This window comes from Dendrobates tinctorius, unplaced genomic scaffold (genome assembly GCF_039654945.1).
Source record: "Dendrobates tinctorius isolate UK_male_01 unplaced genomic scaffold, ASM3965494v1 ptg000058l, whole genome shotgun sequence".
NCBI classification, from domain to species: domain Eukaryota; kingdom Metazoa; phylum Chordata; class Amphibia; order Anura; family Dendrobatidae; genus Dendrobates; species Dendrobates tinctorius.
Window position 1 is genome coordinate 1,888,608 of NW_027361726.1, and position 144,179 is coordinate 2,032,786.

A 144,179-nucleotide genomic window follows, 5' to 3' on the forward strand; every position below is an offset into this window, starting at 1 on the left:
TAGTGCATTTACAGTGACTCCACCGGTGTTTTGAGTTCATTTTCCCCTTCACTACTGAGGCCCGAGGAACTCCCTCTACTGGTGAAGAAAGGTAGTGAGCCTGATTGTCAAACACCTGGGGCTGATGATGATGACTGACTGAGTGGAGTTAATGACTGGATATAAGGCTGCCGATGCCCTTCTGGCCTGCGGGTAATTTCTCTGTGGACTTCTAGGAAACCAGTCTGTTTCCTGCTCATCTAAAGCTAAGATTTCTGCTTTGCCTTTTTGCATTAGTGTTTTGTTTTCCTTGCTTTTCTGGATTCTGCCATTCCCTGCTGGGGTGAGCTGAATCTCCTTTTGCCTGTTGCTCTGTCTTCAGAATATTCCTGAGTACTGACATAGCTTTTTTGAAGCCTAGCGTCTTCAGGGCCTTTTTACTGTCAGTTTGTTGGCTCTTATTTTCATAGGGTTTTTCACGGATTGCAGACAGCAGCCTTCCTGTCCTTTCCTATCTAAGCTAGCGTGGGCCCCATCTTTGCTCAGTCTATCTTTCTGTCTGTGTTTTGTTCTTTCTTCTTGCTTCACTGTCATTATATGTGGGGGGGCTGCCTTTTGCTTTGGGGTCTGCTCTGGGGCAGTTTAGATTTCCCTTTCTGTCTTTAGGCTATGTAGTCCTCCGGCTGTGATCGAGGGGCCTAGGGCATCGTAGGAGCCCCCCACGGCTACTGCTAGTTGTGTTGATAGGTTCAGGGGTCTGCAATCCGATAGCTGCCAACTTCTCTGGTTTTCTGGACTTAGCTAGCATTACTATTTTTGCCTCCTACGGTGACTCAATCATAACAGAATCACCCGCCATACCGCAGATTCTAGGGTACTCAATAGCAGGAAAGAATTGTATAAAAAAAAAAAAGTGTGTATATTTTTTCCTCTATATCTCTGAGGCCGTAGGGGGAATTTTTTTTTTTCTCTCAATGGAGATAAAGCAATTGTCTGATCGTGTGGAGCAGCTCGCTGCGGAAGTGCGGGGAATTTCCGCCTACCTTGCTCATTCACATGCTGCTGAACCAAAGATTCCTACACCTGATGTATTTTTTGGGGATCGGTCTAAATTTTTGAATTTCAAAAATAATTGTAAATTATTTTTTGCCTTGAAGCCTAACTCGTCAGGGAGCTCCGCGCAGCAGGTTAAAATTGTCATCTCTTTGCTGCGTGGCGATCCCCAGGATTGGGCGTTTTCTTTGAAACCAGATGATCCTATTCTGACTAATGTGAACGCATTTTTTCAGGCCTTGGGGTTGTTGTATGACGAACCTAATGCCATTGATCAGGCTGAAAAGACCCTGCTGGCATTGAACCAGGGTCGTGATTCTGCAGAATTGTACTGTCAAAAATTCCGAAAGTGGGCAGTACTTACTACCTGGAATGATAATGCCTTGGCTGCTCTCTTTCGGAAGGGGTTGTCAGAAGCCATAAAAGATACTATGGTGGGATTTCCTGTTCCCTCTGGTCTTGACGATTCTATGTCTTTAGCCATTCAGGTTGATCGGCGTTTACGCGAACGCAGAGCTGCACGAGAGGTGTTGCCACCTGTTGAACAAATGTCTGAACCTATGCAATGTGATAGAGTTTTTTCCAGAGAGCAGCGTCAGGAGTTCAGAAGGCGTAATAAGTTGTGTTTTTTCTGTGGAGATGCCTCGCATATTATTTCTGCCTGTCCTAAACGCGAGAAACGCTTTGCACACACGTTTTCTGTTGGTGGTGTTCAACCTAAGTTTCTTCTGGCTATTACTCTGATCTGCTCCCTGTCCACATTTTCCGCCAAGGCTTTTGTGGATTCGGGAGCAGCTCTAAACCTAATGGACTTGGATTTTGCTAAACGTTGTGGATTTCCGATGACACCTCTGCAGACGCCTATCCCTTTGAGGGGGATTGATGCTACTCCTTTGGCTAAAAATAAACCTCAGTTTTGGACCCAGGTGGTAAAGCGGGTCGCCCCAGACCATCAAGAAAATTGCAGGTTTTTGGTGTTACATAATCTGCATGATACTATTGTTCTGGGGTTTCCCTGGTTACAAATTCATAATCCAGTTTTGGATTGGAAATCTGTGTCTGTGGTGAGTTGGGGTTGTCGGTGTGCCTTTAGTGAGGCTCCGGTGTTTTCCACCTCTCCTCAGTCGCATGATGTTCCTGATTATTTGGCGTACTTTTATGATAGGAAAATAGGGGGGGAAGCCAGCACTGCTTAAGGTTAGAACGCATAAATTGAAGTGCATATGCACATAATATCCAGCTGTATTCAAAAATGAGATATTTGGCAAAAAAATTGATCAATTCAATTGAGCCACCCCGCCGCGCCAAGGCAATCTCATGTGGGGGGTCCTACTCTACATTTATAATAAATACTGTGCCATTATGGCCTCCTAAGAACATGACCACATCAAGTGCAATCTGTACCTGAACATTACTGAATCGCTCCCATAAAAGCCAGATGAAACAAGTGCAGATGAAGGCCAACCAGGTCTGAACACAGACATATCAGGATTGACCTCCACACATTGCCCAACCAGCAAACATAGATGAAGGGCGATATTGGCCCGGACACAGGTGCACAATTAAATAAAGCTTGGGGCAGGGCGGGGCTGCCGTGTGTGTGCACAGCAGCCTAGATCCATCATAATGAACACAGAAAAATTTATAGCGGACATAGCCAAGCGTGCACGGCAGCAGTGGTGGTGAGCCACAAACCAACAACAAGAAAATAGGGGGGGAAGCCAGCACTGCTTAAGGTTAGAACGCATAAATTACAATGTGTGGAGGTCAATCCTGATATGTCTGTGTTCAGACCTGGTTGGCCTTCATCTGCACTTGCTTCGTCTGGCTTCATGGGAGCGATCCAGCGGTGTTCGGGTGCAGATTGCACTTGATGTGGTCGTGCTCTTGGGAGGCCGTGGTGGCACAGTATTTATTATAAATGTAGAGTAGGACCCCCCACATGAGATTGCCTTGACGCGGCGGGGTGGCTCAATTGAATTGATCAATTTTTTTGCCAAATATCTCATTTTTGAATACAGCTGGATATTATGTGCATATGCACTTCAATTTATGCATTCTAACCTTAAGCAGTGCTGGCTTCCCCCCCTATTTTCTTGTTGTTGGTTTGTGGCTCACCACCACTGCTGCCGTGCACGCTTGGCTATGTCCGCTATAAATTTTTCTGTGTTCATTATGATGGATCTAGGCTGCTGTGCACACACACGGCAGCCCCGCCCTGCCCCAAGCTTTATTTAAATTGTGCACCTGTGTCTGGGCCAATATCGCCCTTCATCTATGTTTGCTGGTTGGGCAATGTGTGGAGGTCAATCCTGATATGTCTGTGTTCAGACCTGGTTGGCCTTCATCTGCACTTGCTTCGTCTGGCTTCATGGGAGCGATCCAGCGGTGTTCGGGTGCAGATTGCACTTGATGTGGTCGTGCTCTTGGGAGGCCGTGGTGGCACAGTATTTATTATAAATGTAGAGTAGGACCCCCCCACATGAGATTGCCTTGGCCGGCGGGGTGGCTCAATTGAATTGATCAATTTTTTTGCCAAATATCTCATTTTTGAATACAGCTGGATATTATGTGCATATGCACTTCAATTTATGCGTTCTAACCTTAAGCAGTGCTGGCTTCCCCCCCTATTTTCTCCTCGTACTTTTATGATGTATTTAGTGAGAATGAGTCTGCGTCTCTGCCTCCTCATAGGAGTTATGACTGTGCTATTGAACTGAGCCCGGGGTGTAAATTTCCCAAGGGTCGGCTCTTCAATTTATCTGTACCCGAGCACGAGGCTATGCGGTCCTATATTAAGGAGGCGTTGGAGAAGGGTCATATTAGACCATCCTCGTCACCCTTAGGTGCCGGGTTTTTTTCGTAGCCAAAAAGGATGGATCATTAAGACCTTGTATTGATTATCGTGCTCTCAACAAAATTACTGTTAAATATCAGTATCCGTTACCCCTGATTTCTGATCTATTCTCCAGAGTTAAAGGTGCTTGCTGGTTTACCAAGCTTGACCTCAGGGGGGCGTATAATCTTATACGCATTAAGCATGGGGATGAATGGAAGACGGCGTTTAATACTCCGGAGGGACATTTTGAGTACCTGGTGATGCCTTTTGGGCTCACTAATGCCCCTTCTGTCTTCCAGTGCTTCATGAACGATATTTTCCGAGATTTTGTCGATAAATTTTTGATTATCTATCTGGATGATATTTTGATCTTCTCCAAGGATTGGGATTCTCATGTGGAACATATTCGGACTGTGTTCCGGATCTTGAGGGAGAATTCCCTGTATGTCAAAGGATCTAAATGCCTTTTTGGAGTACAGAGGATTTCTTTTTTGGGATTTATTTTGTCCCCGTCAACTATTGAAATGGACCCGGCCAAGGTATAGGCCATTTACGATTGGGTTCAGCCCACTTCTTTGAAGGCCCTCCAGAAGTTTTTGGGTTTTGCTAATTTTTATCGGAAATTTATAGCAAAATTTTCTAGTATTGCCAAGCCATTGACTGATTTGACTAAGAAGGGTGCTGATGTGTTAAATTGGTCTCCGGAGGCTGTTTCTTCCTTTCAGGAGTTGAAGCGAAGATTCACCTCCGCCCCGGTTTTGCGGCAACCTGATGTCTCACTTCCGTTCTAGGTAGAGGTGGATGCTTCTGAGATTGGTGCAGGAGCTGTTTTGTCCCAAAAGGATCCTGTAACATCTAAAATGAATCCCTGTGCTTTCTTTTCCCGAAAGTTCTCTCCATCTGAACGTAACTATGATGTGGGGAATCGGGAACTGTTAGCCATGAAATGGGCATTTGAGGAGTGGAGACATTGGTTGGAAGGAGCTAAGCATCAAGTCGTGGTCCTCACTGACCACAAGAATTTGATTTACCTAGAGTCGGCTAAGCGCTTGAACCCTAGACAGGCTAGGTGGGCCTTGTTTTTTACACGTTTTGATTTTGTGGTTTCTTTTCTTCCTGGAACTAAGAATGTCAAGGCTGACGCCCTCTCTAGGAGCTTCTTTGCTGATTCTCCTGTGGTGACCAAGCCTGCTACCATCTTAGGCGAAGGGGTAGTTCTTTCTGCCATCTCACCCGATTTGAGACGTGCTCTGGAAGAGTTCCAGGAGGACAAACCTGAGCGTTGTCCCAGTGGAAAGTTGTATGTTCCTGACCAGTGGAAGAAGAGAGTGATGTCTGAAGTTCATTGCTCTGCTTTGGCTGGTCATCCAGGTATTTTTGGTACTAGAGATCTGGTGAGTCGGTCTTTTTGGTGGCCCTCCTTGTCTCGTGATGTCAGGAATTTTGTGCAGTCCTGTGGGACGTGCTCCCGGTCTAAATCGTGTTCTCGCTCTAGTGGGTTGTTGATGCCTTTGCCTGTCCCCAAGAGGCCATGGACCCATATTTCAATGGATTTCATCTCTGATATGCCTGTCTCTCAAAGGATGACTGTTATTTGGGTGATTTGTGATAGGTTCTCTAAGATGGTTCATCTTGTACCACTCCCTAAGTTGCCGTCTTCCTCTGAATTGGTGCCCCTGTTTTTACAACAGGTGGTTCGCTTGCACGGGATTCCTGAGAACATTGTATCTGACAGAGGAGTCCAGTTTGTGTCTAGATTTTGGAGAACTTTCTGTTCCAAGCTGGGAATTCAGTTGTCCTCCTCTGCTTTTCACCCTCAGACCAATGGGCAGACAGAGAGAACAAACCAGACCTTGGAGTCATATTTGAGATGTTTTATTTCTGCTGATCAGGATGATTGGGTTTCATTTTTGCCCTTGGCCGAATTTGCTTTAAATAATAGAGCTAGTTCTGCCACTTTGATGTCTCCTTTTTTTTGTAACTTTGGGTTTCATCCTCGATTTTCTTCAGGGCAGGTGGAGCCCTCTGCCTGCCCAGGGGTTGACACTGTGGTGGAGAGAATGCACCAGATCTGGGACCAAGTGGTGGATAAGTTATCTCTCTCCCAGGAAAAGGCCCAGCAGTTTTCCAACCGACATAGGACCTTTGGTCCCCAATTTAAGGTTGGTGATATGGTGTGGTTATCATCAAAAAATATTGCTATGAAGGTGGCTTCTCCTAAGTTTAAGCCTAGATTTATTGGACCTTACAAGATTTTGGAGATTATTAATCCGGTCTCTTTTCGTTTGGCTCTTCCTGTCACATTTAAAATCCATAATGTGTTCCATAAATCTTTGTTGAAGAGGTTTGTTGAACCTGTTGTTCCGGGGGTGGCACCTCCAGACCCTGTATTGGTTGAAGGTAACATGGAATATGAGGTAGAGAAAGTACTGGATTCCCGTCTGGCTAGACGGAGACTCCAGTATTTGGTTAAGTGGAAGGGTTATGGTCAGGAGGATAATTCCTGGGTCTCTGCCTCTGATATTCATGCCAAAAGATTGGTGCGTGCCTTTCATCGGGCTCACCCTGATCGCCCTGGTGGCGTGGTTGAGGGTTCGGTGACCCCTCCTCAAGGGGGAGGTACTGTTGTGAGTTCATTTTCCCCTTCACTACTGAGGCCCGAGGAACTCCCTCTTCTGGTGAAGAAAGGTAGTGAGCCTGATTGTCAAACACCTGGGGCTGATGATGATGACTGACTGAGTGGAGTTAATGACTGGATATAAGGCTGCCGACGCCCTTCTGGCCTGCGGGTGATTTCTCTGTGGACTTCTAGGAAACCAGTCTGATTCCTGCTCATCTAAAGCTAAGATTTCTCCTTTGCCTTTATGCATTAGTGTTTTGTTTTCCTTGCTTTTCTGGATTCTGCCATTCCCTGCTGGGGTGAGCTGAATCTCCTTTTGCCTGTTGCTCTGTCTTCAGAATATTCCTGCGTACTGACATAGCTTTTTTGAAGCCTAGCGTCTTCAGGGCCTTTTTACTGTCAGTTTGTTGGCTCTTATTTTCATAGGGTTTTTCACGGATTGCAGACAGCAGCCTTCCTGTCCTTTCCTATCTAAGCTAGCGTGGGCCCCATCTTTGCTCAGTCTATCTTTCTGTCTGTGTTTTGTTCTTTCTTCTTGCTTCACCGTCATTATATGTGGGGGGGCTGCCTTTTTGCTTTGGGGTCTGCTCTGGGGCAGTTTAGATTTCCCTTTCTGTCTTTAGGCTATGTAGTCCTCCGGCTGTGATCGAGGGGCCTAGGGCATCGTAGGAGCCCCCCACGGCTACTGCTAGTTGTGTTGATAGGTTCAGGGGTCTGCAATCCGATAGCTGCCAACTTCTCTGGTTTTCTGGACTTAGCTAGCATTTCTATTTTTGCCTCCTACGGTGACTCAATCATAACACACCGGTGTCTGCTGCAGAACCATTAGTGTCCATACAACCTCGGGGACCGGGCCTCGGCCTTGCGCTTAGAACTCCTAGGCAGGGTTCTTCCTCAACCAACGTCCTCTCTCTTCCCTTTTACTCCTTTGTTCCGTTCTAATCTCTCTCTCTTATGGAAGATCAGGTTTCAGTTCAATGTCTTTCTCCTTCTTTCCTTTCCCGTGCCAGCAAGCACCTCCTTCCTCAATCCCTCTCTCAGGGATCTTCTTTCCTCACTCCTCTCTGAGTGGCTTCCTCTCCCAGACTGACCTGTAATTCTAAAACTTCCCACTCTTTCATGTATTCTCAATTCCACCCGCCTCCCAGCACGTTTCGTGTTCCAAGCAGGGAACCACCAAAGGTGCTCTGCTGCTCTCTAAGCAAGGAGTCGCAATGTGACTTTGCTGAACTGCTCTGTTGTGTGGGGTGCGAGTGTTGGAGCATGGTCAGGAGCCTCCAACTTACCTGGATGGTGGGGCACCACACCTCAGGAGGAGGTGCAGTACCTCTGTGGCGACTGAGCCTCAGGGGCGCCACATATGGATCCGGGAAATATTTTTCAGTTGGAATCGGCAGGAGGAGGCAAGGGCTTGGATAAGCGGCTTGAAAGACAGGGCAGAGTCGAGGATCACTCCGAGGCACTGAGCATGCCTTGTAAATTTCTTGTAGAAGATGTCAGTTGGGCGTAAAAATGCATCATACGTGAATGGAAAATACTATAAAATATAAATATAATATATTAGTAAAAAAAAAGTGTAGATGGAGAAGAGTAGGGGTCCTAGAACTGAGTCTTGGTGAACACCGACAGACAGGTGGCAAGGTGAGAAGGTATTGTGGAAATGGGAGACACTGAATGTCGGTCTGTTGGATATGACGAGCTCCAGGATAGGGCCAAATCTGTGATGCCAAGAGATGAGAGAATCTGTAACAAGAGTGAATGGTCCACAGTGTTAAAGGCAGAAGACAGGCCCAGGAGAAGGAGGACAGAGTAGTGTCGCTTGCTATTGGCGGTTAGTAGGTCATTGGTGGCTTTAGTTAGGACAATTTCAGTTGAGTGAAACAGTCAGAAGCCAGATTGTAACAGGTCAAAGAGAGAGCAGGAGGAGAGGTGAGAGGACAATTCAAGATGGACATGCTATTCCAGAAATTTTGAGGCATAAGGGAGACGTGATATTGGACGACAGCTAGACACAGAGGATGGGTCGAGGGAGGGCTTTTTGAGGATGAGTGTGATTGAGGCATGTTTGAAGGATGAGAAGAAGACACTATTTGTAAGTGAAAGGTTGAAGAGATGTGTTAGGGTTGGGATGAGGTGGGACGGGAGTGGGTCAAGCGTGCAAGTGGTGATGAGATGTGATCTTGACAGAAGGGTGGAGAGCTGATCTTCTGTCATGGTGGAAAAGCTGGTTTTGGAAGAACAGGGCTGGGCAGTTAAGAGGAGGGGCATTAGGGGCTGCGGGCCAAAGCTTTCTCTGATGTTATCGATCTTCTGCTTAAAGAAAGAGGCAAAGGCTTCAGCAGAAATGAGAGGAGAGGGAGGAGGTGCTGGGGGACGGAGTAGAGAATTGAAAGTGTTGAAAAGCTGTTTAGGGTTGTGAGACAGGGAGGATATGAAAGATGAGAAGTAAGTTTGTTTTGCGGCAGTGAGCGTGGACTTGAAGCTGGCGAGGGACTGCTTGTACTGTATGCGGTAAAGTGCTCGGCAGTACGAGATCTCTTCCATCTCCGCTCAGCAGTACTGGAAGCTCATCTCAGTTCTTTGGTCAGGCTGGTCAACCAGGGTTGCCTGTTGATTGTACGAGTTTTGCTGTGCGTGAGGGGGGCGGCCGAATCGAGTATTGCTGTTATTGAGAAGCTAAATAAAGTGGCAGCAGCATCTGTGTCATGTAAGGAAGCTATGTCTGTAAGAGGGAGAAGGGATTCAGAGAGTGAGTGAAAATGGAGGTGTTTGAGATTTCTGCGAGGGTGAGTGAGTTTGTGGAGTGGGGGTTGCGCACTAGGAGAGGAGAGGGAAGACAATGTTAGTAGGTTGTGGTCAGACAGGGGGAGGGATGAGTTAGAGAGATTAGAAAGGGAACAGAGGCGGGTGAAGACAAGGTCCAGCGTGTGGCCATCTTTGTGAGTGGCTGCGGAGGACCTTTGAGTGAGGCCAAAGGAGGCAGTCAGTGATAAAAGTTTAGAGGCAGCTGAGGTGGAAGTGTCAGTGGGGATATTGAAGTCACCCATGATGATAGTGGGGATGTCAGCAGAAAGGAAATGAAGTAGCCAGGTGGTGAATTGGTTGAGAAAGGTGGGGATGGCTAGTTCTGGTGGGCAGTAGAATGCAACCAGTTGGAGGGGGAGTAGAGGCGGAGGCTCACCTCCGGTCAGCCGGGGACTCCGAGCAGCCTTGGTGACTTCAGTGGTAGTCAGTGAGGCTGTGCGAAGTCCCCGGCTGACCGGAGGTGAATTCAATAGCGTGGGAAAAAGTTCAGAAACTTTCCCACGCTTATTTGTTCATCTCTGGTCAGCCGGGGTGCCTGCACAGACATGATTTAATTCATTCTGCAGTGGTTTACAGTGGGGCCGATAGCATTAGCATCGGTTGCTGTTGTAAACTAGTTAACCCCTTGTGATTGATTGCAGCGCGGGATCTGACTGAACGGCGGAGATATTGTTTTTTGATTTTTTGATTTTTTACACGACAACAAGGGATTCTGCTGGATTAGCATAATAATAAATTTGGTCAAAAACTTTGTGTGATTATTTCATTAAAATAATTTTTAATTAATGTATGTGTGTATTTTTTAGACTTTTTAATTAATGTGTGTGTGTCTTTTTTAACCCTTTACTACTATAGGATTAATAATGGATAGGTGTTTTGTTGACACCTCTCCATTATTAACCCAGCTTAATGTCACCTTTCAATAGCAAAGTGACATTAACCCATTATTATTAACCCATGAGCCACCACTAAAGGTAATGGGAATAGAGAGGCTAAGTGCCAGAAAAGGCGCATCAGGGGGGAGCAAAAACAATGGTCCCTCTCTAGGCTATTAATATCTGCCCTCACTCACTGGCTTTCCCTCTCTGGCGGAGAAATTACTGCAGGATCCCACACAATTTTTTTCAATGAATTTACTCGTTAATTTAACACCTACCTGTCCAAAATGTTACACACATACCCTAATCTAATTCTTAGTCAAAGACATATAACAAACTAAATTAAATGGCTTACTGCATGTAAACCATGTGTCATTTCATGTCGGGTTTTGTATTGATTTTACAGAAGCCAGCAATTGATTTGGCAGCTATTAAGCTATGTAGAACACTATGAATATATATGTGTCTCAATGACATGTATATGAGTGTATATACAGGGGTTGGACAAAATAATGGAAACACCTAACGTTTTGGCATCATAATCTTCGAACATGTTATAAACATGCAAACCGTGACATATGGTAATGTTTTATAGTTGACTATATGTGTTATGTGATCTGTGTATGTAGATTAACTGTTTGTTTTGCAGAATTGTAAGAACATTGATGAGAACCTGACACCAATGGCAGACCTCTCAGATTTTCAAAGAGGCCAAATTGTTGGTGCTCGTATGGCAGGTGCTATTGTAACAGAAAGTGCCCGTATGCTTGTCGTGTCAAGAGGTACTGTCTCCAAAGTAATGACTGCATTTGAAAGAGAAGGAAAAACGACCGCAGCAAAGCACAGGTCCGGCCGAAAGTCGAAGTTGACTGAGAGAGACCATCGGACTCTAAAGCGAATTGTGAGAGAGGATCGCAAGACCACGGCTCCGAAAATCACTGCTGAGCTCAATGAACACCTACAGAACCCAGTTTCCACGAAAACTGTTCATCGGGAGCTGCACAAATCTGGATTCCACGGAAGAGCTGCAATTCGAAAACCACTGCTCTCAATGACAAATGTTTCCAAACGTTTAGAGTGGTGTAGAAACCTCCAGAATTGGTCCTTCGAGCAGTGGAAACATGTGATATTCTCAGACGAATCATCGTTTACCCTATTTCCGACCTCCGGCCGAGTGTACGTTTGGAGACAGCCGAAAGAAGCATTCCATCCAGACTCCCTTCTCCCAACCGTAAAACATGGCGGAGGTTCTGTGATGATCTGGGGTGCTATTTCATGGGGATCCACCGGGCCAATGATATCACTTCATGGAAGAATTAACAGCCGAGATTATTTAGGCATTTTGGGCGACCAAGTGCATCCTATGGTTCAAGCACTGTTCCCGGAGGGGAACGCCTTCTTTCAGGATGATAATGCACCAATTCATACAGCTAGAATCGTTAAAGCATGGCACGAGGAACATTGTAATGAAGCTGAGCATCTCATCTGGCCCCCACAATCCCCAGACCTCAACATTATTGAGCAGAGGCGTATCTAGGCTTTCTGGCACCCGGGGCAAGAATTCAGTTCGGCGCCCCCCCACCGCCCAAGTACATATGCGACTTGCACACTTAGCTATGTACCTGCGAGCTGCTCTTCCTAATGCTCTCAATGTTCAGTAAAAAACTGAGAGAAGCAGGAAGAGAAGCTCGATGTCACAGGGCCATGAAAATCGCATATGAGTGAAGTGTCCATGTGATGACTACTGCAACCTGCAGAGCTGAATCCTGACATTGCAGCTTCTGAATTCTCACAACGAATGCACTGCACACTTTTAGGATTCTCCCTTGCCGATGTACAGTCATGTCAGCACAAGCATGTGATTTATATACTTCTGGCCACATTCCGACTAGACGTGCCCGGCCTCGCTCTGTTCATTTTCATTGAGTGAGGCCACACATGTCTAGTCAGCATGTGACCGCATGTATGTAAATTACCGGCACGAGAGAATCCTGACAGCGTTCAGTGAGCACTGTGAGAATTCAGAAGTCTGCAGTCACATAGAATGTCTGCAGACTCAGCACAAATCTGGACAACCCCTGTAATGTTCCTAACAAAAACATGAGAATAAGTCCGTATCACAAATAACATTTACATCCAGGTACCTTATAGATGACGTCGTCTCTGCAGTCCGTCACCTTTTCTTCTAGACCCCATGATGAGTTTTCTCATCCACATCTCGTCTCTGTAGACGTCCATCTTCTCCGGTCTTCTGCAGCGAATCTCCACACGACGCCCTTAAAGATAGAAGTGTCATTATAATGCTCCTAAATAAAAATATCTGCAATATACTGTCGCCTCACACTATTCCCCTCTAGCATCCCACCTGCTCACCATACTGTCTCCTCATATATTTACCCCCTCACTCTCTATACTGTCAGCTCACACATAACCCTGACTCCCCATACTGTGTCCACTTACATTAACCCATTCGCTCCCCATACTATCTGCACCAATCCTCCATACTGTTTCCTCATACATACTCTTTATTTTGTGTCCTCAAATCTCCCCACACATTAAATCCCCCCCATCCCCAATCCCCCACACACATTAAGTACCCCCCATCCCCACTCCAAATCCCCCCAAACATTAACCCAATCCCCACTCATTAACCCCCATCAGCACTCCAAATCCCCCCACCCCCACTCCAAATACCCCCACACATTAACCCCAACCCCACTCATTAACGCCCCCACACATTAACCCCCATCCCCACTCATTAACCCCCATCCCCACTCTAAATACCCCCACACATTAACCGCCATCCCCACTCTAAATACCCCCACACATTAACCGCCATCCCCTCTACAAATCCCCCCCATCTCCACTCATTAACTCCCCCTCATCTCCCATCTTCGGTGGTTCTTCAGCTCCACAGAGGAGCACACTTACCACCAGCGTTTGCTTTGGTCACCGGGGAGTGACGTCAGCAGCGTGATCACATGACATGTCACGCTGCTGACGTCGCTCTGGCCCGGCGGTCAGAGGCTCAGAGCTTCATTTGTACTGGCGTCAGGATGCGAGAAAATCGCATCCTGGCATGACAATGGGATGACATACGGATGAAACATTTGTGCGATTCTGGTCCGTGAAAAACGGACCGATTTTTTTTTTTTATACGTTGTGTGTGACTCCGGCCTTATAAACATTCACTGGAACTGCACCACCTGCTGGCTAATAATAGATACTGTAACATGAAGCCCAAGCTGAATAGGAAGAGGGTATAGTAAATGTGGCGTACGATGCTTCAATCATACGTTTTATCTCGCGCGTTATTAAGTGACGTTTTCCTGCAGACAGTCATCAGTCAGTGATGAACTGGAGAGAAGAAAAATCAACCAAAAAATGTGTGCACATCCACATAATACTGGCTAAAAATATAAATCTTTATTTAGACTCCTGAGATACAGCAAACGTTTAAACCACTTAAAAAACATGTATAAAAAACATTGCAAATAAACCACAGCCCTGAAGGTGGAATAATGAGGGACATAATAAACAATGAACCAGATGGACCAAGCAATGAGAAGCACATATGCTATAAAATATCCACAATATAACATGCAAAGCGAGACATACAGATTCACAAATGGGGCATGATGAAGATTAGAGAACATGTACACAACAAGTATAATGAATAGACTGAAACATCATGCTTCCAATAATATTAAACCCAAGATTGCAGCGCATGCGCCGGGCATATGTGAGATGTAATGTGAACAGTGGATTTAAATCCAGACCACAAGGCATGTGTATCTCTCCAGGTCTAAAAGGCCTGGTTAGATGTAGATGGTAAAAAAAATCTCAAAACTAGATGATGTATACAACCTGTGGTGTATAATGTTGCGCTCCTGTGCGGTCGGTGGGCACGTAAAAACGCATTCGGACGCATGTCCCTGCATACCCAATGTTGTTAAATACAGGTACGCAGGACACATGCGGAACTAGGCGGAGCGTAAGGGAAGATGTGTGGAAGTAGGTGGGCTTAAGGGAGGAAGTATGCAGCCCTCCGCACTCTTGTCAAACGCAAGTGTGTACTTAACCTTATAGCATATGTGCTCCTCATTGCTTGGTTCATTGTTTATTATGTTCCTCACTATTCCACCTTCAATGGTGTGGATTATTTGCCATGTTTTATACATGTTTTTTAAGTGGTTTTAATGTTTGCTGTGTCTCAGGTGTCTAAATAAAGATTTCTATTTTTAGCCATTATGTGGATATACACACACACCATTTTGGGTTGGTCTTTCTTCTCTCCAGTTCATGGGTATTATCCATACTAGGTGTTGCACCCCATTACATTGTAACATCCTCTCCCCTGGTAGCTGCTCACAGGATTACCCTCATTGTTTATTATTTTGAAATGTAATGTTTATGTGTCAGGTACTGTGTATAGGCTTAAGGGTACCGTTACACCTAGCGACTCATCAGCGATCCCGACTAGCGATACGACGCGGTCAGGATCGCTGGTGCATTGCTAGGTGGTCGCTAGTGAGCTGCCACACAGGCAGATCTCACCAGCGACATAGCAGGGGACGGGGGTCGCTACTTACCTGTCAGACGCGGCGATCCTGACGTCCTCCCGCCTGCGTCCACGCGTCGCTCGCCAGCGCCACAGGAAGTGGCCGACGAGGAATGATCCAGGAGCTTCTCGCGCGATCAGCGATAACCAGCAGGGGAGCCGGTCGGAGGTAAGTATCAGACAAAGCGATATCGCTAGCAATATCGCTGCAACTTCACAAAATCAGTGACTTTACAGCGATATTGCTAGCGATATCGCAGTGTGTAACGGGGGCTTAAGACTAGGATAGGATCTTAGATAGTATAGGACAGTAGGGGGACTAGAATAGAGGGGGGCACATTAAAGATAGAGAATAGAACAGATAGGAGAGTTAGTTAGCATAGGGGTTTAGCAGCTGGAAGGAGTTGCGGGGCAGTGCAAAGCCAGGGATATAGGAAAGGGACTTCCTGTATGGGCAGCAGAGCCCGGGCAGGCTTGCCCAGCAGACGGCCAGCCATGTGGATAAAGCTGTTAAGGCAGTAAGGGGCTCCAGGAGGAGAATAGTGCAGACGGGCACCAGCTCAACAGGATCTTCACTCAAGTGGGATCCGAGGTCTACAACCAGGGCGGGAGCAGCTGAGATGGCACTCCTGTCACCTTTCCCAATTGGAACTGGACGAGGGGCCGACAGGGAGCTGGTCACACTGGAGGCACAGTTGGGACACAGATTGTCCAAAGATACGACAGGGATTGCTGGGAAAAGGATGGCAGGGAAAGATAAGAAGATGTCTCGGTGTCTCTGTGTTTGACCTGTGCTGCTAGTGTAATGAATGCACTTTTGATTAGTAAAGTTCAACTGTTGGAAAAGAAAAGAACTGTGACTTTGAGGTGTTTTGTGGAACTTGGAAATACGGAGCCGGAGTGACAGAACTGGAAAGGACTCTGATTTAGATGCGGATCCGCAGCATTGGTCGCACGGATTCGCATCAAATCCCCAGTGTAGTGCACAGCCAATGTTAGTGAATGGGAAATTTAAGTTTGTTGTGCACATGCTGCAGAAAAATCCGCGCAGATTTGCAGCATTTTTTTTTGGCAGCATGTCAATTCCTTTTGCGGATCTGCAGCGTTTCTGCATCCATTGACTACCATTGTGTCAGGCACATCCGCAGCAAAACCGCAGATGTAAAAAATATCTAAGTATTCTGCTGCGATAGCTGCACATGCAGAAGAAGGGACATTGTGTTTTTTTATCTATGGGGCGTCAGGGTGTGGGAACCATACAACCTGTTGCCACCACTATCACCCTGGCTGCCTTACAGATTAATGGAAATGATGGCTGGTGTATGGGCTTCAGCACCATGGACAGATCTATCAATCATCCCCGCACTGCGCTTCACCTAGATCTGATCATGTATGTAACAGACGAATACAAATGTAACGAGTCGCCATTACATTGACACGTGACTAATGTCCAGCATAAAATGTTAATTTAAAGGGTCTTCTTCGGATTAGAAAAAGATGGATCCTTTCTTTCAGAAATCACATTGTGTAAAGTATGGTAGTCCAGCACCATTCATTTTAATGTGTTGTTGTTTCTAGTACAGATGCCTTTAAAGTGAGTTTGTCAGCACAGAATGACTGATCAAACCAAGCACAGGTGCTCAGTGCTTTGTGCTGCTGCCAAACCACTCAGTGCACGCTCCACACGCTAGTTTCCCAACTCTCTCTGCTTTTCGCTGGCTCTTTAATTCAAGAGCTGTCAATCAAAATAGAGGGAAAACAAGAAGGTGGTAAGATGCACTGAGCTGTTTGGCAGCACCAAGCTCTGGTGCTTAGTTGGAGCAGTCATTCTGTGCTGATAGGTTCCTTTGAAAATGACCTTTATGTCTCCCAGTTCACTATTGTTGATAGAAATTATATAGTTCTGCATATGTACAGAAGCCACAAGGGGGCGCTCCCTGCATGAAGACCTATACTGCTCCCACTGAGTTTAAAAGAGACCTTTCACCAGTAAAGATAATTTTTGTACAGATGATGAGAAATTAACAATACTTTCCATTTATTTGTATTTAAAAAAATCATCCACTAACGATTTACTGACATAGTATAGTGCCGTCCGGTGTCCCAATTGTATAGCAAGGTGCAGGTTTATCTACTGATCTAAGGCTATGTGCACACGATGCAGATTTGCTGCGGATCCACAGCGGATTTTTCCGCACAGAAACGCTGCAGATCTGCACTGTGATTTACAGTACAATGTAAATCAATGGGAAAAAAAAAAGCTGTGCAGAAAATTCAGTGCGGAATTGCTGCGGATTTTAAAAGAAGTGCATGTCACTTCTTTTGTGCAGTTCTGCAGCGTTTCTGGACCCCTCCATGATAGAAATCCGCAGTGGCAAAAACTGCAGAAAAACAGCACAAAATCCGCATCAATTCCGCGGCAAATCCGCACAAAAACCGTATAAAAACAGCAGCAAAACCGCGGCTGCAGATTCTGCCAGGAGATGCGTTTTTTTGTGCAGAAAATTCTGCACCACTTTTCCTACGTGTGCACATAGCCTTAGGCTATGTGCACACATAGTTTTTTTGGTGTGCGGATTTTGGAGAGAAAACCACAGGTAAATCCGCAGGACAAAAGTCCTGCGGTTTATCTGCGGTTTTACACCTCATAATGGATGAGGTGTAAAACTGCAGCGTTTCTGCACCAAACAATTGACATGCTGCGGATTGTAAACCGCAGCAAAACCGCGCGGAAAAAAACGCAGCATGTGCACAGCTTTTTTTTATTTCCATAGGAAATAAAGGTACTGTACAACGCAGCAAAATCTGCTGCGGACCCACAGGTGCAGAAGCTCTGCGGAACCGCAGCAGAATCCGCACCGTGTGCACATACCCTTAGTCTTTCTATCCAGTGTTATTACTATTCTCCATGTAGTCATGTTCTGTTCAGTAAACAGCAACCTATACTTATTGCCTCTGTTTAATGTGGCAGATTCCAAGGTTCATTTATTGTCTAACTACAATATCTGCAAGCGTACTGACTGGTTGTCAGAAGGAGGAGTCTGAATAAGAGAACTTACAGGTTGCCAAAAGGAGACTGAATAAGGGAACCCGCTGGCTGCCACAATGAGAAGGAGACTGAATAAGAAGGAACTTACTGACTGCCAGAAGGAGAAGGAGGGAACTTGCTGGCTGAGAGAAGAAAACTGAATGAGGGAACTTACTGGCTGCCAGAAAAAGACTGAATTAAAAAACTTACTGGCTGCCAGAAAAAGACTGAATTAAAAAACTTACTGGCTGACAGAAGAAGACTGAATAAGAGGAACTTACTGGCTGCCAGAAAGTGAAGGAATAATGGAACATACTGGCTGACAGAAGGAGACTGAATTAAGAAACTTACTGGCTGACAGAAGGAGACTGAATAAAGGAACTTGCTGGCTGACAGATGAAGAATGAATAAGCGAACTTACTGGCTGACAAAAGGAGACTGAATACGGGAACTTACTGGCTGCAAGAAGGAGAAGGAGACTGAATAAGAGAACTTACTGGCTTCCAAAAGGAGACTGAATAAGGGAACTTACTGGCTGCAAGAAGGAGAAGGAGACTGAATAAGAGAACTTACTGGCTGCCACAAGGAGAAGGAGACTAAATATGGTAACTTGCTGGCTGGCAGAAGGAGTCTGAATTAAGAAACTTACTGGTTGGCAGAAGGAGACTAAAGAAGGCAACTTACTAGCTGAAAGAAGAAAACTGAATAAAGGAACTTACTGGCTGCCACAAGGAGACTGAATAAATAAACTTAGTGGCTGGCAGAAGATTGAAAAAAGAAACTAAAGGTACTGTCACACTTAGCGATGCACCAGCGATCCCGACCAGTGATATGACGCAGTCAGGATCACTGGTGCATCGCTAAGTGGTCGCTAGTGAGCTGCCACACAGGCAGATCTCACCAGCGACATAGCAGCGGTCGGCGGTCGCTACTTGTCAGACGAGACGATCCTTACATCCTCTCGCCCGCGTCCACGCGTTGCTCGTCTGCGCCACAGGAAGTCCAGCAGGAAGCTGACGACGAGAAAACGGTCCAGGACGTTCTCGCACAATCAGCGATAACCAGTGGGGGAGCCGGTCAGAGGTAAGTATCAGACATAGCGATATCGCTAGCAATATCACTGCTATGTCACAAAATCAGTGACGTTACAGCGATATTGCTAGCGATATCGCTTAGTGTGACAGGGCCTTTACTGGCTGCCAGAAGAAGACTGCATAAGGGAACGTACTGGCTGCCAGAAGAAAACTGAATAAGAAAACTTACTGGTTGACAGAAGAAGAATGAATAAGGGAATTTACTAGCTGCCACAAGGTGACTGAATAAGGAAACTTACTGACTGCCAGGAGGAGACAGAATAAGGAAACTAACTGACTACCAGAAGGACACTGAACAAGGGAACTTACTGGCTGCCAGATGGAGTCTGAATAAAGAAACTTACTGGTTGCCAGAAGAAGACTGAATAAGGGAAATTGCTGGCTGCCAGAAGGAGAGGAAACAAGGAAAGTTACTAGCTGCCTGAAGGTGACTGAATAAGCAAACTTATTGGCTGACAGAAGAAGATTGAATAAGGGAACTTGCTGGCTGACAGAAGGAGACTGAATAAGGGAACTTAGTGGCTACCAGAAGGAAACTGAATAAGGGAACTTGCTCACTGCCAAAAGGAAAATGAGTAAAGAAACTTACTGGCTGACAAAAGAAAACTGCATAAGGAAACTTACTAGCTGCCAGAAAGTGACTGAATAAGGGAACTTACTGGCTGACAGAAGGAGAGTGAATAAGGGAACTTGCTGGCTATCAGATGACTGAATAAGGCTAGTTTCACTCGAGAGTATGGAGGAGCTGCGGAGGGATGCAGACTTCCTCCGTGAAGCTCCGCCCATGGCCACACATCCTCTGGTCAGCTCCGCCTCCGTTGGCATGCGGCCTGCATACCCTATCTTTAGCATTAGGTACGCAGGCCATGCCGATTTATGTGTAAGCCTACGCATGCGTCGTTTTGATGGTGCGGTGACCGCACCCAAATGCAACATGTTGCGTTCGGAGCAGGTGGCCACACCGTCAAAACAATGCATGCGGAGGCATTCGCATACATCGGCACGGCCTGTGTACCTAATGCTAAATATAGGGTATGCAGGCCGCATGCCGACGGAGGCGGAGCTGACCGGAGGAGGTGTGGTGGTGGGAGGAGCTTCACAGAGGAAGTCTGCATCCGCAGCTCCTCCATACGCTAGTGTGAAACTAGCCTAAGTGAACTTACTAGCTGCTAGGAGACTGAGTAAGTGAACTTACTGGCTGCCAGAAGGAGCCTGAATAAATGAACTTACTGGCTGCCAGAAGGAGCCTGAATAAGTGAACTTACTGGCTGACAGAAGGAGCTTGAATAAGGGAAGTTACTGGCTGACAGAAGGAGACTGAATAAGGGAAGTTACTGGCTGACAGAAGGAGACTGAATAAGGGAAGTTACTAGCTGACAGGAGGCGAAACAAGGGAAGTTACTGGCTGTCAGAAGGAGACTTAATAAGGGAACTTACTGGCTGTCAGAAGGAGACTGAATAAGGGAACTTACTGGCTGCCAGAAGGAGACAGTATAAGGGAAGTTACTGGCTGCCAGAAGAGGACTGAATAAGGGAACTGGTTGAATCTACTTGTCCCCACTCCCTGAGTCTGCACGTGACCAATGCTTTGCCTGAAGCGGGCTGGATACCAATAACCAAGCAAGCCCCCTTTCTTTCTACCTGAATAAGTGATAATGGAAAAAAAAGCATATAGATGAAGAATATTTTTGGCCACGCGCTGACTCAGGAAGGGGGAAAGAAACTCATTTGTGTTAGGACTCAAAACAAGAAATGAGATTGTGGAAACAGCGGAGTCATTGTAGCACAAGCGATCAGACTATCGTAGTTCAAGTCTCCTAAGAGGACTATTGAAGCAAGTAAAAAGTAGATTTTTTTTAAATATTAAAAAAAATAAAAAAGTTCAAATCACCACTCTTTTGCCCCACTGAAAATAAAACAATAAAAAAATACACATTTTCAGAAACACCGAACCTACCAAAATATAAAAGAATTAATGCGATCGGTAAACAGCGTAACGAGAAAATAAATCAAAACTTCAGAATTAAGTTTTTTTGGTCGCCGCAGCATTGCAATAAAATGTAATAACAGGAAATCAAAAGATTGTATTCACCCCAAAATGGTATAAATGAAAACGTCAGCTTGGTGCGCAAAAAGTAAGGCCAGACTCAGATCACGAAAAATGGAGATGTTATTGATGGTTCAGTCGCCACAGAGGTACTGCACCTCAACCAGAGGTGTGGTATCCTACTTCTCAGGTAAGGTTGAGGCACCTGACAGAATTCTAACACCTGCACCCAACACACACCCTATAGCAGCAGGGCATCTGGATGTACCCTACGGGAGGATGATCTCAACTCTGTCTGGGTGTTAAAGGGTGTTGGGAGGTGGGTGGAGCTAGTAGGATGAGAGCGGAAGAATAGAGTTTAGTCAGGAGTGGCCCTGAGGGGAGGAAGTGGAAGGACGTGTGTGAAGCAGCTCCTGGTCAGGAGGAGCTGCTGGGAAGGAAAGAGACAGAAGGAAGCTCCCTGAAGAGGGAAGGGATCCTAGAGGCACGGCACAGCTACCATACTGCCCGTGGGGCTCATTCCACGCTGGCTGACGTCGGGTGGAGGGATCAGGTCACAGTATAGGGACAGGCCCTAAAACTAGTGGAGTGAACAACGGACTCAGCTAGATAAACCAGAGGCTCCGAGCATTGCAAGTGCTGCAGCCAACCCCACAATTCGCTGAAAAGGCAGACACATAGGATCCAGGGACCTAGAGGTTATTCCCGCCAAGTTCCGAGTCTGCTGGCTTGGGACACTGCTTGTGAAGGTGCTGGATAGGAGGGAGGAAATCAGCACAGGGAGACAGCCAGGAAAGGAACACACTGAAGGGAGTTCTAGAAAGGTGTTCTCCATCTGCATGGGAGATTGCTGGACCCCTCACCTGGAGGACGCAGCGCCAAGCGGATATTCGTGTACACAAGAACTGTGAGTAAAGCTTTGGAACTGCACCCAGCTGTGTTCTCTGAATTCCTTCTGCAACACTTACTCAGCACTGCTACATCTACCACCACCAAATACCACACCTTTTCTATCACCACTGCCCTGGGACAAAAGCTCTGCCTGTGGAGAGCTATTCCAACTCTGCTGCATCACTCCATCAGTCCCAGAGGATCTGCACTGCAGCGCTGGTCACTTCTGACCAGAAACCACAGGTGGCGTCACAAACTTATCTACACATACAGTGGGGAAAAAAAGTATTTAGTCAGTCAGCAATAGTGCAAGTTCCACCACTTAAAAAGATGAGAGGCGTCTGTAATTTACATCATAGGTAGACCTCAACTATGGGAGACAAACTGAGAAAAAAAAATCCAGAAAATCACATGGTCTGTTTTTTTTTCATTTTATTTGCATATTATGGTGGAAAATAAGTATTTGGTCAGAAACAAGCAATCAAGATTTCTGGCTCTCACAGACCTGTAACTTCTTCTTTAAGAGTCTCCTCTTTCCTCCACTCATTACCTGTAGTAATGGCACCTGTTTAAACTTGTTATCAGTATAAAAAGACACCTGTGCACACCCTCAAACAGTCTGACTCCAAACTCCACTATGGTGAAGACCAAAGAGCTGTCAAAGGACACCAGAAACAAAATTGTAGCCCTGCACCAGGCTGGGAAGACTGAATCTGCAATAGCCAACCAGCTTGGAGTGAAGAAATAAACTGTGGGAGCAATAATTAGAAAATGGAAGACATACAAGACCACTGATAATCTCCCTCGATCTGGTGCTCCACACAGAATCCCACCCCGTGGGGTCAGAATGATCACAAGAACGGTGAACAAAAATCCCAGAACCACGCGGGGGGACCTAGTGAATGAACTGCAGAGAGCTGGGACCAATGTAACAAGGCCTACCATAAGTAACACACTACGCCACCATGGACTCAGATCCTGCAGTGCCAGACGTGTCCCACTGCTTAAGCCTGTACATGTCCGGGCCCGTCTGAAGTTTGCTAGAGAGCATTTGGATGATCCAGAGGAGTTTTGGGAGAATGTCCTATGGTCTGATGAAACCAAACCGGAACTGTTTGGTAGAAACACAACTTGTCGTGTTTGGAGGAAAAAGAATACTGAGTTGCATCCATCAAACACCATACCTACTGTAAAGCATGGTGGTGGAAACATCATGCTTTGGGGCTGTTTCACTGCAAAGGGGCCAGGACGACTGATCCGGGTACATGAAAGAATGAATGGGGCCATGTATCGTGAGATTTTGAGTGCAAACCTCCTTCCATCAGCAAGGGCATTGAAGATGAAACGTGGCTGGGTCTTTCAACATGTCAATGATCCAAAGCACACCGCCAGGGCAACGAAGGAGTGGCTTCGTAAGAAGCATTTCAAGGTCCTGGAGTGGCCTAGCCAGTCTCCAGATCTCAACCCTATAGAAAACCTTTGGAGGGAGTTGAAAGTCCGTGTTGCCAAGCGAAAAGCCAAAAACATCACTGCTCTAGAGGAGATCTGCATGGAGGAATGGGCCAACATACCAACAACAGTGTGTGGCAACCTTGTGAAGACTTACAGAAAACGTTTGACCTCTGTCATTGCCAACAAAGGATATATCACAAAGTATTGAGATGAAATTTTGTTTCTGACCAAATACTTATTTTCCACCATAATATGCAAATAAAATAAAAAAAAACCAGACAATGTGATTTTCTGGATTTTTTTTTCTCAGTTTGTCTCCCATAGTTGAGGTCTACCTATGATGTAAATTAGAGACGCCTCTCATCTTTTTAAGTGGTGGAACTTGCACTATTGCTGACTGACTAAATAAATACTTTTTTTCCCCACTGTAGACTTTATTCCTCATCAGTTCTTATTTTACATGGACACTTAGGGCCACGGACTGGGTCATTGCTGCCATCACACATCCCTTTAAGACACCGGCCCGATACCGAGTAAACCCACTGCCCAGGGGCAGGGCTGTCACTAGGAATTTAGGGGCCCCCTTTAGACTCCGCCCAGGCTCCACCCCTCAAACTGTCCAGCCTCACCGCCCTCTCTTGGAAAATCTCCACTTCTCACCAATCACACATTAACAGTTCCCATCACCAGATCACACATAAACTGTGTTCCAAATTATTATGCAAAAAGAGTTTAGGAGTGATAAGGTTAGAATTTTTTTGTTTGTCATTTAAACTCATTGATGGTGATGTGTGTCAGGGCTCTTTATATCACTGAAAGCAATTGCAGATACCTGTGCAAATTAGTTTGGCAGGTGTGTCCAAATAAAGGCTTTAGGCCTCTTTCACACATCAGGTTTTCAGCTTCAGGCGCGATCCAGCACTTTTGACTAAAACCGGATCCGTCGAAATGCAATGCCGGATCCGGTTTCCCCCCCATTGACTTGCATTAGAGCCGGATCGAGCCGGATGGCCATGCGTTTCATCCGATTTTCGCCGGATCCGGCAATGTGACGCGATCCGGCGTCTGGAAAAAACGGTGACTGTAACGTTTTTTGTATCCGTCGAAAAAGCCGGACACGCCGGATCCGGCGTGTCCGGCTTTTTCATACAATGAAAGCCTATGAGCGCCGCAATGCGCCGGATCCGGCAGCCAGATCCGGTTTCTTTGGTCTGAGCATGCTCAGTAGCTCTGCCCACAGGACATATATAAAAGCAAGACAATGGGACCCTCAGCCACACCCAACATGCCACCCAAGCCAAGAACCAGGAGCAGGAGAAGGCAGCAGACATCTGCAGCAGCAGCACCATCAGCACCACCCCAAATGGAGCAGCATGCTGAACAACGGGAGGGGAGTCCAGCAGCAGATGAGAGACGGTAATTATCAAATCCCCCATTCCTCCAAACTAGGGCTATGGAATATCAAGATATTCATTGGCCCTTTGTTTCTCTTTATTCAACAGCCGCCCAATAGATGCAGCAGCAGCAGCAGCAGCAATGGCAGCAGCAGAAACACCACCCACAGCCATGGAGTCTGGCCATGAGGAAGACAGCACATCTTCTGGGAGCCCTCCCTCGCATCGTCAGCGTTTGACGGTAAGTTTTTATTTCCAAAATCCATCATCTCTGTAATATATGTGTATTCATTGCCTTTTATTTCAAAACAGGAATCACAAGATGAAGAGGAGCTCCCAGAAGAAGAAGGAAGGGGTGGACAGACACTTGGAGTGGGCTCACAATTGGTAAGTTTTTTGCATCAAACGCAGAAACACAACATCACACTACACACAACACATAGAAAACAATGTTCTGCAGACCACACACAGCAAACAAATGCCTACATCCAAAGACATAACATTTTTTGTTTTCTTCTCTAGTCTTCCCAATCTGGTGCTCGGCCAAGAGGTCCTCGCAGTGCCTCCCAGGGTCGTCGGCGACAGCAACGCGGCGGTCACCAGCGTGTAAGTATAAATATTTTTGCTTTGTTTTTTTTGCACTTTATATTTCATTTCTTTTGTGGAGGCTAATTATGTTATTTTTGTCTTTTTCTTTAACAGCCTTCACAGCGTGCTCCCGACTCTGACGGTGAGGATGGAGGGATTGATGTGGACCGCCTCATCGATCTCGTCAGAGAAAGGGAGCTGCTCTGGAATACGGCTGACCGACGCCACGCTGACCTGATCGTTACCCGACGACTCTGGGAGGAAATCTGTTCGCTCCTTGTGGACCACTGGGAGGACCTCGAAGCTCGGGCCCAGATTAAAGAGCGTAAGTATATACAGTACCGGTTGCTTGATTTAAACCAGTGTTTCCCGAACTCCAGTCCTCGTGGTCCCCACGGATCATGTGTTCAGGATTTCTATTTACTTTGGAAATCCTGAAAACATGACCCCTGGGGACCATGAGGACTGGAGTTTGGGAAACACTGATGTTGTATACTAACCACTTTGTCCTTTCTCGTTTCAGGGGAGAGAATTGTGAAGCGGTGGCGGTCTGTGAGGGATCGTTTCAAGAAGGAGTTCAATAAAGAGATGTGGGCCCCGAGTGGATCTGGAGGAAGCAGGAGCAAGTACAAGTACGCACGAGCCCTGTCGTTCCTCCGGGAGACAATGCTCACCAGAAGGTAAATATTACACACCACATGTGACAAAAAAATGTTTAGATGTAACTTTTTTTTTTCAGCCAGGGCCATACCATGTCACTATTTTAATTGTTTTTTTTTCTCTTTATTCCACAGCACGGTGAGCAGCACTCGGGAGCCTGCACGATTGGACCCTTCTGAGGCGATCCCTGAGGAGACCAGCACCGAGGGACACTTCGACCGCCCCGGTACATCTGCACCTTCCCAGCCTTCCCACACATTCGACCCATCTGTCCCATCCACCAGCACAGGAGCATCGTGGCCGCCTACATTACATGAAGCTGCTGGTGAGGAGATCGCTTTCCCTTTACCCCACCCTTCTGCCCCTGCCACCTCTAGTACACCTGCGGGTACTGGGCGGCAGCGGCAGAGGGGTCAGGAAAAGACTTATGCGCCAGAGTTCTTGCATCTGAATGCATCTTTCCAGAACTGTCTAAAAGTCTTGTCAGAGCAAATCTCCGCAGGCTATCAGCAGATCAACTCCAGCATTCTGGAGGTGAAGACACTTCTGCAAACCATGCATTCAGAAGCAAGATCTTCGCCAAACCACACCTTTTTCAGGTCTGTTGTGGAGCGCATGGAAACGCTCTCTCCTGCCCAGCAGATGCATGTAATGCATTCATGCCACGCTGCTCTCCAGCAAGTTACCTCCCAACCTCCTCCTCCCACCACAGTAGTTCCTCCACCTGCACCCCCTCCAGCCACTTTCCATCCTCCCCCTCCTATTACATCTACACCCCCTCCTATTACATCTACACCCCCTCCAGCCACTTTCCATCCTCCCCCTCCTATTACATACCATCCACCTCCCCAGCACCATCCACCTCCCCAGCACCATCCACCTTCCCAGCACCAGCAACCTCCCCAGCACCAGCAACCTCCCCAGTACCAGCAACCTCCCCAGTACCAGCAACCTCACCAGTACCAGCAACCTCACCAGTACCAGCAACCTCACCAGTACCAGCAACCTCCCCAGTACCAGACATCTCCCCACTTCCAGCAACCTGCCCCGTACCAGACATCTCCCCACTTCCAGCAACCTGCCCCGTACCAGACATCTCCCCACTTCCAGCAACCTGCCCCGTACCAGACATCTCCCCACTTCCAGCAACCTGCCCCGTACCAAACTCCTTCCCCATACAACTTGCCATCAACATCATCTGCTCCTACAGTCCCTGCCCAACCCTCCACTCCACCACCCACCACCTCTTCTGCTTCCCACATGTCCACCCATTCTGTAGTTTTTTCCACACCTTCACCTCTATCTGTTCCTTCCCCACCACGATCCCAGTCCTCTCTCCACACTCCCAGTGTCGAAGTGTCCCGCAGCCCCTACAGCAGTATTTCCACCACACACTACACAGATTTATAATGTGTGTATTTAAATAAAAATGACCAGTTTTATGGTTTCAAAGCTTTATTAAACAAGTTTATTAAAATTTAAAAAAAGTTTACTAAAAAAAACATTTTTCAATAAAAGTTAAATTATTTTACACTGGTTGTCTGTCATTTCTTTCTGCGGCGAAAAAGGTTAAATACAGGGTATTTAAAAGGTGAAATGGTATTCAAAACTAGGTATATAACTGTGGGTAAATTTTAGCTTTTTGCCACAGTTCTGTTCCTGGTTGTGTTTGAAGCAAAGTATTTCACCTAAAAAGTTGTGTTTATTGTTGGTGATTTCATAACAATGTACACAACTTTTGTTAAAAGGTGAAATACTTTGCATAAAACACAACCAGGTACACACCTGTGGCCTAAAGCTAAAAATAGAGACCATGACAAGATAGCCAACTTTGGTTGGCAAAGGTATATACTGTTGGTCCAGAAGGTACACAAGTTTGGTTAGGGCACAAATCTTTCACACTCTGTCATCCTGCCAGTGTACTCTGCCTTGAGGTGACATAAAGTATAGTGCAAAATTGTCCCTCATTACTGAAACCGTCACAGAACTTCTAGTGGTAATGTCATGGTAATCTTGCAAGGTGGTTTCTTCAGAGGTGTCCTCAATGGAAATGGGTTCCTTGCAGATAACAAAATTGTGGAGTACCACGCACGCTTTGATCACCTCGTCCACAGTTTCTGTCTTGAGGTTGATCGCAGTCAATAGGACCCGCCATTTGGCTGTCAGAATACCAAAGGTACATTCAACCATTCTTCTTGCTCTTGTGAGGCGGTAATTAAAAATGCGTTTTGGTCTTGTCAATCCTCTGCTAGAGTACGGTTTCAAAAGGTGTTCTGACAGCTGGAAGGCTTCATCCCCTACACAGACAAATGGCATAGGTGGACCAGATGTTTGCGGCAGCGGTCTAGGTGGTGGGAACTGGAAGGTGTTTCCATACAGTTTACGCCCCATGGCAGACAGTTTGAAAACTTGAGAGTCATTGGAGCGGCCATAGGCCCCAATATCAACCGCAATAAATTTGTATTCCGCGTCAGCGATGGCCATGAGGACAATTGAAAAATATTTCTTGTAATTGAAATATTCCGATCCCGATCCAGCTGGCTTTACAATGCGGATATGTATCCCGTCCACAGCGCCCAAGCAGTTGGGAAACTGACATATCTGTTGAAACTTGTCAGCAATTTCAATCCACCTCTCTGTTGTGGGCTCTGGTAAAAACTCTTCAGCTAAGGAGTCCCACAGTGCACGGCATGTGTACTTCACTATTCCAGATATGGTGGAAATCCCGAGTCTGTACTGGAAATGCAGTGACGAAAGGGATTCTCCAGTTGCAAGAAATCTGTGGGGAATTAAAAAACAATAAATTAGTTTTAAATCACAGCATTACATACCAAAACTGAGCTATAACACTTGGAGATACAAACTACCACCAACAAGATTGCAGTGAAAGTGTGCTCTGATGCGATCACATCCAATAAATGTGGCTTACCTTAAAGTCACCATCAGACGCTCTGCGGGTGAAACAGAGAAGCGGCAATAGGTGTCCGCTTTTCTTATGAGGTGTGCAATGCGCTCCACCAAGTAATCAAAATTCTCCATTTTCATCCTAACATATCCAAAAAGTTTATCCGGGTTTCGTCGAAGGTCCATGCAGAGTGTAGAATAGACCCCACGCGTCATTCTCTTGGCTGTGATGGGGTGGATCCACAAACGTCGTCTACGATGCCTGATGCGCTGCTGTCTCGCTCTCTCCTTCTCCAGAACAATCACCCTCAAACGATTCGCCTCCACTATAAAATCCGCCAAATTCTTCAAAATATTTCCAATGACAACATCCATCTTCGCCAGTAACTTGCTCTTCTCTCCAACCTGCACTTTCTCCTCTACAACCTGTCAAAGAAGGGCTGTAGGAACATGCTATATATAGTTTTCCAGTAGCCACAAGGGTCAATTTTAAAAACCGGATCCGGCGTAATCCGTCGAAAAACGGATAGAAAAACGGATGAACCGGATGAGACGGATCCGGTTTTGTCTGTCAAGAAAAAGACGGATCCGGCAGAAAACCGGATCCGTCACATCCGGTTTTACTAAACATTTGCCGGATCCGGCGTTCCGGCACGACGCCGGATCGCGCCTGACGCCGAAAACCTGAAGTGTGAAAGTAGCCTAAGAAGGCTGTTCCACATTATTAAGCAGCCTACATTTTTTTGCCAAAATGGGAAAGAAAAAGGATGTGTCGGCTGCTGAGAAGCAACAAATTGTGGAGTATTTTGGTCAAGGCATGACTACAATTAACATTGCCAAGACACTTCATCGTGATCATCGCACAATCAAGAAGTGATTCCCAGCACACACATGCGCGTGCTGATAAGGAAAAATTGAGGACTTTTTCCAACAGGCAATTGCGTCAGGTTAAAAGAGCAGCTGCTAAAATGCCTTGTCATAGCAGCAGACAAGTTTTTGAAGCTGCTGGTGCCTCCAACGTCCCACGAACAACAAGATGCAGGGTCCTTCAGAGGTTTGCAGCTGTGCGTAAGCCATCCTGTCGACCACCTCTATCCACTGCACACAAGCAGAAACGGCTCCATTCGGCCAAACAATACATGAAGACTGACTTCCAAACTGTTTTGTTCACTGATGAGTGCCGTGCAGCGCTCGATAGTCCAGATTGATGGAGTGGAGGATGGCTGGTTGATGGACACCCCATGAAAACACGGCTAAGGCGCCAACAAGGAGGAGGTGGAGTAATGTTTTGAGCTGGAATCATGGGGAGAGAGATTGTCGGCCCCTTTAGGATCCCTGAAGGGGTAAAGATGAACTCCATAATCTATGTGGAGTTTCTAAAACAGCACTTCCTGCCATGGTTCAAGAGGAAGAACCGTGCTTTCCGCAGCAAGATCATTTTCATGCATGATAATGCACCGTCTCATGCTGCAAATAACACATCTGTATCTCTGGCTGCTATGGGCATAAAAAGAGGACAAACTTATGGTGTGGCCACCATCTTCCCCTGGCCTCAACCCTATTGAGAACCTCTGGAGCATCATCTAAAGGAGTGTCTATGATGGCGGGAGGCAGTTCACATCTAAGCAACAGCTCTGGGAGGGTATTCTGTCCACATGCAAAACATTTGAAGCACAAACCATCCAAAAACTGACAAATTCAATGGACGAGAGAGTTCAGAAGCTTCTTTCAAACAAGGGGTCCTATGTGCAAATGTAACATCACCTAGAATAAAGTTTTGACTTGAAAACTGTTTGATTTCATTTTGTAATAAGCTGATAATGCTTATAATTTCACAATTGACCATTTTTTTGTTCAAAATAAAAATAAAAAGGTTGAAAACTCTGCTGTGCATAATAATTTGGAACATGCATTTTGAGTGTTTATTATTTTTAAAAATATACTGTTTTCATAGACAGTTTGTTCAAAAACATTGCAATTATACTAGAATAGTAGATGACTGGAAAATAACAATGACTGCGATTCATATAGGTAATTTAGAGAAAATATGAGGAAATATTTTTTGCATAATACTTTGGAACACAGTGTATAGCCAGCAGCTTTTGTTTTGGCCAAAAGATTTTTTAAGCCGCCAGCACAACACTGCAGACACATTGTCACGCCGTCTCTGCATACTCACCCGGCCATCGCTCCCACGCCGCAGCCCCTCGCCGCCCGACAGCCACGGCGGTCACCTCTGACAGGCGCGCGGCTGACAGCGTCTTTGCATGCAATGCGCATGCGCCATAGGCCACGGCTGCGCCTCCCTTCTGCTTCTTGTGCTCCGGCTATGCCCTGACCTGGAAGCACCCACTGACCAATGGCAGACCAGACAGGGGCATATCAGGCTGCTTCCCCCTGAGGGAAGCGCCTGATCGTTGTGTTTCCTAGCACACTGGGCCTCGCTTCTTCGTGTGCTCTCTGCAGTCTCACAGTCCCGTTCTCGTGTGCTCCCTGCAGCAGCCTCGCAGTCCGGCTATCCGTGTCCCCTGCTGTACTCCAGTCCTGCCTCCGGTGTTCCTGTTCCATCCTGCTCCAGTCCTGCCGTCCTATTCCAGTCCTGCCTCCGGTGTTCCTGTTCCATCCTGCTCCAGTCCTTCTGTCCTACTCCAGTCCTGCCTCCGGTGTTCCAGTTCCATCCTGCTCCAGTTCTTCCGTCCTCCTCTAATCCTGTCTCCTGTGTTCCTGCTCCAGCCATCCCTCCACATTCCAGTCTACTGTCTTACTCCATTCCTGTCTCCTGTGTTCCAGCTCTGTCCTGTCATCTACACTTCAGTCCCCCCACGTTCCAGTCTACAGTCTTACTCCACTCCTGTCTCCTGTGTTCCAGCTCTGTTCTGTCATCTACACTTCAGTCCCACAGTCCTACTCCAGTCCATCCTGAGCCGCCCCTCTCGGTACCAGCTACCGTGGTACTCAAACCCCTGGGCCTGCTCCTAACGGTCCCTGTATAGGAGTCGGTTCCACCTGGCAGCTCGCCCGGGGCCCCTCGGTGCCACAGCCCAGAGGGTCCACTCCTGGAGATTCCGGCTCCAGACCAGCCACGCTAACAGACACTTTTGACCAAGCTCTACTCTATGCTAACCTATTAAAATATGCAATACAATTTAGGTATATTTTTATTTATTTTTCAATTATTAAAATGACCAGTAATATCACATGCAAGGGACAAATACCACCGCACCATGTCCAAACCACATATTACCACCACATAGTGGCCTATAATACCACATACAAGGAACAAATACCGCCACACCATGACCAGACCACATATTACTAACATAGTGACCAAATAATATCACATACAAGGGACAAATACCGCAACACCATGTCCAGACCACATATTACCACCACATAGTGACTGAATGCTACAATACTGATCAGTAATAAAAAAACACAATACTATCACCATAAGTGCCATTATACACAGGAGATGTGTACTTAGTATGCAGTGTCTGTATACAGGTAATACAGTTATCAATGACATTATACACAGGAGCTCTGTATATAATGTACAGGTAACACAGTGATCATTGGTGACATTATACACAGGACCTCTGTATATAGTATACAGTGTATAATGTCAGTGTATAGGTAATACACTAACTCACCAGTGATGTCTCTAGGTGAAGTCCTTCATCCTTGCTTTTCATCTTTCATCCAGCACAGATCGCCATCACATCTTCCAGCCAAGGCTCGTCTCTGCAGGAAATAACACAGTTATCTAGAGCTCCGCTTGCAGAACACATTACTTATTTTTTTCCCCAACTTCTACTTTACATCACATGAAGAAAAAAAAGGCGACATAGTATCACTCTACACAGTAACAGGACCTCCCCCATTTAAAACAGTATACTCAAAAAATTAAATACATCACTGCAGTAATAATATCCCTTAATTAGCCCCTATGGTAATAATATCCCCCATCCTGAAACCCGTGTGTCTCATTCCTGACTTCAGCTATATGTTCTCCCATCCCACCCTCATGAGTATCCATTCTGCCCCCATATGATCTCCCCGTCTGTCTCCATCGTATCCATCCTGCCCCATGATCCTACACTATGTGTCTCCCATCCTGCCTGCCCCCTGTGTCTCCCATCCTGCCCCCTTCCTGTGTCTCACATTCTGCCCCCTCCTGTGTCTCACTGTCACATTCTGCCCCCTCCTGTCTTACTGTCACATTCTGCCCCGTGTCCATTCTGCCCCCTCCTGTGTCTCACTGTCACATTCTGCCCCCATGTCTCGCATTCTGCCCCCATCATGTCTTGTATTCTGCCCCCATCATGTCCAGCATTTTGCCCGATCATGTCTGCATTCTGCCCCATCATGTCTGCATTCTGCCCCATCATGTCTGCATTCTGCCCCCATGTCCAGCATTCTGCCCCCATGTCCAGCATTCTGCCCCATGTCCAGCATTCTGCCCCATCATGTCTGCATTCTGCCCCCATCATGTCTGCATTCTGCCCCCATCATGTCTGCATTCTGCCCCCATCATGTCTGCATTCTGCCCCCATCATGTCCAGCATTCTGCCCCATCATGTCCAGCATTCTGCCCCGTGTCTCCCATCCTGCCCCTTCCTGTGTCTCACATTCTGCCCCCTCCTGTGTCTTACTGTCACATTCTGCCCTCGTGCCTCACATTCAGCCCCTCCTGTGTCTCACTGTCACATTCTGCCCCCATGTCTCTCATTCTGCCCCATCATGTCTCGAATTCTGCCCCCATCATGTCTTGTATTCTGCCCCCATCTTGTCCAGCATTTTGCCCCCATCATGTCCAGCATTCTGCCCCCATCATGTCTGCATTCTGCCCCCATCATGTCCAGCATTCTGCCCCCATCATGTCCAGCATTCTGCCCCCATCATATCCTGCATTCTGTCCCCATCATGTCCAGCATTTTGCCCGATCATGTCTGCATTTTGCCCCATCATGTCTGCATTCTGCCCCATCATGTCTGCATTCTGCCCCATATCCAGCATTCTGCCCCATCATGTCTGCATTCTGCCCCCATCATGTCCAGCATTCTGCCCCCATCATGTCTGCATTCTGCCCCCATCATATCCTGCATTCTGTCCCCATCATGTCCAGCATTTTGCCCGATCATGCCTGCATTCTGCCCCATCATGTCTGCATTCTGCCCCATCATGTCTGCATTCTGCCCCATCATGTCTGCATTCTGCCCCATCATGTCTGCATTCTGCCCCATCATGTCTGCATTCTGCCCCATCATGTCTGCATTCTGCCCCATGTCCAGCATTCTGCCCCATCATGTCTGCATTCTGCCCCCATCATGTCTGCATTCTGCCCCCATCATGTCCAGCATTCTGCCCCATCATGTCCAGCATTCTGCCCCGTGTCTCCCATCCTGCCCCTTCCTGTGTCTCACATTCTGCCCCCTCCTGTGTCTTACTGTCACATTCTGCCCCCGTGCCTCACATTCTGCCCCTCCTGTGTCTCACTGTCACATTATGCCCCCATGTCTCTCATTCTGCCCCATCATGTCTCGAATTCTGCCCCCATCATGTCTTGTATTCTGCCCCCATCTTGTCCAGCATTTTGCCCCCATCATGTCCAGCATTCTGCCCCCATCATGTCTTGTATTCTGCCCCCATCTTGTCCAGCATTTTGCCCCCATCATGTCCAGCATTCTGCCCCCATCATGTCTGCATTCTGCCCCCATCATGTCCAGCATTCTGCCCCCATCATGTCCAGCATTCTGCCCCCATCATATCCTGCATTCTGTCCCCATCATGTCTGCATTTTGCCCGATCATGTCTGCATTTTGCCCCATCATGTCTGCATTCTGCCCCATCATGTCTGCATTCTGCCCCATATCCAGCATTCTGCCCCATCATGTCCAGCATTCTGCCCCCATCATGTCCAGCATTCTGCCCCCATCATGTCTGCATTCTGCCCCCATCATATCCTGCATTCTGTCCCCATCATGTCCAGCATTTTGCCCGATCATGTCTCCATTCTGCCCCATCATGTCTGCATTCTGCCCCATCATGTCTGCATTCTGCCCCATCATGTCTGCATTCTGCCCCATGTCCAGCATTCTGCCCTATCATGTCTGCATTCTGCCCCCATCATGTCTGCATTCTGCCCCCATCATGTCCAGCATTCTGCCCCATCATGTCCAGCATTCTGCCCCGTGTCTCCCATCCTGCCCCTTCCTGTGTCTCACATTCTGCCCCCTCCTGTGTCTTACTGTCACATTCTGCCCCCCGTGCCTCACATTCTGCCCCTCCTGTGTCTCACTGTCACATTCTGCCCCCATGTCTCTCATTCTGCCCCATCATGTCTCGAATTCTGCCCCATCATGTCTTGTATTCTGCCCCCATCTTGTCCAGCATTCTGCCCCCATCATGTCTGCATTCTGCCCCCATCATATGCTGCATTCTATCCCCATCATGTCCAGCATTCTGCCCCCATGTCCAGTATTCTGCCCCATCATGTCTTGTATTCTGCTCCCATCATGTCCAGCATTCTGCCCCCATCATGTCTGCATTCTGCCCCCATCATGTCCAGCATTCTGCCCCCATCATGTCCAGCATTCTGCCCCCATCATATCCTGCATTCTGTCCCCATCATGTCCAGCATTTTGCCCGATCATGTCTGCATTTTGCCCCATCATGTCTGCATTCTGCCCCATCATGTCTGCATTCTGCCCCATATCCAGCATTCTGCCCCATCATGTCTGCATTCTGCCCCCATCATGTCCAGCATTCTGCCCCATCATGTCTGCATTCTGCCCCCATCATATCCTGCATTCTGTCCCCATCATGTCCAGCATTTTGCCCGATCATGTCTGCATTCTGCCCCATCATGTCTGCATTCTGCCCCATCATGTCTGCATTCTGCCCCATCATGTCTGCATTCTGCCCCATCATGTCTGCATTCTGCCCCATGTCCAGCATTCTGCCCCATCATGTCTGCATTCTGCCCCATCATGTCTGCATTCTGCCCCCATCATGTCCAGCATTCTGCCCCATGTCTCCCATCCTGCCCCTTCCTGTGTCTCACATTCTGCCCCCTCCTGTGTCTTACTGTCACATTCTGCCCCCGTGCCTCACATTCTGCCCCTCCTGTGTCTCACTGTCACATTATGCCCCCATGTCTCTCATTCTGCCCCATCATGTCTCGAATTCTGCCCCCATCATGTCTTGTATTCTGCCCCCATCTTGTCCAGCATTTTGCCCCCATCATGTCCAGCATTCTGCCCCCATCATGTCTTGTATTCTGCCCCCATCTTGTCCAGCATTTTGCCCCCATCATGTCCAGCATTCTGCCCCCATCATGTCTGCATTCTGCCCCCATCATGTCCAGCATTCTGCCCCCATCATGTCCAGCATTCTGCCCCCATCATATCCTGCATTCTGTCCCCATCATGTCTGCATTTTGCCCGATCATGTCTGCATTTTGCCCCATCATGTCTGCATTCTGCCCCATCATGTCTGCATTCTGCCCCATATCCAGCATTCTGCCCCATCATGTCTGCATTCTGCCCCCATCATGTCCAGCATTCTGCCCCCATCATGTCTGCATTCTGCCCCCATCATATCCTGCATTCTGTCCCCATCATGTCCAGCATTTTGCCCGATCATGTCTGCATTCTGCCCCATCATGTCTGCATTCTGCCCCATCATGTCTGCATTCTGCCCCATCATGTCTGCATTCTGCCCCATGTCCAGCATTCTGCCCCATCATGTCTGCATTCTGCCCCCATCATGTCTGCATTCTGCCCCCATCATGTCCAGCATTCTGCCCCATCATGTCCAGCATTCTGCCCCGTGTCTCCCATCCTGCCCCTTCCTGTGTCTCACATTCTGCCCCCTCCTGTGTCTTACTGTCACATTCTGCCCCCCGTGCCTCACATTCTGCCCCTCCTGTGTCTCACTGTCACATTCTGCCCCCATGTCTCTCATTCTGCCCCATCATCAGAAGTTTCCGGCTCAGGTACAACACGGGGTGCTCTTGGCTCCCCGAGTCGACCTGGCTAAGCACAGCATGCACCTCTCTGTGATGTCACATAGGAAAGTCTATAAGGCATTCCCTGGCAGAACCAGCTCAGAACAGCTCAAGTCGTCGTGCTAGAAAGATCCAGATGAGCGGAGAAGTGCAGCTCCGCCTCCACCCACCATAGCCGCATGGTCTGCCTAAGGAACAATATGGAACTGTGAGTGTAATCTCTTTGTTTTCTCCACTTTTATTTTATACCTGTACTGTACATATTTTATGTCTCAATTTTATAGCAACTTTTATCTGTAATCACTGTCCTCTTTCGGAAAATAAATGAAATTATTTAGATCTGTCTCCATGCTCTAAGAATCGAACTATACGCCTTTGATAGATAATCGCTACTAATTCAAGGGGTTTGCCACGGACCCTCTTAATTTAACACTGTGAATTAAGTAACCGTGACTGGTGGCAGCGCGTTGTGTACGGCTATTACGGCTTGCTGGCAGTCTAGAAGGGTCTTATATTGCTGAGTAAGGGGCTTCAGCCACAGCATTGATAATTCCCTTACTGCAGAAGCCTAATTGCCGGTTCACAACAGGCAGCCCGTCCGGCGACTAATTATCCTAGGTGCAGTTCCCTGACTGACCTGAGGGTAAGGGGGGCGCCGGAGAGCTGCGAGTTCCAAAGTGGAACTGAGAAAGTGGGATATACATAAATCCCCGCAGTACTTGGAAGATTGATAGCAGTGGTGGGGCATCCAAATTAAACTCCCCCTGCGGCAAATTGTAGAGCGAGATTAGCTTGCTGGATATTTTTGGTCACATGGTGCCAGTGTTGGGATAACTAAGATAAGCCCCACTGCGCCTGTGATAGCCGTGTGCCGGCATTGTGTCACGCCCCTCCGTCCGCTGATACACCCGTGTCAGTGGTGGGACTGTGACATAGTGGTGACACAGGGTCCGCTGTCCGTCGCGTTTTGGTGGCAGCGGGACTCCCGTTAGTGTCGCCCGTAAGTGGACGAACGGCGGTGGGCTGTTCGTCACATATTGGTCTGCATCTGAATTCCATGTCTCGAATTCTGCCCCCATCATGTCTTGTATTCTGCCCCCATCTTGTCCAGCATTCTGCCCCCATCATGTCTGCATTCTGCCCCCATCATATGCTGCATTCTATCCCCATCATGTCCAGCATTCTGCCCCCATGTCCAGTATTCTGCCCCATCATGTCTTGTATTCTGCTCCCATCATGTCCAGCATTCTGCCCCCATGTCGTCTGCAATCTGCCCCCATGTCTGCAATTTGCCCCGGGCCCCCGGCGACTGACAGTGACGTCATACGCCGGCGACGTGCGAGCTGTGGCTGACGTCAGCTTCCAGCCTCCGATTGGCTGGTGGCTGTTAACGTTCAGCTGCCGCAGCGCCACTAGGGGCCCAGTTTAGCCTGCCGGTAGGGGCCCGGTGAGCAGATGAGACGGGGCCCAATGCGGGCCCCCTCTGCCCACCGGGCCCCATATGCCAGTCAGGGCAGTAATGCCCTGATGGCGGCCTTGCCCAGGGGGCGCTCCATTATGGGTCTCGGAAAATGGTGACAGGTTTTTTTTTTTTTACAAACATTTTTATTTATGTAGTGAAAAAAAATTCCAAAGTACAAATATATGTTTGATATCTCCGACCTCGTAATGTCCTGGAAAATCATAATGACAGGTCTGTTTTAGCATTTAGTGAACATGGTAAAAAAATTAAAATAAAATAAAACAATTTTCGAATTGCACTTTTTTTTTTTTTGCAATTTCACCACACTTTGATTTTTTTTCCTGTTTTCCAGTACAATCTATGATATAATCAATAGTGAAGTTCAAAAGTCCAACTCTTCCTGCAAAAAATAAGCCCTCACATGGCCATATTGATGGAAAAATAAAAAAGTTATGGCTATGGGAAGAAGGGGAGCAAAAAACGGAAATGCAAAAATGGAAAAACCCATTTTGTGACGGGGTTAAATTCATCCAAACCACCATTTATGTTGCTGGATTTTGAGTCTTATTTAAAAAAAGATGCAACTTGTAAATCAGAATAAAAATTGCAACTAAAAGATGCATGATCAAGATCTCTGCTTGCTGTCACACAAGAGGAACTTTCATTTTTTAGTCCTGAGAGCAGAACTCCTTACCATAATGTCCATCATATTATCTTCTGGAAATAATCCATGAATGTTCACATTCTATGACAGCAATCAGAGATCTTGAGCTTAATAAAAAAAAAAAAAGTATAACGAAATGTTATGCAGAGAATAACAAGTATTTGCTGAAGAAGGAAGTCAACCTTTGGGGACTTTATTTTTCTTTTACTTACCGTAAGTAGATGTATTCATGTAAATCAGTTTATTGCAATTGGGTTTCATCACAAATGTTTGCACTGTCTGCCCTTTTCAGTTTCAGTTTTGCAGTGTTTATTGCCGGCTGCGGAACGAGTTATCTGAGAATCCTTCAGTGAACTCATTCTGGAGGGAGAGTTTTGTCATTCTTATCTGGCTTATTCCAAGCTCTTCTCAGACTGACTGAAAACATGAAAGTAGAATGTGGCAGGTAACAAAGAGCCTGTAAAAGCCAAAATGGTGCAAAGTTTTTAATAATATACAATTGCAAAAAATATTTTTAGTCCCAAATATCTTCCATTAAGAAGAAATAAAACATGTTCCCAAAATGTGGACAACCCCTTTAATTAGTAGTAGTGTGAAGTTCACTGTATCAAACAGCAGTTAAATCCTGATAATCCGTCAACCTCCGATGAGCCGCATTAAGGGGAAATTGCAGTCTTGCTACCTCGAGATTTCCCAGGATGGGACACCATGGAATATCCCTGAACTTTCAGAACTCGCTGCTTGTCCTATTTAAAGGGACAAATCTGGGTAGCACCACCACCCCACATCTCCTCTGTCCATCATTGTTTCCTGTGCTTCGGGCACTATCTCCCCCATCATGCAGCTCCCTCCTCATTCTCCTCCCTGATCCTCTTACAAGATGTCAGTGACGCACAGCCAGCAGCAGCCAATAAAGGGTTGTGTGAAAGAATGGGCTGTCCAGTAAGCCACATAAAGGAGCTGCAACCTGCCGAGATGTGAGAGGAGAGCAAAGCTCAGTGACTTGTGCAATAGTGCCCAGAGTGCGTGTGCCCGGGACCTCCGAGCCTTCTGTGCCAACCACGTGTGCACCACAGTCTACCCAAGAGTAGCACGAGGCCACCCGTCTATTCTGCATCTCAAGACTTGGAAGTCAATTGGCTACTAGAGTCGGAGACCTGGAACGCTGACGTTGGACTAGAAGCCCCAAAGCGCTTGCCTGAGTGAGCATATCTCGACTTCTGAGGTCTTCACGCTCCCATTGACTCGCTGCCCATTCCCGCTTCTGCCTCACAGCACTCAACATCCAAAGCTCAACTCCAGATCCGTGCCTGAGATGTCAGATCAGGGTAAGGTTTTCTGACTAGTAGATTGCACGTGACGCGTCCCACATCTTATATTGTAGGGTTTTCTTGTTGAGGAATTTGATAACAGACCTGCTTTGGCACTGAGCAAGCGGCTATCTCATCCAATTCCTTGCTGGTTCCCGTCTGGTTAACAACTTTCTGATCTTTCCTAAAGTTGACACTTGCAGGAAGTCTTCTTAGAACAACAGAGATTCTTCTTCCATCTTGGTTCGCCCTGGACATGGATCCAGTCAAGTCAAGGTCTTTACCGGAGAAGAAACCCATCAACTGCAATGGATTTCTACAAGAAGATAAGAAAGAGTCTTCCATGGCAATGAGTCGGGTAGATCGGGACAGGTCGGAGGTGAGCACCCCACCCTTGGAAAGCTGGAGAGAAGAAAGAACTCGCAGCGAGGAGGACAATGAAATAAACCTTCCTTCCCTGGCAGCCGCCTACAGTACCATCCTGAGGTCACTTGGAGAAGACCCTGGAAGGCAAGGACTACTCAAAACCCCATGGAGGGCAGCAACCGCCATGCAGTTCTTCACCAAGGGCTACCAAGAGACAATATCTGGTAAGTGTTTCATTATGGAGAAGACTAGTGGGGGAACTGCAGATTTCAGCATGTAACTTTAAAATCAGTTTTTGGTAAATTGAGGTAAATGGGCACCCAGCAGGCAGGACTTCCACCTCTATGGTTCTGTGCATCTGGAAAATGATTGGTGACAACCGATGTGGTCTCCTTTACACCCTAAGGGATGGTCTTCTAAAGTTTCCCTATGTCAATATATATGAATGTGCAGCTCATGATCCTGGAAACGCTGAATGAAGACCTCAGATTGATAGTAATGAGTATATTGTTCACCAGTGTTCCCAGTAAGAAGGGTGAAATAGAATTACAGCAACTTTCCAAACCATGAAGTGCTAATTTTGGCAGCTTATAATAGTGCAGTAGCGATATAAGCCGAGCAGCCAATATCTGAGGTGTCTGGAAGACCACCCACCGGCAATATGGGAGATCACATAGCGATCACGGAGGGCGGCAGGGAAAGGTAGGCGTCATTTCTTTGCACTGCACTTTGCTGCCTCTAATATTTTCTGGTTTTAATAGGGTCTTGGATGGCCCCAAAAAATAGCAAAGCTGGAGAAATGCAGCAAAAATCCCCATCCGCGATACATAGATGAGTCACTTCGGGTGGTCATAACTTATTGGTAGCAAACAGGGGCGTGAGAGCGTCAGGCCTCTGCTTACCAACGAATCACATCGCAGGGGTGAAGTACACCCAAAAAAATAACGTCACTTGAGATCTGTCCAAAATTAACTCAAATCTTGGGAAATTTTTTCTGCTCATTTGTCTTCATTGATCCACCGTCTTTTACACTTTTAGGTATGTGCACACGGTGCAGATTCTGCTGCAGTTCTGCAGCGGATTTGGCCCTGCGGAACTGCAGCAGAACTGCAAGTGATGTACAGTACCATTTAAGGCTATGTAAAACAAAAAACGCAGTGCACATGCTGTGGATTTTTATGCGCTGATTTAAAACTGCAGCATGTCACTTCTTTTGTGCAATTCTGCAGCAGTTTTACACCTGCTCCATTATAGAAATCCGCAGGTGTAAAACTGCAGGGAAAAACTGCACTAAATCTGCAGGTAAAACGCAGGTCATTTTACCTGCGGATTTAGCAAAATCTGCACGGAAAATTCCACAGCAGAATCTGCAACGTGTTTATGAACAGAGGGGGTCTCACTGTTGGGTCCCCACTGAACACCAGAAATGGGGTCCTCATCCCTCTGCTATTAAATCATGTTAATGGAGCGATGGTCGTGCAATCGTCATGGGACACCATTCGATGTCTATGGGACTGACAAGGATGTCTGAACCATCGGCAATGGATGAGTGTGCACAGCGCGAGCGAACCATCAAGTCATTACATATCCTACTCACAGTGGGAGATGCACAGGGCGGAAGTCAGGACCCCCTGCTGCTAGAGATCCAACAGCTGGGTGGGCACCACTGCACAGAGTGGATGACTGGTGAGACATTCCTGGCGCACAGTGTCTGCACTGAGTGGAGAATGACGCAGTGTAAGGGATCCGAGACACCATTTCAGCCTAAAACTAAGACCATGTGCACCGTCACTTACATTATACAAATCCAGAACCAAAAAAAAAAAAATGAAACAAATTTGCCAAAAATGTCTTGGTTATATATGTATGGCTCGTCACAGTTTAGTTAGCGCAGTGTCTTGAACGCACAGGTGTATGGCTTGTCACATTGTAGTTAGCAGTGCTCTGTCTTGGACAAACAGGTGTACGGCTCGTCACAGTGTAGATATCGGCGCTGTGTCTTATACACACAGGTGTACTGCTCGTCACAGTGTAGTTATCAGTGCTGTGTCTTGGACACGTGTACGGGTCGTCACAGTGTAGTTATCAGTGCTGTGTCTTGGACACGTGTACGGGTCGTCACAGTGTAGTTATCAGTGCTGTGTCTTGGACACGTGTACGGGTCGTCACAGTGTAGTTATCAGTGCTGTGTCTTGGACACGTGTACGGGTCGTCACAGTGTAGTTATCAGTGCTGTGTCTTGGACATGTGTATGGGTCGTCACAGTGTAGTTATCAGTGTTGTGTCTTGGACACGTGTACGGGTCGTCACAGTGTAGTTATCAGAGCTGTGTCTTGGACACGTGTACGGGTCGTCACAGTGTAGTTATCAGTGCTGTGTCTTGGACACGTGTACGGGTCGTCACAGTGTAGATATCGGCGCTGTGTCTTATACCCACAGGTGTACTGCTCGTCACAGTATAGTTATCAGTGTTGTGTCTTGGACACGTGTACGGGTCGTCACAGTGTAGTTATCAGTGCTGCATCTTGGACACACAGGTGTATGACTCATCACAGTGTAGTTATCAGCGCTGTGTCTTGGACACAGGGGTGTATGGCTCGTCACTGTGTAGCAATCAGGGCTGTATCTTGGACACACAGGTGTAAAGCTCATCACATTGTAGTTATCAGTGCAGGTACGTCTTGGCACAGTTTAGCTTTCAGGGCTGTGTCTTGGACACATTGGACACATGGGTGTACAGCTTGTCACAGTGTAGCTATCAGCGCTGTGTCTTCAACACACAGGTGTATGGCTTGTCACAGTGTAGTTATTAGAGCTGTGTCTTGGACAAACAGGTATGTCTCATCACAGAGTAGTTATCAATGCTGTGTCTTGGACACACAGGTGTACGGCTCATCATAGTGTAGTTATTAGAGCTGTGCCTTTGACACACAGGTATGTATCGTCACAGTGTAGCTATCAGCGCTGTGTTCTGAACACACAGGTGTACGGCTCATCACAGAATAGTTATCAGCAGGGCTGCCACTAGGAATTCGGGGCCTGATACTGGTAAAATTTTCAGCCCCCCTTGAGACTCCGCCCAGGCTTCACCCCAGCTCCCCCTCCACACTTCAAACCTTCCACAGTCCTACCGACCAATCTTGGAAAAACTCAACTTCTCCACCATGTTCTCACCAATCAGTTATTAACAGTTCCCATCAAACACCAGATCACATTCATAACCAGCAGCTTTTGCTCTGGTCAAAAGAATTTTTAAGCCGCCACTACGACAGCATAGACTCTTTTGCCCGGGCCCTACTCTACTTTAACCTATTAAATATTTCCTAAAATATCCAATACTTTTTATAGGTATATTTTTATGTATCTTTCTTTAAGGGAATGAGTCACATACATTTTTTTAAATGATCAATAATACCACATACAAGGAAGAAATGCCACCACACCATGACCAGAGCACATATTACCACCACATAGTGACCGAATACTACCACATACAAGGGGTAAATACCACCACACTATGACCAGATCACATACAGTATTACAATCACATAGTGACCAATTTATACCACATACAAGGAACAAATACCACCACACCATGACCAGACTGCATATTACCACCACATAGTGACCGAATAATAGTACATACAAGGGACAAATACTGCCACACCATGACCAGACCACATTACCACCACATAGTAATCAAATAATACCACATACAAGGAACAAATACCCCCAGACCATGACCAGATCACATATTACCACCCCATAGTGACTGAATACTACAATACTGATCATTAATTAAAAAAAACACAATACTAAGTGCCATTAGACACAGGAGCTCTGTATTTACTGTCAGTCTACAAGTAATAGAGTTCATCAATGACATTACACACACAAGAGCTCTGTATATAGTGTATAATGTGCAGGTAATACAGTGATCACCAGTGACATTATACACAGGAGCTCTGTATGTAGTGTACAGTGTACAGATAATACAGTGATCACCAGTGACATTATACACAAGAGCTCTGTATATACAGCTCTGGCAAAAATTAAGAGACAACTTACAAATGTTCAGTCTGTCTGATTTTTCTCTTTATAGGTATATTTTTGAGCAAAATGTAAATGGTTCTTATAGTCTATAAACTTCTGACAACATGTTTCCAAATTTCCAAGCAATACATTTTGTATTTTATTTCTGACAAAGAAAAATGGTCAAAATTTAAAAAAAACAAACAAACAAAAAAACCAAAACAAAACAGTGCTTTCAAACCTCAAATAATAAAGAAAACAAGTTCATAATCATTTAGAAACATCAATACTAATGTTTTAACTCAGGAAGAGTTCTGAAATCAATATTTTGTGGAATAACCATGATTTTTAAAAACAGTTTTCATGCATCTTGGCATGCTTGCCACCAATCTTTCAGACTGCTTCTGGCTCAAAAATTTAAGCAGTTCTTTATTTGATGGCTTGTGACTATCCATCATCCTCTTGATTACATTACAGAGGTTTTCAATGGGGTTCAGGTCTGGAGAATAGGCTGACCATGACAGGGTTTTGATGTGGTGGTCTCTTAATTTTTGCCAGAGCTTGTAGTGTCAGTGTACAGGTAATACAGTGATCACAGTGACTTTATAAATGGTAGCTCTCTATATAGTGTCAGTGTACAGGTAATATAGTGATCACTGGTGACATTATACACAGGAGCTCTGTATATAGTGTACAGTGTACAGGCAATAGAGTGATCACCAGTGACATACACAGGAGCTCTGTATATAGTGTCAGTGTACAGGTAATACAGTGATTACTAGTGACATTATACACAGGACCTCTGTATATAGTATATATGTACGGGTAATACAGTGATCACCATTGACATTATACACAGGAGCTCTGTATATAGTATATATGTACAGGTAATACAGTGATCAGTGACATTATACACAGGAGCTCTGTACATTATATAATATATATTTACAGGTAATACAGTGATCACCATTGACATTATACACAGGAGCTCTGTATATAGTATCAGTGTACAGGTAATACTGTGATCACTAGTGACATTATACACGGGAGCTCTGTATATAGGATATATGTACAGGTAATACAGTGATTAGCAGTGACATTATACACAGGACCTCTGTATATAGTATATATGTACAGGTAATACAGTGATCACCAGTGACATTATACACAGGTGCTCTCTATATAGTTTACAGATAATATAGTGATAATATCCAGTGACATTATACACAGGAGTTCTGTGTATAGTGTCAGTGTACAGGCAATACAGTGATCTCCAGTGACATTATACACTATACACAGGAGATCTGTATATAGTGTCAGTATACAGGTAATACAGTGATCACCAGTGACATACACAGGAGCTCTCTATATAGTGTACAGGTAATACAGTGATGACCACTGACATTATACACAAGAGATCTCTATATACTATACAGTATAAGGGTAATACAGTGATCACCAGTAAAATTATACACAGGAGCTCTGTATATAGTGTCAGTGTATAGTGTCAGTGTACAGGTAACACTCTGACTCACCAGTGACGTCTCTAGCTAAAATCCTTCAGCTTTGCTTTTCTTTTTCATGCAGCGCAGACCACCATTGTCTCTGTATAAAATAGCACATAGTTACGTAGAGCCCCGCTTCCAGAGCACATTCCCAACTTTTTCCCTTTCTTCTGCACTACACATCTGAATACAGATGTGCACCCACAATTAATATATAATTGTTTATTATGCAACTCATCATTCCAAATATAAATTATAATCTGACACTGTGCCCTCACTAACTATAAATAGCCACTTCCCCATTTAATATATAAATGAATTAGCCGCTGTACTCTCCCCAAATTCATTACCAGTCACTGCATCCTCAATACCCTCCGCTATGTACCTCTCGCTCTAACCCTAACCCCGATTCATTATAGTTACATGCCCCCTCCGCACCAATTACTTGTCATGTCTTTCTATCCCACCCTTTATTCATAATCAACTGCTCTCCCCCACATTCAATACATCATTTACTCCCACACCCTTAAAATTCATCATTATTTGCTCTCCGCACTCCCACCTTCAATTCGTCATTTGCTCTCCCAATCCCCCATCTTCAATTCAATTGCTGTTCCCCGTCCCTCACAGTCAATTTATTATTTGCAGTCCCCCTCACCCCCACTTTAATTTGCAGTCCTCTTTACTTCATCATTTGCAGCCCCCCTCAGACACACTTCATCATGTAACCTATAACAAGGCCAGCACCCAAGAGAAAAACAGATCAAAAAGATCAATAAAAGGTGCACATAGGGTAAAGTAAATACAGTGCCCAAATTAAAGAAATCATATAATAGAAAGACACCAAGAAAAAACAAGTAATAAAAAATACAAAACTTTATTAAAAGACAGCAAAGTATTATCATATATAAAACCATAAATATGAAATCAATAGGCATGTGACAAAGGTAAGCCAAAAAAGGTGGAACCACGGATAAAGATCAGGCAAACCAATAGGCATATAAATAGTGAATCATTTTGCTCAGAAAGTGCAAGTGCATATGTGCCATAAAGATATACCCTATCGTAAAGGCTGGAGAAACAGTGTATCCAGACCGGGGCACAAATGTCTCAGAAGGTTGTCTACCAAAATCAAAGACATGAAGTACCAAGCAAAGAGAAAGTAAACATAGTGAAAAACCTAAGAGGTTACCTGGGGATCCGTGGTGCTACCCCTTAGGGAACCTCTTAGGTTTTTCTTAGCACTATTTTTACTTTCTCTTTGCTCAGTACTTCATGTCTTTGATTTTGGTAGACAACCTTCTGAGACATTTGTGCCCCGGTCTGGATACACTGTTTCTCCAGCCTTTACGATAGGGTATATCTTTATGGCACATATGCACTTGCACTTTCTGAGCAAAATGATTCACTATTTATATGCCTATTGGTTTGCCTGATCTTTAGCCGTGGTTCCACCTTTTTTGGCTTACCCTTGTCACCACCCTATTGATTTCATATTTATAGTATTATACATGATAATACTTTGCTGTCTTTAATAAAGTTTTGTATTTTTTACTACTTGGTTTTTCTTGGTGTCTTTCTATTATATGATTTCACACTTCATCATGTGCAGTCCCCCTCCCTCACAGTTCATCATTTGCAGGCCCACTTCCCCCCATTGACACACTTCATCATGTGAACCCCCCCTCCCCCACACACTTCATCATGTGCAGTCCCCCTCCTCCCCATTTCATCATGTGCAGCCGCACTCCCCCCACTTCATGTGCAGTCACCCTCCCCCGGACTTCATCATGTGCAGTCCCCCCACCCCCCACTTCATCATGTGCAGTCCCTGACATGACCACTTCTTCATGTGCAGTCCCCTTCACCACCCCCCACTTCATCATGTGCAGTCCCCCTCACCCCTCCACTTCATGTGCAGTCCCCCTCACTTCATCATATGCAGTCCCTCTCACCCTCACTTCATCATGTGCAGTCTCACTCCCCCTCACTTTATCATGTGCAGTCCCCCTCAACCCCACTTCATCATGTGCAGTCACCCTCACCCCCACTTCATCATGTGCAGTCCCCCTCACCCCCCCACTTCATTATTTGCAATCCCCCTTCCCCCCACTTCATCATGTGCAGTCCCCTTTACCCCCTCAACTTCATCATTTGCAGTCCCCCTCCTCCTCCCTTCACCCATTTATCTTTTAGAAAAAAAATAACATTTTTCATACTTACCGCCCTGACGATCCCCTGCAGGCGCAGCTCTGCTTCTAGCGTCCGGTACATGTTGGTGCATGCGTGCACGCCGTTACCTGACTGAAAGAACAGAGAAGACGGAGGGAGCAGGTGCTGTGCAGCTGTCAAGGTTAGACAGCTGTGCACAGCTTTGAGAAAGCTCCCGGACCCCAGCACCAACGTGTGCGCCGCAGCGCACAGTACTTTTACTGTACAATGGGGCCCAGTGACCAGAAGCACAAGAGCGGGCCCCGGACCTGTGGCCCCCCTCTGTACTGCTGCTCACCAGGCCCCATACAGCAGTAAGGGCAGTAATGCCCTGATGGCAGTCCTGGTTATCAGCGCTGTGTCTTGGACACACAGGTGTATGGTTCGTCACAGTGTAGCGTTCAGCGCTGTGTCTTGGACACACAGGTGTACTGCTCGTCACATTGTAGCTGTCAGCGCTGTGTCATGGACACACAGGTGTACTGCTCGTCACAGTGTAGCTATCAGCGCTGTGTCTTGGACACACAGGTGTACTGCTCGTCACATTGTAGCTATCAGCGCTGTGTCATGGACACACAGGTGTACTGCTCGTCACAGTGTAGCTATCAGCACTGTGTCATGGACACACAGGTGTACTGCTCGTCACAGTGTAGCTATCAGTGCTGTGTCTTGGACACACAGGTGTACTGCTCGTCACAGTGTAGCTATCAGCGCTGTGTCATGGACACACAGGTGTACTGCTCGTCACAGTGTAGCTATCAGCGCTGTGTCTTGGACACACAGGTGTACTGCTCGTCACATTGTAGCTATCAGCGCTGTCATGGACACACAGGTGTACTGCTCGTCACAGTGTAGCTATCAGAGCTGTGTCTTGGACACACAGGTGTACTGCTCGTCACATTGTAGCTATCAGCGCTGTGTCATGGACACACAGGTGTACTGCTCATCACAGTGTAGCTATCAGCGCTGTGTCTTGGACACACAGGTGTACTGCTCGTCACAGTGTAGCTATCAGCGCTGTGTCTTGGACACACAGGTGTACTGCTCGTCACAGTGTAGCTATCAGCGCTGTGTCATGGACACACAGGTGTACTGCTCGTCACAGTGTAGCTATCAGCGCTGTGTCTTGGACACACAGGTGTACTGCTCGTCACAGTGTAGCTATCAGCGCCTTGTCTTGGACACACAGGTGTACTGCTCGTCACAGTGTAGCTATCAGCGCTGTGTCATGGACACACAGGTGTACTGCTCGTCACAGTGTAGCTATCAGCGCTGTGTCATGGACACACAGGTGTACTGCTCGTCACAGTGTAGCTATCAGCGCCTTGTCTTGGACACACAGGTGTACTGCTCGTCACAGTGTAGCTATCAGCGCTGTGTCATGGACACACAGGTGTGCTGCTCGTCACAGTGTAGCTATCAGCGCCTTGTCTTGGACACACAGGTGTACTGCTCGTCACAGTGTAGCTATCAGCGCTGTGTCTTGGACACACAGGTGTACTGCTCGTCACAGTGTAGCTATCAGCGCCTTGTCTTGGACACACAGGTGTACTGCTCGTCACAGTGTAGCTATCAGCGCTGTGTCATGGACACACAGGTGTACTGCTCGTCACAGTGTAGCTATCAGTGCTGTGTCATGGACACACAGGTGTACTGCTCGTCACAGTGTAGCTATCAGTGCTGTGTCATGGACACACAGGTGTACTGCTCGTCACAGTGTAGCTATCAGCGCTGTGTCATGGACACACAGGTGTACTGCTCGTCACATTGTAGCTATCAGCGCTGTGTCATGGACACACAGGTGTACTGCTCGTCACATTGTAGCTATCAGCGCCTTGTCTTGGACACACAGGTGTACTGCTCGTCACAGTGTAGCTATCAGCGCTGTGTCATGGACACACAGGTGTGCTGCTCGTCACAGTGTAGCTATCAGCGCCTTGTCTTGGACACACAGGTGTACTGCTCGTCACAGTGTAGCTATCAGCGCTGTGTCTTGGACACACAGGTGTACTGCTCGTCACAGTGTAGCTATCAGCGCCTTGTCTTGGACACACAGGTGTACTGCTCGTCACAGTGTAGCTATCAGCGCTGTGTCATGGACACACAGGTGTACTGCTCGTCACAGTGTAGCTATCAGTGCTGTGTCATGGACACACAGGTGTACTGCTCGTCACAGTGTAGCTATCAGTGCTGTGTCATGGACACACAGGTGTACTGCTCGTCACAGTGTAGCTATCAGCGCTGTGTCATGGACACACAGGTGTACTGCTCGTCACATTGTAGCTATCAGCGCTGTGTCATGGACACACAGGTGTACTGCTCGTCACATTGTAGCTATCAGCGCCTTGTCTTGGACACACAGGTGTACTGCTCGTCACAGTGTAGCTATCAGCGCTGTGTCATGGACACACAGGTGTGCTGCTCGTCACAGTGTAGCTATCAGCGCCTTGTCTTGGACACACAGGTGTACTGCTCGTCACAGTGTAGCTATCAGCGCTGTGTCTTGGACACACAGGTGTACTGCTCGTCACAGTGTAGCTATCAGCGCCTTGTCTTGGACACACAGGTGTACTGCTCGTCACAGTGTAGCTATCAGCGCTGTGTCATGGACACACAGGTGTACTGCTCGTCACAGTGTAGCTATCAGTGCTGTGTCATGGACACACAGGTGTACTGCTCGTCACAGTGTAGCTATCAGTGCTGTGTCATGGACACACAGGTGTACTGCTCGTCACAGTGTAGCTATCAGCGCTGTGTCATGGACACACAGGTGTACTGCTCGTCACATTGTAGCTATCAGCGCTGTGTCATGGACACACAGGTGTGCTGCTCGTCACAGTGTAGCTATCAGCGCCTTGTCTTGGACACACAGGTGTACTGCTCGTCACAGTGTAGCTATCAGCGCTGTGTCTTGGACACACAGGTGTACTGCTCGTCACAGTGTAGCTATCAGCGCCTTGTCATGGACACACAGGTGTACTGCTCGTCACAGTGTAGCTATCAGCGCTGTGTCATGGACACACAGGTGTACTGCTCGTCACAGTGTAGCTATCAGCGCTGTGTCATGGACACACAGGTGTACTGCTCGTCACATTGTAGCTATCAGCGCTGTGTCATGGACACACAGGTGTACTGCTCGTCACAGTGTAGCTATCAGCGCCTTGTCTTGGACACACAGGTGTACTGCTCGTCACAGTGTAGCTATCAGCGCTGTGTCATGGACACACAGGTGTACTGCTCGTCACATTGTAGCTATCAGTGCTGTGTCATGGACACACAGGTGTACTGCTCGTCACAGTGTAGCTATCAGCGCCTTGTCTTGGACACACAGGTGTACTGCTCGTCACAGTGTAGCTATCAGAGCTGTGTCTTGGACACACAGGTGTACTGCTCGTCACAGTGTAGCTATCAGCGCCTTGTCTTGGACACACAGGTGTACTGCTCGTCACATTGTAGCTATCAGCGCTGTGTCTTGGACACACAGAGGTACTGCTCGTCACAGTGTAGCTATCAGCGCTGTGTCTTGGACACACAGAGGTACTGCTAGTTACAAGACAACCACACATAATCGTGTCTGTTACATAACCTATTTATGGCTATCGAAAGAAGACATTGTAGGTTCCTAATAAATGACAATAAGCAGAGATTTTAACATCCACAAGAAATTGATACAGAAATTGTAAAACTGTGCAACGTTTCATCATGCAATGAGTGAGCTGTATTTCCTCCACCAGAATGACCGCCTTATTCACAGCTATGTCTTTATATGTTCTATACATCGTACGTGGCGTAGATAGAAGACGACAAATGAGACGCAACTCGGTGGATGGGATGGCGAATATCCTGAGCAGAAGATTTGCAGATCCGTCCATTGGTCCCAGGAATTGGCTCTCATTAATGCTACATTGTATTTACTGACTGGGTACCTGATTTTCTGTGTTGTGCCTTCAGCCAACTCCACCATCATTTGTTCTGTTCTGTACGTCACATTATTGCTGGAATATTTTGATCTCGATCGCTGGATCCGTCGGCAGAGCGGCGTTTCTATAGATAGATTTCATTTCCCGTCCACCCATCAGTCATCTCTCGGCGTCGGTCACATAAAGGGCTTTGTGTGTTTTCTCCTCCAGCACCTGGCGTTTGTTTGGCGAGGCGGTATACGCCGTGTGCGCTCGCCACGTCCGTGCAGCTGCCATATAAAAGCTTCCTGAAATTAACCAGACGATTCTCGCTGAATCTCCATGTTCATTGAGGGATTTCTAATGAAAGGGGCAGCGCCTATAATTTATGTGCAATTTAGAAACAACATCCTATCTGCTTTATTTCTGTCCAGACGCGAATTCTACCTATCGGTGTGTAGTCCGATGCGGATGTAAACGGCACCTTTCTATAAGCGTGCCACCAGCTTTGTGCACCAGCGGGAATGGATCTTATGGTGCAGAAGATCTAGGTTACTATTTATATCTAGAAAGCGACATTTTATGGTGCCCGAAGGGATTGCCATTGGCTGTGTTTGGTAATCCCTTCAGTATGGCTAAGCTGCAATACCAGATACAACCCCATCAGCAAGGATGGCGCTGTTTCTAACCTCATGCTACCCTTTAAAGTTTAAAGGATCATTCAGCTGATGGGATTGTATCCCATAAACAGGTCCATTTTCTGTCCTTTTTCAATGGGGAATGTGACTTTATCTATGAAGAAATAGCACCAATTTTCTTCCAGGGCTACATCCGGTACAGCAGCTTTATCCCATTACAATAAAGTGCAAGTTGTAGCTAAACGATTCATTTTCAGGTTTGCCTGGATCCACATCAACCAGTGCCATATAGGAGCTAAATATGCACAATATAATAATGGTATGAGTAGTGAGTCGCAGGACCCCGGACTAGCGGACATGTCTGTAGTCCGCCGCATCGGATCCCTGTAAACCACCTCCTATTTGTCGGCATCTTTGGCTTTTCTTTTTCGTGTCACAACATGGCGTGTAGCGCATCGCAATGATGACGCCGCATCTGACCAAATAGTCAGAAGAGGCACCAGGATGACGGGAAATAGAAGGCAGTTTTCAGGGATCTCTAGTGGCAAACTACACACATGAAAGCTGATCGGGGTCCTCCAAATCAATCTGCTCATCTCTTGTTACTGTCATAGGAACCAATTAACTAGAGAATGATCCATGGATGGAACGACGGACAGACGAAAGGAACAACGGATGGACGGAAGGAACGACGGACGGATGGATGGATGAAACGACAGACGGAAGGAACGACGGATTAATGGAAAGACGGATGGAACGATGGACGGATGAATGAAATGACAGACGTAAGGAACAACAGACAAATGGAAAGACGGATGGAACGATGGGTGGATGAATGGAACGAAGGACGGACAGACGGAACGACGGACAAACAAATCGAATGACGGACGGACGGAACGTTGGATGAACGGATGGAACGACGGATGGAACGAAAGACGAATGGAATGAAGGATTGGTGGTAGGAACAATGGACGAATGGAACGACAGATGGAATGATGGACGGATGGAACAATGGACAGACAAATGGAATAACAGACGAGCGAATGGAATGATAGACGGAAGGAACGACGAACGGAAGAAATGAAAGATGGAAGGAATGACGCATGGATGGAACGGCGGACAGACAGATGGAACGACTGTCAGACGAATGAAACGAGAGACTGAAGGAACGATGGATGGAGGGAAGGAACGATAGACGAATAGAACGATGGATGGAACAACAGATGGACGGATGGAACGACAGATGGATGGATTGAAGAAACAACAGATGGAAGGACGGCATGACGAAAGGATGGATGGAAAGATGGACGGATGAATGGAACGACGGATGGATCGAAATGAAAGATGGACGGATGAATAGAATGATGGATGGATGAATGGAATGACAGACAGAGAGAGATATGAGAAGGATAGATAGAAAATAGATAAATCAAACGATAGAGATCACAATTCTGATGTAACAACACTCTGACCCCAGCGCACCTCTGATCTTTGTATGCTGATACCTGAGGAATATTATCTACTGAACATTGCACATTCCAGGAATCTGCCGACCTTTCAGCCTACGACCTGTGTGATAATATCGATTGCTCATGTCTTTCTCTTCAGCAGTTGCACAACTTCCAATTTCATCAAAGAAAAGGTTTTGCAAGAATGTTCACTGTAGAAATTATTATTTCTAAAGATATGATATTTACACTAGGACAATAATTCTGCTCTCACAAAATATGAACTATTAATCACAGCTATATTTGGGGAGTCCAGCTGGATTGGTGCAGTACTCGCTATAACCACTGGGGGAGTAATTATACTGCACATACTGTGAGTTGTCAATGACAGTGGTCAGGAGTGCACGTCCGCCCCGATGTAATTGCTTTTAATTGTTGGAAGTCACGTCAGCCTGAAGTCATCAACTTCTTTCATTTCAGCTAAAATAAGGAGTAAACGCAACCAAACAGTGTCATTAACTTAATGAAAGGAGGAAAATGACGCACGTTTGTGTTTCCACGACTACCTGTATGAGCGTACATGACACCGGAAATTAAACTGTCCTGTTATCAGTGTCTGTGCTGCTCATAGACAGGAGCAAATCAGCAAGGAAACAACAAGCGGCCAGAAGATGGGAAAACTCAGTATATTACTTCATAGTCTTAAAGGAAACCGCAAGACACATGAGACTTTCTAAGGCTGTGTTCACACAATGTTTGTTTCACGGTTTTTTCACGGATTTGCCAAAAAATCCGCTTAAAAACGGCTTAAAAGAAGCTTCCCATTCATTTTAATGCATTTTGCACTTTTTATGCATATTGATGTGTTTTTTTCCGCTAAAAAAACGCTTTGCGGTAAAAAGTGCAGCATGCTCATTAGTTCCGCAGATTTTTCCGCATTTCTGGCTATTTCTATGGGTGTGTGCACACGCTGCGGATTCTGCTGCGGTGTACAGTACGATTATTCCCTATGGGAAATGGAAACCGCAGTGCAGATGCTGTGGAATTTTCCGCGCAGATTGTCTGCGGTTTCTAAACCGCAGAAAGAATTGACATGTCAAATCGTTCTGCGGACACCACAGCGGTTTCCTATCTCCACCATTGTGGAGATGGTGAAACCGCAGGGCCAAACCGCAGGATAATTTATCTGCGGATTTTGCAAAAAAAAAAAAAACGTGCGTTTTTTGCGCAAAAAACGCTCGGAAAACGCGCAGAAAAAACGTCCGGTTTTTATGCAGAAATTTTCTGCATACGTGTGCACATAGGTTAATAGTAAACTGTAAAAAGGAAGCAACATATTACTACTTACTACTGTTCCCTACAGATCAGATGTACAAGAATATAACTACTATAATACTGCCCCAGTGTACAAGAATATAACTACTATAATACTGCCCCATATATACAAGAATATAACTACTATAATACTGCCCCAGTGTACAAGAATATAACTACTATAATACTGCCCCAGTGTACAAGAATATAACTACTATAATACTGCCCCATATATACAAGAATATAACTACTATAATACTGCCCCAGTGTACAAGAATATAACTACTATAATACTGCCCCTATGTACAAAAATATAACTACTATAATACTGCCCCTATGTACAAGAATATAACTACTATAATACTGCTCCTATGTACTAGAATATAACTACTATAATACTGCCCCTATGTACAAGAATATAACTACTATAATACTGCCCCATATATGCAAGAATATAACTACTATAATACTGCTCCTATGTACTAGAATATAACTACTATAATACTGCTCCTGTGTACAAGAATATAACTACTATAATACTGCCCCTATGTACAAGAATATAACTACTATAATACTGCCCCAGTGTACAAGAATATAACTACTATAATACTGCCCCTATGTACAAGAATATAACTACTATAATACTGCCCCTACGTACAAGAATATAACTACAATAATACTGCTCCCTATGTACAAGAATATAACTACTATAATACTGCTCCTATGTACAAGAATATAACTACTATAATACTGCTCCTGTGTACAAGAATATACCTACTATAATACCGCCCCTATGTACAAGAATATAACTACTATAATAAGGCCCCTATGTACAAGAATATAACTACTTTAATACTGCCTCCATGTACAAGAATATAACTACTATAATACTTCTCCTATGTACAAGAATATAACTACTAAAATATTGCCCCCTGTGTACAAGAATATAACTACTATAATACTGCTCCTATGTACTAGATTATAACTACTATAATACTGCTCCTATGTACAGGAATATAACTACTATAATAAGGTCCCTATGTACAAGAATATAACTACTATAATACTGCTCCTGTGTACAAGAATATAAATACTATAATACTGCCCCTACGTACAAGAATATAACTACTATAATACTGCCCCTATGTACAAGAATATAACTGCTATGATACTGCTCCTATGTACAAGAATATAACTACTATAATACTGCTCCCTATGTACAAGAATATAACTACTATAATACTGCTCCTGTGTACAAGAATATACCTACTATAATACTGCCCCTATGTACAAGAATATAACTACTATAATACTGCTCCCTATGTACAAGAATATAACTACTATAATAATGCTCCTGTGTACAAGAATATACCTACTATAATACTGCCCCCTATGTACAAGAATATAACTACTATAATACTGTCCCCTATGTACAAGAATATAAATACTATAATACTGCTCCTGTGTACAAGAATATACCTACTATAATACTGCCCCCTATGTACAAGAATATAACTACTATAATACTGTCACCTATGTACAAGAATATAAATACTATAATACTGCCCCTATGTACAAGAATATAACTACTATAATACTGCCCCTATGTACAAGAATATAACTACTATAATACTGCTCCCAATGTACAAGAATATAACTACTATAATACTGCTCCTGTGTACAAAAATATACCTACTATAATACTGCCCCTATGTACAAGAATATAACTGCTATAATACTGCTCCTATGTACAAGAATATACCTACTATAATACTGCCCCTATGTACAAGAATATAACTACTATAATACTGCCCCTATGTACAAGAATATAACTACTATAATACTGTCCCCTATGTACAAGGATATAACTACTATAATACTGCCCCTATGTACAAGAATATAACTACTATAATACTGCCCCTATGTACAAGAATATAACTACTATAATACTGCTCCTATGTACATGAATATAACTACTTTAATACTGCCTCCATGTACAAGAATATAACTACTATAATACTTCTCCTATGTACAAGAATATAACTACTAAAATATTGCCCCCCTGTGTACAAGAATATAACTACTATAATACTGCTCCTACGTACAAGAATATAACTACTATAATACTGCCCCTATGTACAAGAATATAACTACTATAATACTTCTCCTATGTACAAGAATATAACTACTAAAATATTGCCCCCCTGTGTACAAGAATATAAATACTATAATACTGCCCCATACGTACAAGAATATAACTACTATAATACTGCCCCTATGTACAAGAATATAACTGCTATGATACTGCTCCTATGTACAAGAATATAACTACTATAATACTGCTCCCTATGTACAAGAATATAACTACTATAATACTGCTCCTGTGTACAAGAATATACCTACTATAATACTGCCCCTATGTACAAGAATATAACTACTATAATACAGCTCCCTATGTACAAGAATATAACTACTATAATAATGCTCTTGTGTACAAGAATATACCTACTATAATACTGCCCCCTATGTACAAGAATATAACTACTATAATACTGTCCCCTATGTACAAGAATATAAATACTATAATACTGCTCCTGTGTACAAGAATATACCTACTATAATACTGCCCCCTATGTACAAGAATATAACTACTATAATACTGTCACCTATGTACAAGAATATAAATACTATAATACTGCCCCTATGTACAAGAATATAACTACTATAATACTGCCCCTATGTACAAGAATATAACTACTATAATACTGCTCCCAATGTACAAGAATATAACTACTATAATACTGCTCCTGTGTACAAAAATATACCTACTATAATACTGCCCCTATGTACAAGAATATAACTGCTATAATACTGCTCCTATGTACAAGAATATACCTACTATAATACTGCCCCTATGTACAAGAATATAACTACTATAATACTGCCCCTATGTACAAGAATATAACTACTATAATACTGTCCCCTATGTACAAGGATATAACTACTATAATACTGCCCCTATGTACAAGAATATAACTACTATAATACTGCCCCTATGTACAAGAATATAACTACTATAATACTGCTCCTATGTACATGAATATAACTACTTTAATACTGCCTCCATGTACAAGAATATAACTACTATAATACTTCTCCTATGTACAAGAATATAACTACTAAAATATTGCCCCCCTGTGTACAAGAATATAACTACTATAATACTGCTCCTATGTACTAGAATATAACTACTATAATACTGCTCCTATGTACAAGAATATAACTACTATAATACTGCCTCCTATGTACAAGAATATGACTACTATAATACTTCCCCTTATACACAAGAATATAACTACAATAATACTGCTCCTATATACGGGAATATAACTACTATAATACTGCTCCTATGTACAAGAATATAACTACTATAATACTGCCCCTATGTACAGGAATATAACTACTATAATACTGCCTCCATGTACAAGAATATAACTACTATAATACTGCCCCAGTGTACAAGAATATAACTACTATAATACTGCCCCATATATACAAGAATATAACTACTATAATACTGCCCCAGTGTACAAGAATATAACTACTATAATACTGCCCCTATGTACAAGAATATAACTACTATAATACTGCCCCAGTGTACAAGAATATAACTACTATAATACTGCCCCTATGTACAAGAATATAACTACTATAATACTGCCCCTATGTACAAGAATATAACTACTATAATACTGCTCCCTATGTACAAGAATATAACTACTATAATACTGCCCCTATGTACAAGAATATAACTACTATAATACTGCTCCTGTGTACAAGAATATACCTACTATATTACCGCCCCTATGTACAAGAATATAACTACTATAATAAGGCCCCTATGTACAAGAATATAACTACTTTAATACTGCCTCCATGTACAAGAATATACAGTGCCTACAAGTAGTATTCAACCCCCTGCAGATTTAGCAGGTTTACACATTCGGAATTAACTTGGCATTGTGACATTTGGACTGTAGATCAGCCTGGAAGTGTGAAATGCACTGCAGCAAAAAAGAATGTTATTTCTTTGTTTAATTTTTTTTTAAATTGTGAAAAGTTTATTCAGAGGGTCATTTATTATTCAACCCCTCAAACCACCAGAATTCTGTTTGGTTCCCCTAAAGTATTAAGAAGTATTTCAGGCACAAAGAACAATGAGCTTCACATGTTTGGATTAATTATCTCTTTTTCCAGCCTTTTCTGACTATTTAAGACCCTCCCCAAACTTGTGAACAGCACTCATACATGGTCAACATGGGAAAGGCAAAGGAACATTCCAAGGCCATCAGAGACAAGATCGTGGAGGGTCACAAGGCTGGCAAGGGGTACAAAACCCTTTCCAAGGAGTTGGGCCTACCTGTCTCCACTGTTGGGAGCATCATCCGGAAGTGGAAGGCTTATGGAACTACTGTTAGCCTTCCACGGCCTGGACAGCCTTTGAAAGTTTCCTCCCGTGCCGAGGCCAGGCTTGTCCGAAGAGTCAAGGCTAACCCAAGGACAACAAGGAAGGAGCTCCGGGAAGATCTCATGGCAGTGGGGACATTGGTTTCAGTCAATACCATAAGTAACGTACTCCACCGCAATGGTCTCCGTTCCAGACGAGCCCGTAAGGTACCTTTACTTTCAAAGCGTCATGTCAAGGCTCGTCTACAGTTTGCTCATGATCACTTGGAGGACTCTGAGACTGACTGGTTCAAGGTTCTCTGGTCTGATGAGACCAAGATCGAGATCTTTGGTGCCAACCACACACGTGACGTTTGGAGACTGGATGGCACTGCATACGACCCCAAGAATACCATCCCTACAGTCAAGCATGGTGGTGGCAGCATCATGCTGTGGGGCTGTTTCTCAGCCAAGGGGCCTGGCCATCTGGTCCGCATCCATGGGAAGATGGATAGCACGGCCTACCTGGAGATATTGGCCAAGAACCTCCGCTCCTCCATCAAGGATCTTAAGATGGGTCGTCATTTCATCTTCCAACAAGACAACGACCCAAAGCACACAGCCAAGAAAACCAAGGCCTGGTTCAAGAGGCAAAAAATCAAGGTGTTGGAGTGGCCTAGTCAGTCTCCTGACCTTAACCCAATTGAAAACTTGTGGAAGGAGCTCAAGATTAAAGTCCACATGAGACACCCAAAGAACCTAGATAACTTGGAGAAGATCTGCATGGAGGAGTGGGCCAAGATAACTCCAGAGACCTGTGCCGGCCTGATCAGGTCTTATAAAAGACGATTATTAGCTGTAATTGCAAACAAGGGTTATTCCACAAAATATTAAACCTAGGGGTTGAATAATAATTGACCCACACTTGTATGTTTAAAATTTCTTAAAATTTAACTGAGCAACATAACTTTTTGGTTTGTAAGATTTATGCATCTGTTAATAAATCCTGCTCTTGTGTGAAGTTTGAAGGCTCTAACTTATTTGCATCTTATCAAACCTGCTAAATCTGCAGGGGGTTGAATACTACTTGTAGGCACTGTAACTACTATAATACTTCTCCTATGTACAAGAATATAACTACTAAAATATTGCCCCCTGGGTACAAGAATATAACTACTATAATACTGCTCCTATGTACTATATTATAACTACTATAATACTGCTCCTATGTACAAGAATATAACTACTATAATACTGCCTCCTATGTACAAGAATATAACTACTATAATAAGGCCCCTATGTACAAGAATATAACTACTATAATACTGCTCCTGTGTACAAGAATATAAATACTATAATACTGCCCCTACGTACAAGAATATAACTACTATAATACTGCCCCTATGTACAAGAATATAACTGCTATGATACTGCTCCTATGTACAAGAATATAACTACTATAATACTGCTCCCTATGTACAAGAATATAACTACTATAATACTGCTCCTGTGTACAAGAATATACCTACTATAATACTGCCCCTATGTACAAGAATATAACTACTATAATACTGCTCCCTATGTACAAGAATATAACTACTATAATAATGCTCCTGTGTACAAGAATATACCTACTATAATACTGCCCCCTATGTACAAGAATATAACTACTATAATACTGTCCCCTATGTACAAGAATATAAATACTATAATACTGCTCCTGTGTACAAGAATATACCTACTATAATACTGCCCCCTATGTACAAGAATATAACTACTATAATACTGTCACCTATGTACAAGAATATAAATACTATTATACTGCCCCTATGTACAAGAATATAACTACTATAATACTGCCCCTATGTACAAGAATATAACTACTATAATACTGCTCCCAAAGTACAAGAATATAACTACAATAATACTGCTCCTGTGTACAAAAATATAACTACTATAATACTGCTCCCTATGTACAAGAATATAACTACTATAATACTGCTCCAGTGTACAAGAATATACCTACTATAATACTGCCCCCTATGTACAAGATTATAACTACTATAATACTGTCCCCTATGTACAAGAATATAAATACTATAATACTGCTCCTGTGTACAAGAATATACCTACTATAATACTGCCCCCTATGTACAAGAATATAACTGCTATAATACTGCTCCTATGTACAAGAATATACCTACTATAATACTGCCCCTATGTACAAGAATATAACTACTATAATACTGCCCCTATGTACAAGAATATAACTACTATAATACTGTCCCCTATGTACAAGGATATAACTACTATAATACTGCCCCTATGTACAAGAATATAACTACTATAATACTGCCCCTATGTACAAGAATATAACTACTATAATACTGCCCCTATGTACAAGAATATAACTACTATAATACTGCTCCTATGTACATGAATATAACTACTTTAATACTGCCTCCATGTACAAGAATATAACTACTATAATACTTCTCCTATGTACAAGAATATAACTACTAAAATATTGCCCCCCTGTGTACAAGAATATAACTACTATAATACTGCTCCTATGTACAAGAATATAACTACTATAATACTGCCTCCTATGTACAAGAATATGACTACTATAATACTTCCCCTTATACACAAGAATATAACTACAATAATACTGCTCCTATATACAGGAATATAACTACTATAATACTGCTCCCTATGTATAAGAATATAACTACTATAATACTGCTACTATGTACAAGAATATATCTACTATAATACTGCCCCTATGTACAAGAATATAACTACTATAATACTGCCCCTATGTACAAGAATATAACTACTATAATACTGCCCCTATGTACAAGAATATAACTACTGTAATACTGCCCCTATTTACAAGAATATAACTACTATAATACTGCCCCTATGTACAAGAATATAGCTACTATAATACTGCTACTATGTACAAGAATATAAATACTGTAATACTGCCCCTATGTACAAGAATATAACTACTATAATACTGCTTCTATGTACAAGAATATAACTACTGTAATACTGCCCCTATGTACAAGAATATAATACTGTCCTCTATGTACAAGAATATAACTACTATAATACTTCTCCTATGTACAAGAATATAACTACTATAATACTGCTCCTATATAAAAGAATATAACTACTCTAATACTGCCCCTATGTACAAGAATATAATTACTATAATACTGTCCTCTATGTACAAAAATATAACTACTATAAAACTGCCCCTATGTACTAGAATATAACTACTATAATTCTGCTCCTATGTACAAGAATATAACTACTGTAACACTGCCTCTATGTAACAATGTGTTTTATTTGCTATCTGCAGAATTCTGTAAGATAAATAAGATCTATTGTTATTACTTAATTTTTAACATTCCATTTTTATTGCACATTTATTTTCATTTTTCACTATCCAAAGATGTTTTGTTTTCCAGATGTATTGAATGACGCCATCTTTGATGAAGACCACGATGAGATGGTGATCGTAAAGGACATCGACATGTTTTCCATGTGCGAACATCATCTGGTTCCTTTCATTGGAAAGGTACGACTGTGATGCTTGTATTGCTGAATCATTTTCCAATATATAAAGCACTTGGAGCTCCATTTGTGTGATATAGCGAGCTAAATCTCCATCACGGTATTAAATTCTTCAGTTCTACAGCCAGTAGGGGGCGCTGACTGCCTACAACTTTAATATTGAACTGATTAATACAATGGTATTTATCATGCTCTCTTTAGTGGTGGCATGTTGCAAATCATCTCTGTTTATGCACTGAATATGGAGCTCTATATCGGGATCATTGACAGCTATAAGCAGTGTCGGCTCCAGGAGTTCATGAGCCACGGGTGAAAGCGTCTCTTTGGCCCCTTTAACACATGTCACAATTCATGATGCACAGATATGGCAGAGATATAGAGAAATATAGGTATACAATGCCAAAGATTTCACTTACTTCTTACATTACATGAGTGATAGCTCAGAAACCAGACAGTATAGTCCTCCATACAGTATTTGAAGCACCACATAGTGCTTCATACAGAATAATGAGCCTCATATAGATATCTTTACAGTATTATTGGCACCACATATAGCGCTCCATATAGAATAATGAGCCCCATATATAATGCTCCATACAGAATAATGAGCCCCGTATATTGCTCCATATAGAATAATGAGCCCCATATATTGCTCCATATAGTATAATGTGCCCCATATATTGCTTCATACAATATAATGAGCCCCATATATTGCTCTATACAGAATAAAGAGCCCCATATATTGCTCCATATAGTATAATGAACCCCATATATTGCTCCATACAGAATAATGAGCCCCATATACTGATCCATATAGTATAATGAGTCCCATATCTGATCCATACACAATGGGCCCCATATATTGTTCCATGCAGTATATGATGGGCCCCATATATTGCTCCATACAGAATGAGCCCCATATAGTTCTCCATACAGTATAATGCGCTCCATATGATGCTCCATACAATATAAGATGGGCACTATATAATGCTTCAGTATGTAATGGGCTCCATATATAATGGGCCCCATTCAATGCACTATAAGTAACTGGCCCCATAAGATGCTCCAAACATTAAAAATAAATGAAATCCTCCCCTCTCTTCGCGGCCACTGCTCTGCTCCGGACTCCTCAGTGTCGCTGTCTTCCGGCTCTCTGCACTGTGATTGCTTAGGCAGGGGGCGCACAGAAGTGATGTCATCGCACCCTCTGACCTGAACGTCACAGTCAGGAGATGCAGAAGACGCCACAGCGGAAAAATGGGGAGAAGTAAATATTACAAGTGCCAGGGCCCTGAGCAGGCAGGGGAGCCTCTTGCGGGTGGGTGTGCTGGGTGCTGATGCCTGTTCTGCTATAAGTGATAATGAAAAGAAAGCACAAAAAGTGCACTCTGCCTAGTGCAGGACCTGCAGGTGCAGTGTATAGGGGTGTGTTTCCACGGTCAGGATTTGCTGCGGATTGGACACTGCATACATTAGCAGCGTCCAGATGTTACAGCATAGTGGAGGGGATTCTATGAAATCCCATCTCCACCATGCGTACAAAGACACAGGTGGCATCCCTGCGTATACGCACATGCGGCACGTCTTTCTAGACCGCAGCATGTCTATTTATCTTGCTGAGACGCTCAGTCTCCGCAAGATAAATAGCACCGTTCTATGTATAGGATGCGGTGATTCCGCATGTGTTCAATGAATACATGCAGAATCACCGCTCGTACAAAAGGGGGCAGCGCTTTGGGCGGAGCGGAAATCCGCTGCGTTCAAAGGGCTGACAATCCTGACCGTGGACACATACCCTTAAGGCTCATTCACACGTCAGTATTTGGTCAGTATTTTGCATCAGTGTTTGTATGCCAAAGCCAGGAATGGAACTTACCAAGAAAAAAAATATAATTGAAAGACTGATGTCTGTTCTTTGTTTTGGAGACATTCCTGGTTTTGGCATACAAATACTGATGAAATACTGATCAAAAATACTGATGTGTGAAAGAGGCCTAAGGCCGGGGTCACACTAACCAACGCAAAATACGGTCCGTAGTCTACATGCGTAATACGGATGAATGACCCCTAAATAGTGCTCCGTATGTCATCCGTAAGCAAGGTGTGGTTGCGTATTTTGCGCATGTCTGCATCCGTATGTAATCCGTATGGTGAGATTTTCTCGCCGCCTTGCAAAATGGACATATAATGGAGCCCTATGACAGGGTTTATAACAGAAACGAAATAATAGATATAGACACATAGAATGCATATATATATCTATATATATCTATATATATACTGTATATACCCACAAGTCATTGAGATAAACATATATATATATATACATATTTATATTTCACAGAGTTCTTCATAGCAGAATAGCCGCTAATTCAATTGTCGACTTCTATCAAATCCTTCCCCAACCCGACATGAAATAACACATGGTTTACATTCAGTAAACCATTTCATTTCATGTTTTTTTTTATATGTCCCTGACTAATAATTAGATGTGGGTTTGTGTGCAAAATTTGGGAGTTGTAGTTGTTATTTTAAGGGGTTAATTCGTTGTTAAAAATTGTGTGGGCTTCCCTTTGCCCTGTAGCGGTGGCGAATGGGTTAATCTAACAAAGGGTTAATGTAACCTTACAATCGAATGGTGACATTAACCCTTTGTTAGATTAACCCACTCGCCAACAATATAGGGCAATGGGAAGCCCACGCATTTTTTAACAATGAATTAACCCCTTAAAATAACAACTACAACTCCCAAATTTTGCACACAAACCCACATCTAATTATTAGTCAGGGACATATAAAAAAAACTTGAAATGAAATGGTTTACTGAATGTAAACCATGTGTCATTTCATGTTGGGTTGGGGAATGATTTGATAGAAGCCGGCAATTGAATTAGCGGCTATTCTGCTATGAAGAACTCTGTGAAATATATATATATATATATATATAAGTTTATCTCAATGACATGTATGTGTGTATATATATATATATATATATATATATATATATACACACATGTATTCTATGTGTCTATATCTATTCTTTCTTTCTTTCTTAAACCTGTCAGTGTGAGTTTACGGTATAGCGCACTGAATTGCCGGCTTTTCTAAAAGACACCGGGTGCGTATTTCTCGCAAGTCACACATCTGGTCCGTGTGTAATGCGTATTTTTTGTGCACCCATAGACTTGCATTGGCGTATTACGGGCGTAGTACGCTGACAATCGCAGCATGCTGCGATTGGCACGGACCGTAGAATACGCCCGAGAAATATACGGCTGTTGGGAGCTGCCCCATAGAGAATAATTTGTCCATGTGTAATGCGTGCTTTTAACGCCTCTCACTCGTCCGTATTCCTCGCCAGTGTGACCCCGGCCTTACACAGCGATTCTCAATCAGATCCCTGCAGGCTCTGTAGTTTTCCTTTAACAAGTTCACAATATGGAATTGTTGTTTAAGCAATTCCCCAGAGATTGCATTCCTGTCCCAGTCACCACATATACTGTATGTGTCTATGAATCCAATCTCCTGCTTGGGTTTCCTCTTTTTTCAGGTGCACATAGGGTACCTCCCAAACAAACAAGTGCTGGGGCTCAGTAAGCTGGCGAGGTGAGTTCACATCCAGTGTTCATTGATTTTTTTTTTTGCAGACATATAATCAAAAAAGAAAAACAAAAAAAAGACTCATCAGAGCGCTCTCATCTGAGACAGCTCTAGTCATTCATCAATATAATGGACAGTCCCTGACTAAGGCTGGGGTCACACTTGTGAGAAACTCGCACGAGTCTCGCATCTCAATACCCGGCACTGCCACCTGCACTCGGGACCAGAGTGTGTGGCTGTATGTATTTCTATGCAGCTGAGTGCTCCGGTCCAAGTGCCGGTGGCAGTGCCGGGTATTGAGATGCGAGACTCGTGCGAGTTTCTCACAAGTGTGACCCTGGCCTAATGAAGAGTAGGGTCCATGTGACACACAATGAGATACCACAGGAGCGGACGTAATAATTACGCCCTATTCCTCATTACTATGCCCTGATCTAAGGGCAGTTTCACACGTCCAGATAATTCCGGTACCGGAGCTATCCGTGTCCGTGTGCATACATATGCCATCCGTGTGCAATCCGTATGTCCGTGTGTCCCATCCGTGTGCTGTCCGTATGCTGTCCGTGTCCGTGCTTTTGAAAAATTATTTTCAATGTTCACCCTTTGACTTTTAAAAACGCACACGGACAACACACGGACAGCATCCGTGTGCGGTACGTGTTTACACGGATCCATTGACTTGTATGGGTCCGTGTGATCCGTGCTGTTGCACAAAAACGGACATGTCAGCGTGTTTTGCACACGGACACACGGTCCATGAAAACACGCTGACATCTGCATAGACATATTCATTCGAATGTGTCTACGTGTGTCAGTGTCTCCGGTACGTGAGAAAACTGTCACTACACGTACCGGAGCCACTGACGTGTGAAACTGCCCTAAAGAGTAGTAGGAGTGCAGAGTAATAATGGTTGGATGCAGTATTCACAGTCCTGCTAACAATAAACTAATATATTCATAGTCATTAGATTAGTAATAATCAGACAGGAGTCGGATAATAGCAATAAAAAAATAGCAATAATAATTGCATTGTTCATAATAGTAATCAGAAAAGGAGCAGAAATGTGGTAGTCATAAGAGTATTAGTAATAGCAATAAATCATAGTAATAATAATAGTAATAATAAGCACTGCACATAAGTCACAATAATACCGGCAGTATTAGTATTAGTAATAAGCACTGCACATAATAGTCACAATAATACCGGCAGTATTAGTATTAGTAATAAGCACTGCACATAATAGTCACAATAATACCAGCAGTATTAGTATTAGTAATAAGCACTGCAAATAATCGTCACAATAACACCAGCAGTATCAGTAATAATAGTAATTAACACTACAAATAATAGTCACAATAATACCAGCAGTATTGGTAATAGCAATAAGCATTGCAAATAATAGTCATAATAATACCAACAGTATTAGTAATAGTAATAAGCACTGCAAATAATAGTCACAATAATACCAGCAGTATCAGTAATAATAGTAATTAACACTACAAATAATAGTCACAATAATACCATCATGGTAAGATGCTGAGGGAGTACCTTGCAGACCGTACCAGCATCCTCCATGATTCCTTTGTGCCTTATAATTATTGGGTATCCAAGCTGGACACATGGTATGAACTGGCTTTCTACGCCTCGGAGGTTTTGGCAAACAAAATTTCAAGGGCAGTGAACATATAATTATAGGTGGCCCTGACCCATGGTGACCACCCCATAACATGCACTAGCTGTGGAATAACTCCCAATAACTTGTATACAAAACCACTTGGAGTAAAGACATCCACCAAAAGGAATAATTAAAATAGTTTTATTCTCAAAGACTCATAATTTTAAACAAGAAGCACATAAAGACGGGTCACATAATTATAGAGCTCCATATGATGAAGAATTCAGGTGCAGAAAAACACACATGCAGCGATACTAATAGCAATGGAGTAAATAGTATATAATGGATATATAGATATAAATAAAGTGCCAGTGCTTCAAGTCTTAATCTAAGATATCCAAGACATCCCACAGAGTGACCCCCTCTCAGTAATATTCCGTCACAGCATAATAGCTCAAAGTCTCAACTTGGAGGCCACATAATAGAAACCATTCAAAATCGCTTACCCATAGCTGATAAGTATGTCACACGTGTAGCCCCTACGCGCGTTTCGCGTGGGCTTCGTCAGGGGGTTTTGGCCTGCCCTCCCGATAGTGGGTCGCCCTCCCAGGGCTGTGGGATACTCGGTACCGGGCCGGTGTCAGGGGAATGTGTCACAGCAGCGGTGACCCGGTCCGTGGCCCTGGGCGCCCAAGCAATGGGAGATGTAGTTAATGGTAGAATAGTTTATATGGATAGTTCGTGACGCCACCCGTGGTGTTTGGCAAATAAGATGTTGAGCCAACGCTGCATGCAGATCTACCGGGACTGATGGAGTGGTGCAGCAAAGATGGTGTAGCTCCCCATAGGTGGAGCTGTAGTCCCAGGGCAGTGTGGGTGCAATGGATGAGGAGAGGCGCAGAATGGTATAGATGCTGGTACCCAGATGTAGAGGTGCTGAAGGTGTTAGCGGCGAATTAATGGAGGACACCAGGGCTTGCAGTTTCAAAGCTTTACTCACAGTTCGTGGTACCCACAGGTGCCTGCCTCTGTGCCGTGTCCTCCGGGGTAGAGACTCAATCAACCTCCCGGGCAAGTCAGGGTTCTCCTCTCCAACATGTGCCTTTCCTGAACGACTCCTCTATTGCGCCTTTAGTGTGAAGAGCTCCAGTACCGTGGTTACTCTCAAGTTCCTCCTGTCAGATGTTCTTAACAACTCTACTTGTATGACAGACAGCTGTAGCCTCTATCGGGGACTCCTCTCAGAGTCCTGGCTCTCTAATCGGTTGCTGTTGTGTCCCAAGTCTTGGATGGGAGTAGTGCATTTACAGCCAACTACTCCACCGGTGTCTGCTGCAGAACCATAAGTGTCCATACAACCTCGGAGACCGGGTCCCGACCTTGCGCTGAGAACCTATAGGCATGGTTCCTCTTCCAACCCACAACTCCTCTCTGTTCTCCTACTCCTTCGTTCTGCGCTGTTCCTTCTCTTTCTCATGGAAGCTTAGGTTGCAGGTCTATGTCTTTCTCCTTCTCTCTCTTTCCCGTGCCAGCTGGCTCAGATCACTGAGGCAGCTGCAGCACTCTTTCTAAACTGAACTCAAACTGAACTCAAAACTAACTTCAGCACTGAACTCCTTCTCGCCTGACCTCCCGTCAGACTGACCTACAATTCTCAACTTTCCCTCTCTTTTATACTAACTCCACCCACCTCCCAGCATATCTCATGTTACGAAGCAGGGTTCCACGAAGGATGCTCTGCTACCCCCAGCCTGAAGCTGCTAGGTGGACCTACTGAACTATCCTGTGTGTGGGATGCAGGTGTTGGAGTGTGGAAAGGAGTTCCCAACTTACCTAGGCAGTGGGGCACTACACCTTAGGAGAAGGTGCAGTACCTCTGTGGCGACTGAGCCTCAGGGGCACCACATACCCCCCCATTAAACACAGCACGTCCGCGGGCTGCAAGATAACAAAGCAGACAGCAAAGAAACATACAAAAAATTTGTAATGCATAACAATCTTTTCTTATACTAATCTTCCTAGTATAGGAGGTACTCATCTTGAACGTTGCAAACAGTTCTATCTTAAATCCTATCTAAAATTTTTAATTCTAAGTGCAATTCTCAATTCAAAGTGCTATTCTCTGTAACACATTTTCTCTCATTTTCTTCTCTAGTACACATTTATTTTTCTACTTTCACTGTCTCTTCTAGACGCAAGACACTGACCGCAAGTACTTGGTCTGTCACCTGTCTACTTTCAATTCTTTATTCACATCACTCATCTCTAGATCAGACATTCCTAATTCTTTTATAAAAGCCATTTCTCAGTTACTAATACTCTTATAAACACATTATCAAATACTTCACAGTAAAACATTCAACAGTTATTCTTGTAAGTGCTGGACACCGCTCCCAGCCGGGATCTCTTGCAGTGTCCTTTGAGGTAGACATCTTCGAAAAGTGTCCATGCAAAAACATTATCTTCGCAAAGTGTCTTTTTTATGTAAAACCAAGAAAGGGCACCTAAAGAGGCGCAACTATTTACAATAAAAGTTTTTGGATCACTCCAAGTTCATGATCGCTAGTTCAAATTGGGAAAACGCTGCCAATCAAAAACAGGGCAACAAAAGTGCTACCGGAAAAACATGATAGCAAAACAAGGCACAACTGGTGCAAACAAACTCCTGGGTAACGAGATTTGAAAAGTATTTCTTAATTGTGGTCCCCTCCTGGGGTTCTGGAAGAACTGGAACTGCTACCAGATTCAAAGTAGTCGTTGGCAATTCTTAAGTACTCCTCTTCCCACGGTGTCAAGCCAGGGATCTTTAGTTTGGACTGCCGAACTGGAGGTGATGCAAGAGCAGCCTGGTTCCTAGGATCAGATACCTGAGCAGTCTGAGTGGCAACGGTGGGTGGAAGGGCAGCAACAGGTCTCTTTGGCTTGTACCTTTCAATAAACTCCTCCGGAATACGGCGAATATTCAGGGCGTACCACCTCCGGAGTCCCTCATGCCGGGTGAAGGTCACATACTCCCCAGGCTGCAGGTCTCTATCAGGATGTTCCCTCCTCAGATGGGGCTCCACGTCCTGCCGGTTAAAGGACAGGTCGCTGATTCTTTTGGGATCCGCAATAAATCCGAACCCCTTCTCTCGGTTTACATTCAGCACCTGCCCCCATCCAACTGCATCCCGGGGACCATGATGCCCAGCCCAGGCCCTCTCCTTCCGGGCCAGATCCGGGCCCAGCACAGCCTTCTTTCTCTGCTCTCTCTCCCTGTATTCCACTGCCAGCTGTCGAATGGTGTCCCGACATCCTGCCCAACTCTCTTCTTCCTCCTGCTCTTCCCGGGACCTGCTCTCACTAGCATCCCGGTCCCAGACCAGATCCAGGACGACCTGGCCAGCCGCTGCAACTGCGGTACACCCCAGGGCCTTCCCAGGTGGAGGAACATCTGACATACCTGGGGCCTCCTGGCAGTGCGGCCTCTGCTCCGGTGCAGGTGGTGATGGAGCGGATGGTGGCTCTGGATCCGCAGGGGTCTCTGCGGGGACCTGTGCAGCCGCGTCAGGCCCGGGCAGGAGCTCCGCTTCCACTCCCGGGTCCTCCGGTAACTTCCTCGGGCAAGCGGCACTCAGCCACACAGTCAGGGTAGAGGTGTAGATCAGCGCTGGCCGGGGGCAGTCCGGTGCAGCAGCGGCGGGTACCGATGGAGAGGGTACCGCAGGGGTAGGCCCCGCCGGGACGCGCTGCCCTCTCAGCCCCTCCAAGGCTTCCTTCCTCAGTTGCAGACTGGCTGTCAATTCAGCTATTTCAGCTTCTAGTTGCTGGTGGTTCATTCTGGAGTTCGGGTTGGAGCCGTCAGCCATGGCGCCAGGGAGATCCGCTTCCCCGCGCTCTGCAGGCCTCCTTCCCTCACTCTCCAAAATGGCGTTCTGGCGTTCTTGTTCCTGCCTCAGCCCCTTTCCCGCCACTGGCTTCTTCTGCCCTCCTTCCGGGGGCGGCGTCTTCTTCCAGCGCCTCCATACCAAGCCAGTATACGAACCCCTCGGGGGGTGGGCCATGTCGTTGTCACATAGTAATTCAGGCAGGGAAGGCCCAATACTCTTCGCAGTCTTTTCTTAGGACCTCCCATCTCTTCACGCCCTTCTTCTCCGTGCCAGCGGCCATTTCTAATGTCCATTTTACAGTCTATTAAATCAGGTCTTCTGCACATTTTCAAAAGCACAAAGTCTCACAAATTTCAGGCGCACAGAACCCGATGGCATTGGGTCTCGTCATCCTGTTCGTGACGCCAAAATTGGGTCCCCCTCCCAGGGCTGTGGGGTACTCGGTACCGGGCCGGTGTCAGGGGAATGTGTCACAGCAGCGGTGACCCGGTCCGTGGCCCTGGGCGCCCAAGCAATGGGAGATGTAGTTAATGGTAGAATAGTTTATATGGATAGTTCGTGATGCCACCCGTGGTGTTTGGCAAATAAGATGTTGAGCCAACGCTGCATGCAGATCCACTGGGACTGATGGTGTGGTGCAGCAAAGATGGTATAGCTCCCCACAGGTGGAGCTATAGTCCCAGGGCAGTGTGGGTGCAATGGATGAGGAGAGGCGCAGAATGGTATAGATGCTGGTATAGATGCTGGTACCCAGATGTAGCGGTGCTGAAGGTGTTGGCGGCAAATTAATGGAAGACACCAGGGCTTGCAGTTTCAAAGCTTTACTCACAGTTCGTGGTACCCACTGGTGCCTGCCTCCGTGCCGTGTCCTCCGGGGTAGAGACTCAATCAACCTCCCGGGCAAATCAGGGTTCTCCTCTCCAACACTCCGCCAACATGTGCCTTTCCTGAACGACTCCTCTATTGCGCCTTTAGTGTGAAGAGCTCCAGTACCGTGGTTACTCTCAAGTTCCTCCTGTCAGATGTACAACTCTGCTTGTATGACAGACAGGTGTAGCCTCTATCGGGAACTCCTCTCAGAGTCCTTGCTCTCTAATTGGTTGCTGGTGTGTCCCAAGTCTTGGATGGGAGTAGTGCATTTACAGCCAACTACTCCACCGGTGTCTGCTGCAGAACCATAAGTGTCTATACAACCTCAGGGACCAGGCCCCAGCCTTGCGCTGAGAACCTATAGGCAGGGTTCCTCTTCCAACCCACAACTCCTCTCTGTTCTCCTAGTCCTTCGTTCCGCGCTGTTCCTTCTCTTTTTTATGGAAGCTTAGGTTGCAGTTCTATGTCTTTCTCCTTCTCTTCTCTTTCCTGTGCCAGCTGGCTCAGATCACTGAGGCAGTTGCAGCACTCTTTCTAAACTGAACTCAAACTGAACTCAAAACTAACTTCAGAACTGAACTCCTTCTCGCCTGACCTCCTGTCAGACTGACCTACAATTCTCAACTTTCCCTCTCTTTTATACTAACTCCACCCACCTCCCAGCACATCTCATGTTACGAAGCAGGGTTCCACGAAGGATGCTCTGCTACCCCCAGCCTGAAGCTGCTAGGTGGACCTACTGAACTATCCTGTGTGTGGGATGCAGGTGCTGGAGTGTGGAAAGGAGTTCCCAACTTACCTAGGCAGTGGGGCACTACACCTTAGGAGAAGGTGCAGTACCTCTGTGGCGACTGAGCCTCAGGGGCGCCACAATAGCATTTTGTCAGATCGAGTTTTTAGTGCCGCTGGTGGAATTATAACAGATAAGCTCATCTGCCTGTCAAATGAAAATGCTGACAGGCTGACTCATAAAAATGAACAAGGGCTGGATTGGGCCAGACTTCTCAACACCACCGAATGATAGCAGTGTAACAAACTCAAATCCACCTCTTCACACCCACGCATGGTTATACTCTTCCTGATTTTGGCTATTTGCTGTTGTCCTCCTCTTTCTCCTTATCCTCAACCTCCACCACCATATCACCAGGGTGACTATGGTCTGTACCCAAAAAAATGGTTTACAGTATGTTTATGTATACCCCCCAGGGGTAAATGTCAGCCCATACACTTACTGCATGGCATTACAAATATAGGAGACCCGCTCCTTTCTAATGGGAACCTTTTTTATGAGGCCCTCCTCCACGTCTCTTCCAAAGAGCATTGGAGTGGCTCTAAATTTTTGGCAGCCCTTGTATTCACTGCATAGGCAAACATTATGGAAGAACCGCTTCCTAATAATGGGAACATTTTTTCATGAGGCCCTCCTGTACGTCTCTTCAAAGAGGCATTGGGGTGCGTCTAAATTTATAGCAGCTCTTGCATTCACTGCATAGGCAAACAGTATGGGAATCCCACTTCCTAATAATGGGAATATTGTTTTCAGGATTTCAGGAACCCCTCCTGTACGTCTCTTCAAAGGGGTATTGGGGTGCGTCTACATTTTTGGCAGCTCTTGCATTAACTGCATAGGCAAACAGTATGAGAGACCCACCTCCTAATAATGGGAACCTTGTTTTCAGGAGGCCTTCCTGTACATCTTGTCTAATTTTTGGCAGCCCTGCCACTCTCTGCATAGGCAATAACAGTAAAGGAGGCCCACTGTTTAATAATAGGAACAACAAAGCATAGCTGGCTGATGGCTCTCTAAGAATACGGAGGGCCGGATGCTGACCCTTTAAGAATAGTAAAGGCCGCCTGATTGCCCTATAAAAATAGGCTTTGTGACTTTCAGAGCCCAAGTGGTGGAGGTACATTTTATTTTTGGGGTTATTTATTTTGCCTTACATACAAATCATTACTCTGCAAAGGATGTGCCGTAACATATTTCCCAGGAAAATCAATTTTGGTTTCGTTTTTGTATGTTTTAGTGCTCACATGTAAAAGTGGCGTAATACTCTGATAACATTGTTCACAGCTGTGACCTGGGAGTCAGAAATGCTTCCATGGGTCTTCCCCATGATGTTCCCATGTCATTTGAGCACTGTTCCCATCAATTTCCGCAATTTCTAGTCTCTCTGCAGACGGCTTGTTGCTCGCGTCAAGCACCCAAGCATTCCAATTTGCATAACATTTCCTCATCGTCCCCGTGATAGGATATGAACAGTTTTGCAAAGCAAAAAACAGAGAAAATCAAGCCCCCTGACACTGATCCATCACTGAGGACATAATTCCCACCATAAATGACATTAATATCTATTGTGCTTAATGGGGGGGCATATTTCTGGATTGGGGTACTTGGAGACATGTCCCATAGATCCTGATTAATCCCGGAGTGATCTGCGATTTGTCCTCTGAGGGTTTAACCCTTGGAGCAGGGGGCTTTATCCCTATATGAATTTTCGTTAACATTTCCCTAAGGCGAATTAAGCAAATAATCGGTTACAATCCAATGTAGCAAATAGTCAGCTGTATGCAGTTTTAGTTCTATGGGGATTCTCAACATATCACTGCAAAAAAAGACTGACTGCAAGCAGAGATCTTGAAAGAAAACAGAGGAAACTCTGAGCCTTCTGGAAGTGAACAACCCATGCAAATTCGTTGGGCAACTTACTAAATAACTAAGACAATGTAAGTAGCAAGGAGTGGATATCAAAAGGAAGGGAGTGAAGCATACCTGCAGGATTTGACTACACATGGTTTGGTTGTAGTTTGTTACTATGGAAACACATAACTTTGCATGGAAGCTGTATGCATACAACAGTAAGGGATTGTTTGCCAAGTCCCTCCATTTTTTTTTTATGTCCTAAAACAATAAAAAATAGTATCACACCGTTTGAGCCAATCTATGTAAAAAGGGATTTGTCTGCCCTGTTTCTTCTTATTAAATGTATCTGCTAGCCTTATAGCTACAAGCCTCTGTGGGATTAAATGTCAGATTTCATTAGAAAAAGTCTACACTGGGTGAGTTCCTTATCTCCTTCTCGCCTTTAACTCACCCAGTGTAGACTTTTTCCAATGAAATCTGACATTTAATCCCACAGAGGCTTGTAGCTATAAGGCTAGCAGATACATTTAATAAGAAGAAACAGGGCAGACAAATCCCTTTTTACATAGATTGGCTCAAACGGTGTGATACTATTTTTTATTGTTTTAGGACATAAAAAAAAATGGAGGGACTTGGCAAACAGATTTGTAAAAAAAATCCCTTACTGTTGTATGCATACAGCTTCCATGCAAAGTTATGTGTTTCCATAGTAACAAACTACAACCAAACCATGTGTAGTGAAATCCTGCAGGTATGCTTCACTCCCTTCCTTTTGATATCCACTCCTTGCTACTTACATTGTCTTAGTTATTTAGTAAGTTGCCCAACGAATTTGCATGGGTTGTTCACTTCCAGAAGGCTCAGAGTTTCCTCTGTTTTCTTTCAAGATCCCTGCTTGCAGTCAGTCTTTTTTTGCAGTGATATGTTGAGAATCCCCATAGAACTAAAACTGCATACAGCTGACTGTTTGCTGCAATTGTATCTCTGGGGATCTGTGACATAAAACATATGTCCACAGTTCTCTCTCCTAAACTGATACTTTGGTACAATGTATCAGTGCAGGTAAAAATTATGAGATTAATGAGGCAACTGTCTGTAGTGGGTCCCCACCTCTGGGTGTAAACATCAATGTTCCCATTCACTATCAGCAAGTAGAGATACTAAGAATCGTGAGAAATTAAACCACAAAGTATAGCAGAAAGTTGCAAAACTTTTCAATATACACTGATAAAGCTTTAAACAGATGGATAAATGATATTGACAATATGGAATTACTGTACTGGGACCCGATGTTTGGTTGTATTGGATTTCTCTAGTTATTCTGTTTATACACTAAAATATACGTAATTACATGCAGCAGAGCCAGAAACAACAGAATGGATCCTCAGAGGTGGGGCTGTCATATCTTTATGTACATACTCTAATACATACTTAGACTACATGCAGCAGAGGCAGACACCACAGTATGGATCCTCATGGGTGGGACTAACATCTGTTTATTTACATACTCTATATACTTCGACTACATGCAGCAGAGACAAACACTACAGCATGGATCCTCATGGGTGGGGCTAAGTAATCTGTGTATTTACATACTCTAAAACATAATTATAATAAATGCAGCAGAGCCAGACACCACAGCATGGATCCTCATGGGTGGGGCTAAGTAATCTGTGTATTTACATACTCTAAAATATAATTATAATAAATGCAGCAGAGCCAGACACCACAGCATGGATCCTCATGGGTGGGGCTAAGTAATCTCTTTATTTACATACGCTTAAATATACTTAGATTACATGCAGCCAAGCCAGACACCACAGCATGGATCCTAATGGGTGAGGCTAAGTAATCTGTTTGTTTACATGCTGTAAAATATATTTGTATTACGTGCATCAGACACCACAGCATGGATCTTTATGGGTGAGGCTAAGTAATCTGTTTATTTACATTCTCTAAATTACAGTATATTTATATTACATGCAGCAGACACCACAGCATGGATCCTCATGGGTGGGGCTAAGCCATGTTATTTCTCCAGATGTACTACAATATTGGCAAACAGGACTTGATTTACCATCAGGATTTGAGATAAGTGTAAGTGCTGGAAAAGGTTATGCAGCACCATTCGGTGCTATTTTGAGAAAACTGGCCTGTGTTTCAACTGAAGGTAGAAAAATTAGATTCAAAGAATCACCAAGTATTGTGACATTATATTCTGTCACTCCTATACACTGATTGTGTGTGGTATTGCTGCTCTATTGGAGTGAAGAGTACTGAGCTGCAGTACCACACACAACCTGTGGACAGGGGTGGTGCTATTCTTTGAGGAAAGCAGACATGTTTTTCTAATCCTGTGTAAGCTGTGTTTGTGCACAACAATATACATGAATTGTCTTTGTTTTTCTTAAGGATCGTGGAGATTTACAGCAGACGACTACAAGGTAGGGAACCCGAGACTGGATCCTGACGTCTGTGATACTGGTTATAAACAATCAGAGGTCAGCGAGTCACACGGCAGCTTCTTAGAAAGGGCATGATTATTTCTAGCAGTGACATGAGCGCCCTTTATAGAGATAGTAATTGTTCTGACAACTGCTCCTGACAAGTTCTCAGGGGTGACCAGGAGTCGGAGATGACTTATAGCATTAGATTCCAGACTACAAAACAGCTGCCAGGTAAATGTTGAAAGGCTTTGTTGGATTACTGACCCCTTGTTCCCCAAGTACTGAAAAGATCCAGCAAAATTGAAAGAAAATATCCACCTCATTTTCCTTATATTTCTGGTATTTTTTTTTACATTTTTTTATACAGATTTCCAAATCCTTTTCATAGACAGAGGTAAATAAAATTATGTGTGCCTGCAGCCACCACTAGAGGGAGCAAATGACTTTACTGCAGATTGTCTTTCCATAGAGTTCTGCTTGCACTGAGCTCCCTCTAGTGGCAGATGACTTGTTAATTGTTATATCTTTGTCTATGCAGAGGATTTGTATCTCTGCAGCAGAAAAAACGGGCTTCGAGATTTAAGAAAGAAAACTTGTATTCAATTCCCATGGGTGTCAATAAACTGAGTCATGTTCCCTGGCTCTTAAAGGAAATCCTTTAGATTTCTATCTAAGGGCAAAATGGGATCAGGGGTGGCCTGCTGAGCTTGGAGAAATCTCTTTTTTTATTATTTAAATAAGCTAAAATAGAGTCATAGCAAGCCTACAAAGGAAAATGTCCAATTTTTTTCTTTCATTCTTATCATGCAAAGTGACCGACAGCTATCTATATACAAAATTATAAATGGAGAGAAGCAGCGGTTGCAGGCTCTCTCTGTAGTCAGGGTGAAGCAGCAGTTGTAGGCTTTATCATTGTGTTTGGGGTGAAGCAGTAGTTGTAGACTCTCTCTGTGTAGTCAGGGTGAAGCAGCGGTTTCAGGCTCTCTGTGCAATCTGGGTGAAGCAGCAGTTACAGGCTCTCTATGTGTGGTCGGAGAGAAGCAGCGGTTGAAGGTTCTCTGTGTGATCGGGGTGAAGCAGCGGTTGCAGGTTCTCTGTGTGAGCAAGGTGAAGCAGCAGTTGCAGGCTGTCTCTGTGTGGGCGGGGTGAAGCAGCGGTTGCAGGCTCTCTCTGCATGGGTGGGGTGAAGCAGCGGATGCATGCTCTGTGTGGGCGGGATGAAGCATCGGTTTCAGGAGCTCTCTGGGTGGGGTGAAGCAGCGGTTGAAGGTTCTCTGTGTGATTGGGGTGAAGCAGCGGTTGCAGGTTCTCTGTGTGAGCAAGGTGAAGCAGCAGTTGCAGGCTGTCTCTGTGTGGGCGGGGTGAAGCAGCAGTTGCAGGCTCTCTCTGCATGGGTGGGGTGAAGCAGCGGTTGCATGCTCTGTGTGGGCGGGATGAAGCATCGGTTTCAGGAGCTCTCTGGGTGGGGTGAAGCAGCGGTTGCAGGCTCTCTCTGCATGGGTGGGATGAAGCATCGGGTGCAGGCTCTCTGTCAGAGACACCGCACTGAACTTGCTCACTGAGCCAGTGCGTGTGTCCTGAGTAAAGCGAAAGCGCGCTCAAAGCTACCTGTGGAGCGGGCAGCAGTCGAGTAGATGCGTACTTCAGAGCCGCAGGACCTGAAGCATGTGACTGCTAGAGGCGTGGCCTAAACTCCACAGAGCTAGGAGCTGCAAGACAATTCCTAGCCGAGTAACTGCAAGACAAAGTTACCAGGGGGCATAGACAGGGAGAATAGTCAGGACGTAGCCAATGAGTCACACACAGATTGCTGCAAGGTACCAAAGGGGGCGAGCAGAGAGTAGTCAGGTCACAGGCAATGAGTCATACACAGATAATAACGCAGTACAAAATCAACAGGCAAACTCACAACGGGAAACAGAGCCAGGTCAGAACCATATAAACAAGCTATAGCAACAAACAGGCACACGGGGGTCAGCACACTAGGCCAAAGGCAAAAGTATAACTGGCAGGGATTGAAGCTACCCAGGGATTTATGAAGCTCTCCCAGAACCAGAAAGAGGCCACAATCATTAACCCCAAGTGTGCAGGTCAAAACCTGCACAGAGCTCCAGACATTAACCCCCAGTGTGCAGCTCAAAAACCTGCACTGGGATCATGACAGTACCCCCCTCTCAACGGGGGGCCTCTGGACCCCCAGGCTTCCCCGGGTACTTGGCATGGAACGCCCGAACCAGGCGATCTGCATGTACCGAGCGAGCAGGGACCCATGAGCGCTCTTCTGGTCCATATCCCTTCCAGTGGACCAAGTACTGCAAAGAGCGGCGCACCCGCCGAAAGTCCACAATATGTCCGACCTCATACTCCAATTGACCCTCCACCAGCACTGGAGGAACAACAGTCTCAGAGTTCTCTTTGACAGATCCTGCTGGTTTCAACAGAGACTTATGGAACACATTAGATATTTTTAAGGAGGCGGGGAGACGCAACCTATATGCCACAGGGTTGACTATCTCCATAATCTCGTACGGACCAATGAACTTTGGTCCAAACTTAACTGATGGTACCTTTAAGTTGATGTTACGCGTGGAGAGCCAAACCTTCTCTCCCACGGCTCTCTTTTTGTCCGCAAAATATTTGTATCTCCCCTGGGCCCGAGAGATATTACGCCGGACTTCAGCCCAGAGGTTTTTTAACCGTTGAACGGACCCCTCAGCTCCTGGACAACCGGAATCCACCCGAGAAAACTCCCCAAAATGCGGATTAAAGCCATAGTTAATCAGGAATGGGGACATGTTGGTGGACTGACTCACCCGGTTGTTAAAAGCGAATTCAGCCAACGGTAACGCATCACACCAATCCTGCTGTCTGGCGGAGGTCAGACACCTGAGAATTTGTTCCAGGGATTGATTGGTGCGTTCTGTCTGACCATTGCTCTCCGGGTGATATGCCGACGAGAAGGAGAGTGAGATGCCCAATTTCATACAGAACGCCCTCCAAAATTTGGCCACAAACTGCACACCTCTGTCAGACACAACATTCAGGGGTACCCCATGCAATCGGACCACATGCTGCACAAACAACCTTGACAATGTTTCAGCTGAAGGTAATGCTGCCAAGGGAATGAAATGGGCCTGTTTACAAAAACCTATCCACCACCACCCAGATCACGGTATTGCCCCTGGAAGGTGGAAGGCCGGTAATAAAATCCATGGAAAGATGAGTCCATGGCCTATCAGGAACCGGTAAAGGTATGAGTTCCCCAGCCGGTCGGTTATGCGAGCTTTTGGAACGGGCACACATGCCACAAGCAGAAACAAATTCCTTGACATCGGACCTTAATGAAGGCCACCAAAAACCCCTGGCTACTGCCTCTCTAGTGGCCATGATACCTGGATGAGCACTCAGCCTAGAATCATGAAACTCCTGCAGAAGTCTAGGCCGCAATGAATCTGGAACAAACAGTTTATCGCTTGGCCTGGTTGCCGGAGCTAGGGCCTGAGCCCTTAGGATTTCTTGTTCCAACTCAGTTGAGACCCCCGCCACTACCACCCCTGGGAGAAGAATGGAGGACGGCAGCTCAGGGGGAGACACTGGATCAAAACTTCTGGACAGAGCATCCGCTTTAACATTTTTGGACCCCGGTCGAAAAGTAATTGAGAACTGAAATCGTGAAAAAAAAAAGTGACCAACTGGCCTGTCTAGGAGTAAGCCTCTTAGCAGATTCAAGGTATGCCAAATTTTTGTGATCCGTGACAACCGTGATAGGGTGAGCCTCCCCTTCCAAAAAGTGCCTCCATTCCTCAAACGCCAGCTTGACCGCAAGAAGTTCTCTATTGCCTACATCATAGTTTTTCTCAGCTGAAGAGAACTTCTTGGAGAAGAAGGCACAGGGTTTGAGATTGGTAAGGGTGGCCGGACCCTGGGACAGCACAGCCCCCACCCTCACTTCAGAAGCATCCACCTCCACAATGAATGGTTTGGACAGGTCAGGTTGCACCAACACTGGGGCAGACATAAAACATTTCTTAATCGCTGAGAAGGATTCCTTAGCGAGTACAGACCAATTTTTTACATCAGCTCCCTTCTGGGTAAGATCTGTGAGTGGTTTAACCACTTGTGAGAAACCTTTAATGAATCTCCGGTAATAGTTTGCAAATCCTTAGAAGCGCTGGAGCCCCTTGAGATCTCGAGGCAAAACCCAGTCAGCGATCGCCAGCACCTTCTTAGGATCCATATGAAACCCCTCACAGGACACAATCAACCCCAAAAAAGACAGCTCCTGTACAAAAAACGAACATTTTTCCAATTTAGCGAACAATTGGTTCTCCCTGAGTCTCTGGAGAACTGTCTTTAGATGTTGCAAGTGAGATTGACTGTCCGGGGAATACACCAAAATATCATCCAAATAAATAATAACAAAATGGCCTATCAGATCAGAAAACACAACATTGATGAAATTTTGGAAAATAGCAGGTGCATTAGTTAACCCAAATGGCATTACCAGGTTCTCAAAGAATCCTTCTGATGTGAGGAATGCCGTTTTCCACTCGTCCCCTTCCCGAACCCTTATCAGATTGTAGGCCCCCCGCAGATCTAACTTGGAGAACCATTGGGCCCCAGCTAACTGGTTACATAAGTCTGTGATGAGGGGAAGTGGGTAAGAGTCCCTATCCGTTATCTTGTTCAGTTCCCGAAAGTCGAGGCACGGCCGCAAACCACCATCTTTTTTCTTCACAAAGAAGAACCCTGCTGCCACAGGTGACACAGAAGGCCTGATATGCCCTTTGCGGAGACTCTCAGCAATGTACTCCTTCATGGCTTGGCGCTCAGGCCCAGACAAATTGAACAATCGAGCCTTAGGTAACTTGGCTCCGGGTACTAAATCAATGGCACAATCATAGGGTCTATGTGGTGGCAGCGCCTCAGCCTCACTTTCGGAAAAAACGTCTTCGAAATCCTTCAGGTACTCCGGAATACCTTCCAGATCGACAGACGACACAGACACGGATTTAACAGCGTTAACAAGATGTCCCCGGTTACCACATTTATTATTGCATCCCCATTGAGTGATTTCCCCTGTAACCCAATCAATGGTAGGATTATGGCGTTGAAGCCAAGGCATCCCCAGTACCAGTCCTGCAGGCAAGTTATCTAGCACCAGACAACTTAGTTTCTCCACATGAGTGGAACCCACTTTTAGAGAAAAAAGTTCAGACCTGCAACAGATACCGTCTTGGGTAAGAGGAGATGAGTCAATTGCCACAAGTTTAACAGGATCGTGAAGCCTGACTGTCCCTATCTTATTAAGAGTCATAACCTTGGTATCAATCAGGTTCACAGCAGAACCGCAGTCAATAAAAGCAGTAGTCTGAACAGGACCATAACCAATTTCCAGTTCCACCTGCAGCACCATTTTTACACATGAGGAAAATTGTACCTGAAGGTCTGGGTAGCCTCCTCGATTACTACCCAGACCTAGTCGTTTCCCGCCATCTTGGAGGATGACGGACAGGAGGGGCAGTCCTTCCAGTGTCCAGATTCCCCACAATAGAAGCACAACTGCTTTTCCTGGCGGCGTCTTCTTTCCTTTCCCTCACAGGTGACAGCACTCACCTCCATAGCCAGAGGAAGAGTCCGGGTCTCATCTCCACTGAAGAATAAGGGCGTTTCCTGTTGCATAATGCCTCTAGCCCGCAGCCTGCGATCCATGCAAACTGCTTGGACCATGGCATCCTCCAGGGAGTCAGGCGGAGGATGAAGTGCCAACGCATCCTTCAGACGTTCACACAGGCCTCTGTGGAACAGCCCCCGAAGGGCGGCATCACTCCAGGAAATCTCCGCTGCCCAACGTCTGAATTCAGTACAGAACCATTCGGCCGAGTGCTCCCCCTGACAGACACTCATCACTTTGTCCTCAGCCAACCGCACTCTATCAGGCTCATCATAAATAAGCCCTAAGGCTTCAAAAAATGCATCCACAGACATTCTCTCAGGGGCAGAAGAGGAAAGCGAGAATGCCAAGGCTTGTGGGGACCTCCTAAGCAGGGACATCACCACCCCCACCCTCTGTTTCTCATCCCCAGAGGAGCGGGGTCTCAAAGAAAAAAAAGCTTACAGCCCTCCTTAAATGCCCTGAAATCATCCTTGTTACCAGAAAATATATCTGGCAATTTAACCGGGGATTCAGGTGGGACTAAAATGACATCTCTATTCCCCACCTGCCGGAAGCCTGCGGAAAGTACCCCCTGAACTGAGTCCTCAACCCGCCGTTGGGACTGGGCCAGAGCTTGGTGTTCCAATCTAAGCTTCTGCAGTGACTGAGTCAAGCTTTTCACCTGCTCAGATAAAGCACACATTGGGTCCATGCTGCAGAAGTGAGGAGAGAAAAAAAAAAATTGTAGGCCAGTTATAATGTCAGAGACACCGCACTGAACTTGCTCACTGAGCCAGTGTGCGTGTCCTGAGTAAAGCGAAAGCGTGCTCAAAGCTACCTGTGGAGCGGGCAGCAACCGAATAGATGCGTACTTCAGAGCCGCAGGACCTGAAGCATGTGACTGCTAGAGGCGTGGCCTAAACTCCACAGAGCTAGGAGCTGCAAGACAATTCCTAGCAGAGTAACTGCGAGACAAAGTTACCCCCGGGGCATAGACAGTGAGAATAGTCAGGACGTAGCCAATGAGTCACACACAGAGATAGCTGCAAGGTACCAAAGGGGGCGAGCAAAGAGTAGTCAGGTCACAGGCAATGAGTCATACACAGATAATGACGCAGTACAAAATCAACAGGGAAACTCACAACGGGAAACAGAGCCGGGTCAGAACCATATAAACAAGCTATAACAACAAACAGGCACACGGGGATCAGCACACTAGGCCAAAGGCAAAAGTATAACTGGCAGGGATTGAAGCTACCAAGGGGTTTATGAAGCTCTCCCAGAACCAGAAAGAGGCCACAATCATTAACCCCAAGTGTGCAGGTCAAAACTTGCACAGAGCTCCAGACATTAACCCCCGGTGTGCAGCTCAAAAACCTGCACTGGGATCATGACACACTCTGTGTGGGCAGAGTGAAGCAGCGGTTGCAGGCTCTCTGTGTGGGTAGAGTGAAGCAGCGGTTGCAGGCTCTCTGTGTGAGCAAGGTGAAGCAGCAGTTGCAGGCTGTCTCTGTGTGGGCGGGGTGAAGCAGCGGTTGCAGGCACTCTCTGTGTGAGCGGAGTGAAGCAGGAGTTGCAGGCTCTCTCTCTGCATGGGCGGGTGAAGCAGCGGTTCCAGGCTCTCTCTGTCTGAATGGGCGGGGTGAAGCGGGTCTTGCAGGCTGTTTGCGTGGACGGGGGGGGGGGAACGTCACAGGCTCTGTTTGCGTGGGCAGGGTACATAGACTCTCAGGCCCTGTCATGTGGGTGAGGTGAAGCAGGACTCGCAAGCTCTGTCAGAGTGGGCGGGAGGACTTACAGGCTCTCTGTGTGGATGAGGGAAGAAGGACTTGCAAGCTCTGTCAGCATGGGCAGTGTAAAGAAGAACTCTCAGGCTCTGTCAGCATGGGTGGGGTGAAGCAGGACTCTCAGGCTCTATCAGCATGGGTGGGGTGAAGCAGGACTCACAGCCTCTTTCTCTATGGGTTATTAGGGAAAGCAGGACCCGCAGGCTTTATTAGAAAGCTATACATTCCCAGAGTCATAAAAGAAACCATCAAATATAAAAGACAAATACAATCTTTATTAATCCACATGAAAAAATTACATGCCAACAATGTGGGCCTATGGAGGAGAACAGACAGAGAATACTGCGGATAATTGCAGGAATGCACAGAAAAACACTGCAGCCGACGATCATAAATATACAGATCTCATAACTAGAGGAATCAAGGGTAAGCATAAGGCAATACAATATATATACCAAAATGGGCCAGTAAAAAATGTGCCAATACAAAACAATGTTCAGCGCAATGTCCAGATTAACATGCCCATTAATACAAAAAATGCCGCTTACCCATGGCCGCTGATGTATCTGTGTGCCTCCCTGCAGACCCCCTGACGCGCGTTTCGCATGAGGTGCTTTTTCAAAAGGGGTACCATTTTGTTATGTGGATTAATAAAGATTGTATTTGTCTTTTATATTTGATGGTTTCTTTTTTGCGCCAATCTTTTTCTTGGTTTGTTTACTTCATTAGTGGGAGCTTCTCCATCTTTTATCCCTTCTTGACTGGCATTATGCCTCTGTCTTTGGATTGAAGCAATTGCTTCACTATTTACTATAGACATTATATGCTTATTTTGACTTCTTGTTCTCATCCCCAGAGTCAGGAGATAAAAGTGTCTCTGGTTGACAGATTTCTTCTTTGAACGTCATAACGTTACAGAGTTTTTGTTCTTTCCACAGTTCAAGAACGCCTTACAAAACAGATCGCCATTGCAATTACAGAAGCCTTGCAGCCTGCCGGGGTGGGAGTGGTGGTTGAAGCTACGTATGTCTACTTATAATTATATAAAAACATGACTATATACTGAGTGGGGGAGGACAGACAAGAGGGTGTTGTCATAGGCGCCAATGGGTCTCTTTTTGCTCCTCACAGGCACATGTGTATGGTCATGAGAGGGGTTCAGAAGATGAACAGCAAGACAGTGACAAGCACCATGCTTGGCGTATTCCGAGAGGACCCCAAAACTAGAGAAGAGTTCTTGACCCTTATCAAGAGTTGATCCTAGTGCCAAAACGTCTACATAGAATTTGTCGCTGCCTGGATCTGTCCCACGATGTCTGTGTCTCTGGTTCTGTTGTTTTAGTCTCTTGTGTAGGAATATGCATTCTCTGGTGACTGCTTGTGTCATATTTTATGGTCTCAGTGTTTCAAGAGTGGACAGGAGATTGGGCAGCAAAAGGCACAACCTCATCCATTAATACATTCTTCATTAACCATGTATTTTCAAACTTAGCACTTTTGGAAAGGTACAGAATGGGACTTTGTTGTCAAAAACCCGTCATGGAATGACCACCTACAGCCACAGCTATCGGTCAATACAGAAGAGATGCAGATGATTGACAGCAGTTTCCAATCGGTGGCTTTTGAACTGCTGCAAAACTGCAATGTCCAGCATGCCAGGAGTTGCAGTTTTGCAACATTTGAAGACCAATGATGTGGCAACTACTGACTGTCCTCCACCCAGAGACTGCTTGTCAGCAGAATGAGAGGGGGTTGGCCATTTATCACCCTCATCTATTAACTGGGCGTAAAGCAGCTGCTAAGAGCGTGTGTCACTCTGGAGATTAGACCTGTGCATACATTGAATAAATAGCATATTCATGGAAAGTGTGTAATTTTCACTTATACCTGAGGAGGCGCTGTTTGGAAACGTAACCCTTACTGGCAGGTTTACTCACAAATTACAGTTAAATACTGGGTGTCCGAGCAGCAACTCTCCAGTGATCAGATTATTATTGGAAGAACCTGCTACTAAAAAAGTAAATATTTATAGTGAACAACCCCTCTAAGACCATATCTCCCTAAAGGGTTTGTATGTGTCTGTTTAGGATTTTCATATATTTTACCATACTTTTTATATCCAGCTGCAATACAATCTGATTATATCATTATTAGCTTTCCTTTTTCTACATCTACAGTATATATATTTTGGAGAGATCAGGTTGTAGGACCCATCTACTTTGAGGCTTCCCCCCCCAACTCTAAGGTGTAATTGTATACTGCCCCCGAATGTGAAGGTTGCTGGCTGCTTTCCTTACACAGATAGGCGGAGCCATTACAAACTCCTCCTACTGGACTTTCTATTGGAATGGGAGGAGCATGACTGCCCGTTGTCTATGTGGAGAAGAAAGTGATAGTGCCATCTACTGGTATCTAGTAAATTACTGGCGTCCCCGAAGTACGATTAAATATCAGATATTTGCCAATGATTCCATCACAAGGGAACTTTCAATGTTGAGTGGAGTTGCCCTGGTAATCAGTAATTAAATGGTCTACATGACATATATACAGTAAACACTACTGTTCAAAAGTTTAGGGTCGCTTAGAAATTTCCTTATTTTTGAAAGAAAAGCACAGTTTTTTTCCAATGAAGCTAACATTAAACGATTCAGAAATACACTCTTTCCATTGTTAATGTGGTAAATGACTATTCTAGCTGTAAACGTCTGGTTTGTAATGCAATATCTTCATAGGTGTATAGAGGCCCATTTCCAACAACCATCACTCCAGTGTTCTTATAGTACTTTGTGTTTGCTAACTGTGTAAGAAGGCTAATGGATGGTTAGAATACCCTTGAAAACCCGTGTGCAAGTATGTTAGCACAGCTGAAAACAGTTTGGCTGATTAGAGAAGCTATAAACCTGACCTTCCTTTGAGCTAGTTGAGAATGTGTAGCATTACATTTGTTGGTTCCATTAAACTCTCAAAATGGCCAGAAAAAAAGAACTTTCATGTGAAACTGGACAGTCTATTATTGTTCTTAGAAATGAAGGCTATTGCATGCGAGAAACTGCCAAGAAACTGAAGATTTCCTACAAAGGTGTGTACTACTCCCTTCACAGGAGAGCACAAACAGGCTCTAACCAGAGTAGAAAGAAAAGTGGGAGGCCCCGCTGCACAACTGAGCAACAAGACAAGTACATTAGAGTCTGCAGCTTCATTAAAGGGAGTCTGTCACCCCATTTTAGCCATATCAGCTACCGGCACTGCTATCAGGGGCTTATCTACAGCATTCTGTAGCCGAACCTCTGCCCCGGACCTCTCTGACCTTTCCCGGCACCTGCGCTCTGCAGTACTTTACTCTGCCTTCAACAGGGCAGATAAAGTACGCATGCGCCGGAGCCGCGGCAGAAGTAAGATGGGGGACGGCATCGTATGAAGATGGGAGGCGCCGGACCGGACCGCGACACCCACCACATCGGACCGCACCCCTTGGTGAGTATAATCTAACTTATTATTCTTATCTTTCAGGTTACATTGGGGGCTTATCTACAGCATTACAGAATGCAGTAGTTAAGCCCCTGATGGCGGTGTCGGCAGCTGATAGGGCTAAAATGGGGCAACAGATTCCCTTTAAATAGTACACGCAAAACACCAGTGTCAGCGTCTACAGTGAAGAGGCAAATCCGGGATTCTGGCCTTCAGGGCAGAGTGGCAAAGAAAAAGCCATATCTGAGACTGGCTAATACAAGGAAAAGATTAATATGGGCAAAAGAACACACATTGGACAGAGGAAGATTGGTAAAAAGTGTTATGGACAGACGAATCCAAGTTTGAGGTGTTTGGATCACACAGAAGAACGTTCGTGAGACATAGAACAACTGAAAAGATGCTGGAAGAGTGCCTGACGCCATCTGTCAAGCATGGTAGAGTAATGTGATGGTCTGGGGTTGCTTTGGTGCTGTAAAGTGGGAGATTTGTATAAGGTAAAAGGGATTTTGAATAAGGAAGGCTATCACTCCATTTTGCAATGCCATGCCATACCCTGTGGACAGCGCTTGATTGGAGCCAATTTCATCCTACAACAGGACAATGACCCAAAGCACACCTCCAAGTTATGCAAGAACTATTTAGGGAAGAAGCAGGCAGCTGGTATTCTATCTGTAATGGAGTGGCCAGTGCAGTCACCAGATCTCAACCCCATTGAGCTGTTGTGGGAGCAGCTTGACCGTATGGTACGCAAAAAGTGCCCATCAAGACAAACCAACTTGTGGGAGGGGCTTCTGGAAGCATGGGGTGAAATTTCTCCAGATTACCTCAGCAAATTAGCTGCTAGAATGCCAAAGGTCTGCAATGCTGTAATTGCTGCAAAGGAGCATTCTTTGTCGAAAGCAAAGTTTGAAGGAGAAAATTATTTCAAAAAAAATCTTTTTTTCAAACCTTGACAATGTCTGGACTAGATTTTAAACTCATTTGATTAATAAAAGCATCAGTTTTCATGGAAAACACAAAATTGTCTGGGTGACCCCAAACTTTTGAACGGTAGTGTATATGTGTCCTGTCCGCATTCTCTCCACTGCTTCTTCACTAATCGGCACATGCTGCTTGTTACCTACAGAAAGAGGGAAGAGGCTGAGGAGGAGATTTGGGTGTCTGTACTTTTACAACGTGGTGTCACACGTGCCTGTGGTTGACATTCTGCAGATGTCTGTCAGTGTATGTCTTGTCTGGGATCAAAATCATTTCCTCCTAACAGAACCCTGCATATAGCAAGTGTACCCGGCAGGACAGCACTTTCTGTATTAGGATGTGCATGCCTCTTTAAGGGATTTAAGAAGCAAGCTCCATTTTCAAGGCAGTATAAATTGTAAAATATCAGTGATCCTGTACAATAAATGAGAATGCTATATTGCTGTGATATGTGATCCGGTATAAAGGATCCAGTTCTGTATATAGCTATAAGTGATCCGGTACAATATAGCTATATGTGATACTGTATTGTATATAGCTATAATAGAAGTGATCTGATACGATACACATCTACATGTGATCCTGTACTGTAGCTACATGTGATCCTGTACTGTATCTAGCTAAATGTGATCCTGTACTGTATATGGCTACATGAGATCCTGTATTGTATATAGCTACATGGGATCCTGTACTGTATATGTCTACATGTCATCCTGTACTGTAGCTAAATGTGATCCTATACTGCATCTAGCTACATGGGATCCTGTACTGTATATAGCTACATGTGATCTTGTACTGCATATAGCTACATGGTATCCTGTACTGTATATACAGTAGCTACATGTGATCCTGTACTGCATATAGCTATATGGGATCCTGTACTGTATATAGCTGCATGTGATCCTGTACCGTATATGGCTACATGTGATTCCTGTACTGTATCTAGCTACATGTGATCCTGTACTGTAGCTACATGTGATCCTGTACTGCATCTAGCTACATGTGATCCTGTACTGCATCTAGCTACATGTGATCCTGTAATGCATCTAGCTACATGGGATCCTGTACTGCATCTAGCTACATGGGATCCTGTACTGCATATAGCTATATGTGATCCTGTACTGTATCTAGCTACATGTGATCCTGTACTGTATATGGTACATGTGATCCTATACTGCAGTTAAATGTGATCGTATACTGCATCTAGCTACATGGGATCCTGTACTGTATATAGCTACATGGGATCCTGTACTGTATATAGCTATATGTGATCCTGTACTGTATATAGCTACATGGGATCCTGTACTGTATATTGCTATATGTGATCCTGTACTGTATATAGCTACATGGGATCCTGTACTGTATATAGCTACATGGGATCCTGTACTGTATATAGCTATGTGTGATCCTGTACTGTATATAGCTACATGGGATCCTGTACTGTATATAGCTATATGTGATCCTGCACTGTATATAGCTACATGGGATTCTGTAATGTATATTGCTATATGTGATCCAGTATAATGTATCGCTATAAGGGTTCTTTTACTATATTTACCTGTAAGATAAGTGCTCTGGTACAATACTGTATATTGCTATTTATATAGAGAGAGACAAAAAAGAACACAGCAGCACATGTGCATGAATCTAGGCCATGTGAAAATACAGAAAAACATTAAAAACATTCAATTTAGTTTAAACTTCTCAAAATTTTCCCAAATTTTTTTTAAAAATTTTATTTTTACTTACAGTAATAGATGAAAAAAGAAGATTCTTAGTGCACAAATTGGCCAATTCATGTATGCCCATCAACCACGGGAAGGTGACCTCCCTCTGATGGGTCCCTGCTCTACACTACAAGCCACTTCCGGGCCACCAGCCTACAATTTTTAGACAAACATATCACTACTGGGCTAAGCCTACAATTTATGGGCAGGTAGAGCGGATTGTGGCACCTGCAAGGCCAATGGGAGGGGTGCAAGAGCAGACTGGAGGCAGCCAGCAGCCAATAGATAAATAAGCAAAGAAACCTATCAACACCTCCTAATGTGAACACATGCAAGCTGCAAAAACTGCATAATATAATCTAAAAAATTTTTGGAAAATTTTGAGAAGTTTAATTTAAATTGAATGTTTGTAATGTTTTTCTGTGTTTTCACATGGCCTAGATTTAGGCACATGTGCTGCTGTGTTCTTTTTTGTCTCTATTATGCAGTTTTTGCAGCTTGCACGTGTTCACATTAGGAGGTGCTGATCTTTTTTTGCATATTATATATAATATATACTAGCTGAAGAGCCCGGCGTTGCCTGGGCATAGTAACCAACTGTGGTTAGTTATAACAAATTATAATGATTATATTCCACATAAAAAACATTTCACATCATATATTCAACACTACAGATTTGCAACACAAATTAACTAAACGATTACCCAAGTATTGACAGTATTTTATTTTCAACTCATTCAAAAGCCTTTTTTTTTTATAAACAATATGTGTATCTGTGTATCTAACCCTATCCTGTGTGATAATGTCTGCTGAGCTGTGTACCTAATCCTCTCTTGTGTGTTACTGACTGCAGAGCCATGTATCTAATCCTATCCTGTGTGATATTGACTGCTGAGCAGTGAATCTAATCCTATCCTGTGTGATACTGACTGCTGAGCAGTGAATCTAATCCTATCCTGTGTGATACTGACTGCTGAGCTGTGTATCTAATCCTCTCCTGTGTGATACTGACTGCTGAGCAGTGAATCTAATCCTATCCTGTGTGATACTGACTGCTGAGCAGTGAATCTAATCCTATCCTGTGTGATACTGACTGCTGAGCAGTGAATCTAATCCTATCCTGTGTGATACTGACTGCTGAGCTGTGTATCTAATCCTCTCCTATGTGATACTGTCTGCTGAGCCGTGTATCTAATCCTCTCCTGTGTGATACTGACTGCTGAGCCGTGTATCTAATCCTATCCTGTGTGATAGTGACTGCTGAGCTGTGTATCTAATCCTATCCTGTGTGATAGTGACTGCTGAGCAGTGAATCTAATCCTATCCTGTGTGATACTGACTGCTGAGCTGTGTATCTAATCCTATCCTGTGTGATACTGACTGCTGAGCCGTGTGTCTAATCCTCTCCTGTGTGATACTGACTGCTGAGCCGTGTATCTAATCCTATCCTGTGTGATACTGACTGCTGAGCCGTGTATCTAATCCTATCCTGTGTGATACTGACTGCTGAGCAGTGTATCTAATCCTATCCTGTGTGATATCGTCTGCTGAGCCGTGTGTCTAACCCTATCCTGTGTAATACTGACTGCTGAGCCGTGTACCTAATCCTATCATGTGTGTTACTGATTGCTCAGCCGTGTATCTAATCCTATCATGTGTGATACTGACTGCTGAGCCATGTATCTAATCCTAGTCTGTATGATACTGTCTGCTGAGCCGTGTATCTAATACTATTCTGTGTGATACTGTGTGCTGAGCTGCATATCTAATCCTATCCTGTGTGATACTGTCTGCTGAGCTGTGTATCTAATCCTATCCTGTGTGATACTGACTGCTGAGCTGTGTATCTAATCTTATTCTGTGTGATACTGACTGCGGAGCCGTGTATCTAATCCTTTCATGTGTGATACTGGGCTCCCCCTGCAGTCTGTGTCAGAGGGTGGTCAGTGTCGGCACGGTAATAAATTGTGTTATTTCCAGCTTTACAGAAGGACGATAACACCATAGAAATGATAAGAATAATAGGCCAAATTGTTTGGTGAATTGGAACGCGCAGGGTTAAAATTTCGCCTTACAACATAGCTTAGGACGCTCTTTTTGTTGCTGTAGCTGCGATGGTGCAGATGCCTATCCCGGACATACACACATACATACACATTGAGCAATATATATATATTTTTATTGTGTATAGCTATATGTGATCCTGTGCTGTGTATAGCTATAACATAAGTGATCTGACACGATATATAGCTATATGTCATCCTGTACTGTACATAGCTATATGTGATCTTGTACTGTATATATCTATATGTGATCCAGTATAATGTATTACTATAAGGGATCCTGTACTGTATATAGCTTTAATATAAATGATCTGGTACAATATATAGCTACCATATATATGTGATCCCGTACATTGTATAGCTACATGTGATCCTGTACTGCAGGGGTGGGGAACCTCAGGCCCCAGGGCCATTTACGGCCCTCGATGACCTTTTATCCGGCCCCCGGGTAGATTCTCAGGGACTGCAGTGCGTTGGCAGGGAATTGTATTTTGATTGCCACCAGCTCCTTAATTTCTTCTTGCTCTGAGCACACAAGCAGTATTCACTACAGAACACTGAAGGGCATGCAATGAAAGATTACTTCCTGACTCCAGAGCAAGAGTAAGGATGTACTTTTTGGGCGGAGTTTGCACGGCCACCGAAGGATGGTATAAATATCTAAATGGCCCTTGGCAGAAAAAAAAGATTCCTCACCCCTGCTGTACTGTATGTAGTTATATGTTATCCAGTACTGTATCTAGCTATAAGTGATCTGGTACTGTATCTAGCTATGTGATCTGGTACTGTATCTAGCTACATGTGATCCTGTACTATATGTAGTTATATGTTATCAAGCACTGTATCTAGCTATAATATAAGTGATCTGGTGCTGTATATAGCTATATGTGATCCTGTACAGTATATAGCTATATGTGATCCGGTACTGCATATAGCTACATGTGATCTGGTATTAAAGAAAAATGTCAAAATAAGCACTAAATGTCTAAAGTAAGTAGCGAAGCCGTTGCTTCAATCCAAAGACTAAGGCTCAAATGCCAGTCAAAGAGTAAACGATGGAAAAGCTCCCACTAATGGAACATACACAGACCAAAAGAACGAAATTGGAGCAAGAAAAAAACCATCAAGTATAAAAAGCAAATATACTCTTTATTAATCCACACAATTTACAAAAAAATTTTGCCAACAGTAATGGCCTATAGAGGGAAAAGGACAAAAAATACTGCAGATATACACAGAAGTACACAGAAAAAAACTGCGACCAAAAATAAAAAATGTACATATCTCATGTGTGGCGCCCCTGAGGCTCAGTCGCCACAGAGGTACTGCACCTTCTCCTAAGGTGTAGTGCCCCACCATCCAGGTAAGGTGGGAACTCCTTTCCATGCTCCAACACTCGCACCCCACACAACAGGGTAGTTCTGCACAACCACATTGCGGCTCAGTGCTTAGAGAGTAGCAGAGCACCTCTGGTGGCTCCCTGCTTGGAACACTGGATGTGCTGGGAGGTGGGTAGAGTTTAGAGACATAAAAAGAGTGGGAAAATGTAGGATTAGAGGTTCAGTCTGACGGAAGGTCAATGAGGAAGGAAGCCACTGGGGAGGAGTGGGGATCCCTGGAAGAAGGGATGGAGGAAGGAGTGCTGCAGCTGCCTCAGTGATCTGAGCCAGCTGGCACAGGAAAGGAACAGAAGGAGAAAGACGTAGAACTGCAACCTAAGCTTCCATAAGAGAGAAGGATCAGTACGGAACGAAGGAGTAGGAGAACAGAGAGGAGACGTGGGTTGGAAGAGGAACCCTGCCTATAGGTTCCCAGCGCAAGGCCGGGGCCCGGCCCCCGAGGTTGTATGGACACTTATGGTTCTGCAGCAGAAACCGGTGGAGTAGTTGGCTGTAAATGCACTACTCCCAACTAAGACTTGGGGCACAACAGCAATTGAATAGAGAGCCAGGACTCCGGAGAAAGGGGTCCCCGAGAGAGGCTACAGCTGTCTGCCATACGAGTAGAGTTGTTAGGAACATCTGACAGGAGGAACTTCAGAGCACCACGCTACTGGAGGTCTTCACATCTTAAGGCGCAATAGAGTCGTTCAGGAAAAGTACATGTTGGCGGAGTGTTGGAGAGGAGCTTTCCATCTGTCCTGGAGGTTGTCTGAGTCTCTGACCCAGAGGACACGGCCCGGAGGCAGGCACCCTTGTGTACCGCAGACTGTGAGTAAAGCTTTGGAACTGCAAGTCTCTGTGTCCTCCAATCATTCTCATGCCAATCCATTCAGCACCGCTACATCTGGGTACCATTCTTTACACTGCCTGCGTCTTTCCACAACCATTACAATTACACTGCCCTGGGACATCAGCCCTGCCTGTGGAGGGCTATACCATCACTGCTGCATCCTACCATTTGTCCCAGAGGATCTGTCTGCAGCGTCGGCTTAACACCTCCCTTGCCGAGCACCACAGGTGGCGTCACAAGCTATTCCATTCCATTAACTACATATACATTCCGCCATTGACTTGGGAGCCTAGGGCCACGGTCCAGGTCACCGCTGCTGTGACACATTCCCCTGACACCGGCCCGGTACCGGGTACCCCACGGCCCTGGGAGGGCAACCCACATGCATAGAAAAAATGGAGGGTAAGTCCTACATAATACATGCAATGCAACAGGTACCCCTTTTGAGAAAGCACCTAACGCGAAACGCGCGTCAGGGGTCTGCAGGGAGGTACACAGACACACAAATAACCATGGGTAAGCGGCACTCTTATTGTTACAGTTGGGCACGATAATTTGGATATTATTATGCATTGGCATATTATTTACTGGCATGCTCTGTTGCAGACATGTATTATGTAGGACTTACCCTCCGTTTTTTCTATGAATGAGATATGTACATTTTTTATTTTTGGTCGCAGTTTTTTTCTGTGTACTCCTGTGTATATCTGCAGTATTTTTTGTCTTTTTCCCTCTATAGGCCCTTACTGTTGGCAAAAATTTTTTGTAAATTATGTGGATTAATAAAGAGTATATTTGCTTTTTATACTTGATGGGTTTTTTCTTGCTCCAATTTCGTTCTTTTGGTTTGTGTATGTGATCTGGTATTGCATATAGCTACATGTGATCCTGTACTGCATATAACTACATGTGATCCTGTACTGTATGTAGTTATATGGTATCCAGTACTGTATCTAGCTATAATATAAGTGATCTGGTACTGTATCTAGCTACATGTGATCCTGTACTGCATATAGCTATGTGTGATCCGATACTGCATATAGCCACGTGTGATCCTGTACTGTATATAGCTATATATGATCCTGTACTGCTTATAGATATATGTGATCCTGTACTGTATATAGCTTTAAGCGATCTGGTACTGTATCTAGCTATAATATAAGTGATCCGGCACTGCATATTGCTACATGTGATCCTGTACTGCATATAGCTACATGTGATCCAGTGCTGCATATACAGTAGCTGCATGGGATCCGGTACCGCATAAAACTACATGGGATCCTGATCTGATTTCTCATGACTTGAACATCAGATCCTTGCAAAAATACATCATTTGTATTGGGGGAAAGGCGCCCACCCAGCCTTACCACCACCACATCTATGTGTAAGAATGTGCACATCATAGGCTTCAATATTGAACTCTACTGTCACTAAACAAGTCCTATAGACAATGGTGGATTCAGCTAAATTATATAACGGCGATCACATAACGGGAGCTGCATAAAATGAGGGTCCTGAGCAGCACAGAGTATTTCAGATCAGCATATTGATCATGTAGGGGCAGTGATTAAATCAGTGAGAATCATGATTATGGGGGAGGAGAAATGTCATGATGGGCAGAATTGATATGTAATGACCGGAGGTCCGAATAAGATCCAGTGGGCACAAACCGAGACTGAGGCAGAAATCCCAAAAGAGTCTTTACTCAAACAGCAGATAAAATAGAACTTAGAATAAGGAAGAAACAGATTGAATATCTATATACAGTACACTCACTCAGCCCGAGCTGAAATCACTATGCCAATCCAAGGTTCCTTGTAAAGTGTATTACACAGGGATTTGAAATAAATTTACCTATCAGAAAGGTCAATTCAGGTACTCAGAGAACAGGTGTAAATCAAATGTAGTGATATCAAGGGACCCCCTGGAATGGCACACTGAGTATAACCTACACAGATCTACAATAACAATACATATAAATATAATACAAAGGTCCTTTAACTAGGGATTCCCTGGTATCTATGACTATAGTACCTTTAACCTGAGGTGAGTCTCTTCTCAGGCATATAGATTGCATAGGCTGCAACCAGTCCCAAATCTTCAGCGCCAATCAGTTGCAGCAACACAAGGTTCCTTGTCTTGTCAGCCGATGCCGAGCCCAAATGCCGGGGACTTATAGTTCTGTAGCCTCAAGATGCCGTCTCTCCTCCTGTAGTCCTCACAAATTCTCCTAGAAGCAATACGCCTGTTTCTGTATAAAATGTCTATCCAATATTTTTTCTCAGCTCATCACAACAGGGACTCCACAGAGCTCCACAGTCACACAGCTCTCAGGAACGCTCAGTCTTTGTTCCACAGCAAGGTCTCAGGCTCCCAAGATGAAGGGTTGCAGTACACAGTCTCTTACAGCGTTCAATCTCTTTGCTTCTCACAAGCTGCTCCACACACAGTGTCTCTCAGGGCAGTCTCTCTTGTCCTTCAGGAAGCTTCCCTTACAGCTCTAGACAGCAGACACTAGGTCCCACCCCTCAGCACACACAGACTCCCTGGCACTCCCAGCACCTGCTCTTAGCTGCAGCAGACAAATACCACAGGGTCCTAGTGCTCTCCTGGTGTAATCACAGTTCACCCTTTTACAGATACACCTGGGAGGTCACAGAGCAAGCCAACAGCACAGAGTATTTCAGATAAGTATGTGGATCTGGTAAGACACAGTTCATGCATAAGATGTTAATCCGTGAAGATAGCACTGCATATGACAAGAGAAGTCTGATGACAGCTGGGAAGTCACAGACAGATGTAAGTAAAAGTGTGGCGTACACCAGAAGCACTGAGTATTTCAGAAAATAAGTATGGCTAAAAAAAACAAACTGCCTGTGTGATTTCAGCCTAGCAGATCTCATACACTCACATGACAACATTCAATAGAGATGGGCATATAATTTCACAGTCGTGTCGGTGGCTGCTGGAGCGGAGTCCTCAGAACCATTACCTCTCTGTGGGATCCACAGCACCTTTTCTGATTAGTAAGTCTGGCGCAAAGTCATCAGTGGGAGAACTGGATTATTATCCAGCAGTCACAACTGGGCCCCAAATCCCCTCAGTGCTGGGGAAGCCCCACTACATTCTGATCTCACAGAGACGTAGACATGCACAGTAAAATTTACTTATTATGCTTCACTTATATAGCGCCATTAATTCCACAGCGCTTTTCAGACACTATCGTCACAGTCCCCATTGGGCTCACAGCCTACATTCCCAACCTGGAGGAAACCCACGCAGACTAGGGGAGAACATACAGTCTCGTTGCAGACGTTGTCCTTGGTGGGATTTGAACCCAGGACCACAGAGTGCTGCAGTGCTAACCACTGAGCCACCGTGCTGGGCCATAGTCATCTCCATCTATAAAAATAGCAATTATTATTCATTCATTCACAATATATTTTCACATCTGTAACACTTTAACTAGCGTTTTCTTCACTGGTCCATTGGGAACTTTCATTACAAGTGATTTCCTTCCTTGCATCAATTAGAGAGTAAATGCATAACACCATTTACAGAGTCCAGTATCCTGCTGATGGGGAATGTGATCTCTCTGCAGCTGCCCCTGTACACGCCCTGGAGGAAGCCATGCACTAATGGAGGTGTATTAGTGATGAGCGACCATGCTGGGATAAGGTGTTATCATGCTCAGGTGCTGAGTGTCTGCGGCGTGCTCGGATACTATGTGCGAGTCCCCGCGGCTGTGTGTCTCGCAGATCTTCGACAGACACAGCACAGGCGGGGACTATCTAACAAACAGGCAATCCTAGCATGTGTTGCGGCTGTCAAATAGCCACGAGACATGCAGCCACGGGGACTCGCACATAGTATTCGAGCACGCCGCAGACACTCAGCACCTGAGCATGATAACACTTTGTGTGCACGCTCACTCATCACTATTACAAATGCTTATCAAGGCTCAGATAAGGTGCAATTCATATTTTACCAATTTTCTTATATAAAATCTACCACTTGACTCCTCCAATAACCTCCAGCAGTGATGGATCTCATTGCACCATGGCCTGTAGAAGCTCCTAGTTAAAATGGTAGGAATGCCAGTTCTCGCCTCCTCCTATGGATCCATGAGCAGCTTCCTGTCCTGTGCTGACAACATAATGTTCTGCAAATGTCCCCAAGTAATGACAGCCAGCTGTGTGCAGACACTGACAACCCTGCCCCGACTGCGACATCTACTGGCCACTAGAGCAATAGCAGCTTCCTCTGACTAGTAATCAGGGGGTGACTTCAGCTTTTATGTGCAAAAAAAAAAAAAAAGGCACCTGCTCTCAATATTACATACAGACTATAGTGCCTGTGTTCTGTATGGGAATAATAATACTTATAAGTCAGAAACCAAATGTGCACAAATCTCTAACGCTGGAAGCGCAGTTAGAGAGAGTGATCACTAAGTGTCCTAAAGCTCACACAGTGGGGGAGAGAGGTAGAAGAGAAATCATTGAAAAAGGAGATTTAGTTCAGCTCACCCCTCATTGATGCTGCAGCAAGATCCGAGCAAAGACACGTCTCCACTTGGACGTCTTGAAATGCTTCATAGAAAAAAGGAAAGTCCAGCTCAAGGAATAAAATCCAGAATTTTCTTTATTTATTTCATTAAAATACAAGCATGGCTGAGTCTAAGAGCGTATACTGCTCGAAACGCTTACAGACCTCCTCGGCACTCTCTATGCGGCTATCCCATGTCAGGGTAAAAACCACCATGATGACTATAGCAGCCATGCTTGTATTTTAATTAAATAAATAAAGAAAATTCTGGATTTTATTCCTTGAGCTGGACTTTCCTTTTTTCTATGAAGAGAAATCATGCCTGACACACACATATATATATATATATATATATATATATATATACACACACACATTAATAATTAACAACTGGAAAGTTTATGGTCTGTATCCACGCTGCCAGGTGATGAAGAGCCATCAAATGCCATCTAAATAATGGTCTAACCGCCATTAAGGGACAGCGATCTTATCTTACCAATAACGGTCCAACTGCCAGTATGAGACAACAATCTTGTCTTACCAATAATGGTCCAACCGTCAGTAAGGGGCAGCGATCTTATCTTACCAATAATGGTCCAACTGCAGTAAGGGACAGCGATCTTATCTTACCAATAACGGTCCAACCACCAGTAAGGGAAAGCGATTTTAACTTACCAATAATGGTCCAACTGCCAGTAAGGGGCAGCGATCTTATCTTACCAATAACGGTCTAACCACTAGTAAGAGACAGCGATCTTATCTTACCAATAACGGTCTAACCGCCAGTAAAGGACAGTGATCTTAACTTACCAATAATAGTCCAACTGCCAGTAAGAGACAGCGATCTTAACTTACCAATAATGGTCCCACTGCCAGTAAGAGACAGCGATCTCGTCTTACCAATAATGGTCTAACCACTAGTAAGGGACAGCGATCTTATCTTACCAATAATGGTCCAACTGCCAGTAAGGGGCAGCGATCTTATCTTACCAATAACGGTCCAACCACCAGTAAGGGAAAGCGATTTTAACTTACCAATAATGGTCCAACTGCCAGTAAGGGGCAGCGATCTTATCTTACCAATAACGGTCTAACCACTAGTAAGAGACAGCGATCTTATCTTACCAATAACGGTCTAACCGCCAGTAAAGGACAGTGATCTTAACTTACCAATAATAGTCCAACTGCCAGTAAGAGACAGCGATCTTAACTTACCAATAATGGTCCCACTGCCAGTAAGAGACAGCGATCTCGTCTTACCAATAATGGTCTAACCACTAGTAAGGGACAGCGATCTTATCTTACCAATAATGGTCCAACTGCCAGTAAGGGACAGCAATCTTATCTTACCAATAATGGTCCAACTGCCAGTAAGGGACAGCAATCTTATCTTACCAATAATGGTCCAACTGCCAGTAAGGGACAGCGATCTCGTCTTACCAATAATGGTCTAACCACCAGTAAGAGACAGCTATCTTATCTTACCAATAACGGTCCAACCGCCAGTAAGGGACAGCGATCTTATCTTACCAATAACAGTCTAAACCGCCAGTAAGGGACAGCGATCTTAACTTACCAATAATGGTCCAACTGCCAGTAAGAGACAGCGATCTTATCTTACCAATAATGGTCCAACTGCCAGTAAGGGACAGCAATCTTATCTAACCAATAATGGTCCAACTGCCAGTATGAGACAGCAATCTTATCTTATCAATAACGGTCCAACTGCCAGTAAGGGACAGCGATCTTATCGTACCAATAACGGTCCAACTGCCAGTAAGGGACAACGATCTTATCTTACCAATAACGGTCTAACCACCAGTAAGGGACAGCGATCTTAACTTACCAATAATGGTCCAACTGCCAGTAAAGGACAGTGATTTTGTCTTACTAATAATGGTCCAACTGCCAGTAAGGGACAGCGATCTTATCTTACCAATAACGGTCCAACCACCAGTAAGGGACAGCGATTTTAGCTTACCAATAATGGTCTAACCACTAGTAAGGGACAGCGATCTTATCTTACCAATAATGTTCCAACTGCCAGTAAGGGACAGCAATCTTATCTTACCAATAATGGTCCAACTGCCAGTAAGGGACAGCAATCTTATCTTACCAATAATGGTCCAACTGCCAGTAAGGGGCAGCGATCTTATCTTACCAATAATGGTCCAACTGCCAGTATGAGACAACAATCTTGTCTTACCAATAATGGTCTAACTGCCATTAAGGGACATCGATCTTATCTTACCAATAACGGTCCAACCGTCAGTAAGGGGCAGCGATCTTATCTTACCAATAATGGTCCAACTGCAGTAAGGGACAGCGATCTTATCTTACCAATAACGGTCCAACCACCAGTAAGGGACAGCGATCTTAGCTTACCAATAATGGTCCAACTGCCAGTAAGGGACAGCGATCTTATCTTACCAATAACGGTCTAACCACCAGTAAGAGACAGCGATCTTATCTTACCAATAATGGTCTAACCGCCAGTAAAGGACAGCGATCTTAACTTACCAATAATGGTCCAACTTCCAGTAAGAGACAGCGATCTTAACTTACCAATAATGGTCCCACTGCCAGTAAGAGACAGCGATCTTGTCTTACCAATAATGGTCTAACCACTAGTAAGGGACAGCGATCTTAACTTACCAATAATGGTCCAACTGCCAGTAAGAGACAGCGATCTTGTCTTACCAATAATGGTCTAACCACTAGTAAGGGACAGCGATCTTATCTTACCAATAATGGTCCAACTGCCAGTAAGGGACAGCGATCTCGTCTTACCAATAATGGTCTAACCACCAGTAAGAGACAGCTATCTTATCTTACCAATAACGGTCCAACCGCCAGTAAGGGACAGCGATCTTATCTTACCAATAACGGTCTAAACCGCCAGTAAGGGACAGCGATCTTAACTTACCAATAATGGTCCAACTGCCAGTAAGAGACAGCGATCTTATCTTACCAATAATGGTCCAACTGCCAGTAAGGGACAGCAATCTTATCTTACCAATAATGGTCCAACTGCCAGTAGGGACAGCAATCTTATCTAACCAATAATGGTCCAACTGCCAGTATGAGACAGCAATCTTATCTTGCCAATAACGGTCTAACCACCAGTAAGGGACAGCGATCTTAACTTACCAATAATGGTCCAACTGCCAGTAAAGGACAGTGATTTTGTCTTACTAATAATGGTCCAACTGCCAGTAAGGGACAGCGATCTTATCTTACCAATAACGGTCCAACCACCAGTAAGGGACAGCGATCTCGTCTTACCAATAATGGTCTAACCACTAGTAAGGGACAGCGATCTTATCTTACCAATAATGGTCCAACTGCCAGTAAGGGACAGCAATCTTATCTTACCAATAATGGTCCAACTGCCAGTAAGGGACAGCAATCTTATCTTACCAATAATGGTCCAACTGGCAGTAAGGGGCAGCGATCTTATCTTACCAATAATGGTCCAACTGCCAGTATGAGACAACAATCTTGTCTTACCAATAATGGTCTAACCGCCATTAAGGGACATCGATCTTATCTTACCAATAACGGTCCAACCACCAGTAATGGACAGCGATCTTAGCTTACCAATAATGGTCCAACTGCCAGTAAGGGACAGCGATCTTATCTTACCAATAACGGTCTAACCACCAGTAAGAGACAGCGATCTTATCTTACCAATAACGGTCTAACCGCCAGTAAAGGACAGCGATCTTAACTTACCAATAATGGTCCAACTTCCAGTAAGAGACAGCGATCTTAACTTACCAATAATGGTCCCACTGCCAGTAAGAGACAGCGATCTCGTCTTACCAATAATGGTCTAACCACTAGTAAGAGACAGCTATCTTATCTTACCAATAACGGTCCAACCGCCAGTAAGGGACAGCGATCTTATCTTACCAATAATGGTCCAACTGCCAGTAAGAGACAGCGATCTTATCTTACCAATAATGGTCCAACTGCCAGAAAGGGACAGCAATCTTATCTAACCAATAATGGTCCAACTGCCAGTATGAGACAGCTATCTTATCTTACCAATAACGGTCCAACCGTCAGTAAGGGGCAGCGATCTTATCTTACCAATAATGGTCCAACTGCAGTAAGGGACAGCGATCTTATCTTACCAATAACGGTCCAACCACCAGTAAGGGACAGCGATCTTAGCTTACCAATAATGGTCCAACTGCCAGTAAGGGACAGCGATCTTATCTTACCAATAACGGTCTAACCACCATTAAGAGACAGCGATCTTATCTTACCAATAACGGTCTAACCGCCAGTAAAGGACAGCGATCTTAACTTACCAATAATGGTCCAACTTCCAGTAAGAGACAGCGATCCTAACTTACCAATAATGGTCCCACTGCCAGTAAGAGACAGCGATCTCGTCTTACCAATAATGGTCTAACCACCAGTAAGAGACAGCTATCTTATCTTACCAATAACGGTCCAACCGCCAGTAAGGGACAGCGATCTTATCTTACCAATAATGGTCCAACTGCCAGTAAGAGACAGCGATCTTATCTTACCAATAATGGTCCAACTGCCAGTAAGGGACAGCAATCTTATCTAACCAATAATGGTCCAACTGCCAGTATGAGACAGCAATCTTATCTTATCAATAACGGTCCAACTGCCAGTAAGGGACAGCGATCTTATCTTACCAATAACGGTCCAACTGCCAGTAAGGGACACCGATCTTATCTTACCAATAACGGTCTAACCACCAGTAAGGGACAGCGATCTTAACTTACCAATAATGGTCCAACTGCCAGTAAAGGACAGTGATTTTGTCTTACTAATAATGGTCCAACTGCCAGTAAGGGACAGCAATCTTATCTTACCAATAATGGTCCAACTGCCAGTAAGAGACAGCAATCTTATCTTATCAATAACGGTCTAACCACCAGTAAGGGACAGCGATCTTATCTTACCAATAATGGTCCAACTGCCAGTATGAGACAGCAATCTTATCTTATCAATAACGGTCCAACTGCCAGTAAGGGACAGCGATCTTATCTTACCAATAACGGTCCAACTGCCAGTAAGGGACAGCGATCTTATCTTACCAATAACGGTCTAACCACCAGTAAGGGACAGCGATCTTAACTTACCAATAATGGTCCAACTGCCAGTAAAGGACAGTGATTTTGTCTTACTAATAATGGTCCAACTGCCAGTAAGGGACAGCAATCTTATCTTACCAATAATGGTCCAACTGCCAGTAAGAGACAGCAATCTTATCTTATCAATAACGGTCCAACTGCCAGTAAGGGACAGCGATCTTATCTTACCAATAATGGTCCCACTGCCAGTAAGGGACAGCGATCTTATCTTACCAATAACGGTCTAACCACCAGTAAGGGACAGCGATCTTATCTTACCAATAATGGTCCAACTGCCAGTAAGGGACAGCGATCTTATCTTACCAATAACGGTCTAACCACCAGTAAGGGACAGCGATCTTAACTTACCAATAATGGTCCAACTGCCAGTAAAGGACAGTGATTTTGTCTTACTAATAATGGTCCAACTGCCAGTAAGGGACAGCAATCTTATCTTACCAATAATGGTCCAACTGCCAGTAAGAGACAGCAATCTTATCTTATCAATAACGGTCTAACCACCAGTAAGGGACAGCGATCTTATCTTACCAATAATGGTCCAACTGCCAGTATGAGACAGCAATCTTATCTTATCAATAACGGTCCAACTGCCAGTAAGGGACAGCGATCTTATCTTACCAATAACGGTCCAACTGCCAGTAAGGGACACCGATCTTATCTTACCAATAACGGTCTAACCACCAGTAAGGGACAGCGATCTTAACTTACCAATAATGGTCCAACTGCCAGTAAAGGACAGTGATTTTGTCTTACTAATAATGGTCCAACTGCCAGTAAGGGACAGCAATCTTATCTTACCAATAATGGTCCAACTGCCAGTAAGAGACAGCAATCTTATCTTATCAATAACGGTCCAACTGCCAGTAAGGGACACCGATCTTATCTTACCAATAACGGTCTAACCACCAGTAAGGGACAGCGATCTTAACTTACCAATAATGGTCCAACTGCCAGTAAAGGACAGTGATTTTGTCTTACCAATAATGGTCCAACTGCCAGTAAGAGACAGCAATCTTATCTTATCAATAACGGTCCAACTGCCAGTAAGGGACAGCGATCTTATCTTACCAATAACGGTCTAACCACCAGTAAGGGACAGCGATCTTATCTTACCAATAATGGTCCAACTGCCAGTAAGGGACAGCGATCTTATCTTACCAATAACGGTCTAACCACCAGTAAGGGACAGCGATCTTATCTTACCAATAATGGTCCAACTGCCAGTAAAGGGCAGTGATTTTGTCTTACTAATAATGGGTACTTACTGACAAGTAAGAACCATCTCAAGGAGGATCACAAGGAAATGGAAAGCATGTGACTTAAACATGAGTGTCTGAGCAAAGGGTCTGAATACTTATTACCATGTGAGATATTTCAGTTTTTCTTTTTTAATAAATTTGCAAAATGTTCTACATTTCTGGGTTTTTTTTTTCAGTCAAGATGGGGTGCAGAGTGTACATTAATGAGAAAAAAATGAACTTATTGAATTTACCAAATGGCTACAATGAAACAAAGAGTGAAATATTTAAAGGGGTCTGAATACTTTCTGTACCCACTGTATATGTACAGTATCTACACACTGTGCAGACATGAAAGTCATTTGTGCTGCAATGCAATTCTGCCATCTTGTGGTTAAACTATTGAACATCAAGTAAAAAAACAAAACAAAAAGCAAACAATGGTCAGGCTATAATACTAATTTTATTTCTATAGCGCAGACATTTCCTGCAGCGATTTACAATTCCATAGAACAGTTATAGCATAATGAGCGACCAGGACAGTGGCACAATCCAGGTTTCCAGCACACATAGAAGCAGATAGCAAGTAATTACTGTGTATCCAGCAGTAAATATCAGAGGGAATATAAGTGATAAAAGACTTTCCAGCAGTAAGGCCTCATTCAGACATCAGTTTTTCTGGTATGAGTGCTTTCCATGTCCTTTTCAAGGATAACGGTGAATGAGGCCGTTCACATTTCTGTGATTTTTCGCTGACCGAGCAGTCTGTGCAAAATCATGGAGACATGTCTGATATTGATCTGGGTGTCAAATGAAAATCGGCAATGCAAGTCTATAGGTCTGTGAAAAAATTGGATTGCACTCTGATACCATGGACTGCGAGATACAAAAACAATAGAGATTTTTGTGTTTGTTTCCATGTGCAAGAAAAACATTCAGATCAAACTCTGATCGAAATAATCCGTCCATTGTTCTAATATGTGGAAAATACTGACATGTGAATGAGGCCTAAGGATGTTGTTTGCGACTTCAACACTTCTATAGTCAACGATGAGAGAAAAGACACTTTCCTCTCATTACTTTTACACTAACGGAAGTGTAAAACTCCTTCCGATATACTTGTGATCTTCTTAATCCAGCAGCCGTAAAATTAAATTCCAGGTGATGACCGGGTCCCCAAAGGCCGCATAGGGACAGACGGCTGCAGCAGACCGACAGTGTCAGGAGCTCAGCAAACAGCCTCTTGTTGGGAGATACAAAAATATATAGTATTTCATATCTTTAGAAGAGACAGATCGCTAAATGGAGAAGCTTTCGGGAAAAAAAAAAGTTATTTCCAGTCCAGAGAAAATGAGTTGGATGGAGACCAGACACCAGATAATTACATTCTCCTTAGAATAGATAGAGCAGCCTCCATAATCCGATCTCCTTGTTGCATCCTCTGTAAGGTTCCTGTGCCCAATAAGTGCCCTGATCAATGAGGGTATATTTTCATGGTCAGGATTTGCTGCGAATTAGATGCTATGTACAGCCGCAGCATCCAGATGTTACAGCATAGTGGAGGCGATATCATGAAATCCCGTCTCCACTATGCGTGCAGGGATGCTCCAGCTTCCCTGCCTATACGCACATGCGAAGCGTCTTTCTAGACCGCAGCATGTCTATTTATCATGCGGAGACTCTCAGTCTCCGCAAAATAAATATCACAGTCCAATGTATAGGATGTGGTGATTCCACATGGTTCAATGAACACATGCGGAATCTCTGCACGTACAAAAGCCGGCAGCGCTTTGGATGGAGCGGACATGTGCTGTGTCCAAAGTACTGCCAATACTGAAACATACTCTAAGTGCCCTGATCACTATGCTAAAAAGGGATCTTAGAGAGCAACTCCAGCCACTGTCATTGCAATCAGTCCATTGGGGCGATCCATGCTCTATATCCATCTGAATCACTGGCCAAATACCTTAAAGATTTCAACGGACACAAGGAAATTGTATATCAACATTTTGGATGAATTGTTGCCTCCAGAGGATGTTGTTAGGACGGATTTACTTCTGCGCTTGTGGCACAGCTGTATTAGTCCTAGAGTTACGCACCATACAAATGACGCCTGTTATGTAGAAATACTATGTGTCTGTGCTGAGAAATCCAACTTGGAATTCACTTTAAATTGGGAGTGCTTTGGGGGCGTGTAGACATATGCTGAGCACAGCATGACCCCTCCCCTCAGGCACATCCAGGCTAATTTGCATGTTGTTTTAAAGCTTGATTTCTCAGTGCTGACACCTCAGATTACTGCAAGACAGGTGTCATTTTTAATGTTGTACTACAACCTGCACAGAGAAATGGAAAACTATCCGGACAGATTTCCTATTAGGAAAAAATAAAAAATAAACATTCATTTACCAAGCACTGGAGAAGACAGAGAGGATATTAGAGACTTACAGAAGCTTCAAGCCCATGGGGGGGCTAAAGTGTAAGTACCCGGCATTACATTATAACTCTATGGGATGTAGAATGTTCATGATCCAGGAGCCAAGGTTTCCCAGCAGGACATTGCTCCACCGCACGGCCTCCGCCAGCTTCATCCTGGTGCCATCTCTTCCCAGGTAAGTGACACTTCCATCAGACCAGACCACTTCTTCCATTGCTCAATGTTCCCATGTAGCTGGAGAGCCATAGGTGGCTATATGCAATTTATTATTTGTTTTGCTTTTACCATACTGGAGTCATATGTAAAATTAAAGTCAGGGATGGAAAACCCCTTTAATTTCATGATTGATCAGTAATTTCCACACAAAGAAGATGCAATTTTTAAGTGTAAGGGCGAAGAAAAATGCAACATACGGATATAATAGAAGGATATAGGGCTGCACGGTGGCTCAGTGGTTAGCACTGCAGCATCGGGGGTCCTGGCATCAAATCCCGCAAAAGACGACATCTGCAAGGAGTTTGTATGTTCTCCCTGTGTTTGCATGGTTTCCTCCCGGCGCTCCAAACACATACTGATAGGGAATTTAGACTGTGAGCCCAATGGGTGCCACGATCCATTTTTGGATCTGTGGCAGATCTGGCTCTTCATATTAAAACTTTTTTCCTTTCAGGCCATCGGGGGTTAATGTCAGTTTCCCCCCCCCCCGGTGGCCGCTGGAGTAATTATGTGGGAGGAACGGCCCCCGTCGAGTGTCCGGGTCGGAACCAAGGGAGCCGTCATCTGGGTTCCAGGGGAAACTGTCCCCGGGGGGCAGAATTCAGGGACAGACCGTTGTGACAGACAGATGGGCTGGGGGAGGGACCAGTACAAAAGAGGCGGGGATTTCCCAGGACTATGAGTCAGCAGACGGACACAGAGACAGCAGGAGACCGTGGGAGCGGCTGAAAGCGAGAGCAACTCACCAGTGCCAGGGAGGACGCTCACCGAGGACTCCAGAAGGACGGTACCGAGGCGATTATCCGGGACTTGCTGCCCCACTCCAGCCTGCGGCCACTTTGGCCCTAGTTCAACCCGAGGCCGCTGCCGCCTCCCCTCAGCCCGCGGCTGCGGTCTACCCGCGGTCACCCGTGGCCGCTGCCGTCTCGCCCCAGCCAGCGGCTGCGGCCTGTTCCCCGCCACCTGGAGCCGCCCTGTTCTCACCAGTGGCCGTGGCAAGTACAGTACCGCCGGCGGCCATCACTGTCCCACTCTGGTCCGCAGCAGGGGCCGGGCCTTTCCTGGCCGTGGACCCCCGCCACAGCCGTTAGCTGTGCAGGTGGCCTGTCATTCGCCACCACACATCGCTGACGCTTGCCCCAGGCCAGGGGCTGCGGCCCAACCGTCCAAGGACTCCGCCGGAGTGCGCAAAGACTTTGTCATCGCCTCAGCAACTGGGCCCAGCAACTACTACGCCGAAAGACCACCAACCCGAACGGCGAGGGACGTCTGGATGGCTAAGTTGACTTTATAATTAAGGACCCGTAGTCCGCCATACTGCGGCCCTATAGTGACCGACTGTTGCCGGAAGTAGTCGTGTTCTACTCATTTGTGTGTGCTTGTATAGAACCCCTGTGAGGGCAACCGGTGTTACCCCTTTTGGTGATCAGGCCAGGACTGAGGAGAATTCCCATCAGTCTTATAAACGTTAATATAGAAAGCACCTAATTGTCTTGCGACTCGTCACTGTATCCTGCGTACCTGCAAACACCACAATTACATTGCTGCTGGGTTTGCTGATGTCTGTGGTGAACACTCCCACCTTCCTTCAAAAGGTCACCTGATGCATCAGCTGACTGTTGGTTATACAGGTCCTTGTGGAGACAGGATCTTTCTGGTGCGGTGGTGCTTCAGCTGAATGCTGTGATCTGGTGCCTTAATCTGCTGTGCGGTGCATTGCAGCAGAGAAAGCTAAGTGTTGTTTTTGTGTTTCCTATTGTTAGGCGTCGGGTTCCTGCAGCTGCACAGCAGGAATCCAGAGCCATGCAGTCAGCGGTCTCCCATTCCCCTTCGACCTCTCAGGGACCTGCACAGCAATCTCGGCGATCCAGAAGCCCTGCTCTGACCAGCTCTCTGGGTCTGGTTGTTGCTGCCACCTCTGGACCAGCAATTGTAGCGCAGCCTGCTCTGCAGCAAGCCACTCCAGAGGCTAAGTCCTCTCGCCGCGCTACTGGTCATGCTCACGAGATGATCTCCCAGTGGAGATCGGGAGTCACGTGCTCATGTCCTTCTCCTGATCTGATTGATCCATCTCAGAGATCTGGAAGGTCCCGGAAGCGCACGGCTATAAAAGGCATTGGACATTGTCGTGTGGCGGCTGAGTCGGTCGCCGCGCTGCAGTCAGCAGCACTTGTTGGTGTCCGCGGTAGCGACGCACGCACGGTAGGTCTAGACGGACATTGACCCTGAGTCTTGGGCCTAGTCCTGTGACCGTATACCGTGTGTGCACACCGCTGAGACCTGTGAGGTCAACAGGCTCTGCATTTATGTTTATAACTTAGGCATCTCTGTGAGGTTAACAGAGCTCGCCAGCGCACATCGGGTGACGTATAACCCGCGTGTGCTATACCGCCATTATATAGCAGCAGTTTAACACCTCTGCACGGTGGACCCCGGGCGGCGAACGCACTTTCTGTTATTTAATATTTAGTGCGTTCTGCCGTCCCTAACATTATACTAGCGCCAGGGTCTGGCAAGTAATGGTGGACCTGCAGCAGCTACAGTGTTACATACGGCAGCTGGAGAGCAGGTTGGCGGCTAATGAGAGTTCCACCTCAGCTGCGAATGCTACAGTGGCCGCTGCTCAGGCAGTCGCAGAGTCTCTCTCACGCGTGTCCACACCCACGCCTATGCCGACAATAACCCGCCTCCCGTTGCCCGATAAGTTTTCCGGTGACAGCACCGCCTGCAAGGGTTTCGTGAGTCAGTGCTCTATCCAGCTTGAGTTACTGGCCCCGCGATTTCCTACAGAGCGGGCTAAGGTGGGGTTTATTGTTTCTCTCCTAATAGGCAGGGCGTTAGAGTGGGCTACGCCATTGTGGGGGCGTGATGACCCCGTGGTTCAGGGCGCTGCTCAGTTCTTCACGGCTCTGAAGCAGGTCTTTTTGGGACCACGGATCACGCATGGCACCTCTCTCCAATTATTGGCCCTAACACAGGGGTCTCTCTCGGTCAGCCATTATGCCGTCCGATTCAGGACATTGGCTTCCGAACTGGAGTGGCCTGATAAAGCACTCGTCCCTGTGTTTTGGAGAGGGTTAGCGGAGCATGTCAAAGATGCACTAGCAACCAGAGAGGTCCCCACAAGTCTGGAGGAATTGATTGCTATCTCCACCCGCATTGATCTCCAGTTTACGGAGCGCGGGCTGGAACGTGCGCAATCCAGACGAAGGGTTAACTTGGCTCCCACTTTCTCAGAGCCGCTAAGATTTCCCGCTCAGGAGCGTACACCCTCTGAACCTATGGAGGTGTCTCGCGACGGCCCCAAGCCACATCTGGTGCGAAGCTCCGCACAATGTTACCAGTGCCGGCAGTTTGGTCACTCGGCTAGCACGTGTCGTCTGCGGTCGAAAAAACGATCACGTCCAGTGGTCTTAGGTGGTGGTCTAACTAATATGAAACCCTTTTCTCCCAAACCAGTATTCCGAGGGACCTTAGATAGCAGGGCTTCCACCTGGGAGGTAGAGGTCACGGTGGATTCTGGAACAGAAGGGAACTTTATGTCCTCGACCATCGCCCTAAAGCATGCTATTCCTCTGAGGTTACTGCCCCAACCCCTGACCATCAGGGTGGTTAATGGTGCACCTTTACCATCTCAGGTGACCCACCAGACAGCACCACTCGGTCTCTCAATCTCACCGTGACACCGTGAGATTTTGTCCTTGTTCATTTTGCCTGATGGCATCGACCAGGTGCTTCTCGGAGTTCCCTGGCTCTGTTGCCATTCCCCTCATATTGATTGGGCTTCGGGGAATATACTGGGTTGGAGCAAGGACTGTGAGGGAAGGTGCTTGAGGGGCAGTGTTCAGGTAGCTTCCACTGAGGTACCCGCGGATCTCTCCGCGCTTCCCAAACCGTACCATCAGTACGAGGACGTCTTCTCTAAAAAATCTGCGGAGACGCTTCCGCCGCACCGTCCTTACGATTGTCCAATAGATCTATTGCCAGGCACGGAACCTCCTAGAGGCTGCGTGTATCCGCTATCACTCCCCGAGGTGAAGGCTATGTCTCAATATATCCGGGAGAACCTGGCAAGAGGTTTTATCAGAAAGTCGGTGTCACCGGTTGGTGAAGGGTCCTTCTTCGTGCAGAAGAAGAGTGGAGAGTTATGTCCCTACATTGATTACAGAGGTCTCAACGCCATAATGGTTAAAAATAAGTACCCTCTTCCGTTGATCTTGGAGTTTTTTCACAAGTTGCGAGGGGCCCGGATCTTTACAAAATTAGATTTAAGGGGGGCGTACAACCTGATCCGCATTCGCGAAGGAGATGAGTGGAAGACAGCATTTAACACCAGGGACGGCCATTATGAATATCTGGTCATGCCCTTCGGCCTCTGTAATGCGCCTGCTGTCTTCCAGGATTTTGTTAACGTCTTCCGCGATATGATCTCTACCTCGGTGGTGGTCTATCTGGATGACATCCTCATATTTTCGCCAGATTTGACCTCCCACCAGAGAGACATCTGCAGGGTCTTTGACCGTCTGTGGGCGAACTCTCTTTTTGCCAAGCTGGAGAAGTGCCAGTTTGAGCAGCAGTCCTTGCCGCTCCTAGACTACATCATCTCGGCCCAGGGATTGGCTATGGATCCGGCCAAACTGCAAGCGGTAATGGACTGGCAGGAACCACATTCACTCAAGCAGTGCAGCGCTTTTTGGGGTTCATCAACTATTATTGCCAGTTCATCCCCCACTTCTCCACACTGGTGGCTCCTCTGGTTGCTCTCACAAAGAAAGGAGCTAATCCTAAGGCTTGGTCTGAACAAGTCTCCAAGGCCTTCTCGTCTCTAAAATCCCATTTTGCTGGCGCTCCCATCTTACACCGTCCCGATGTGGATAAACCTTTTATCCTAGAGGTAGAAGTTTCTTCCGTCGGTACAGGCGCAGTCCTTTTCCAGAAGGATGCTCAAGGTCGGAAGCATCCCTGCTTCTTCTCTAAGACCTTCTCACTGGCGGAGAAGAGCTACTCCATCGGGGACAGGGAGCTGCTGGCAATGAAGTTGGCCTTTTCCGAGTGGAGACATCTCCTGGAGGGAGCCCGGTTTCCCTTCCAGGTGTATATGGACCATAAAAAACTGGTCTATTTACAAACGGCCCAGTGCTTGAACTCTCATCAAGCTAGGTGGTCGCTCTTCTTCTCTCGCTTGCGCTATCTCTCTGGAGAGAAGAACGTCCATGCAGATGCTCTCTCGCGCTCGGTGGTTTCAGCGGAGGAAGAGGAGGCTGAGCCTCGGCTAATTCTACCTACTGAGAGTTTTAGGACCGTGGCTCCAGTTGCTCTCGAGTCAGTGCCTCTGGGCAAGACCTTTGTCCCTCCTCAGCTACGGCCGGAGGTTCTTGCGTGGGCACACGCGTCCAGGGTGGGTGGTCACTTCGGCAATAAGCGGACCACAGAACTTCTGGCAAGGTCTTATTGGTGGCCGCACATGGCCCGGGACACGAAGGAATACATACAGGCATGCGTCTCGTGTGCGCGGAACAGGTCCTCTAGACCAGTGGTCCCCAACCTTTTTTGCACCAGGGACCGGCTTGAACCAAGACCATTCTTCCATGGCCCGGCAGGGCGGGGATGGAGGTGTGACAGGGGCGGGGCTTTGGTCATAAGGGGGCGGGGCTATGGACGCGGTTGTAGTTTAGCAGTGCATATTTATCATTTAATTATAACATTTTTAATGTGACTCAACTCACCATAGGTTTTGAATGAGTGGGAACACCTGGCTTGTTTCTCTGTTTCAGTGGGAGCACTGGGCTACTTCTACTGATGACCGTCACTGCTAATGATGATTGGAACCTACAAGGAAATGGAGCATTGAGCACTTAAGAACAATTGTACTGGAGTACTGTACATGCTGATCATTTTCTAATCATCAGAAAATGTATGTGTGGTCCCCCCCGTCCAGCTCTGTGTGGCTCCCCCTGTTGTATGCATGGCTCCCCTGTCCCATCCTGTATACATGGCTCTGCTCCCACTCTCCCATCCTGTATACATGGCTCCGCTCCCATCCTCCCATCCTGTATGCATGGCTCTGCTCCCACTCTTCTATCCTGTATACATGGCTCCCCTGTCCCATCCTGTATGCATGGCTCCGCTCCCACTCTCCCGGCCTCCCTTGTATATATGGCTCCACTCCCACTTTCCCTCCCTTGTATATATGGCTCTGCTCACACTCTCCCTCCCTTGTATATATGGCTCCGCTCCCACTCTCCCTCCCTTGTATATATGGCTCGGCTTCCACTCTCCCTCCCTTGTATATATGGCTCCGCTCCCACTCTCCCTCCCTTGTATACATGGCTCCGCTCCCATTCTCCCTCCCCTGTATATATGGCTCCGCTCCCACTCTCCCTCCCCTGTATATATGGCTCCGCTCCCACTCTCCCTCCCCTGTATATGTGGCTCTGCTCCCACTCTCCCTCCCCTGTATATATTGCTCCGCTCCCACTCTCCCTCCCCTGTATATATGGCTCCGCTCCCACTCTCCCTCCCTTGTATATATGGCTCCGCTCCCATTCTCCCTCCCCTGTATATATGGCTCCGCTCCCATTCTCCCTCCCCTGTATATATGGCTCTGCTCCCACTCTCCCTCCCCTGTATATATGGCTCCGCTCCCACTCTCCCTCCCCTGTATATATGGCTCCGCTCCCACTCTCCCTCCCTTGTATTTATGGCTCCGCTCCCACTCTCCCTCCCCTGTATATATGGCTCCGCTCCCATTCTCCCTCCCCTGTATATATGGCTCCGCTCCCATTCTCCCTCCCCTGTATATATGGCTCCGCTCCCACTCTCCCTCCCCTGTATATATGGCTCTGCTCCCACTCTCCCTCCCCTGTATATATGGCTCCGCTCCCACTCTCCCTCCCCTGTATATATGGCTCTGCTCCCACTCTCCCTCCCCTGTATATATGGCTCCACTCCCACTCTCCCTCCCCTGTATATATGGCTCTGCTCCCACTCTCCCTCCCTTGTATATATGGCTCCGCTCCCATTCTCCCTCCCCTGTACATATGGCTCCGCTCCCACTCTCCCTCCCTTGTATATATGGCTCCGCTCCCACTCTCCCTCCATTGTATTTATGGCTCCGCTCCCACTCTCCCTCCCCTGTATATATGGCTCCGCTCCCACTCTCCCTCCCTTGTATTTATGGCTCCGCTCCCACTCTCCCTCCCCTGTATATATGGCTCCGCTCCCATTCTCCCTCCCCTGTATATATGGCTCCGCTCCCATTCTCCCTCCCCTGTATATATGGCTCCGCTCCCACTCTCCCTCCCCTGTATATATGGCTCTGCTCCCACTCTCCCTCCCCTGTATATATGGCTCCGCTCCCACTCTCCCTCCCCTGTATATATGCCTCTGCTCCCACTCTCCCTCCCCTGTATATATGGCTCCGCTCCCACTCTCCCTCCCCTGTATATATGGCTCTGCTCCCACTCTCCCTCCCTTGTATATATGGCTCCGCTCCCATTCTCCCTCCCCTGTATATATGGCTCCGCTCCCACTCTCCCTCCCCTGTATATATGGCTCCGCTCCCACTCTCCCTCCCTTGTATATATGGCTCCGCTCCCACTCTCCCTCCCCTGTATATATGGCTCTGCTCCCACTCTCCCTCCCCTGTATATATGGCTCCGCTCCCACTCTCCCTCCCCTGTGTATATGGCTCCGCTCCCACTCTCCCTCCCTTGTATATATGGCTCCGCTCCCACTCTCCCTCCCTTGTATATATGGCTCCGCTCCCACTCTCCCTCCCTTGTATATATGGCTCCGCTCCCATTCTCCCTCCCTTATGGCTCCGCTCGGCTCCCCCATCCTCCCCATCATACTTACCCTCACGTCGCTGAACTTCCTTCCCGTCGCTGCACGTCCCTGCATCTCGCGGCGCTTCAGCTTCTTCCTGTGCGGAGCGGTCACGTGATACCGCTCATTAAGGTCCATGAATATGGACGCCACGCCTATGGGAGATGAGTGGCGTCCATATTCATGACCTTAAATGAGCGGTAGCACGTGACCGCTCAGCGCTGGATGAAGCCGCCGCGGGATGAAGCCGCCGCGGGATGCAGGGTGAGTATCAGCTGCTGCACCGCCCCCCGGCTCCCCTTGTGTCCGCGGACCGGCAAGGGCACTGCAACGGCCCGGTGCTGGGCCGCGGACCGGCGGTTGGGGACCCCTGCTCTAGACAGAGGCCGGCTGGGTTATTGTATCCTCTGCCGGTGGCAGACAGACCTTGGGAGATGGTTGGCATGGATTTTGTGGTTGGCCTGCCCAAGTCTGGTGGCAGTACGGTCATCTGGGTAGTCACCGACCATTTTTCTAAAATGGTGCATCTGGTGCCACTCGCGCGGTTGCCTTCCGCTCGTGGTCTTGCCACACTGTTCATAAAACATGTATTCATGCCGGACAATATTGTCAGTGACCGAGGTCCCCAATTCGCGTCCCGGTTTTGGAGGGAGCTCTGCAGCCTACTCAGCATTGAGCTAAACCTGTCCTCTGCTTATCACCCCGAGATGAACGGGTTGGTTGAGAGAGCCAACCAAACCTTGGTCACATACCTGCGGCATTTTGTCTCTGCCAGGCAGGATGACTGGGCATCCTTGCTACCATGGGCTGAATTTGCCTTGAATAATGCAGTGGCTGATTCCACTGGTCAGACGCCGTTCCTTCTTAATTACGGACAGCATCCACGCGTCCCTGTCCCAATGCCAGTGCCCTCCACTGATTCCAGGGTGGCAGACTGGGCTGTGGAGGCTCGCGACATTTGGGATCGCACCCAGGATGCTATTCGAGCCTCTAAAGAAAGAATGAGGGCGTCCGCCGACACACATCAGCGTCCCGCTCCAACCTTTTCCCCCGGCAACTTGGTGTGGCTCTCTACTCGAAATATCAAGCTGCGGGCCGAGTCTACCAAGTTCGCGCTGCGATACATCGGACCTTTTAAAGTTCTCGAGTGAATCAGCTCGGTGGTCTACCGCCTGGCTCTTCCACCACATTTGGCCATCTCTGACGTCTTCCACGTGTCCCTTCTCAAACCTGTTCACATGGCCCGGTTCTCCAAGCCATCTGCTGGCTCATCAGACTTGTCTTCGGATGAGTTTGAGGTTAACGCCATTGTGGGGCGCAGGATTGTGCGTGGCAAAAAAATTTATTTGGTGGACTGGAAGGGTCATGGTCCAGAGGCCCGGACCTGGGAGCCAAAGGAGAACATCCACGCTCCGCTCCTGATCGCGGCCTTTGAGCATAGCGAGGCTCAGAGGGGGGGGCCCTAGGAGGGGGGGTAATGTTAGGCGTCGGGTTCCTGCAGCTGCACAGCAGGAATCCAGAGCCATGCAGCCAGCGGTCTCCCATTCCCCTTCGACCTTTCAGGGACCTGCACAGCAATGTCGGCTATCCAAACGCTCTGCTCTGACCAGTTCTCTGGGTCTGGTTGTTGCTGCCACCTCTGGACCAGCAATAGTAGCGCAGCGTGCTCTGCAGCAAGCCACTCCAGAGGCTAAGTCCTCTCGCCGCGCTACTGGTCATGCTCACGAGATGATCTCCCAGTGGAGATCGGGAGTCACATGCTCAGGTCCTTCTCCTGATCTGATTGGTCCATCTCAGAGATCTGGAAGGTCCCGGAAGCGCACGGCTATAAAAGGCACGCATGGCCACGTGGCCATGCGCTAGTATAGACTCTTATTGCTATCTGTGTGAATGATGATGAATGCATGTGCCTGCGAATGACTCATTAAGATCCCCTCCCTCTGATATTACGTGTGTGGCTAGGGACTTAGTCATAGAGTCAGCGCCAGTCAGTGGCGCGCTACAGGCCACAGTTCACATCTTACAGCACTAGCGTCTGACAGTGCGCCCCCTCTTGGGCATTGTCGTGTGGCGGCTGAGTCGGTCGCTGCGCTGCAGTCAGCAGCACTTGTTGGCGTCCGCGGTAGCGACGCCGCACGTACGGTAGGTCTAGACGGACATTGACCCTGAGTCTTGGGCCTAGTCCTGTGACTGTATACCGTGTGTGCACACGACTGAGACCTGTGAGGTCAATAGGCTCGGCATTTATGTTTATAACTTAGGCATCTCTGTGAGGTTAACAGAGCTCGCCAGCGCACATCGGGTGACGTATAATCCGCGTGTGCTATACCACCATTATATAGCAGCAGTTTAACACCTCTGCATGGTGGACCCCGGGCGGCGAACGCACTTTCTGTTATTTAATATTTAGTGCGTTCCGCCATCCCTAACACCTATTCCCTGTGGTGTTTGTCTTACCTTACCTTGAGTTGTCTTGTGCAGCGGACCACTGTCTTCACTTGCCAATTCCCTACTTAGGGATAGAAGCAGGGCAAGTGAGGGTTTAGGTATCCTGCTCGGCAACAGGGAAAAAACCCATATAGGGACGTCAGTAAGAGCACGTCACATCCTCAGGTGAGTGCAGGAGGTGTCCATTCCCCCGTTCCCTATCGCAGGGTACACCATTGTTAAAGTTTCCCTGGTGTCCCCTGGTGTGTTTTTGTTTTGCCGTTTAGTGACCGACCGATTGGTGGATCGTGTCACACTGGGTCAGTCACTGGTTGGTGTCAATTTTTAAGATGGAAGAGAAAGCGCTCAGCTTGCAGAGCTGTTTCTTCCACTATAAATATAAAAGAAAAAAAAAAGAAAAGGTCACGAAATCGAAACGAACAAGGGCGTATAATAATCAATGGGGTCCCTCTGCTTCAGCGAGCCATCAAGTCTGTTCCTAAAATGGAACAAACCTACAAAACTCAAAAACAGACATGTGAACAGAACCCAAAGCATGTCATGAGGAGTGGAGAGACAGCATCCTTCACATACAAAGCAGGAGTTATGGAGTGGACATGTGAACTGTGCTTCACACTGCAGCTTTTCTCGCTCACCTTGGCTCAGATTCAATGATGCAGGGTAACTGCTACATGTAGACTATGTGAAATGAGCCTCAGGAATGGAGACAGGTCAAACTAGGGATCTTTCAGTGGCACCAGCCACAAACAGGGCCTGTGAAGTCGGGCTCACGGTCCACCAGACTGACGATGGCCAAGGAGGGGATCAGAGCCAACAATGGGGATACACGTTCACTTCACTGCCCCAGGCCTTGATCTACATACACTGGCCACTGCAAAAGTGGCTTGTTGTTACCCAGGACTAACACTCGCTGGTCGCTACGCCCCAGGGCAAGATGGCAGATCATACTGTAAGGGATTCCATGAGGGTGGAGACCGGGATTGCTTCCAGGCAATTATTTCTATATATGTAAAAGGATAAAAGGAAATGACCGATGTTTTTGCGGCTGCGCCGCTCCGGATCACAGACAATGCCTGTAAAGGAAGTTCAAAGCTTCATCAGCAAAAGCCCCGGGGGCTGGCAACGGATCAAGTATGGGCTAATCGGGGAGAAAAGATTAGTAATGAGAAAAAAATTCTCTCTCTGTGATTCAGAGTGCTGCATTTTTCATGGCCATTGGATAAAACTTACACAATGAAAAGTTTTATGGAGATGATAAAAAGTTAAACTTCCCCAGTGTCATGCTGGAAACCAGTCCTCGTTACCATCCAGGAACTAAATGATGTGACGTATCCAAACAGGGCAAGGAAGCATGGACCAAAAAAGTAAAGTTAAATCATCTTTATTAACAAACTAGCTGAAGAACCCGGCGTTGCCCGGGCATAGTAACTAACTGTGGTTAGTTATAACAAATTATGATTATATTGCACATAAATTGTTGCTGTATGTCATCTCCTCCTGTATATAGTATATACCTGTGTGCCATCTCCTCCTGTATATAGTGTATACCTGTGTGTCATCTCCTCCTGTATATAGTGTATACCTGTATGTCATCTCCCCAGTATACAGTATGCACTTGTGTGTCATCTCTCCTGTATATACTTGTATGTTATCTCCTCCTGTATATAGTATATACCTGTATGTCATTTCCCCTGTGCTGGAGCACACTTTTCTTCTTTTTTTCTCCCCTGTATATAGTATATACCTGTGTCATCTCCTCCTGTATATAGTGTATACTTGTTTGCCATCCCCTCCTGTATATAGTATATACCTGAATGTCATCTCCCCTGTGTACAGTATGTACCTGTATGTAATCTCCCCTGTATATAGTACAGTCATGGCCAAAAGTTTTGAGAATGACACAAATATTATATTTTCACATGATCTGCTGGCCTCTGGTTTTTATGTGTTTGTCAGATGCTTTTATCACATACAGAAATATAATTGCAATCATAATATGAGTAACAAAAGGTTATATTGACAGTTAGAATGAGTTAATGCAGCAAGTCAATATTTGCAGTGTTGACCCTTCTTCTTCAGGACCTCAGCAATTCTCCCTGGCATGCTCTCAATCAACTTCTGGATCAAATCCTGACTGATAGCAGTCCATTCTTGCAAAATCAATGCTTTTATTTTGTCTGAATTTGAAGGTTTTTGTTTGTCCACCCGTCTCTTGATGATTGACCACAAGTTCTCAATGGGATTAAGATCTGGGGAGTTTCCAGGCCATGGTCCCAAAATCTCTATGTTTTGTTCCCTGAGCCATTTAGTTATCACCTTTGCTTTATGGCAAGGTGCTCCATCATGTTGAAAAAGGCATTGTTGATCACCAAACTGCTCTTGGATGGTTGGGAGAAGTTGCTCTTGGAGGACATTCTGGTACCATTCTTTATTCATGGCTGTGTTTTTAGGCAAGACTGAGAGAGAGCCCATTCCCTTGGCTGAGAAGCAACCCCACACATGAATGGTTTCAGGATGCTTGACAGTTGGCATGAGACAAGACTGGTGGTAGCGCTCACCTGGTCTTCTCTGAATAAGCCGTTTTCCAGATGTCCCAAACAATCGAAAAGGGGATTCATCAGAGAAAATGACTTAACCCCAGTCCTCAGCAGTCCACTCCCTGTACCTCTTGCAGAATATGTCTGTCCATGATGTTTTTCCTGGAGAGAAGTGGCTTCTTTGCTGCCCTCCTTGAGACCAGGCCTTGCTCCAAAGTCTCCGCCTCACAGTGCGTGCAGATGCACTCACACCTGCCTGCTGCCATTCCTGAGCAAGCTCTGCACTGCTGGTAGCCCGATCCCGCAGCTGAAACACTTTTAAGAGACAGTCCTGGCGCTTGCTGGTCTTTCTTGGGCACCCTGGAGCCTTTTTGGCAACAAGGGAACCTCTCTCCTTGAAGTTCTTGATGATGCGATAGATTGTTGACTGAGGTGCAATCTTTCTAGCTGCGATACTTTTCCCTGTTAGGCCATTTTTGTGCAGTGTAATGATGACTGCACGTGTTTCTTTAGAGATAACCATGGTTAACAGAAGAGAAACAATGATGCCAATCAGCAGACTCCTTTTAAAGTGTCCAGTGGTGTCATTCTTACTTAATCATGACAGATTGATCTCCAGCCCTGTCCTCATCAACACCCACACCTGTGTTAATGGAGCAATCACGGAAACGATGTTAGCTGGTCCTTTTAAGGCAGGGCTGCAATGATGTTGAAATGTGTTTTGGGGGATAAAGTTCATTTTCTAGGCAAATATTGACTTTGCAAGTAATTGCTGTTAAGCTGATCACTCTTTATAACATTCTGGAGTATATGCAAATCGCCATTAGAAAAAATGAAGCAGTAGACTTTGTAAAAATTAATATTTGTGTCATTCTCAAAACTTTTGGCCATGACTGTATATACCTGTATGTCATCTCCCCGTATATAGTATATACCCTGTATACACCTGTGTGTCATCTCTCCTGTATATAGTATATACCTGGGTCATCTCCTCCTGTATATAGTGTATACTAGTATGTCATCCCCTCCTGTATATAGTATACACCTGTGTGTCATCTCCCCTGTATACAGTATATACTTATATGTTAACTCCTCCTGTATATAGTATATATCTGTATATCATCTCCCTGTATACAGTATATACTTGTATGTCATCCCCTCCTGTATATAGTATACACCTGTGTGTCATCTCCACTGTATATCAAAAAGGTAGAGTAGCGGAAAAGGAAAGTCAGCTCACCACAGCATACTGGCCTGTAAGGCTGTGTGCACACGCTGCGGAAAAGGTGCGGATTCATCCGCGCGGATTTTGTACAATCCGCAGGTGAAACCGCAGGCCAAAAGACCTGCAGTTTTACCTGCGGATTGCTCTGCGGTTTTGCCCTGCGGTTTTTCATCTCCTCAATGGAGGAGATGGCAAACCGCAGGAGAATCCGCAGAAAGAATTGACATGTCAATTCTTTCTGCGGATTGAAAACCGCAGATAATCCGCGCGGAAAATTCCGCACCGTCTGCACTGCGGTTTTTGATTCCCATAGGGAATCATTGTACTGTACACCGCAGCAGAAACTGCTGCGGGTCCGCAGCGGCCAAAACCGCTGCGGAACCGCAGCAAAATCCGCAGCGTGTGCACACAGCCTAGTAGTGGAAGTCCTCTGCACAGAGCCACCCCAGTCCAGGGTGTCAGCAATCAGCAGAAAAGAAGAAAGGTGTGCTCCAGCGATGAAACAATCCACTGATGTATTAAAAAAAATTTTTTATTTGCTTCTTAAAAACATGAAAAAACAATGTGGGTAACATAAAAGGCAGAAATATGACCAACGCATTTCAGCAATTAAGCCTTAATCATGATGTATGTCATCTCCTCCTGTATATAGTATATACCTGTATGTCATCTCCTCTGTATACTGTACAGTATATACCTGTATGTCATTTCCCCATATATAGTATTTACCTGTATGTCATGTCCCCTGTATACAGTATATACCTGTATGCCATCTCCCCGTATATAGTATATACCTGTATGTTATCTCCAGGTTCTCTCCCATCTGTACACCATGGAGGCGCAGTGAGCTCGCAGCACAGAGCATTAACGCGCAGCGGCTCCGCCCCCTGAGTGTAAAACCATTTAGTTAGAAATTGTAAAAAAGGACTAATTTAGAGTGGCATTATTTGTAGCTGTATAAATAAGTTTAAAGCGAACCAGGCATTGTCAGGTTGGCGCTGTTACACCAATTAAAATGATACCTGGGTTGCAGAAATCCGTCTTGTGTTTCCTTTTTTAATCTGTGTTTGAATTTTTAAGTTAATGAGATGCTTCATGCCAGACAAAGTTCCTGATTCTGGGCTCCCCCTGCAGTCTGTGTCAGAGGGTGGTCTGTGTCGGCACGGTAATAAATTGTGTTATTTCCAGCTCTACAGAAGGACAATAACACCATAGAAATGATAAGAATAATAGGCCTCAGTTACCACAACTGTCTAAAAGGAAAACTGTTGCTCATAGCAAAAAATCACAGTTCAGCTTTTATCTTTTAAACAGCTCTGGTGAAATGAAAGATGCTTAGTGATTGGTTGCTATGGGCAACACAGGCAGTGTAACCTGTTGTGGTCAAGAAGATGTGCCTACGAAATACACTGCTCCAAAAAATAAAGGGAATACAAACAACAGAATATAACTTCAAGTAAATCAAACTTCTGTGAAATCAAAATGTCCACTTAGGAAGCAACACTGATTGACAATCAATTTCACATGCTGTTGTGCAAATGGAATAGAAAACAGATGGAAATTATTGGCAATTATCAAGACACACTCAATAAAGGAGTGGTTCTGCAGGTGGAGACTACAGACCACATCTCAGTATCAATGCTTTCTGGCTGATGTTTTGGTCATTTTTGTATGTTGGTTGTGCTTTCACACTCGTGGTAGCATGAGACGGATTCTACAACCCACACAAGTGGCTCAGGTAGTGCAGCTCATCCAGGATGGCACATCAATGCGAGCTGTGGCAAGAAAGTTTGCTGTGTCTGTCAGCGTAGTGTCCAGAGGCTGGAGGCGCTACCAGGAGACAGGTCAGTACACCAGGAGACGTGGAGGGGGCCGTAGGAGGGAAACAACCCAGCAGCAGGACCAATACCTTAGCCTTTGTGCAAGGAGGAACAGGAGGAGCACTGCCAGAGCCCTGCAAAATGCCTGCTGGAGGTCCACAAATGTGCATGTGTCTGCACAAACGGTTAGAGACTGACTCCATGAGGATGGTCTGAGTGTCCGACGTCCACAGATGGGGGTTGTGCTCACAGCCCAACACCGTACAGGACGCTTGGCATTTGCCACAGAACACCAGGATTGGAAAATTCGCCACTGGTGCCCTGTGCTCTTCACAGATGAAAGCAGGTTCATACTGAGCACATGTGACAGACGTGACAGAGACTGGAGATGCTGTGGAGAGCGATCTGCCGCCTGCAACATCCTTCAGCATGACCGGTTTGGCAGTGGGTCAGTAATGGTGTGGGGTGGCTGTTGTGAACACTTGTGACCTGACTCTAAATGATGTGATGGTTGCGTGCAGTCAAACCGTATGTGGACTATTCCTATAATAAACATCCATTAAGCGGTTTTGTGAAAACAGCGTCTTATATTTATAGTTTGTGACCCTCATCTATTAGCAATGGCTACAAAGAGCAACTTTAACACTATAACTCCCAATGTGTAACCCAGAAAATGAATACAATGGCCACTATGCAATTCCCTATTTGACCTGTGGTGGTACTGCCGAGATATTGAGCAGTTACTGCCAGGTTGTTCCGTCGATCAGAGCCAATCTGATTTCTTTTACTGATTACAGGGTCCCCAATAATCAGTTTATTTTCAGGGAAACTTTCAAACTAACATGGATTTGTACAAAAGAAATCCCTTTAGGACAACCATTTCTTTAACTGTTCCATGTTCTGTAAAGTGAAAAGGTCTCTGTGTAATATCTGTTAGACAGTTGAAGCAAAACTTAAATAAACGAGACCTCTACATACCTACGTTCACATTTTTTATTGAAGCAGAACTTGAAAAAAAAAAAAAAAGCGTAACTTCTGTAGATAATTGGGCGAGGTACGGTAGATGCGGACGGTGGTAACAGTCCCACTTTTCATGGAATTGGCCCATAAATAAAATCCAAGAGGCACTTCTGGAAATGGCGGTGTGGAGGGGGAAGGTTTAAATCTCACAATCTCTGCCTTATGCAGCTGTTTTCAGTAGTTGTATGTTCGCTGATTTCTAACTAGAGTTTTTACGAGAAGTCATCATTAATGTGAGAATAAAACGTGAATTTTTACAGGAGATTAAACGATTGGTAATCAGACTAACATGTGCCTCCGGTCCTATAAGGTATTAAACATTGTTAAAAAAAAAAAAAAAAAAGTTATTAAATCAGGTTTTACCTTAACCTCAAGACAAAAAAATACAAACCTGTCTGCTTTACCCACTTCTAACAAGGTCCTCTCAAAATCTGGAAGATAAAAGCACAAGGTTGTTAATAAGAGAGAAAGCAGGGGCGCAAACACATCATAAGACCCTCATCAGTCACCTTTAGGGAAAACATTCATACACCCACACTGGACTCAATAGTGGCTGTATAAATCTGTATGCATGAGCTCCCCCCCAGTGGCGGCTATATAAATCTGTATGCATGAGCTCCCCCCAGTGGTGGCTGTATAAATCTGTATGCGTGAGCTCCCCCAAGTGTTGGCTGTATAAATCTGTATGAGTGAGCTCCCCCAAGTGTTGGCTGTATAAATCTGTATGTAGTGAGCTCCCTCCAGTGGTGGCTGCATAAATCTGTATGTGTGAGCTCCCCCTAGTGGTGACTGTATAAATCTGCAGTGAGCTTCCTCTAGTGGTGGCTGTATAAATCTGTATGTAGCGAGCTCCCTCTACTGATGGCTGTATAAATCTGTATGTAGCGAGCTCCCTCTACTGATGGCTGTATAAATCTGTATGTAGCGAGCTCCCCCTAGTGGGGACTGTATAAATCTGTATTTAGTGAGCTCCCCCTAGTGGTGGCTGTATAAATCTGTATGTAGCGAGCTCCCTCTAGTGGTGACTGTACAAATTGGTCTGCAATGAGCATCACATGGTGGTGGCTGCATAAATCTGAAAGAAGTGAGCTCACCCTAGTGGTGACTGTATAAATCTGTATATAGCAAGCTCCCCCTAGCAGTGACTGTATAAATCTGTCTGCACTGAGCTCCCCCTGGTGATGACTGTATAAATCTGCATGTAGTGAGCTCCCCCTAATAGTGACTGTATAAATCTGCATGTAGTGAGCTCCCCCTAGTGGTGGCTGTATAAATCTGTATGTAGTGAGCTCCCTCTAGTGGTGGCTGTATAAATCTGCATGTAGCGTACTCCCTCTAGTGGTGGCGTACAAATTGGTCTGCAATGAGCATCACCTGGTGGTGGCTGTATAAATCTGTATGTAGTCAGCTCACCTCTAGTGGTGACTGTATGTGACGAGCGTCAGCTTACGCTGAATCGTTTTTCTTGAATGAGTGGACCCTCTGGGCCGTGGCGCCCACCCACCTAGGGTGAGCTGACCTAGTGAGAACCCACCCCCTGTACAGGGAGTGTCAGGGGCAAGACCAAGGGGGTGAGTCACCACGGCAGCTGGACCAGACGGCCGACTCAAGGAGACACTATTGAGTGTCTGGAAACAGGACAGACAGGATACCAAACATAAAGTGAAGTCACAGAGTTTCTTCAGCAAAGGTGGTTTCACACTTTATTCCGGCGCAAGGCATAAGCAGGGAATCAGGTGCAGGGCGCAAACAGTGAAACATGGCAAGATGCGTGCAAGGGCACACCAAATGTTCCAGGCATAACACGTGCTCGAAAACATACCAGGGTCCAGGACAGGGTATGTGTTAGGGATCACACAAGAGTTCCTAGAGGGGATGCATGCTAGGGCATGCCAGAAGCCAAGACAAGGTGCGCGCCGAGACACAACAGAGTCCAAGGCAGGGTGCGTGCAAGGACACGCCAGGATCCAAGACTGTATGTGATGGCATCGGACGCCGGACTACTGGCAACGACTGACAGGGTCCAGGCATCAGGCTGCGGACATCAGCTCCGGACATCAGGCCGCAGTCATCTGGTTCCGGACCTCTGGCAACGGTCGGCAGGTTTCGGGAATCCGGCGGGCAAGCCAGGGTTCAAGGCAGGGTGCGTGCTTGGAGCCACGCCAGGGTCCAAGGCAGGGTGCGTGCTTGGAGACACGCCAGGATCAGGTTCACAGGACGGAGGCCTGCGCATGCCGAGGGGCATGCCAGGGACAGGTACAAGGGCGGAGGCCTGCGCGTGCAGAGAGGCACGCCAGGGACAGGTACAAGGACGGAGGCATGCGCGTGCAGAGGGCACGCCAGGGAGAGGCACAAGGACGGTGGCCTGCGCGTGCGAGGACACGCTAGGGACAGAGTACGAGAACAGGGTTAGGGCCTGTGCGTGCAAGAGGGCACGACAGGATACATGGCAAAACCTGCGTGTACTTTTATAGAAGGATGGGGAGGTATGCCAAGGGCAGGCGAGGACCTGCGCGTGCTATAGAGAGCACGCAGAGCACAGTGCAGAAACAGTGTGAAATGCAAGGAAGCACGGAGAGCACGGCTGGGGCACTGGCTAGCTGATCGGGCTGCGGCACTGACAGACGGGCAAGACTCCAGAGAACCCGACTGAGGCATGGCAGGCGACACAGCTGTCACTGACCGACGAGCACGGCTGAGGCACAAGCAGGCGGGCACGGCTAGGGCGGGCACGGCTGAGGCACAAACAGGAGGTTAGGAAGGCCAGGCGCATGCAAAGGGCACATGAAGCAACAGAGCAAGGCAAGACAAGAAACCAGGCAGAGCATAGGCAGAGTACGGAAACAGGAACGGAAGCGTAGGCAGAAACACGGAGTCAGATCAGAGCGAGAACGGAGCTAGCAGTGGAGCGTAGGCCAGAGCCGGGCCAAGGGAGAGCCTTGGGTCTAGCCTAGAAACGTGCAAGAGAGCACAATAGGAAAGAGGAGGAATGGTGCATGTGCCAGAGGGCACTACAGAGCACCATAGGAGAGAGCGAGGCAGAGCAATCAAAGACTGAGACCATAGGGAGGAACAAGGCAGAGCAAGGCAAGGTACGGAACAAGGCATAGCGAAAACAGGCAAGGCAGGGAACATAGAAAGTACTACAAGGCAAAGCAAGGCATGGACAAACATGGCACGAAGGACAAACACTAGACAAGACACGAGACAAGAGATGGAGTACGAGCACGGAGCGTGTGCAGAGACGCACAACAGAACAAAGTGCAAGAGCACAGAATAGAGGGAGCGACCCAGCAGACCAAGCAGCCATGCAGGGAAGCAACACAATACTCAGGCCCTGAGCATAGGAAGGGGCGGTCTGATATAGGGCATAGCACCTCCACTTCCGGGTGAGGACCAGGGAAGAACTTCCAGTTCAGATCCTTCAGGATCACAGGGAGCAGTCACATGATCAGGATTCCAGACATGCAGGGATGATTGCAGAACCAGTGCTGAAACCTAGGCAGGTCACATGATCAGAGTTCCAGACATGCAGAGATGAATGCAGAACCAGCCTCTGCTGGAACATAGGAAGGACACATGATCAGGGGTTCTAGACATGACGAGACGATCACAGAAGGCAGAGCAGAAACGCAGGCATCCCGCAGCTCAGCAGTCATGAGGTGAGTATGCACACTGCTCTAGGGAACATGCAGGATAGCAGACATGAGATGCGCGTGCACACCGCTCCCAGGGTCATGAGGCAAAACAGACATGGCGTACATGACAGACATGGCGGACATGACACTGTACAAATTAGTCTGCAATGAGCATCACCTGGTGGTGGCTGTATAAATCTGTATGTAGTGAGCTCACCCTGGTGGTGGCTGTATAAATCTGTATGTAGTGAGCTCACCCTAGTGGTGACTGTATAAATCTGTATATAGCAAGCTCCCCCTAGCAGTGACTGTATAAATCTGTCGGCAGTGAACTCCCCCTAAGGCCTCTTTCACACTTCAGTTTTTTGCATCAGTCAAAATCCGCCAAAAGGACGGATGGCGGATCCGTTTTAGTACTGATGACAACGGATGCCACCTGTCCGTTTTTTTAACGGATCCGACAAATGAAGAATTTTAAAGGAAATCGCAGGAGAGAGAGAGAGAGATTTGTCCGGCACCCAGAAAGAATTTTGGATTAAATGAGTGTCTGGAGGATCCGCCAGAGAAAAAAACGTTGCAAGCTCCGTTTTGAAATCTTTGAGGATGGTGACGGACAGCAACTTTTGGCGGATCCTCAAAAAAAACAGATGCAACGGACGGCAATCCGTCACAATCCGCCATTAATGGAAGTCAATGAGGAAAAAAAACGGATCCTCAAAAGAAAATTGAGGATCCGTTTTTTTAAAAACCTGGCGGATTGTGACTGATTGTAAAAAACTGAAGTGTGAAAGAGACCTAATAGTGACTGTATAAATCTGCATGTAGTGAGCTCCCTCTAGTGGTGGCTGTATAAATCTGTATGTAGTGAGCTCCCTCTAGTGGTGGCTGTATAAATCTGCATGTAGTGAGCTCCCTCTAGTGGTGCCTGTGTAAATCTGTATGTAGTGAGCTCTCCCTAGTGGTGGCTGTATTGATCCGTATGTAGTGCGCTCCCCCTAGTGGTGGCTGTATAAATCTGTATGCAGTGAGCTCCCCCTAGTGGCAGCTGTAGTAACTGAGGAAGTGGTGGCTACATAACACTATGCAGTTACAGGTGCCTATCACAAAATTAGAATATCAAAAATTTAATTTATTTCAGTTCTTCAATACAAAAAGTGGAACTCATATATTCTACAGAGTCATTACACACAGAGTGATCTATTTCGTGTTTATTTCTGTTAATGTTGATGATTATGGCTTACAGCCAATGAAAACCCAAAAGTCATTATCACAGAAAGTTAGAATAATTAACAAAAAAACATCTGCAAAGGCTTCCTAAGCGTTTACTATCATGGGGAAGACTGCTGACTTGACAGATGTCCAGATGAGAGTCATTGACACTCCACAAGGAGGGTAATCCACAAAAGGTCATTGCTAAAGAAGGTAGCAGAGTGCTGTACCCAAGCATATTAATGGAAAGTTGAATGGAAGGAAAAAGTGTGGTAGAAAAAGGTGCACAAGCAGCCTTGAAAGGATTTTTAAGAAAAAAAAAGATTGGGAAAGATTCACAAGGAGTGGACTGTTGCTGGAGTCATTGCTTCAAGAGCCACCACACATAGACGTATCCAGGACATGGGCTACAAGGGTCGCATTTCTTGTGTCATTCCACTCATGACCAATAGACAATGTCAGAAGCATCTTACATGGGCCAAGGAGAAAACACGGGTATTACATACCTGATAATGTGTTTTTTCATGAGACATGATGGCACCACGAGAGAGGGGATCCGCCCAGCGAGGACAGGAAACCTTCAAGATAAAAGGGTCGGCTCTTCTCTCCGCATCAGTTGTTTTACAGAGCACGAGAGGAACGCCGCAGGTTAGTGTACACATAAATAATACATCCTTTACACTACTAAATTTCAACACCAAGGGAGTGTATAATGCTAATAATGCACTCAACTAATGACGTGATCAATAGGGAGGGAATATAAGGGTGCCGTCATGTCTCATGAAAAAACACATTACCAGGTATGTAATACCCGTGTTTTTCCATTCTACATGACGGCACCACGAGAGAGTTACAGAGATTTGCATTTTCTTTAGGGAGGGATCACTGCTTGTAACACTCTTCTCCCGAATGTGAGATCAGAGGTAGCAGATAGGTCTAATCTGTAATGTTTGAAAAAGGTAGACGGAGAGGACCAAGTGGCCGCCTTACAGATTTGGTCGATGGAGGCATCAGCTCTCTCCGCCCAGGACGTCGCCATGGCCCTCGTAGAGTGGGCTTTTAGGCCTTCTGGAGCAGCCCTGCCTGTACTACTATACGCTAGCATGATGGCCTCTCTCACCCATCTAGCTATAGTCTGCTTAGAGGCTTTAAGGCCTTTTCTTGCCCCCTGGTATGAGGTAAATAAGGCCCTCTGTTTTCGCCAAGGTTTTGTCATCTCTAAATACTGTAGGATACATCTCCTAATGTCTAAGCAATGAAGTCTCTCCTCCTTCTGGTTACCGGGGTTAGGACAAAAGGATGGTAAGACTATCTCCTGAGCCCTGTGGAATTTCGACACTACCTTAGGGAGGTATGCTGGGTCTAATTTTAAGACAACTCTATCGTCCATGACCTGAGTGTATGGCGTGTAAGTCCCCAACCCTACGGGCCGATGTGAGTGCTACTAATAAAGCTGTCTTTAAAGTCAACACTTTATCTGATGTTGCGTTTAGTGGTTCAAATGGACTTTCTGTCAAAGATGATAGAACTAAATTTAGATCCCAGGGAGGAGGCATAGGAGACGGGAGAGAGTCAGCTCTAGTACAGGCCCAGATAAACCTGGCCACCCATCTATTGTTTGCCAGGTAATAATTGAATAAGGCTGCTAGGGCTGAAACGTGAACTTTGTGGGTGCTGACAGCTAACCCCAACTCTAAACCTTTCTGCAGAAACTCCAGTACTGCCCCTATCGGTACTTCTCTCTCCTGTATCGGGCCTGAGGTAGATAAAAAATTCCTCCATATCCTTCCATACATTTTCGTAGTGACTGGTTTTCTGCTACTGAGTAAGGTGGATATTAACCCCGCTGAGAAACCTTTTTTCTCTAACAGTGACCTTTCAAAATCCAGGCCGTCAAATGCAGTCTGGACTTCGGAGGGTGATTGAAGGGACACTGTGTTAGCAGGTCGTGGTCCTCTGGGAGCACCCATGGGTCCGTCACCGACATCACTCTCAGCCAGTAGAACCATGGTCTTATCGGCCAAAAAGGCGCTATCATAATTACTCTGGCTTGGTCCTCCCTGATCTTCCTCAGAACTGCTGGAATGAGGCATATTGGAGGGAAGGCGTACATGAGACCTGGTGTCCACTTTATCCTGAAGGAGTCTACTGCCAACAGCCTGTCTTCTGGACTTAGGGAGCAGAATTTTTGAACCTTCTTGTTGGTTTTTGAGGCGAAGAGATCTATGATGTTTTTTCCCCACATATGCATAATCCATTGAAAAATGGACTCTTTTAGGCACCATTCTCCTTGCCTCAGGTGGTTCCTGCTCAGAAAGTCTGCCTTCAGGTTGTCTACGCCTCGAATATGCAGGGCCGATAATGAAAGGAACTGGTGTTCTGCTAGAGTCATGATCCTTCTTGCTATTCGCATCAGGGACCGAGAACGGGTGCCCCCCTGGTGGTTCACATATGCGACTGCTGTACGGTTGTCTGATAGGACTCTCACATGATGTCCTCTTAGGTGTGTCAACAATCCTTCCAGCGCCCTTTCGATGGCTAGTAGCTCCCACTCGTTTGAGGATAGATTTCTTTCCTCCTGGACCAAGGGATCCTGGAGCCAAAGTGTGTCTAGATGGGCTCCCCAGCCCCAAGGACTGGTGTCCGTTGTGACTACTCTGGAGGCTGTGTATGTCCAGGGCACTCCTCTTGGAGAGGACTCTATCTGTAACCACCACTTGAGTGACTGGAGTACAGAGTCCGAGAGGGTGAGCTTCTGCTCTAACTGCCCCTGAAGCCTCAGGTCGTTTTGTAGAACACACCACTGAAGTTCTCTTGTGTGAAACGGGGCCCATTTTACTGCTGGTATGCAGGAAGTTAGGGACCCCAACACTGACATGGCCCTTCTCAGAGTCATTTCTGGGTTTTTTTAATGTTGCCATGATTAGATTTTTGATCTTCTCTTCTTTCTCCTCTGGAGGCGACACTCCTGTACCACCGAGTCCATTGTTAAGCCCAAAAAATTCTGGATCATTGCTGGTACCAGTTTGGATTTTTTGAGGTTCAGTTGCCAACCCAGGGTCTGTAGTGTCTCCATCACTATTTTGACTTGCTCTTGACAGTGAGAGAAATTTCTTCCCACTATCAAGAAGTCGTCCAGATATGGTATCACCAGAGTGTCTTTTTCCCTGAGATGCGCTGTGACCTCTGCAATTAATTTTGTGAAGACTCGGGGGGCTATCGCTACACCAAAGGGCAGAGCCCTATATTGAAAGTGACGCCACTGAGACCTTATCTGGACCGCCACTCTGAGATATTTGCGGTCTTGTTGCCGGATTGGGACATGATAGTAAGCATCCTTGAGATTCAGGACTGCCATGTATCACTGAGGATAGAGGAGCTTCACCGCTGACCTTATCGTTTCCATCTTGAATGAACTATCAGATATTTGTTGAGGCCTTTCAAATTTATAATCGTCCCCCAGGAATTGTCTAGCCTTTTTATAAGAAATAGGGGGGAGTAAAACCCTTCCTTCTTCTCTTTTTCTGGAATTTCTTCCAGGACATGTTTTTCTAGAAGTGATAATACTTCTCCTTCCAGACTTTCTTGTTTTTCTTGAGATGACTGTACTGGAGTCTGCATGTATCTTCGTGGCGGCCAGTGGTGGAATCTTAATTCCAGACCCGACCCTACTATATGTCGGATCCAGGTACTGGATGAGATCCTCTCCCAGGCTGGGAGGAAGTGAGAGAGCCTTCCCCCCACCTGAGAAGGACCATCACTGGGAGGGTTTTTTGGCGTCTTTGGAGAGCTTGCCGAAATAGAAGCCTCTCCCACCTCTGGCTCGCTTGTCAGAATTGTTTCTGTCTCGATCCCTGTACTGCTGTCTTCTGAATTTTCAGCCCTTCTGAAAGGAGCACTGAAAGGCCTGAAATGGCTGTTTTGGGAAATTCTTCTTTTGTCGCCGGCTTTCTTCAACACGTCATCAAATGCCGGTCCAAACAGGAAATTTCCCTCACATGGCAGAGAGCAGAGTTTCATCTTTGCCTGAGTGTCCTCCGGCCAGCATTTGAGCCATACTGCCCGGCGTCCTACATTGGTTAAGGCCGCTGACTTTGCTGCTAGCCTGGCTGAATCTGCTGAAGTCTCAGCGAGAAAGACTGCCGCTGCTCTGATGGCCGGCAATGCTTCCAGAATAGATTCCCTGGGGACTCCTTGCTCTAGCTTGTCTTCCAGGTTGTCCACCCATATTTTCAGGGACCTAGCCACACAAGTGACTGCGATGGCGGGCCTTAGTGACCCAGCCGAGCCCTCCCAGGCCATTTTAAGACAATTGTCTTTCGGTCCAGAGGTTCTTTTAGAGAACCTAAATCCTCAAAGAGTAGGGAGGATTTTGTGGCGACTTTTGATATCGCTACATCAATTTTTGGAGCTCTATCCCAGGATGAGGATGCCTCTTCCACAAAGGGGTGCCTCCTTTTTAGGGAATTGATTATCTGGGACTTCTTCTCTGGTTTTTCCCATTCCCATTTTATGAGTCCTTCCAGTTGTTCATTAATAGGGAAGGCTCTACGTTTTTTCCTTTGTAGTCCACTAAACATGAGTTTCTGAGCTGTCTTTTTTGCTCGCTCATCTACCAGCCCCATGGTAGACTGGATTGCTTTTATAAGCTTATCTGTAGCTTCTAATGGGAATGCGTCTTCGTCGTCAGAACTACTATCTGAATAGCTATCTGACCCTGTGGAGTTCTCCTGAGAGACCACTGAGGGTCTGGATCTATCTCTAGTTTTGCTATCCGTATCTGCTGATTGTAATGCCCTTACTGATTTACAAACATCTGTTTGAATTAGGGTTCTCAGACTGTCAGAGAATGAGGGTGTCTCTTCCGCTACTGTCTTGTTAATACAATCCTGGCACAATCTTTTATTCTAGGATGCTCCTAAGGGACTATTGCATAAAGGACATTCTTTATTTTTCGTTTTTTCCCTACAATAAAAAGTGCTGTGGTAGGCTGTGAGCGGTTGTTTCATCAGTATTCTTGCACCTGTGTTACCATCTTAATGATATGGGTCCACTGCACCTTGATAGTGCATTTGTCTGGAGGCCTGGCCGGGTAAACCTTTTTGCTCTTCTGCTGTTTTCTATTATCGGAGGATTTTTAAGTCCTCTTTCTGTGCTATTTCAGTGTTAAGATTTAGTGTTAGGTACACATGGAGACCTTGGGCGCAGGTTACGGGCTCACGTATTTTGGCCAAAATATCAGCTAATACTCCACATTTTTTAATGTGTTTTTTTTGCACTTTTTATTCAGGGTGCAGATGGGCCCATTTGGTCTTGTAAACTGCGGTGTCTGTTCACATGGTATGCATTTTGATGGCGCTGGGCAGCCCGCCTGAGCTAATAGAAGGGTGTCACTACTAGGCTGGCCTGGATGCTGTGCATAGCCATAGTGTGAACAGCACCGCATACAAGTTTTTTATTGTCATTAACATACCAGGCAACCGCCCCCTCCATGTATTGGTAGGCTGTGAGCGGTTGTTTCATCGGTATTCTTGCACCTGTGTTACCATCTTAATTATATGGGTCCACTGTACCCTGATAGTGCATTTGTCTGGAGGCCTGGACGGGTAAACCTTTTTGCTCTTCTGCTATTTTCTATTATTGGAGGATTTTTTAAGTCCTCTTTCTGTGCAAGCTAAACATTCCCAAATCCTGTAACCGATCCTCATAGGACATGGTTTGCAGACCGGTCACGATTCTGGTCGCTCTTCTCTGAACTTGCTCCAGTTTGTTGATGTCTTTTTAAAAATGTGGTGCCCAAAACTAGACACAGTATTCCAGATGAGGTCTGACCAAAGAGTAGAGGGGGATAATTACTTCACAAGATCTGAACTGTATGCTTCTGTTAATACATCCCAGAATTGCATTGCCTTTTTTGCTGCAGCATCACACTGTTGACTCATGTTTAGTTTATGATCTATTAGTATACCCAAGTCTTTTTCACATGTGCTGTTGCTTAGCCCTATTCCTCCCATTCTGTATGTGCTTTTTTCATTTTTATTGCCCAGATGTAGTACTTTGCATTTTTCCCGTTAAAAAACATTGTTATTTGCTGCCCACTGCTCCAGTTTATTTATATCCTTTTGAATCATTACAGAGTGATCCATCTAATATGAGCGTCATGTTTTGCACTGAAGAACTGAAATAAAATTAACTTTTTGATGATATTCTAATTTTTTGAGATGCACCTGAATGTCCCCCTACCAGGGCCTATATAAATACATATGCAGCGAGCTTCCCTTTGTGGCTCTATGGAGCAGTTAAGGGTTGCTACTCCTCTCACCACGTAGTCTTGATCGGCCTGCATGGTAGTTTGACCACAATGTGCTGTACAGTGCGTAATCAAAGTCTCAGAGCATAAGGCATGAGGATCTTACTACATCGTGCCTGCTCTGCCGAGCTGTACAGAGCAGGGTGTTTTATTTCTCTCAATGAGTAAATTGTGAGGGTCAGTATACTGTATTCACATAGAAAAAATGGTTATCCAGTTCACCCATAAACTCAAGTCCTCCAGTAGTGCAAGGTCACGAAGCATTCCAACTATGACTCAGAACAAGTAGTTCAAAATGCGTCAGTCAGGTGCATTCCCAAGGATATGCAATTTTTACTAATATGATACAAAAAAAGTTTTGAAAAAAAAACCTAATCATTTTTTTAAATAAATAGCTGTTTTTAACACTTGCCTCTCCAGATCGGTTGCTGGACATCTTTCCTACCAAGTTGTATAATATTGTATGGAGCGTTGTGTAGCGGCCAACATACTGTGTGGAGAGGTGCAAGACCATGTAGGGGCGTGGGGGGCCATGTTCCTGTCACTGGGGGAGCATCATACTTTGCGGAAGGTACTGTTGGGTCATCTTACGGTGTCTGTGGAGGAATCCACTGTGGCAGTATCATACTGTGCTTGGGGGGGGGGGGCATCATACCCTTTTCATGACCCTCATAAAATTATCTTAAAGTGTGGGAACACTTGGAGGAAAGTGTACTTGTAAGGGCTGCAAAAGTTTTGAGATCTGCTCCTCTGTGACCTTGCTGAATAGTGAGAGTGTGGATTTCGGCTTTGGGACCCCATGATTTTTGTGTATGCCCCTTAGGCCAGGGCTAAACATGCACATTGCTCACAATATACTTAAATAAAAACGCAAACACACAACAGTGTTACAAAACCTTGTATTAATCATCTCCCTTCACTTCAATAGAATGCTGATATGAAATATAGCAGTGATCTGTAATAACATGGGAGGAAACGAGTAATAAATACATCGTAGCAAGTTGAAATAACATGGGTATTTTCACCATTACAACATCTGAAAACTGTACACTGGCAAAGAACAGCATTTTTATTCCCCCCAAACATCTCAATTTTTTTCTTCTTATATCCTGTAAGATTAAATACATGTAACCAACGTGCTAATTTCATAAAAGACAAAACGTTTAAAAAAATATGCATTGCATGGCAACATTTAACTAGGCAAAAATATTTGTGCACTAATTTTATACAAGGAGGGAAAGTCAAGTAAAGACAAATAATAAAAAAAATACACACAAAAAAAAGAAAAACAGTTCGCATGCATGTACAGAGGTATGCCTGGTTTTAGCATGCAAAAATATATTTAATTTTTTTTTTTTTTTTACATTTTTCACTTTTTTTTTTTACGAGGAGGCTTAGAATATACATAAATACACAAGATTTATATTAATACGGGAGGAAGAATTTTGCTCAATACTATTAACAATCTTAATTTTCTCTGTATTCCTCCCAGAGGAATTGACACATATCATCCGTTAACCTGCGGGCTGTCCGGAGAGGCCGCTAATGCGACGCCGCTTGGGCCTTTTAGGCAACCGAAGGGGTTATGTAAAGAAATACAAGAAAATAAAAAACTCACTTTGCAATCTGTAATGATTTATATAAAATTAACTTTAGTGTTACTACAGCTGAGTGCAAATTCATAATTTTTGCATGATTATAATTAGGCACATTCAAAGAAAAAGCCTCTGTTGGGTTCACCGTAGTATGATTACCACACTAGAGAACACTGCCGTTAGCCTCCATGTTGGCAGAGATTGGAGATGGGTGCTCTACTGTGGCACACAAGCAAATAAGGCTGCACTTGGTCAGTGCCAAAAGGCCGCTGAAGGTCAGGAGGCCAAAGCCTATTTTGAAACCAGCTCTGCTGGCTAGATTGGCAATGCCATACACACGGAGCGCCTGCCGCCATCACATGTACGTATTGGCAATCATTTCACGGTCTAAACAAATATTGGCAGCACTGAGCCCCACATTGCTGCTGGGCACTAGTGCCTCAAAGACATACATCTGACCCAAATAATGACCACCCCTTCTGCGTACGGAAAGGATTGCCCTGAACATCACTCCAGGTCCACTCAGACTTGGACCACAGGTAGTCCATTTTGGGCGCTTCCAGAGCACCTTCTAAGGGGCATTTAGGATGTGCAAAAACCCATTGGTCACAGACTAGGTACTCTCTGAATAATTACAGGATTACAGATCACGGTACCTTGACCATAAAAAGATTGCAATGACGGGGTATTGAGGGCAAGAGTTATGGACTTTACCTATAGAGTGCACCCAAAGAAGCCTTTATAGCAGTCCAGGCCAGACAAAGACACATTTGAGAATGCCAAGAACCTACTCTCTATTCTGATCTGATATTCTGGAATGAAATATAAATAGATATATAGATATTTGGTATGGATAATAAGACCAAAGCACTTTCGAATCCCCGTCCAGCAAATCAAAAGGCACACTAACCCTATTTTCAGGCCTCCCCATCAAACATGCCCCCAAAAGTCTTATCACTATACAGATTATAGAGCTGAAAAGAAGTGAATGACAACTGTAACTTTAAACTCAGGGCTTAAGCTCCGGTCACACTCGGCAACGCTACAGCGATCTCGACAACGATACGACCTGGTAGGGATCGTTGCTGCATCACTATGTGGTCGCTGGTGAGATGCCAAACAGTCAGATCTTCCCAACGACGCAGCAACCTTTGTAACGATGTCGGCAGTCGTTGGGACCGTCACATAGCAGCTACTTTGACGATTCAGACCTCGATGAGGGATGTACTGTGTGACGCTGTAGTCACACAGGCGTGGATTTGCGATGCCTTTTCCGCGCCCCCTCAGCTCCGACTGGTGGTCGCTACTGCTTCCTGATTGGCGGCCTTGCCTTAAAAGACATAGTAGCGCTTCCGTTCTTTGCTCCTGACCGCGTGCTGGTTTGCAGATCATAGTAGCGTTCTCCGGCTGCTCTTAGGAATTAAGTAAAAATGGAAATGCATTTGAGACCCCAAAAGATACCTACCGTGCACAAAGAGTATAGGTGTCAGAAGAACGTTGGAATAATAGTTAAATCAATGTGGAGTCGCAGCCGGAGAACGCTACTACGATCTGCGAATCAGCACGCGGTCAGGAACAAAGAACGTTAGCGCTGCTAGGTTGCCTTCTTTTAAGGCAATAGCGAACACCAATCGGAGCTGATGGGGCACCGAAGAGGTAACTCAAATCCACACCTATGTGTCTCGCTTCTGAGTCGCTAACAAGGTCGTTGGTAAGGTGTCAAACATACCAATGCATGCTACCCAGCGGGACCGCAACAATCAAAAAAATGTCCAGGTCATTCCGACACGACCAGCGATCTCACCGCAGGGGCCTGGTCACTGCTACCTGTCAAACGTAGCGAGGTCGCTGTTGCGTCACAAAACTTGTGACTTAGCCTCGCTTAGTGTGACGGGGGCTTTACACTGTGCTTAACTGGATTGAAAGACTCCTTTTCCAAAATTATGAATAGAGAATGTTTCATTAGATCAGACTTTGACTTACAGGGTTGTTGCCTATAGATAAAACTAGGGAGACTGCATTCTTCTTTCTGGAGGCGGCAGTTTGTTCTCCACAAGGAGAAATAGAACACAATAAATATATATAATCATTGCTATTGTTCTCAGAGGGCAGCTTTTGAATAGTTTACTAAAGCTTGCATATTGTGGGTTCTCCTGGGCGTTGAATGTTGGTCTGTCCTAAGAATACACTACCAATGTTCGATGGTTTCAATAAAGATTTCGCTCTTGCACAAACACTGTAGATCCCTTGTGGTGTTGGACTGCAGAGACCCAGATATCAGATGAACAAGCCCTAATGCTTACTACTAACTAGCTTCATTAGATTCTAGAAAATGAGCGAGCAGCAGAATTTTAGGGATAAAACAAATTTTGAAACAAGGCGGAATAATCATGTATCCAGGTTTTTTTTTTCCTTTTTGCAAGTTTTCCATCAATTCCTTCACCCTCAAAAAAATTATATATATAATTTTGTTTACTTATAATCTGTTATTAAATAGGATACTGGACCCTTGCCAAGCAGCAGCTTCTAAAATGGCACTGAAATGAGTAGTAAATTCCTTGGCATTCCGGTTTGGCTTAAATATATTGTTCTACAACATATTCAGAAACCTACTTGGAGTAAACTTGTGTTAAGCATGTTAAGTAAAAAAGAAAAATGAAAATAAAAAGTATAAAAAAAAGCACAAAACACCATCACAAAATACAGTGGAAGATCAGCAAACAAAAACTGTCTGCCATTACTCTGAAGGCCACTAGGGGGCAGTTTCCTTTTTTTTGTTAATTCCCTAGCAGCCTAGGGATAGAATACTATTATAATACTACTGTAGTGATAGATTTAATTTATAATTAAAAAAATAATATATATATATATATATATATATATATATATATATATATATATATATATATATATATATATATATATATATATATATTTTTCTCCCTCACTTGCGTAGTCAGATTTGCATTAGAAAAAATAAAAAAACAGTGAAATAAAAAACTGCGCTTGCCTACACACACTTTAAGTTAAAATGGCAAAGAAATTTTTTTTTTTTTTTTTTTTTTTATACACAAGCAGCAACATCTATTAAAACTTTTTTTTGGTACATCTGAGAACACTGTTTTTTTTATTTAATAAACCAATATGAACATAAAGCACCAGAGATAAGGCAAACATTTTTCCTATAAAAGTATCTTTAAAAAGCCAGCAGAGATGATATACCACTATAACAGCTTAGCTTTAAAGAAAAAAAAAGCACAACAAAAAAGTACAAAGAAATAAAGGCACTGCCACTTTAAATAGACTCTAGCGCCTCCAGCACATTTACGTTATAAATAATTCACACCTTTTCATTTATTTTTACTTTTTTTTTTTTAAACCTGCAGTCAATACAGGACCCCTGGGAACAAAAATAGACTTTCTATTTTGCTGCAAGTAAAATTAATAAATCTGAAATTACATGTAGTAATATAGATATATTTTTACACTTTTTTCTTAACACTGACCAGAGGGAAAAAAGAAACAAACTGTTCATAAGTTTTATATGAAAAAAAAAAAAAAAAAACAACACACAACCACTGTGTGGCAAGTTATTATGCAAAAATTGTATTGTTACCAGCCATAGGAAAAGATATGAGGATTAGTTGTACAACAGTGCAAATACACGGCAGCTTCTTTCTACAAACAGCGCCACGCCTGTCTACAGGTTGTATGTGGCATTGCAACTCAGACCTATACACTTGAAAAAGGAGCTGAACTGTAATACCAGCCCCAACCCCATAGATAGGCGATGCGATTCTGGAAGACAGAAGCAATGTTTTTCTAATCTTGGACAATCCCTTTAAGTCATAAAAAGGATGGACAGACAAATATAATTCTATTTCCCCAGATGGATCTCAGAGCTTAAAAACACAGTTCTCCAGTCCCTTCCGTACGTGTATTTGGCACAATCTATCCACAGAATTTTTTATTTTGGGGGGGAAGTTTAAAAAAAAAAAAAAAATAAAAAAAAAAAGCCCATATTAAGTAATCAGATCTTAGCTTTGATTTTTCATAGCAGTTTAAGAAATGAAAGCTGACCTCTGATTGGTTGTTATGGGCAACAAAGACAATTTTTACCAGGGCGGTGGAGTTGGAGTCGGTATAAAATGGACCGACTTCGACTCCTAAAATATATAATAAATTGAGTACAGTAGTTCAATGCAGAATGTGCTGAATATTTTTTCATAGGAATTTGGGAAAGTTATGAAATGTCCTATAAATTACTTCTATTCCTGATCTAAGGCTACATTCACACACAGCGTTTTTCCTGCGATTTTTGAGGATACGTTT

The 144,179-nt window shown here is 45.4% G+C and overlaps 1 protein-coding gene across 1 annotated transcript; it reads left to right on the plus strand.

The window, feature by feature from the left end:
* The first annotated feature begins 39,879 nt into the window (after positions 1-39,879).
* Positions 39,880-88,036, plus strand: GCH1 (GTP cyclohydrolase 1). Its single transcript, XM_073577935.1, has 7 exons — positions 39,880-40,255; positions 40,428-40,827; positions 63,576-63,685; positions 67,232-67,287; positions 78,693-78,724; positions 87,109-87,193; positions 87,302-88,036. Exons 2-7 carry the CDS (start codon positions 40,494-40,496, stop codon positions 87,426-87,428), a joined length of 744 nt encoding a protein of 247 aa, XP_073434036.1. The 5' UTR covers positions 39,880-40,255; positions 40,428-40,493; the 3' UTR covers positions 87,429-88,036.
* Positions 88,037-144,179: the final 56,143 nt, after the last annotated feature.

What these genes read in the sequence shown, in the direction of transcription:
- GCH1 (XM_073577935.1), top strand. Translation starts at nt 40,494, where the DNA reads ATGGATCCAGTCAAGTCAAGGTCTTTACCGGAGAAGAAACCCATCAAC. An exon ending in GGGCTCAGTAAGCTGGCGAG is followed by an intron (nt 67,288 to 78,692) that starts GTGAGTTCACAT and finishes GTTTTTCTTAAG; the next exon opens with GATCGTGGAGATTTACAGCA. An exon ending in GGAGTGGTGGTTGAAGCTAC is followed by an intron (nt 87,194 to 87,301) that starts GTATGTCTACTT and finishes TGCTCCTCACAG; the next exon opens with GCACATGTGTATGGTCATGA.